At 35.5% G+C, this 127,194-nt stretch overlaps 3 protein-coding genes across 4 annotated transcripts; all 3 read left to right on the forward strand.

Annotated features, from left to right (window-relative positions):
* The first annotated feature begins 4,964 nt into the window (after positions 1–4,964).
* LOC141541561 (cytochrome P450 2J2-like) lies at positions 4,965–44,579 on the forward strand. Of its 2 annotated transcripts, none has more exons than XM_074265789.1 (9): positions 4,965–5,253; positions 7,680–7,842; positions 17,104–17,253; positions 19,192–19,352; positions 21,772–21,948; positions 31,203–31,338; positions 36,674–36,861; positions 41,935–42,073; positions 43,260–44,579. In XM_074265789.1, the coding sequence occupies exons 1-9, from the start codon at positions 5,041–5,043 to the stop codon at positions 43,439–43,441; spliced, it is 1,509 nt and encodes a 502-aa protein (XP_074121890.1). In that variant the 5' UTR covers positions 4,965–5,040; the 3' UTR covers positions 43,442–44,579. The 2 variants fall into 2 exon arrangements, with proteins under 2 accessions (XP_074121890.1, XP_074121891.1); XM_074265790.1 differs by having other exon boundaries at positions 5,164–5,253; positions 7,720–7,842.
* A 7,254-nt stretch (positions 44,580–51,833) lies between these two features.
* Positions 51,834–87,297, forward strand: LOC141541562 (cytochrome P450 2J2-like). Its single transcript, XM_074265791.1, has 9 exons — positions 51,834–52,254; positions 54,762–54,924; positions 60,370–60,519; positions 70,653–70,813; positions 73,509–73,685; positions 78,308–78,443; positions 81,091–81,278; positions 82,463–82,601; positions 86,219–87,297. The coding sequence occupies exons 1-9, from the start codon at positions 52,042–52,044 to the stop codon at positions 86,398–86,400; spliced, it is 1,509 nt and encodes a 502-aa protein (XP_074121892.1). The 5' UTR covers positions 51,834–52,041; the 3' UTR covers positions 86,401–87,297.
* A 5,413-nt stretch (positions 87,298–92,710) lies between these two features.
* On the forward strand, positions 92,711–119,324 carry LOC141541563 (cytochrome P450 2J2-like). Its single transcript, XM_074265792.1, has 9 exons — positions 92,711–93,074; positions 95,717–95,879; positions 103,347–103,496; positions 106,259–106,419; positions 108,263–108,439; positions 113,205–113,340; positions 115,842–116,029; positions 117,204–117,342; positions 118,445–119,324. Exons 1-9 carry the CDS (start codon positions 92,862–92,864, stop codon positions 118,624–118,626), a joined length of 1,509 nt encoding a protein of 502 aa, XP_074121893.1. The 5' UTR covers positions 92,711–92,861; the 3' UTR covers positions 118,627–119,324.
* Positions 119,325–127,194: the final 7,870 nt, after the last annotated feature.

Consider the following 127,194-nt stretch of genomic DNA (forward strand, 5'->3'; position numbering starts at 1 on the left):
TCCCTAGAATGAACTTTGATTTAGAAAATGTGGAGAGGGTGGAGAATTAGCGTGGTGTTCTCGGTGAGATTGATTGTGTTATTACTGGGTCACAGTGTCATCTTGAAGAGAAATTCAAAAACTTGGGGACAATGATGAAAGAGCCCTAGCTCTTTGTATGGTACAATTCTGAGTCAGGGTTTAAATGGGAAAGTATAGGGGCTGGGGGGATACAGAAGAACCTGAAATGATGTAGATCAAGATGAACAGGCATGTGTCTGCAACATCATACATATTATAAGCAACTGTAACTTGTTGGGTATAAGCTGTGATTGGTAACCTCTCACCTATGTTCACTATTCCTGGCTCTTTGTCTATTTCACTGTCAAAGATTTGGGGGAGCAGGTTCTGGAACCAGAGGGTGCTGAAAGGCCAGATAGTAGGTAAAGATTTTGTTGTACACTTTAAATTGCTTTTTGTATTGTGGATGTTAATTTTCCACCCCTAGTGATCACAAGTCTTAGTTTATAGAATCAGAGATCATTGCCTGGAAGAAAATTTGGAGATATTTCTTCCAACTCCCTCACTTAATTGTGAAGATAAGGGGCAAAAAGAGGTCAACATTCTTGTTGAGTGTCAATTGGCAGATCACATGACCATATACCATAAGGGAGATTTACTGAAGCATCCTTGTCAACAAATTGTAGAAGTATAAATTTATTTTTTTAATTTTTTTCCAAGGCAATTGGAGTTAAGTGACTTGTCCAAAGTCACATAGCTAGAAACTAGTATCTGAGGCCAAATTTATACTCAGGTCCTCCTGACTTAAAAGCCAGTGTTATATCTTGTTGTGCCTGCTTTCTAGAGTCCCAAAGTTGGGGTAGCAAACTATACTATTCCTTTTTGAGCCCCCACGCTGGGGTGATTAAAATATACCTTCCTAGTGGAGAAGTGATGAGGCGGAATTCTCGAGGATGATGGGAAAATGGAGTCCATTTATTTCACCTCCTTTTTCCCTTTATATGATGTAACAAAAACAACATTGTGCACATGGGACCACATGAAAAACTTGCTATTCTATGTAGTTTGCCACGTGCTGTCACTCTGCTTCAATCTCAACACAGGTTTTATCACCGCTCCCTGACTTCTCAGGAAGGCCCTTAGGGGAGATGGAGAGCCAAACCAGACATTATTAGCAGGTTCCTTCTGGGCTGAAGGGTCTTATACCTTACCCAGAATTTCCTCACTGATTGTGACCTTCTATGTTATCTACTGACCTAGAAGTAGAAATTTAGAGCTTAATGGAGATCTAAGATAATCCATTGCAAATTCTACATGTTGCATAGGGTCAAGTCACTTGTCCAAGGTCAAACAGCTAGTATTTGAACTCATGAAGATAAATCTTCCTGACTTCAGCCTAGCATTCTGTTAAGTACAACCATCTAAGTTACACAACTATTAAATGTTACTGGCAAAACTTGATAGAAAATTTGGGTTTAAATATTGCTTCAATATTGACTACACAATTTTTCTGTACCTCAGTTTCTTCATTTGTAGATAGAAATGGTTAGACTTAATGTCTTCTAAGTTCACTTCTAGCTGGAAACCTATGCTCCTCCTAAGAGGCTTTGAAAATTATAGTATTTCTAGGTACAAATTTGGCCATTGCAAGAATGTGATAATCAATGTGTGACCCTGAGCAAGTCACTTAACCCCAATTTCCTTGCAAAGAAACATGAATATGGTAACAGTCAAACAGAGGGAAAGAGTTTTGCAGAGAAACTAAGAAAGTAACACATTTCCAATGGGAATAAAAGACTATTTCAAGAGACTCTTTGCTCTGTGTAGGCTTTGTAACTCCTTTATGGAAGACAAAGAATAGTTCTGAGAGAGAATATCCATGATTTGCCACTGGCTGTTTTAATAGCCAGATCTAATGTAGAGAGTTTCTCTCAAGGTAAACTAGTTACAGAAGAGACAGACACATATGTAGTAAACTGTCACTGTTTCCAACTAGGCAATCCACTTTCTAGGAAACCAAAACAAAGCAGAAAACTATTGATTCCTGTAGCGTGCTGCCGTCTCCAGATGTTAGGGTTAGGGTTAGGATTACTAGGTGAGAACTCAGGTTGTCTGGACAGTGACAAGGTGAGAATTCACCTAGTAATCCTAACAATTCCCACTGCTTCAGACTGGGCTATTCATGCTGAATTCTTCCAGAGTCCTGGATGGGTAGATGAATTTGAATGTGAAGAGATTCAAAACAGGCAGACCCATCAGCTAGCTACTGCAATAAAACAAGTGTGATACACCAAGGACCTACCCAGGATGGTAGCAGAATACAGAAGTAAGTGCATTTGAGAGATGCTGCAAAGTAGAAGCCAATCATCTTTGGTACCATATTGGATGTAGAGGATGAAAAATAGTGAGAAATCCAGGATGGTTTCTAGGTGCTAAATCTTGGCAGTAATAGTACATTAGGGGATAGGGCAAGGTTTAGGGGGGAGGGGGAATAATGAATTCAGTTTAAGATGTCTACTGAACATCCAGTTTGAGATGTCTAAATGATGTCTGAGGATGAAAGAAGGGAGATCACATCAGCAAAGAGATTGGGATAAGAGAAGTAGGTTTGAGAATTTTCAGCTGAAGGGAACTTGCCACAGGATGCCTTGGCTCATATTGACCTTGCTGTCAACTTAATTACCAGCTCTTTTTGTCAGCCAAACTCTTTCCAGTCATATCTTGTCTATCTTGTCTTCCTGAAATTGAATTTTTGGACTCAAATGTAAGATTTAATATGCATTTGAATTATATTTAATTTTAAATTAATCAAACTTTGAGCATCTCATATATGTGTGTGTATATATAGATATCTACACATACAAATATACATATATACATATATATATATATATATATACTTATACATAAATATCTGTCTCTAGCTTTGTCTCTGTCTTTACATGGCTATACATATACATGTAAATTCAAATATACTCCTACATACATACATACATACTATATGTATATATAAACCCAAAGGTAGAACCTTCTGAGCTTCAGGATGAAATCATAGCAGAGATCCCAATGGGCTGAGGACCATTTAGAGACTTTAGCATCCTGTTCACAATTTCCAATATATTTATCACTTCTAGGAGGCAGGATAATGGAGTAGGAAAATGTGGTCAGAAGAGCGATCCTGCAAAGATGCCTCCATAATGTTGGCAGCTGCAAGCCATGCACTCATGGTCAGAAGACCTGAATTCAGATCTTGCCTCAGACATTTTGGCGAAAGTGCAACTCCCTCAGCCTCAGTTTCTTCATCTGTACAATAAGTATGATAATCACCTTTGATTTACATGATTATTGTAAACAGCAAATGAGATAATACATGTAAAGTTCATCATAAACCTTAATTCCCTCTAGAATATTAGGATTGGGTTGGAGCCAAGATGGTGGAGAGTAGACATGACTTTGCAAGGGTCTTATGTTTGATAGCTCTGATTGCCCATCTTCTTCTTCTTTTTTTTTTTAACAGATGAAGAAATAGAAACTCAGGGAAGCAAAATTAAAAGAGCTAAAATTCAAGTCCAGGCCCTCCCACCCCAAGTCCAGCTTTCTATGCTGTGCTCCATGAAGGCAACACAAGGATTTCCATTCATTCCGGCTCCTGGTCTCAAACTCACAGACCGAGGAAAGCACTTAGAAGTGCTGAGCTATCACAGGAGGCATTTTTTTTAAACCTTTTTTGTGTCTCAGCAGACTTGGAAATCTTTTGAAGCCTCTGGATCCTTTCTCAGAATAATATTTTAAATGCATAAAACAACACACATACCATTACAAATAAAATTCCAATTATATTGAAATATATTGCAATTTGATTCTGGTTATTCCAATTATTCCAATTTATTCCAATTATATTAGAATTTTATTCTGGTTACCCCAGTTATTTCCTAATTACATTAAAATTTTATTCCAGTTATATTCAAATTTTATTCTAGTTTACTCCAATTATATTGGAATTTTGTTCTTATTATCATAATTTATGCTAATTATATTGTATGTTTATTTTGATTGTTCCAATTGTATTGGGATTTTATTTAAATTATTCCAATTTGGCTTACTTATATTGGAATTTCATTTCAATTTATTTTAAATATTTTGATATTGTATTCCATTTATTTCAATTATATTAAAATTTTATTCCAGTTATCCCAGTTTTTTCTAATTAAATTGAAATCATATTCCAATTATATTGGAATTTCCTTCCAATTTAATCCAATGATACTAATATTTTATTCCATTTATTCCAATTGTATTGGAAATTTTTATTTCAATTATTCCAATTCTTTTGGAATTTTATTTTACTTTTTTCTTTTTTCTTTTACTTTAATTATCCCAATTTATTCCAAATCCATTGGAATTATTCCAATAAAATTGAGATTATTTTCTCTCATTCATGTTCACAGATCCACTGAAATCTAATCAAATACCACTCAGGGTCCCTGAATCCTAGGTTTGGAGCCCCTCTAAGTTAGTTCCCAAGCCCATTTAGAGGCAGCTTGCAATAGGGAATGGAGTACTGACTGGACCAACTAGCAAGGTCCCATTGAAAGCTCTGAACCTTACAAGGAGCAGTGGGACTTTGTCAGTTTCCTGCCCTCCCTGGATCTCAGCTAGCTGCTCTCCTAAACAAGGACTGAGGTTCTGGGTCCCTTCTTGCCCCCAAACTCAGGCCCTGTGATGTGGGGCCTACCAAGTGGCTCTGTCTCTCTGTGTGGAGCCTCCCCAGATCTCCCTGGCAAAATTGTCTCTCTAGTTCCCAGCTGACAAGCCTGGTATTCTTTTCCTCTGGAGGGAGGTAGTCCTAAGGAGGCAGGCCCTGGCAGAGGGCTGGGGCACCGAGGACAGGCTGGCCTAGAAAGCAATCCCAGGCAACAGCTCCAAGGAGACAAAAGACAGCATGAGCTTTGTCTCTCACGTAAACACTGTTTTGGGTGCAGGAAGAGGAAGAGGGAGGAGGAGCTTGGCTTGTTTGGCTGGTGCCAGAGCTGGGGAAAGATGCAGCTCTCTCTGGGAAACACGCTCTCTTCTCTTTGGGAAGAAGCTCCCCTCCAAACCCTCCTTCTCTTCTCTGCCATTTTCCTGATCCTGATACATTATCTGCAGAGCAAGAGGAGACACCTAAACTACCCCCCTGGCCCTCCAGGGCTGCCCATATTGGGCAACTTCTTCCATATAAATTATAATGATCCTCAAGCCAACATTCAAAAGGTAAGGAGTGAGATGGGAGGGCAGGAATCTATTGGCTGTGAGGGGGCACAGGAATTGGGGTATGTGCTGGGTAATTTCCTGGAGCAGGCAGCAGACGAGCCTGGATGTCCATTTTGCTCTGGCCCTACCTGGGAAGCAGCATCTTGCAATAGAAGGAATATCTGAGTTGGGGCTTAGACAGTTGGGTTCTCATCCTCCTTCTGACCTGAAGAAACTTCTCATTTGTGGATTTGCTTGTGGAGTTTCCTTTTGGACATGAATCTGATGCAAGAAAATAATAATTGTAAAGTGTTTTGCAGTGATGGGCACTCATTAAGCATTAGATAAATGTCAGCTATTATTACTATTAGACATTAAGAGATAGGTGAGCTCTTTGAAAGACTGTTTTTTGCTTATTTATGTTTACCCCAGGGCTTAGTACAGTACCTAGTATGCAGTAGGCACTTAATAAATGTTCATTAGTGGATTGACTGGCAGAAATTCAGAGGCAGCTTCTGAGGTCTCTTCAAATTCTTAAATCAAAGATACTTAACCTGGAGCTCCTGAATTTCAGTTACAAATATTTTTTGAAGGGCAGTTAGAGCACTGGCCCTGAAGTCTATAGGATCTGAATTCAAATTTGGCCTCAGATACATTATGTGTCTTATTTATTAGATATTAGATTAGATCCTAGACAAGTCACTTAACCCCAGTTGCCTCACCAAAAGTAAAAAAATAAAAATAAAAAAATTTGGTCATTCTATTTTTAATATATTTGGTTTTCTTTATAATCCTATTTATTTTATTTTATGCACTTAAAATGTTTTTTTTTTTCTGAGAAGGGATACATAGAATTAACTAGAGGAACAAAGGGCAACACATACACATACGCTCACATACACATATTTATGAAAAGTTAAGAAACCATGGTCCTCAACTCTGATCTTCAGACTTTGGACAAGCCATGTCAGCCTGTGACGTTTACTTGACTTATTGGTCAATTATGAGTGTAAACTTTATTCTGCCAACATCCAGGTAGTATTTGTGTCAATTAAGTTCACCAAACACAGACAATATTTTTTTTTAATCTGACATATCCAAATGGTGATTATTAGTTTACTCAGTTCCTATATAAAGACGTTTTTATGTTCTGGACCTCTCTGGCAGTTAGTTTGCTGACACTGATGGACACTTCCTCAGAATCATAGTTTTAAATAAAATTGGATTTTTTTTTTTTAGGAAATTGATTATAATGAAATTCAGTTATCAAAAGTTAAAGAAAAGCAAGTTATTAAGACCCAGATTTCTTTCAGAGCAAATGCACTTTTGGAACTGCTTTTTGAACTTTAGACTGAACAAGATACACTTCTTTACATTTATCCCTTTTGAATTTCACATTATTGTGTTCAGTCCAACCATAGCCCATTGAAACTGTTTTGGTCAACTCCAATACCCAGCTGCCCTTCCTGACTCAGTGTTGAGTGCAAATCAGATGAGCACTCCATCTGTGCTTTTATTGATAAAATAGTAGTCCAGGGCCAAGGACCTATCCAGGAGTAAGCCATTAGAGGTATCCTACCAGGGATATTCAAAGGTTAAGTGTCTTGCATGGATCAGGTATTGGATGTGAAACCAGGCCTTTAGGATGCTCTTACTGATGCTTGGTATTTATTCAATATCCCATTCTGCCTCTCAAATGAGATTGGTCTAGTCTTTGTATCTTTATAACGATGTACACTATGTACATTTTGTATCCATCATCCCATTTGATCCTCAATATACTTATCTGTGTAAGTATCTGGGAAAAGTGCAGTGACTGGTTCCTGTTAGGGGTCAAAGATCCTGGTAGGATCTGAATCCAGGATCTTAATAGATTTCAAATTCTAAACACATCCTATCCCACTTCTCAACTCATTTTTTTGTTTTGTTTTGTTTTTTGTTTTACTTTTTTGAAGTCTAAATATTCCCAACTCCTGAAAATAATCATATGCTATCAAGTTGAGGTTATTCACTGTCTGAAGTTCTTAAGGCAGGAGACAAGCTTTTGGGGGCCTTATTAAACTGTAATAACTTCAGATAAGGGTGCGGTGACAGTATCCTGGAGTGTTTGTTACCTGAAGACAAGCCTTGCTAAATTCATGTTAACCTTTCCTGAAATCATTTAGAATTTCCTTTATATATATTTTGTATTTACTTATAAATGCACAGAAAATTTCCATCCAGAGTCAATTCTTCAAGGAAAGGAACTGTATGGTGTTTGTGTCTATTTGTTCAACTCCTAGCACAGTATTTGGGACGTAGCTGGATGATTCTTTATTCTTTGGGGCTGAACTGAATTCAATCTAATTGGATCAGACAGAATCAGGTGGACTCCATTTCACATTGTCTCACCAAAAATAGCCTGAGTGGCAATAGAAGTTTTCAACTCAAACAAATTATTTTTTCAGCTTGCTAAGCAATATGGAAATGTTTTCATCACACGTGCAGGCAGTGTTATCTTTATGATCGTCACTGGATTGCCACTGATCAAGGAGGTCCTACTCAACCAAGATGAGGCATTTATTGATCGTCCCCAATTTGCTCTCCTCGTCCAAGTCTTTAAATCATTTGGTGAGTTCTCTGAATTATGATAAATATTTTTCATCTCCAGAATGCTTTGAAAGATATATTTGACTCCTGCCCACCATCCCTGAAGGATTCCAGCCCATTTGATGATAAAAAAATATGCCAGAAAAAAAAAATTAAAAAAAACAAGCTTTTGAATTCTCCTTCCTTCAGTCTGAGAGTGAGAGTGAGAGGAGAGGAAGAGGATTGAGGGGGAGAGCAATGAGAATAGGGAAGGAGTTCTCCCATAAGATCAGTTGAAGGAAGTTGCAATATTTAACTTAAAGACAAGAAGTGATTCAGTTGGGGGGTGAAAAGAGCATGATGACTGTCTATAGGTATTTGAAAAAATTAAGGAGTAAGTTTATTTGCCCCAGAACCAGCAGAACTGAGAGAGAATTGCAGAAGAGTACAATTTGTCTTGATGCTAGGGAAAATTTCTCAACATCAGAACTATCAAAAATGAAATAATTTGCCTTTAGAAATAATAGATTTCTCCCCCAGTTGATGTCTTCAAGCAAAAGGTGTTCAGTATATTTTGTTGGCGCTATTTTCTGGGTACAAGTTAGTCTATTGCCTCTGAGATCAATTCCTATTTTGAAATTCTGTGCATTTATAATTCTAACTTTAGGTCCTTTGACCTCTAAGTCAGCTGCATCTGGAGGAACTTGACAAAACCAAAGACCCAGGTCAAATTCTTTTTGTTTTATTTTGCTATGTTTTAAAAATTATATATGTATATGTATATATATATATTTGTTTTATGAAATTAAGCATTTCTATAACAGTGCAATAAAAAGATGATTGCACATGAAACTGCATATATATATATATATGTTGTATATTGACAAGAAACTTAATACTTGTCAATATACAACAAAATCATTACATAAATTTCTTTTTTTCTCATTTTCTCCTCACTTACCTCCTAGAGATGCTACTATTAGATAGAAGAAATGGCTACACACCTGTGTGTGTGTGTAAAATTATTCTATGAACACTAGTATCTGTCATTTCTCTCAATGCAGATAGCATCTTTTTTCATATGACCTATACTTAATTTGGATAATTATATTAGACAGAAAACTTATTTATTCAGAGTAATTCTTAAAATAATATTGTTTTTACTGTATAATCTTCTCTTGGTTTTGCTTATTTCAGTCTTTATTATTTCCTGCAAGTTTTTCCAAGTTTTTTCTAAAATCATTGGGTTTATCATTTCTGATACCATGGTAGTCTTCCATTGCAATCTTCTACCACAACTTGTTCAGTTAACTGATGGTTATTCCTGCAGTCTCCAGTTCTTTGCCACCACAAAGGATGCTGTTATAAGCATTTTACAAACATATATTCTTTTCCCTTATCTCGAATTATCTTTGGAAAAAGGGGTACTAGTGATATTTCTGGCGCAAAGAATATAGAGAGTTTCTTCAAAATGGTTAGATCAGTTCACAATTCTGCTAACAATGAATTAATATCCCACATCCTCTCCAACATGTCACTTCCCCTTCAATTATTTTAGCCAATCTGATACATAAAATTATATTTCAAAGTTGTTTTAATCTGCATTTCTCTAAACAATAATAATGTAGAAGGTTTTTCATATGGCTATAAATTGTTTTGATTTCTTCATTGGAAAACTGCCTGTTCACATCCTTTGATCACTTATAACTTAGGGATTAACTCATTCTTTTAGATTTGGAAAAGTTTATTCTCTATATTTTACATATGAGACCTTTTGCTGATAAATTGTCTATAAATTCCCCACCAACCCAATTTTCTGCTTTTCTTCTGATCTTGACTAATTTTCTTTTACTTGTACTAAACTTTTCGATTCAATGTAATTGGACCTACCCATTTTATACCAAACTTTGCTCTCTATCTTTTATTTGTAAATTGTTCATCTATTCATACGATTTATAAGTGAGATACTTAATGTTATTCTAATATTCTTGTAAAATCTCTACATTTTGACCTTTCCTTGGTAAATGATATGAGATGTTGCAATTCATTACGCTATGTTTTGTCTGTGTATGTCATAGTTTTCCAGTTTTTCCAACAATTTTTACCAAATGATGAATTCTTATGCCAAAATCTTAAGTCTTTACACTTGTTAAATACAAACTTATTGTGTTTATCTGTTGTTGTAAATTGTATGTCTGTTCTACGCCACTGATCTACCTTTCTTTTGTTTAGTCAGTGCCAGATAGTTTTGATAATGACTTCTTTATAGTTGGAGATCTGGTATTGCTAAACTTACTTCCTTTACACTCTTTTCATTATTTTCTTTGATATTCTTGACTTTTTATTTTTCCAAATTAATTTTGTTATTTTTCTAATTTAACAAAATATCTTTGGTAATTTAATTGGAATGGCATTGAATATATAAATTATTCTGGGTAAAATTTTCATTTTTCTTATGTTGAACCAGCCTACCAATAAACAATATCTGTCTGATTATTTAAATATGATTTTATTTGTATAAAATATTTTTTTATAATTTTTGTTTATAATTTTGTTTTGTTTTGAGATTTGGCAGGTATACTCTAAGGTTTTTTAGATTATCTACACTTATTTTAAATAAGGTATCTTTTACTATGAGTTCTTGCAAAGTTTTGTTTGTGATATATAGAATTGCTGATGATTGATGTGGATTAACTTTATATTCTACTTTGCTAAAATAATTGATTGTTTTGCCTAATTTTTTAGTTATGCCTTTGAGATTTTTCCAAATATAGCATGACGTCATATGTAAAACAGTTTTATTACCTCATTCTTTATTTTACTTTCTTCAATTTCTTTTTCATCTCATTGACATTTCTGGGATTTCTAGCACAGTATTTAATAATATCAGTGACAGTTGGCATCCTTGTTTCACACAATATTATTGGGAAGTCTTCAAAGTATTCAGTAATTCTCAGTACTTCCATAGTACTCTTATAAGAAGGCTTCTAGTTTATCCCTATTGTAAATGATGCTTGCTGATTGTTTTAGATAATTACTTTTATATGAATTTGAAGGAAAATCTCTGTATACTAATGCACCCAAAGCTTTTACTAGAAATGAATAGAATAGAAATGCTCTTTATTGAGAGCATTTTCTGTATCTATTGATGATTTTTATAATTTTTTTATTATTGATGAAATCAGTTTATTGATAAAATCAATTGTCTTAATAATTGTTTTATGTCAAATTAACATTCCTTGAGGAAGTTACACTTGATCATAATGAGTAATTTTTGTAATATATTGCTGTAACTTTTTAATTAAAATACAGTTAGGATATTTACATACATAATCATTAATGAGATTGGCCTATACTTTTTTATCTGTTTGTATTCTTTCTGGTTTATGTATCAGTATCATATTCGTTTCATAAAAGGAATTTAGTAGAATCCCTTCTTTACCTATCATTCCAAATAATTTATTTAATATCAGAATTGGTTTGTATTTAAATGTGTGATAGACTTCACTTATAAATTCAACTAGTCCTGTTGCTTTTTTAAAGGAAACTCATTTATAGCTTATTCAAATTATTTTATTAAAATAGTTCTATTTATATATACTATTTCCTTTTCTGATACTTTGATAAATTTATAGTTTTGTATGTATTGTTTCCATTTTACTTAAATTGTTAAATTTAATGACCTATAATTGAGCAAAATAACTCCTTATATTTGCTTTAATTCTATCTTATGCTTATGAGCAATATATTTACCCTTTTTACTTTTAATGATAGTTATTTGTTTCTTTTCTCCCTCTTTATGTTAACTATCTATTTTGTTTTATTTCATAAAACCAGATCCTACTTTTATTTATTAATTTAATTTTTTACTCCAAATTTTCATTAATATCATATTTAATTTTTATAATTTCCAGTATAGTACTTAATTGGAGATTATTATTTTTTCTCCAGGTTTTTACAGTGTATATGCAATTCATAAGTCTATTCATTCTCTATTCCATTGATGTAAGCATCTAGAGATACATTTTTCTCTAATCATTGCTTTTGCTATATCTCATAGGTTTTGATATGTTATCCCATTGTTGTCATTCTCTTTAATGAAATTATTAATGGTTTATATGATTTGTTGTTTAAACATTTATTTAAGATTATGTTGTTTAGTCTCTATCTCCTTGGATCCTTATTAAATATAAATTTATTGTTTTATGATCTGAAAAAGATATTTTTAATATTTCTGCTGTTCAGTTTGGGCTTTAAATTTTTATGAACTACAATCATGAAAGTTAGAAGCAATATATGATCAATCTTTATAGAAAATGCATGCTGAGAAAAAAAAGTATATTATTTTCTATTTCCATTCAATTCTCCTTAAAAATTTATCATATCTATTTTATCAAAACTTCTATTTATTTAGCTTCTCTTTTTTTTTTTTTTTTTTAGATTTATCTAGTTCTGAGAGGAAAAAAAAATAATGACCCCTACTATTATACTACTACTAACAGTCTTGATCTGTCATTCTTTTAACATTTTTTCAAAACTTTATAATATTTTGTGTATATAGGTTCAGAATTAGTATTGCTTCATTGTCTATTGTAATGTCCTGGTTAGCTTTCTGGAGGTCTTGGGACCAGCCTTCATTTCATCAGAGTAATCACCACAAGAGTAGCCAGGGATAAAGTCCAAAAATTTTTATTGTCTCCTTCACAGTCTCCTTTCCTGGGACCCAGGCTAGATTTCTGTAGGCCCTTCAGATGGGCTTTGGTCTCATTGGGGAAAGGAAGACAGTCACAACAAGGCTGATGAAGATGGGATGTCTCTCTGAGTCTGAAAGCTTGAGTTCAGTCTTATATATTCTATTACAATTACATCATTACAGTATACCAATCATCATATCACTAGGGAACCATTATTTGATATAAGATTAAATCAATCATACTGAAGTAGAGAACTCACATGCAAAACTTGATAATCCTTGCCTCAACAATTCCACTGAGTTAATACCTTATTTAAATCAATCAAACTGAGCCTTAAGTATATTTCTCTAAAGTCCCCGCCCTTTACAATCTATGACACTATTTATCAAAATGTAGTTACCCTATTTAAATCTTTTAATTAAATACATTTTAGTTATACTTTTTCTGAATCATAATTGCTATCCCTGCATTTTTTACATCAAGTGAAGCATAATAAATTCTACTCCAACCCTCTATTTTAAACTCTGTCTCTCCGATTTTAAAATGTTTCTTGTAAATCACATATTGCAGATTTTTAATCCATTTTTCTATCCATTTCTGTTTAATGGATGAATTCATCCAATTCACAGAGATATAATAGCTATCTGAATTTCCCTCCATTTTGTTTTTATTATTTTATTATTTTCTTTTCATTCTTTTTCTCTATCATTTTTACCATATCTTCTTCCCTTATTCTCTTATTACTTATTTTAGCCAACCTCTGAAAATCCATCCTTCAACCATTCACACAGTTCTTTTAATCTTAATCTATATACTCTTGTAAAAGTCTCTCCCTCACCCCATCTCCAATTTTCTCTTCTCTCTAAAAGCTCAAGAAATTCCAAAACTCTTCAGCCCAGATATGAATACTATTCCAGTGTCTCAAGCTGTCCATCACTATTGTATTATTTTTTTTTCCACCATCTAATTCATGAGATACTTTCTCCTTTTACACATTTTCTGCTCACTTTTATTTTTTTAAATCACCTCATCAAGCACAATTCAGCCCCAACCTTTCTTCTAAACTACCTCAGCAATGATAACATGTTTAAAAATACAATTACTAATAATACAAATATTAATAAAATAGCATTTTCATATTCATAAGCAAACAGTGTGACCTTTATCAGAGTCTTATAATTAGTCCTCAGTGATTTTCTTATGATTCTCTTACATCTTTTTCACTAAATTTTCCATTGAGTTCTGGTCTTTTTGTGACAAGTACCTGAAAGTCTTTCAGTTTGTCAAATATCCTTTTTTTTTCCCATTCATGATTATATACAACTTTGTTGGATAAGATACTCTTGAATGTAATCCCAGTTCCTTTGCTCTTAAGATTATAATGTTTTAAGACCTATTGCCTTTTAGTATAGCAGCTACTAGGTCTTCTGAAATTCTTCTTATTTTTCTACAGTATTTAAATGTTATTTTCTTCCTTTTTTGTGTACAACAATTTCTCTTTAACCTAGCTATTTTAAAACTTAGCTATAGCATTCCTAGATTTTATTATTGGAATCTCATGTTTGATCAGTGGATTTTTTTCTACTTTTTTGTCTTGTTCTAGAACCTCAGAGCAATTTCCTTAATATTTTCTTGTAATATTGTATACAGACATTTTATTTTATTATATCTTTAAGGTAGATCTGCAATTCTTATATTCTCTTTTTTGATCTTTTCTCCAGATCAAGCATTTTTAATGAGAACTTTTAATTCTGATTATATTTGTGTAATTTTATTATTTATTTATTTTTGTATTGCCATTCAATTCTACCTGTCCAATTCTAGTTTGCAAGGAGTTATTTCCTTTATTAAGATATTATATCTCTCCCTTTCCCCAATTGGTTATTATTATCATTATTATTGTTTTTTACAAAAGGATTAAAAAGAATCAAAGTCTTCAAGGGAGCTAGGGAGAGGTGGTGGGAGTGGAAGGGAAGAAAGATGAAGGAGCTAGCATGAATAAAAGATGTCTATTCTTTTATTATTTAGAGAAGAGGAGGAGAATTGATATTGCTAAGACTTAAGGAATGAAGGCATGGAATTGAAACCCATTGGAGAATATCTTCTTTAAGAATTAGGAGGTTTAGATATCTGCCTTATGTTTGGCTTGGTATTGGAGAAAGGAAGATAAAGATTTGGCAAAATAATTGTAAAAACTGTGATAGAAAGGCACTAAGGGCAGAGTAAAAAAGATTGTCCAGGCATAATAAGGACCCAGTTGGAGTTAGGTATTATCAGACTGGATTAGTCTGGTGGAACCTTCCATTGTGAGGTTCAATGACCTTTCAGTCAATTTTTCCAACTTTTATCTGTGATAGATAATGTTCATCTCCCACACATTGTAATCAAACTAGCCTAGACACTCTTTCCCAATGGCCCCCTCCATTTCAATCCAGTCACAGGATCACAGTTTTAGAACTGGAAGGAAATTTAGATGCTAATGTCTGCAACTCCTCACTCCCATTTTACAGATGAGATCTGAAGCCAAGAGTTCATAAATACCAGAGCCACAATTTAAACTCAGATCTTCTTAACCCCAAGACCAAAGCTCTAGCTTATGAACTATGCCTTTACTCCATGCTATTCCCTTCATTTTTATTCTCCTTCCTCCCTCTTAATCTTTTGAAATCTTTCAAATCAGTTCACACACTTAATTTATCCATGAAGCTTTCCCTTGCAAATAATATATTCTCCTGTGTCTAATATAAATTTTTTGGTAAAAGTCTTGAACTTACATATTAATTCATGATGATCCACACCAGTGCTTAGAACAATTCCCCAAACACAATGATAAAGGTTAGTGACTGACATTTATACATTTGAGGAGGAGTTTCTGACTTATCTTCCTTATAACATGGAAATTTCCATTAAAGCTCGGCCAGCCTAATACCACCTATATATCATCACTTACAGCAATGCTTTGCTAATCTTCAAACCTTAATAAATGATTGTTGAATAAATGAGTGAAAGGACTCAGGATAGACATTTTGGCATTTGAGAGGATTATGGGCTCTCAGAGGCATAAGGGATCTTCCCAGCTGCCTAAGATTGCCTGCACCTGAATTGGAATCTCCTTTCAACATTCCTACCCCAAGACTCTGCTTGAATTACCTTTAACAATGGGGAGCCTACTACCTTTCAAAGAAACCTATGATACTCTATGGCAAATCTAACTGATCAGTAGTCTGTCCTTCCTTCCAATTCCAATTCTACTTCTTACATCATTCACTGATTGTTCCTAGTTTTGCTCTCTGGGTCCAAGTAGAAAAAAGTTAATCTCCCTTTGACATGATGCCAGCAATATAATTCTTCTGACATTTTATTAGCTCTTCTTATCTCTTTTTGTTTTAATATTATTTAACATGAATTACACTATAGATTAATTACACTAAAGATTACTGGGATGAATATGTCTATCATTGTATAAAATTAAATCTTCAACCACTGTGAGTTCCCATGAGTCTCTTTGCTTAAAAATATCTCTCTACATCTTTCATCTTTTTTGGTCAAGGGTATTTATCTATTTAGTGTCTTTTCACATTTGTAAATGCTCTTTAAATAGCACCATCTATAAAAGGAACACCATATTATATATATATATATATATGTATATATATATATACATATATACATATACATATATATACACACATATATACATATATATATACATATATACATATGCACATATATACACACATATATACATATATATACATATATATATATATATATATATACACATATACATATACATATGTTCTTATGGGAGTTAAGTAGTTGTACAGAAACCTCTCCCAAGTAATTAAAAACAATGTCTTTAAACAAATCCATTCTTGGGCACCTTTCAAAAACTCTCTGCTTTCATCTCAAGTTCTTCAAGGCAAAGATCCTTCCTGAGAAAGGAATATCCCAATTTTCCTCTTCTACTATCTCCCAAGAATGGGAGATAGACAGAAATGAGGTTGACTTTTTAATACTATACTGTCATCAAGGTGAATGAGCTTTATCAATTCTATATGAAATCAAACAAAGGGGGGACAACAAGTATATTTGTGGAACATCTATTCCCCAGAGGCCAAAGTATTGCTGCCCTGCCTGGAGTATCATGATGATAAAGTCAACAAAGGCCACCTGAGATTGTTTAGGACTCTCAAAAATTCATTTGACCATCCAGATTACAATTTATGCTCATCCTTCTGTCCATAGCCATCTGACACACTTCATCTAGCAATGAATCATCTCTGAATTCAGAAACTCATACTTATGTATCCTAAGTTCCTTATAGGTTCTCAGGAACTCTGAACCTTGATATCTCTTTTATTTGTGTTTAGGACCTCCAAATATTTCCATGTGTCCTACAATTAAACTTTAACTGTTGTTTCTTCAATAAATGTTCTTTCAGAGCAGGAACTGGCTAGCCTTTACTTTGTATACTCAGCACAGTTTTGGGGACATAATAGGTTTTTTTCAGATGCTTGTTCAGTTGAATTCCATTGGTAGTAGAAAAAATAACCGTACCAGTAAAATTACAGATCTTTTGAAATATTGACAAATTATTATTATTTAGGCTTAACCTTATCTAATGGTCAAGCATGGAAACAGCAAAGAAGATTTGCCTTAATGACCTTGAGGAACTTTGGTTTGGGAAAGAAGACCCTGGAAGATCGGATCCGGGAGGAGGCCATGTTTCTCATTGAAGCTATCAGGGAAGAAAAAGGTGAGCTTTGGTCAGACAGAGATGTTTGCAATTTCTTGTGATTTTCCATTTGATCAGATGAATATTAAAGAGAACTGGTAATTGTGGATGGGGAAAGTGGGGGGGGAAAAGTCATCTTTAGACTAGAGACAGACAAAATACTCCCCCCCATCCCCAGGGGATGTTTTCAAAGACCCAACATTGTTCTCTAGGAAGAAATGAGACAATAAACCAAGAACACAATTTATTCTTTTCAATGTCATTATAGTAATTTTCTGCCATCAACACAGATAGTACATACCTTAACTTTTCAGATGTCATACATGGAGCCCTGCCTTGACTGATCACTCCATAAACACACACACACACACACACACACACACACACACACACACACACACACACACCTGTCTCTACTCTCTCCTGTTGCCCTTTTCCAACTTTTTTTCTTTCTAGTCATCCTTCTTTCTCTCTATTTATTGAATCATCTATTTTCTTTTCTTTGTATCTTCCCTCTTATTCTTCTCTTCTGACTTGCTCTCTATTTTCTACTTTCTGTGTGCGTTTGTGTATATTATGGACACATATTGCTGTCTTCATTTATTTTACAATTTTGATTGCTTTTTCAATAATCATTTTTTTCATTCTTTTTCCTCCTCCCACTGGGAACCCTCCTGATAGATCCTAAGAACAAATATACATAATCATGCAAAATAAATTCTCACATTGGCCATATACAGAAACATTTACCTCATTGTGTAATCTAAGTCTGTTAGGAGATGGGTATTCTGTATCATCATTGGACTTCTGGAATTGTAGTTGTTATTGCATTGATCCAGGATTTTGAGTCCATCCAAATTATCTGTCTTATCACCATGTTGCTATTGTAGATATTCATTCTTCTGCTATTCTTCCTCCTCCTATGTTTCTATTTTTCTTTCACTTTCTCCTCCCATAATCATCCACTTCTTTTTCCTCTTCTTCTTCTGCTTCCTCTTATTATCATAGATTGAGGGTAAAAAGGAATCTTGGAGCCTATCAAATCAACCTTTCCTCCAGTTCTGCAAATGAGTAAACTGAGAAATGGAGCACTTAAGTGACTTGCCCAAGGTGAGTCATTAAAACTAATAAATATTTATCAGATGCCTATGATATTCCTGGCACTTTGCTAAATACTGGGAATACAAAGAAAAGGAAAAAGAGAATCTTTTTCCTCAAGAGTTCCTTGTCTAAGTTAGGGGAGACAACATGGAAACAATTATGTAAAACAAGATATAAACAATAGAAACTGAGGGAAAAATGACTGTTGAAAGGCACTAGACCTAAAGTAACCCAACTAATAAATATCCAAAGTAGTATTTGAGTAAATGTCTGAGGTAGGCAATGTCTGAGGTTCCAGAATCGGTCCCTTAGACATTATTTTTTCCTTCCTCCTTTCTTCTTTACCTTCACATTTCTTTTCTTTACAGTTCAGTATCTCTAGTTGTAATTTCAACTTTACTATTCACATGCATAAAAGTAACCCACAGATGTATATAGTCATCGGTATTGCTAGATGCATACAAATAATAATGGACACACATGCACATTTGTGCCCATGCCCATTACACAGATGGTGAAATCTTGAGAATATATACACCTAATCCAGCCCCCTCATTTTACTGATGAATAAGTGGAGACAAAGACAAGTAAAGTAATTTGCTCAAAGTCACCTATTGAAACAAAATATGTCAATTAAATCCCAAGACTTGACTAAAACATAAAAAGTGAGCAATTTTTTCCCCTTCACATCTATTTTAGCTGTAGCGGTTTATGGTTAATAATAAAGTAGGTGTATGCTGAAGAGCAGGGGGGGTGGTGAGAAAAAAAAATGTTTGGGAGAAAAAAAAGCAGAAAGTTCCTTTAAAGAACATGAGTAACATGAAGAATTGTGTGTCCCCTTTCTCTTCTGGTAAACAGGACAGCCCTTTGACCCCCACTTTCAGATCAACAATGCAGTTTCCAATATCATCTGTTCCGTAACTTTTGGACATCGCTTTGAGTACCATGATTCTCAGTTTCGGGAGCTGCTGAAGAGTTTGGATGATATCACAGTGCTTGAAACCAGGTGGGAGTGTCAGGTAACAGAACATCTCTTCCTGAGTAAGGCTGGCTCAGCATCAGTTGGGTCATGGACTTCCTCCATGGGAAAAGAAACAAGAACGGCTGTGCGATTTTGGCAGGAGCTGCATCAGCTTGTGCATGACTTCCTCTAAGCAGCAAAAGGGGCTAAGAAGGGGAAAGGAAGGAAACAAGAGCTTTATAAACAGTGGCATGAAAAAATATGCCTGGGGGACCCATGCTGTTCCAGAACACTGAGATCTCCAAATAATGGAAAACAAATTTCCATTCAGTATTAAGTTTTGCTAGAATCTTTATCCAAATTACCCATTTACAAAGGCTCATTATGCATTTATTATGTGTCAAGTGCTGTGCTAGGAGAAGGGGATACAATGACAAAAATGAAGCAGTAGTCCCTGACTTCTGGTATTTTGCATTGTGCTGGAGGAGACAGCATGTGCTCAAATGAGTGTATGTGCAAATAAATAAATCCAGTAGGAAAAGTTTTTGTAGGCAGGAATTAAGAGCCAGGAGCACAAGGAAAGACTTCATGGAGAAATTGTCTCTTGAGCAGAGTTTGAGAGAAACTAGGAATTTTATTCTCACCTATGCAGGGGAAGACAGAGATTGAGATGGAGAGAGATACACACAGACAAACACATAGTGAGAAAGAGAGAGAGAGAGAGAGAGAGAGAGAGAGAGAGAGAGAGAGAGAGAGAGAGAGAGAGAGAGAGAGAGACATAGAGAGAGAGAGACATAGAGAGAGAGATAGACAGAGAGACATAGACAGAGAGAGACAGAGAGAGAGAGACAGAGAGAGAGAGACAGAGAGAGAGAGACAGAGAGAGAGAGACAGAGAGAGAGAGACAGAGAGAGAGAGACACAGAGAGAGAGACACAGAGAGAGAGACAGAGAGAGAGAGAGACAGAGAGAGAGACAGAGAGAGAGACAGAGAGAGAGACAGAGAGAGAGAGAGACATAGAGAGACAGAGACATAGAGAGACAGAGACATAGAAACATAGAGAGAGAGATAGACAGAGAGACATAGACAGAGAGAGACAGAGAGAGAGACAGAAAGAGAGAGAGAGACAGAGAGAGATACAGAGACAGAGACAGAGAGAGAGGGGGGAAGGGGAGGGCAGCAGGAAAGGAAGGAGATTCTGAGACAGGTATAAAAGAGAGACAGCTAGAGAAAAAAAAAAGAGAAAAAAATCAGAGACACAGACAATTTAAATTCTTACATTTAAGTTTTAGAAACAACTTTACATTGATTAGCTCCTACTTCAGTGCTTTTGTCTGGAATGTGCTCCCTCCTCACCTCCATCTCTTGACTTCCTTTAAGAATGGTTCAATGGGGCAGCTAGGTGGCACAGTGGATAGAGCACCAGCCCTGAAGTCAGGAGGACTGGAGTTCAAATCTAGCCTCAAACACTTAACGCTTCCTAACTATATGATCCTGGGCAAGTCATTAAATGCCAATTGCCCCCCAAAATGAGCTCAAATTTCACAGTGCCAGTCCTTTCAGCTTCTGTGCCTTCCTCTTTCAGATTATATTTTGACAATTCTGCACATATCTTGCACGTATTATTTCCATGACATCAAAATGTGAACTACTTGAGGACAGAGGACAGAAACTGACATTTTTGCCCTTCATTGGATGCCTAGCACTTAGCACAGGACCTGACACATAGTAGGTGCTTAATAAATGCTTGTTGATTGATTTCTTTAGATCTTCACAACAGCCTTTGAGCTAGTTGCTATTAAAATCATTACTTTACAGGTAATGAAACAGAAGCTGAGAAGTTAATTATTTGACCTTGGCTATTAAGTGTCTGAGGCAGAATTCTAACTCAGGTCTTTCTGAGTCTTACTCCAGCTCTCCATCTACCTTTCCTCTTAGTTGATCAGTGAATAAGTGTAACCAAAGGAGTTGCTGGCTAACAATTTCACTTAAATCCGCATGAGTCTGGCTTTGGAAGAAAATCAGGGCAAAGGGTAAATAATCCTAGCCCTCATTTCCCTAAGAGGAGCAAAATAGAAATTCATGAGAGAATTCTGTGCTGCTACCAGGGAAATACAGGCCCAAGTACTAGCAATTTCCCTAGAAAGAATCTTTCTCTTTTTTGCAGGCTGTGAATCCCTCTAGATTTGTGACATCTCAAGAGATTTATTTAAGTGCATTAGGCCATGGCAAAGGGGCTTGTGTATGAGACAAGACATGGTTGGATGCCAGTCTGGATGTTGGGAGAACAAAAGTATGGGAGGATAGACAGTGGTTATGGGGAATGTGGATTTCAGGAGTGCATAGACATGTAATTAAGATAAATTCTATGATGCAAAAAAATGGTCAAGATTCCGACTTATAACGAAGAAGATAAAGAGATAGGGTAATCTAATAGGAAGTGATTTCCTCCTCCTGTTCCCTTTTATATTATTTAGCTCTATAATATATTTCCTTGGATAATGAAACTCCTGCCAGGACCTCACAAGACATTCATAAAAGAATGGAAGAAGATAGAGTCTTTTATAGAACGGGTGATTGAACAACACAAGGAAGGCTTGAACCCAGAGGAGCCCCAGGACTTCATTGATGCATATTTGAAGGAGCTGTCCAAGGTAATAGGGACAACTCAGAAAGTGGACATTGTGTGTTTAAATTGTGCAGAGTTAAGTGTTTTAAAATGTTCCAAACTTTATATCCACCTCATAATCTAAATATCTTTTTTCAGTGACAACTCTGGAAGGTAAAGTATACAAGTGATAGAGCTTGTTAGTGGAAACATTAGTGGAGAGATCTTTTTTTAATTTTGTTTTTAATTTTTAATTTAGATTTAAAATTAGAAGGAACCATTGTGTTCATTGAGTTAAACCGCTTGATCTTACTAGGGTAGAAAATGAGGTTTAGTGAGATTAGTAAACTTATTCCAATTACACAGCTGTTATGAATCTGATATTATATATTTAAATATATATTTTATTTCTATGAATTCATCTCTTTGCACCCCACTTTTCTTATCAATAGCATTAAGATATTCTAGGTATCTGCTCTCCTATCTATAATTATTGCAGGTATATTCTTTATACACTTTGCAATAGTATAAAGATAAGTAAAATTATCAATCATATATGCAATCAAAATATGATCACTTTGGGGAATTTGTGAGACAGTCAACATGTGGGTAGCATTGCAGCTCTTGTCACTCCTGAGTACTGTAGGCTAAGATTTAAAACAGAATACAGAAATATTTTAAAAAATAAAAAGACATTAGAACATGGACCATGTAAGTCAACATGTAGTCCCAAGATGCAGTCACTATATAGCCCCTAGATATGTAGTCAAGATCCTTATACATAGTTTAGTGGTCTCAATTACATTTGAGTTTGACACCAATGGAGTTCCTTTCCAAGTTCTAGGTTTTGTGATTATGTCCTATATAATTCAAGACAGCCAGATCTCTATTATATTTCAGATTATAAATTCATCAGTCACATTTACCTGAGAATAAACCAGTTCTCTAAATGTCAGTAGCTTCATTTGAAAAATGGATGCACTATTATTGGTATTATTTATCTCATAAGATTATGGGAAAAGTAGTTGAAAATTGTAAATCATTTTGATACAATTATTTTTCTTTAATGAATCAATGGGGTAAAATATTCTTACTCAAAAAATAATAATGTGAAGAAATGACCATCAAACTTCCACTTGGCGGTACATAGTACATCAAGGCTTACAAAATATTTTAGATTTTCTTTCCCTTTCAAGCAATAGCATGAAATAGCTAGTATAAATATCTCCATTTCATAGATGAATAAACCAAAACCAAAAGAGATTAAAGGATTTGTCCAAATATCGTGGAACATGGATAGATGAATCTGACTGTTTTGATGTAGTGCTCTATTTAAGAACATAAAACAGGTGAAAAATAAACCTAGAATTAAAGGAACGCCACCTAGGCAAGTATCCTGCACATGGATAGAGCACTGGAACCAGGAAAACCTGAAATCAAATCTGATCTCAGATACTAATCTTGTGACCTGGGAAAGTCACTTAACCTCTGCTTCAGTTTTCTCAACAATAAAGTGAGGATAATAACAGCTCCTATCTCACAGAATTGTTGTGAGGATTAAATGAAAATATATGTGTGAAATTCTTATTATAGTGTTATCACTCTCCATATCATAAATTCTTTTATTTCTGCCAGAAGAATAAAAATCAGGAGCTACTAATAGGCATATGGATAGATCTTTAGTAGAGCGAAAATAAGGAAATAAAAATAAGGAAAAGGAAGGGAAAGAGAAGGAAAAGGAGGTAGAGCAGGAAAGGGAGGAGGGGTAGGAGGAGAATGAGAATGAAAAAGTGAAAGTGAAAGAGAAGAAGAGATAAAAGAAAGGGAAAAAAGAGAAAGAGAAAAAAGGAGAGGAAAAACTCAATCCAAACAAATACAGATTCAAATATTATATATATATATATATATATATATATATATATATATATATATATATATATATATATATATATATATATATATATATATTTCTATGATCCTGACCAGCACATATCCTACTCAGATGATAGAAAAATCATCATAATCACCTTCCAAAAACTAGAACTCCATACCAGCCCTTTTTTCTTTGTTTATAGAATTAAGAAGAGGGAAGATTGTTGGGAGAGGTGCATACACACAAAGTAGAGCAGTGGAATAAAGAGTGATAGATTTTGGTTAGGAGTCAGGGATTCCTATTATTTGTTAGCCTTATGTCTTTGGGACAATTTTACCAAAGGTCTTGGAACTTCTGTTTTCTTACCTATAAAACAAAGTTCCTACCTATGTGCATGGCTTTGATGAGAAAAGCACTCACAATAAGCCTCCCAAGTTAGGGACAGAAATGGGTTCTCCCCATTTACCTTGGAAATAGCTCTAAATTAATCCATAAAATGAACTCTGCAGTGAAAAAATCTATAAAAATGAAAGGTTCAAACAACTTTCCAAGGTGAGATAACTTAGCAGGATTGCAAGAAAGAACTTTCTCATTTGGGTTAAATAGAAATAAAGCCCACTTTAGGCAGTGGAAGGGCTAAGATGTAAAGGGCTGAAACTCTAAATAGGTGCACTTGAATCAGATAACTGAGCACTTCAGGCTAATTGCCTATTGGACAATAACTTTATTAGGATGTTTGGAATTTCTCTTCTCAATGCTTGGGGTTAAGAGAATTATAGGTAAAGATTAGGGGGTGGAATGAAAGGGGTGAGAGAACGTCATTTGGCTTCAGTAAGAGGAGAAGAAAAGTGTGGAGATTCATGGAGATTCTGGACTCTAGAATCAAGGAAAGATCTTTGGCAAAATTCCTGGCAGTTTTTGTCCATCTCCTTTACTTCTCCCCCTAAATACCAAGGACTTTTGCTTATTTTGACTCTGGCTGATTCTGAGGCCTCCAGGGAGCCAGCCCAGACTTTACACTAAGTCATCAGGAGGTTTTATCCTTAGCACACATCAGGAACTAGGCTCAGCAGGCTAGTGGCTTGTGAGACAAACTGTAAGTATTGCAACAGGTGAGTTGTCAGCCCCTGAAGTTTGATGCAACAGGAACTAAAAGGTCAGGAGACTTCAGTGTAACAGGGGATTTGACAGCCCTGAAGCTCCTGTAGCAAACCTCCACACCAAGTTACTGGTCCCCATACAAGAAGCTCAATTTTAAATAGTCACAAAACAGACTAGAAATGAGCAAAATAATAGCAAAAAGCTCTTACTATAAAAAGCTACAAGGAACATCAAAATAGAAACTTAGAAGAGGTAAACAATGTCAAAACCTTGATATATAAACCATCAAAGGAACATATGAATTGGTCTCAAGCCCCCAAAGTCCTTCTGGAAGAGTTCACAATTTATTTTTAAAAATGAAAGTAGAGAGGGAGAAGAAAAATTGGGGAAATTGATGGCAACTACATAAGTGAATCATGAAAAACAGCCCCAATTTGGAAAAGGAAGCACAAAAATTGACTGAAAGAAACAAGCCTTTGAAAAAGTAGGATTGGCCAAGTTAAAAAGGAAGTACAAAAGCTAAAGGAAAACATTTCTTAAAAATCAGACTTAGGCATGTAGAAGCTAATGAATTTATGCGATATCAACAATGAGTTAAATATTTTTAAAAAAGAAAAGAAAAATTAAAAAATGTAAAATACATCATAGGGAAAAAGGACTAGCCTGGAAGATAAATCCAAGAGGAATAAAGCATTCTGGGAAGATGGCAGAGGAAGTCAGGCTCTACAGATTTTCTCTAGACAGAAAATCGCCACAAAATGAACATATCGAGAAGCAAAAAGAAAGAGTTTGGTGTGGTCCTTTTAGAACATCTTGGGAAGAAAATAGAAAAGATTTTGGTAGCAGAGGTTTGATCTCAGTGAAGAACAAACATCTTCAGGCTGAATCCAATGAATAAAGAAATTGTAGACCCTGAGAGAAGCAGATTAAGCCTTGAGACATTTTATTTACTGTGGCCTCAAGCAATTTGACCTCAGAAATATTTAGCTCAGATATTTTTACTTTACAAATTTTCATCTAAAGGACAGCAGATGGCTAAGTGAGGGAAGATTGAAGAATGTTCTGTTATTTCCAGAAATGAAAGAGATCTCAAGAAGAAAAGTTATAGGACTATCATGGTCAAATTTCAAAATTCCTATGTTAAAGAGAAAATATTGCAAGCAACAAAAAAAAATGCATACTTCAGAAAAGCAATCAGGATTTCACAAAACTTAGCAACTTCTATATTAAGAGACCATAGTTCTTGGAACTTATACTTCAAAAAACAAAGAAGTTGCAGTTCCATCCAAGAATAAGTTATCTTGTTGGGTGTAATAAATGAAAAAAATATTTTTGATGTATTAAAAGACAGATAGTTGTAACCAAAAAATAAAATATCATTAGAAATTTGATACAAAACTCTAAAAAAGAAGGAAATCATTAAAGACTATAAGGTTCTAATTATGATCAAGTTGTTTACTGATTGTATATGAAAATATATCATTTATATTAGTAATTGTTAGTTATTATTAATAGTATTCTTAAAATTGTTATTACTGAGGCAATATTTTAAAAGGCATGAGTAAAATTGAGTATGATATCATACTTTTTTCTCTTTTAATTTGGTTCAAAAAAGGAATTGCAAACACCCTAATTTGGGGTAAATCTATCTTGTATATGGGATTAGAAATGGAGAGAAACAAGAAAAAAGGGTGCTGATAGAAGGAAATCCAATTGAGGGTAGTGGTCTACAGAAAAAAAATACTGCAGAGAAGAGAGACAGTGAAAAGGAGGGAGAGTTAAAATATATAAACTGGGAAAAAATAAGATGAAAGGAAATACAGAATTAATGATCATAACTGAATGTGAAAAGGAGGAACTCTCATAAAACAGAAGGAAAATAGCAAAATGGATTAAAAAATAGAATCCTACAATATGTTATTTATGAGAAACAAATCTGAAGCACACACACACACACACACACATACACAATAAATGTGAAAGACTGAAGCTGAATATATTAAGCTTCGGCTAAAGTTTAAAAAAAGGAATGGTAGAAATCATGATCTTAGACAAAGCAAAAAAAAAAAAAAGATCAAATTTAAAAAGACAAGAAATGAAACTACATCTTGCTACAAGGGACTATATAGAAAATGAAATACTATGAATGCTAAAAATGTATGTATTAAATGAAATTGCATCCAAATTTTTAAAAGGAGAAGTTAAATGAGTTACAAAATGAAATGGACAGTAAAACCATAGTAATAGAGGACCTTAACTTTCCTCTCTTAGAACTAGAGATATCTAAACAAAAAAAGAGATTAAGAAGGTGAATAGAAGTTTAGAAAAATTAAACATAATAGGTCACTTGAGAAATCTGAACAGGAACAAAAAAAGAATAAACAGTTTTCTCAGCATTATATGGCACCTACAAAAATTCACCTTGTATTAAGAGATAAAGCCTTAGAGTAAAATGAAAAAATGTAGAAATATTAACTATATCCCTTTCAGATGATGTAGAAAAATGACATTTGATAAATGATCATGGAAAGATTAAAAATTAATTGGAAACTAATTTAAGTCTAACTAATTCATGAATCAAAGAATAAATCATAGAAACCATAAATAATATCAACAAAGAAAATTATGAAATAAAGTACCAAAATTTAGGGAATACAACCAAGGCAGTACTGAGGGAAAAAATGTATATTATATTTCTAATTGCTTACATCTGTAAAACAGAGAAAGAGAAGATCAATGAATTAGCTATCCTACTATTAAAAAAAAAAAAAAAAAAAAAAAACTAGAAAAAGAACAAATTTAAAATTCCCAAATAATACCAAATTGGAAATCCTGAAAAATCAAAGGAGAGATTGACAAAATTGAAAGTAAAGAAAACTAATGAATGAAACTAAGAGCTGGTTTTATGAAAAACAAAAAAAGATAAAATATTGCTTATGTTGCTTTTAAAAAGAAAAATAAATTTCCTATATCAAAAATAAAAAGATGATTTTATCATCAGAAAAAAAAAACTTATCACTAATAAATTTGACAGTGAAATGGATAAATTTTAAGAATATAATTTGTCTAGATTAAAAATATGAAATAAAAATTTTAGATAACCCAATGTTAGAAAAAATAAATTGATCCATCAATGAATTCCCCCAAGAAAAAATTCCCTTAGTCCAGCTGAATATGTAAGTGATTTTTACTAAATAATAATCAATTCCAATAACACATGCATTATTTGGGAAAATAGGCAAAGAAAGATTCCTACCAAATTCCTTTTATGACACAAATACTGTGTAAGTATCTAAACCAAGAAGAGCCAAAACATATAAAGGAAAATATAAACCAGTTTCCCTAATGAATCCAAAAATTTTACATGAGTACATTTACTGTACTCATAAAATTAATACACTATGACCAGACAGATTTATACCAAGAATATTGGGGCTGGTTCAATGTTAGGAAAACCATAAGCATAATTAACCATATCAGTAACAAAACTAACAGAAAGCACATAATTATCTCAGACTAAAAAAAATTAAAAAAAAAGCTTTGAACAAAATCCAGTGTCCATTTCTGTTAAAAAAAAAAAAACCCACATTAAAATAGAAATAAATAAAACTTTCCTTACAATGATAAGTAGTATTTATCCCAAACCATTAACAGCATTTTCTATTATAGGGATAATCTGGATATGAGCAGGAATTAAACAAGGATGCCCATTTTTTTCTTATTCCATATTGTACCAGAAATGTTAACCTTAGCAATAAGAGAAAAAAAAAATCAAAAGAATAAAAAATAGACAATGGGGAAACAGAACTTTCTCTCTTTGCAAATGATATACTTAGCAAATCCTTGATTATCAACTAAAAAACCACTTGAAATAAATAACAACTTTAGGAATTGCAGAATGCAAATTAAACACATAAATCTTCAGCATTTCTATACATTAGCAACAAAGCCCAGAAACAAGAGATAGAAAGAGAAATTCTATTGAGAGTCTATTTGCTAATACAAAACCAGTAACTCTGAATCCATATTAAAAATCATTTTTCACACAAATGAAATCAGATGTAAACATTTAGGAAAATATCAATTAGTTAAGTTTAAGCCAAATCAATATAATAAAAAAAGATAATTCTGCCTATATTAATTTACTTATTCTGTGCCATATTGTACAAACTACCAAAAATTTCTTTATACATGTAGAAAAATAATATCTAAATGTATTTGGAAAAACAAAAGATCAAGAATATCAAGGTAATTCATGAAAAAAAGATGCCAAGGAAGAATGCCTCGCTATATCAAGTGTCAAAATACATTATAAAGCATCAGTCATCAAAACTATATGGTGCTGGTTCAGAAATAGAGTGATGGCTACATAGAATTTCCAATCTCTCTATTTTTGTCCACCTGCATTTTTTTATTTCTTTCATAGATTAATCATACACTATTTCAAAGTCCGGATTCTTCTTGTGCAGCAAAATAACTGTATGGACATGTATACATATATTGTATTCTATATATACTTTAACTTATTTAACATGTATTGGTCTACCTGAGGAGAAAAATTGGAACAAAAGATTTTACAGTTGTCAATGCTGAAAAATTACCCATGCATATATCTTGTAAATAAAAAGCTATAAAAAAGAAATAGAGTGATGAATCAGTGGAATTGATTAGACACACAAGACACAGTAGTCAATGATCATAATAATAACCTAATGTTTCATAAATCCAAAGAATCCAGGTTCTGGGATAAGAACTCATTATTTGACAAAAAGCCTCTGGGGAAACTAGAAAACAGTTTGGCAGAAATGAGGTATAGAATAACTTCTTATACCATATAACAAGATATGATCAAAATGGGGCATGACTTAGACAAAAAGGATAATACCATAAACATATTAGGAGAACAAGGAATAGCTTACTGTTAAATTTAGGAAGAAGTGAAGAATGTATGATCAAAAAAGAGATAGAAATCTAAAATAGATAATTTTGATTATATTATATGGATTTGCACAAATGAAGCCAATGTAAGCAATATTAAAAGGAAAAGAAAGCAGAAAGCTAGGAAACAAATTTTAAAACCAGTGTTTCTGATAAGGGCCTCATTGCTCAATATATAGAGAACTGTAAAAACTGATAAGATTACAAGTCATTTCATAACTCATGAAGGGTCAAAGGATATGAACAAAAATTTTCAGATGAAGAAATCAAAGTTATCTATGGTTATATGAAACATCTTCTAAATCACTATTGATTCGAGAAATGCAAACTAATTGCATAGGGATACCATGATGAGGTACTGATACAACAATCCTGGAGAGCAATTTGAAACGATGCTCAAAGGCAATCAGTCTATGCATACCTTTAGATCCAGCAATATCACTAGTAGGTCTATCTCCCAAAGAGAACCAAAAAATCCAAAAAGAATGATCATGTGCAAAAATATTTATAGCATAACTTTCTGTGCTGGTAAAGAATTGAAAATTGGCTTAGTAGGAAAATGGATAAACAAATTGTGCTATGTAAATGTAGTGGAATACTATTAAGATATAAAAAATGATGAACACATGGATTTCAGAAAAGCCTGGAAAGAATTACATACACTGATGCAAAGTGAGGTGAACAGAACCAGGAAAACATTGTATACAAATCTGTGCAATAAATCAGCTTTGATTGATTTAACTCTTTTCAGTACTATAATGATCCAAGACACATCCAAAAGAATCAATTGCCTCAGCAAAAAGAACAAAACAGACTCATGATGGGAAATGCTTTTCATACTCAGGAAGAACTGATGAAACCTGAATGCAGATCAGCATGCTATTTTCATCTTATTTTTATTTTATGGTGTCCTTCCATTTGTTCTGTTTCTATGAATAATATAGAACATATTTACATGAATACATACACACACACATATATATATGTATATATATATATATGTATATATGTATATATATATATATATATGTATATATAGCCTATATTAAATTGCTTACAATATTAGCGAGGGAGAAGGAATGGGAGAGAAAATTTGGAACTTAAATTTTTATACAAAATTTGTTTTTACATGTAAATTTATCATTTGTTATAATCCATATAAAATTGTCTTTATACATAATTGAAAAATTAATATTTCAAAGAAATAAAAAGAAATAGGAACTTTCATTCTTAGGAACAATTACTATATTCTTGAGGGTTAAGGGAAATCCCAGGATCTGTCATCTTGATCTTTCCAAGGCCCCATTGAAGATACAACTCCTCATGCTTAGAGAGAGCCATAATTATTTTTGAGGTTAACCAATTGATCTTTGCTTTTTTAATTTAAGGATAACATCCATTCTAGTTTTAGTGAAAAAAATTTAGTCTTCTGCACCCTGGACCTCTTCTTTGCTGGGACAGAGACAACTTCAACCACTCTGCGGTGGGCACTGCTGTATATGGCCCTTTATCCAGAGATCCAAGGTACAGTGATTGCATCAGGTTACGTACCCCTGTAGAATTCCCTGTAGAATTCTGCCCTAAAAAATTTACAGAGTTCAAAAGTTTGCTAAGCACTTTTCATACATTCTCTTCTTTCAATTCTCATTGTAATAGAGCAGTGATTATTATTTTTCATAATCATGCAGATCCCTTTTTAACATGAAAACATTTTTCAATTCCCCATATGATGTCAGTTGCTAACTAGGGCAGTAAAGAGAATATAGAATTGGAGTCAAGAAAATTCAAGTTCAAATCCTGCCTAATTATGAAATCCTGGACAAATCACCTAACATTTCTAAAATGGGGACAGTAATAAACTCATACTTCACAGGGTTGTTCTGAAAAATCAAACAACTTAACAAATATGAAGTGCTTTATACTTCTGAAAGTGTTACATGAATACTAAACTCTATTGTATTATAGTTAATTATTTTCATGTACAACTACTTTTTGATTGAAAAGTAATACTTAAAAATGTGTTTGCATCCTATTGAATATCAAGTTTCCAGAGGTTTCAAAATAGAAATATTTAAGTGAAGGATGCATTATTAATTCAATCTAAAAATAGTAATAAGGTCTTTACATTTAAAATGTTAAGGTATCTTAGAGACCATAAAATCCCATTCCTTCATCTTACAAATGTACAAACCTAGGCTGAGAGAAATTGTTTATTTTCTCAGGGCCTTCCAGGTAGGAAATTTCTAAGGTGGGATTTAAATGGAGTCATCATGTTTCCAAGTCCAGGGATCTATCTTCAGGTTCATAAGGTCTTTAGAACTTATTATAGAGGGCCACAATATCCCAACCCATAATTTTACAGAGGTGGAAACTGAAGGCTGAGAGAAATTAAGCTCAAGGCTCCATCTCCAGGGACACCTAGCTGCCGATCTCTTAAGAGCTTCATCTTCTGAAAGTCAGAACATGATCAGAAATTCTATTTCATTGTTTAGTATCCAGTGATATTGGGTATCTCATATCTCATTTCTTCCTTAAGCTAAAGATCAGAATAGGGATCCAAGAACTGATTATAGATTTATAGATTCCCTAACATTAACCACTTGGAGAAATCTACAGCTCCCAGATTGGAAATCCCTGGACTATATACATTTTGTTCCCTTTAAGGTAACAAAATCCTTCTACTATCTGAGATTCTGTTACCTAATCTGCCTTCTCATCATCCATTTAGCATCCTGGAAATCAAATCAAGTACTTATGTGCCTACTATGTGTCAAGCACTGACAACATAAGTACAAAGAATGAAATAATTCGTCTTTCCTTGCAGAGATCTGGGAGTAAGAGAAACTGAATTAAAATTCAGAAGATTGTTTTCTAGTTCAGGCTTCCCATGTAGGTCATTATAAGACTTTGGACAAGGTATTTGAGTTGATTTAGTTAGAGTGTTTATTAAGTAATTACTTTGTGATATACACAGGACTAATTATTAGGAATTCAAAGAAAGTCAAATAAAAAACCAATAACTTAACAAGCAGTTCATTCCAAGTGCTGAATTCTATGGCCACAGTATCTCTTGACAAAAATTATGATACAAAATAACCCTCACTCCTCTTCAGTCAGTTCCTGCTTCTACAATGAATATGGCAGAATGAGGAGAAATGGGCTAAATATTACATTGCCAAAAAAGCATTAATTTAGTTATAAACTTCTCTCGTTAGTTGTATATTACATATTATTACTATATATTATATGTGTGATATGAATTATTTATATATTATGATATATTAAAGTTAAAAGCTAATTATAAGCTTTTTTTTTAAGTGGGCAATCTGGCCATTGCCTATAAATTCACTCTATGAATTTTGAAATTTCATTATATGATCTCAATCTATTGATATTCCATCTCTCCCTCTGACTTTCTCGACTGCTGTAATGTTCTATTGGTTCAGTTTTCTTGGGGTCTCTGGAGCAGCCTTCTTTTCAGTTAGAGTAATCATCATAAGAGTCGCCAGGAATTAAAGTCCCAATCCTGTATTGTCTCCTTGCCTGGGGCTGAATAACTTTCTTAGAGACTTTCCTAGAGTCTTGGTTTCATTGGGGAAATGCAGGAGGAGAGCAGCCACCAGTGGCCTGACTGAAGATCAAATGAATGTCTGTCCTTGGTTCTGAGAGCTTGAACTCCCACCTGTCTTCTCTGCCCTCTGAAAGCTTCTCCTCTGTGGCTCTCAGTCCCTGGTTATATGCTCCACACTAAGTATAAACCAATCATTTTATCACTAGGAAACCATTATTTGTTGTAAGATTAAACCAATCATACTGAACCATGCTAAACTAGATAACCATTGTCTCATCAGTTCCACTTAGTTAGTACCTTGTAAGCATCCTTATTTCAAGTTCTGACCCATAACAGACGGCCAATCTCTTGACCCCAAGGCTACCATCCTCATACTAGCCACATTCTCTTCCTTTTTCCATCGACTCTTTGATGAAGCAGTTCAAGCTATACTTCCCCACTATAGCATCATCCATCTTTCCCTTTCAAACTTCAGGCTTGGTTCACTTCCATTATCACTAGCCCTCACTCATATACTGGTAAGAAAAATCACAAAACCATATTGATCATGTCTACTAAAATTCATCTTAAATTATATCAAAATTATTGCTGTAAAGGCAATTATTTTACTTTCCCTAATTAATTAATTTTCCTGTTTACTTTAGCAGTTTTCCAATCCTCCTCATCCCTTCTGCCAGGAGCCTGGTTCCCACTCCCCCAACCCTTTCAACTGAGAAATTTGCCTCATAGTCGATTTCAAATCGTTACATACACATACATTCATATATATGATATCTTGTTTCAGTTTTCTCCAATTATTTGTTAAATCAATTGTTAACATTTTTTAAAGGTTTGAACTTCAAATTATATCCTCTCCTTTACTTTTCACATTTGAATCTAAAGATGATAATGTGATGTTGGAGTGTATTGAGTGGGAGAAATAATTGAGGTTATACATGTACATTCATGTAAAATGTTTCCATATTAGCAATTATGTACAAGAAGACTTCAATTTAAAAAAATTAAAGAAATAAAAAGCAAGCCTGAATTCAGACAAAATCATTTCTTTGTCTCGAGGCAGATAAAATGTTTCATGATTAGTTCTTTGGTGTTGTCCTGAATCCTTGTATTACTGGAGATAGCTAAGTCATTCACATTCCTTTATTGTACAATATTTCTGTTACTATGTACAACATTCTCCTGGTTCTTCTCACTTCGCTTTATATCAGTTCATTTTACTGCAAATCTTGAAGTCATTCGTTGTGAGTTCTCTCTTCTCCCTTCCCTCTCATATCCCATCCCCCAGATATCTTCTGCCACTACTGTTTTCTTCACCTTTTCTTCACATGAAGAAGTGACCTTTCTCCTTGTCAAGGTAAACTCCTCTAGATACACAAATGATTCCATTCCATTCCATTTTCTTTAACAGATTGTCATCTCTATCTTTCCCATTCTTACCTTTATCGCCTAATCAGCCCCTTTCAGCTAACTGCTTCCTTATTACCTACAAACATACCCAAGAGTCTTCTATTCTGAAAAAAAAAAAATAGCACTGCACTTGATCCACCACTACTGTCCCATTTTAGTTCTCTATTTTGTGGCTAAACCTTTTTTTTTAATATTCATGGGGGCAGACAAATGGTGCAGTGGATAGAGCACTGACCCTGAAATCAGGAGAAATTGAGTTTACATCAGCTCTAAGACACTTAACACTTCCTAACTGTCTGACCCTGGGAAAGCCACTTAATCCCAATTGCCTCAACAAAATAAATAGATGTATACATACATATATATACATATATGTATATATTCATTTATTTAATATCTTATTTTTCCCAGTTACACATAAAACACTTTTTAAATATTTGTTTGTAAAAATATTGAGGTTTGGATTTTCTTCTCTTCCTCCCTCTCTAACTTCCACTTTGTAAAGTTATACAAAACATTTCCATAAAAGTCATGTTGTGAAAGAAAACATAAATATCCCCTATCCCACCCCTGGAAAAAAACATCTCAAGAAAAATAAAGTAAAAAGAAATATGCCTCGTTCTGTACTCTGACACAATCAATTCTTTCTCTGGATATAAACAGAATTGTTCATCATAAATTCATCAGAGTTGTGTTGGCTCATTCTACTGCTGAGAATAATAGTCATTTATTGATGATCATCCCACCACATTGTGATTACTTTGTACACATTTTGCTTTGCATAAGCTCATGAAGGACTTTTTCCAGATTTTATTGATCAACATTTCTTATAGAATAATAGTCTTCCATTATAATCACATATCACAATTTATCTAGCTGTTCCCCAATTGTTGGGCATCCTTTCAATTTCCAATTTTCTTTGTCTTGACAAAAGAACTGTTACAAATATCTTTGTATAGATATGTCCTTTTACTTAAAAAAATCTCTTTTGGAATACATGCTAGTAGTAGTATTACTAGTTCAAAAGTGTTAGGATTATGATTTTATAATTTCATAGCCCTTTAAGCATGTTTTCAAATTGCTTCATAGAATTATTGAATCAGTTTTCCTATTACTTACACCATTTGTCATTTTCCTTTTCTGGCCCATTAACTAGTTGTTAATGTAAGAGATAGTACATGACTAAACTTCTTGAGAAGGCCATCAACAAGTGGTGCATTCACTTCCTTTTGTCTAGTCTATCTAGCAATTTTTATCATTCAACTGAAACCACTCTTTTCAAAATAACTAATGATCTCTTAATTGCCAAATATAATGATCTTTTCTTATTCTTCATCCACTTTCCCCTCTCTTTCACATTGCCAATTACTTTTTTTCTCTTGGAAACTCTTCTTCCTAGATTTTTATGCTGCCCATGGACATTCAGGTAGCGAGTTAGTAAAGCTGAAATTTGAATCCACATCTTCATCTCCAACTGCAGTAAACTTTCCTAATACTTTCTCAACAATACAAACATCCTTATTTGTAATTAATCAAATCTCTACCTTTCTAGACTGTAAAGATTGACATCTTTGCTGAAGTATCTAGTGAAATGTCCATCCAATCTCAGATGTTACTCCTACATGATCAGAAAAATACTGTATAGGAGGAGAAAAAAAGACTGAATTCAAATTTAACTAGATGTATGACTCTGAACAAGTCACTTAACTGATGTTTGCCTCAGTTTCATCTATAAAATAAGAGTAATAGTAACACTACTTTTCTGGCACAGTTGTGATGATCAAATGAAATAATATTTGTAAAATGTTATGCAAATTTTAAAGCACTCTATAAATGAGAGCTATAATGTGGGTCTCAAAAAACTCTCCTTCTTCTTTTCAGGTAAAATACAAGAAGAGATAGACAGAGTGATTGGCCAATCTCGGCAGCCCACCATGGCTGATAAGGAGAATATGCCCTACACTTATGCAGCTGTTCATGAAGTTCAGAGAATGGGTGATATTCTTCCTTTTAATGTGCCCAGGATGGCCGCATTTGATACCACATTGGCAGGATACCATGTGCCAAAGGTAAAGTATTTTTTTGTCATGAACTTGAAGGGGTTCTATGATTTACATATGTCCTAGGAATTAAAATAGAAGATGAAACAAAAATCAAAGATTATTGAAAAAACTTTCTTGGTCTGGAACATATTTCCCATATTCACCTCCAGATGCCCATAAAATAGTATCCCAAACAATCTTTGAGCACAAGAACCAGAAATATCATCAGAAAAGATCTGTCTCATTTAGGTAAAGGGGGAGAACAGATCACCAAAGAAAGCATCCCAGAAAGCTAGCAACAAGTTTCACTTTATTAAAGCAGTGGTTGATCCTGGGTTCCAGTTCAGTGGAGCAGGCAAACCCCAGAACCCCCTGCATGTGTTTCAGAACAGCCAGGAAAACAGATAGACTCCAGCTTTGAAAACACCATATGTTTTAACATAGACTTGGGCAAACAACTTCCAGTAGTCAGACCTCCATGGGCTTCAGTGCCATCACTCTATGCTAGTTAAGCAAATAGATGGCTGACAATATTGGCCCTTGCCACGTGTTTCAGCATATCCATGGGCAGTAGACACAATGCCATATTTCAGCACAAATAACTTGTAGTGGCCAGATTGCAATGTATTTCAATGTAGCCCTAAGAAAATTCAGAAATACTCCACTGGCTTCAACATATGGGATATGAGAGGGAAGGAAGAAGAGGGAATTCATAATGAATGACCTCGAGATTTGCAATAAAATGAACTGATGCAAAGTGAAGTGAGAACTAGGAGAATGTTGTACATAGTAACAGAAATATTGTACGATAAAGAAATATGAATGACTTAGCTTATCTCCATCAATACAAGGATTCAGGACAATCCCAAAGAACTAATCATGAAACATAGTATCTGCCTCGAGACAAAGAACTGATTTTGTCTGAATACAGGCTTGCTTTTTTTTCTTTAATTTTTAAAACTGAAATCTTCTTGTACATAATTGCTAAAATGGAAACATTTTAAATGAGCGCACATGTATAACCTAAATTATTTCTTCTAGTCAATACACTCCAAAATTAAATTATCATCTTTAGGTTCAAATGTGAAAAGGAAGGGAGAGGATATAATTTGAATTCCAAACCTTTAAAAATGTTAACAATTGATTTAACAAATAATTGGAGAAAACTAAAACAAGATACCTTCTATATATGATAATGTATCATATATACATGTATATAGATATAGATATATATACATGTATATATATACATGTATATATACATTATATATACGCATGTATATATATTTTTTATGTATACATGTATATATATTTATATACATGTATATATATACATATATACATACATATATACACATATATATACATATACATACACGTATATATACATATACACACATATATATATACATATACACATATATACACATATATATACATATGTATATATGTATATAAATGTATGTGTATGTAACAATTTGAAATCAAATGTGAGGCAAATTTCTAAGTTGAAAGAGTTGGGGAAGTAGGAACCAGACTCCTGGCAGAAGGGATGAGGAGGATTGGAAAACTGCTAAAATAAACAGGAAAATCAATTAATTAGGGAAATGTAAAATAATGGCCTTATGCCAATAATTTTGATATTATGTAAGATGCAATAAAAATGATAAACAGGTAGATTTCAGAACAACATGGGCATATTCGTGTAACTTATGGAAAATGAAATGAGCAGAAACAAAACATTATCCATAGCATCAGCCCATTATATGATGACCAACTATGAATGACTCGACTCTTCTAAGCAACCCAATGAACCAAGACAAATATGAAGAAAATATGAAGGAAAATTCTATCCACATAAAGAAAAAAAAAACCTTATGACTTTGAATACAGATTGAAGCATATTTTTCACTTTATTCTTTTTTGCATTTTTATGTTTTCACAAATATCACTAATATAGAAATGTTTTAGATGATAGCAAATGAATAACCTAATACAAATCATCTACCATTTTCAGAAAACGGCAAGGGAGAGAGGCAGGGAGTAAGAGTGAAAAAAATTGTAACTCAAAATCTTGTAAAAATGAATACTAGACATTGTTTTATATGTAACTGGGAAACAGTGAAATATTTATTTAAAATAAAATAATTGTAGACAATTTAAAAAACAATCATTCCAAAGAATGGACTCATGAGCTTCACCTTGCTGACTGCCAAAGAGACTCTATGATTAAAAAAAAACGAAGATACTTTTGACTAGAAACTTTAAGTTCCTGATTCCCACAATTAGATAAGGAAATAATCCGCTGGTTTTGGAGGTAGAGGGACTGTTTAATTTTAATCCTGTGCTTAAATAGTTTATGTCCACTTAAGTTCAATATGTGTAACACCTCCTTTGGCCTTAGTTTTGCTCATTTAAAAAATAAGATGGTTTGACTAGATGATCATAAAATATCCTTCCAATGACTTTGGACTCTATAGCAAACTTTCCCAAACTTCTGTCAAAACAATCACATATAATCAGAGAGCAATGATTTCCCAGTTACAAGGCAATTCTGAAGGAGTTATTTGCATCTTCTATACCCAGATTGCATTCCTGGGATAAAAGGACAACTCAACCAATAACCTTTCCATGAGCCCAGGCTCTAATCCAGGCTGCAACTTTTAAAAAAGTTATCTTAGTATTTGGAGACTAATTGGAAGACATGATGAACAAATCATTTTAATAACTAGTAGTTTAAAGTTTCATTATCTCCAAAGAATTTTCTTCATATCAATATTGCAGTTTCATGTAGTAAACATTTATTAAGCACCTGCTATATTCCAGTCACTGTGTTAAATACTGTGAGCTTTAAATCTAGGTCTTCTGACCCAAGTTTCATTTCTTTTTCATTTATTGAGTTGATAACTATGTGTAAGACACTGTGAGGATTACAGAGCACAATAATGAGTAAAGAAGTCGCTGCCATGTTGATTCTGGGATCTCTAAACCCAGAGACCAAAAGAATACACGAAGTTCTGGTCACACATTTCTCTGCCCTAACATTTGCCCCAATCTGTGTCTAACCCTCTGAGCTCCTCTCACAAGGACAGCTCTTTTTAAACCAGTCTGTCTAAACACATATAGGTGTAACTTTTTAATTGAACACAATAAATTTAGAGGTTCCACCCGAACAAGAATCAGTGGACAGAGATCCGGAATTAGAGTTAGGAAGATTGGATTCAAAGTCAACCACAGATGCTTTCTCTCTAACCATGAACAAGTCACTTCACTTGTCAGTCTGTTCTTCATCTATAAATATGAGAAGGATTCTAGCCCTAAAATCTATAATCCTAAATTTTATCCAATCTTTATTAGAAATTTTAAATGGGCTGCCTTATCACCAGTTCCATAGGTCTCTTGGACACCTGACTTTTCTAAACACCAATTCTTACAGGACTTCTGAATGGATTTACAAATTAAAGGCACATTGTTACCTGGGAAGTTTACTTATTTACAGTGTGATTCATAAGTAAGTATAAGGTAAAATGGGATCCCAAATGGGGCAGAAGTCAGCTGGAAAACACATCACCCAAAGAAGGAGTTTAGAATAAGGAAGTTTTGGTTCATTTTCCTCTACTGCCACTATGTCATACCCTGAATTGAGTCTACCTTTCCATGTCTTAGTTTACTCACCTGTAAAATGAGAATGATGGACCCAATGACCTCTATAATTCCTTCCAATTCTAAAATTATGACTTTCTAAGGTAAGGGTTCTTATTTTGCAGTCCATGAGCTTCATTTGTTTAATTTTGTTTTGTTTAGATTGTGATCATATTTCAAGATAATGAGTTTCATTTGTGAGCCTACATGTTTCATTTTGTTCATGTTAAAATGTGGTTCTATAATAAGCAGACAGATTTCAGAAAATTCTAGCAAGAATTACATGAACTGATGCTGAATAAGGTGGGCAGGAGCAGAAGAACATTGTACATCATAACAGCCACATTGTGTGATGATCAACTATGATGGAATTAACTCTTCTCAGCAATGTGGTGATGCAAGGCAATTCCAATAGACTTGAAATGGGAAAGCTAATACATCCAAAGAGAGAATTATGAAGACTGAATGTGCATCAAAGTAGGGTATTTTTCACCTTTTTTTGGTTTTTGATTTGTTTTCTTTTTCATGATATTTTTTCCTTTTGGACTGATTTTTCTTATACAACATGACAAATGTGGAAACTAAGTAAAGTGAGTAGAACCAGGAGAACATTGTAGAGCAACAAGAAGATTATGTGATGATCAGTTGTGATGGACTTGGTGTCAACAATGAGATAATTCAAGGAAATCCCAATAGACTTGGGTTGGAAAAAGCTACCCATAACCAGAGAGAAAACTATGGAGACTGAATGTGGATCAGAACATAGTATTTTAACTTTTTTTGTTATTGCTGTTGTTGTTCATTTGCTTGCTTTTTTTCTTTTCTCATTTTTCCCTTTTGTTCTGATTGTTCTAAAGCAGCATGATAAATGCAGAAATGTTTGGAAGAATTGCACATGTTTAACCTATATTGGATTACTCACTGTCTATGGTAGGGGGAGAATGGAGGGAGGGAAAAAAAGTGGAATATAACATTTTGCAAGGGTGGATGTTAAAAACTATCTTTGTATGTATTTTGAAAAATAAAAAGCTATTATAAAAATAAAGGGATAGCACATATTTAATATACATCAGATTGCTTGCTGACTTGGGGAGAGATGAGGTAAGAGAGTAAGGAAGAAGGATTTCGAACAAAGTTTTACAAAAGACAAATGTTGAAAACTCTTTGTATGTGTATTTTGAAAAATAAAATACTATTTAAATTAATATAGCATGATTCTGAAAAGGGATCCCAAGACTTTCCAGTCTTTCAAAGGGTCTATAACCCTAAAGAGGTTGGAAGATCCTGCCTTAAGAAGTCTATAGTTCTATAGCAAGCTGGGCCACTAAACATCTGTATGACATTGGAAGGTTCTGTGCTCCTCTGCTTCTCAATTCCCTTTTCGGTCAAATGAGAGGGTGGGCCATATCTCTTCCTCCTCAAAGTTCCTTATACTGAGTTATTTTCTCTTGTTTCCAGGGAACCATAGTGTTGCTCAACTTGACTGCCTTGCACAGGGACCCCAAGGAGTGGGCTACCCCAAAAACCTTCAACCCGGAACATTTTCTGGAGAACAGTCAATTTAAGAAAAGAGAGTCCTTTCTGCCTTTCTCAATGGGTGAGCCACACTTAGAAAGAAGTGAACCCTAGGGTTGGGGGTAGCAATCTTGTTAACATGAAGAACTTTGCAGACTCTACTTTCTGAAACTCATATCCATGTGATGGTGGACATACTAAGACTAGTCACTAATTGGGAAAAATAAACCACAACCAAAGATAAAATAGCAGACCTTTAGATAGCTGTTTAAAGTCTACAAGACAGATCACATCTCTTTGACAATTCGTAGGCATCCCATGAGGGAGGGCTTACAAGTACCCAAATTACAGATGAAAGAATTATATGCTGGGGGGGGTAAGTGATCAGCTCACAGTCACACAATATTAGAAAGTTCAAAATGAAATTGCCTCCAGATCCTTGTACTCTTTCCAATGGCCTTCTAGAATCCAATAGACTCAGCACATCTCCAAAGTCCATATTTATTTCATTCATCTCCAAAACACCTGCAACATTTGAAAATAAATCTAAAAGTGAATCTGCAAGGGACATGGCAGCCATCTGATCCTCTGAGGAGACAGTGAGGGTTGTTCTGCACTCTTTAAAGAACTGTTCTGTCTGATGGATTTTCAGGCCCTTTGCAAGGATCCCGGAATTCCCCCAGGCCTAGACACTACCTGCAAGTTCTGGATATCCTGGAACAACCTAATTGAAATAACTGGGCCTCAGGTTCCCCATCTATCACATGAAGGCATTGGACTAGATGGTCAATAAGGTTCCTTCCAGGTCTGAGCCAAGATCTAAAAAACAGAGATTGAAAACCAGAGGATCTGAGTTTTAATTGTGCCTTTTCTTAGTTGTATGACTTAGAATGACTCAGATCCACTCTGTGCCTGTATTTTTTATCTCTAAAAAATGAGAAGGTTGGAGTAGATGACCACAAATAACCTCCTTTTGGTTTCTCCCCTTTTTTCCCCTCCTTCCTGGTCTCCTTATTCTGTGGGTATTTCATATGTACTTATTTATGAACACTGTATCCTCTCTCATTAAAAATGCAGCAAAGAAGACTTGGGTTCCGCTTCCCCCTCTCACCATTATTAGCTTTGTGATTGTGGGCTAGTTACTGGCCAATCCCAGTGTTAGGATTCACTCAACGCCCTTGAGATTCCCAACCTCCTTGAGATTCCCAACCCCCTGCCTGTGCCAAGCATTAATGGATTTAGTCTTTTCTGATCTCCTTGCCTTTCAGGAAAGCGGGTGTGCCTAGGAGAACAGTTGGCTCGGGCTGAGCTCTTCCTTTTCTTCACCAGCCTGCTCCAGAAGTTCACGTTCCAGCCTCCTCCAAACACCCAACTGAGCCTGGACTTCCGATTTGGCTTAACCATCTCTCCTGTCCCCTACAAAATCTGTGCCATTCCTAGAGAGATGTAGGCCAAGCCAGGCCTGAGGGGTGATCTTCTAAGGGGCACAGGGAAAAATCTGGAGCCATCCTCATCCTCTCTGCCTTTGGAGTTTGGCTGGGGACAGGGATCAAGTCAAAGAAGGAGAAAAAGGAGAGAGACCAAGGGAGCGTATCTGTGGCCCAGTGTGAACATTCTCAGTCAGAAAAAGGAGAGGCATGAACACCAGCAAAAGAAAAGCACAGAATACTTACTGAATTTGAAGTTTAAGATCTTGGTTCAAATCCTAGCCCTGTCCCCTACTAACTGGATGATTTAGGTCAAGCTCCTTGAACCTCTGCCTCTGTTTTCAAAACTAAAATGAGGAGAAGGAAGATCTCTTAAGTCTCCCCAGTTCTAAATGGATAACTCTCTGATTCTTTGAACAGAGAACCAGTGTTTTTCTTCCTCTGCCTCAGCAGTGGGGCCAGATAGGGTTTTTGTTTTCAATTATTCTTCTTTCCAGTGTTTATAACTCATACAATGGATGTGATTTTACATGAGATTTCAGAGAGTTTACATGAGTTAGGGGAGCTGTCCCCAGGCTGATGAGGCTGGTCCTAAGAGATCCTTATAAATTGTGAACCCCTTGTAGACAGATTTTTCTTTCTATATTTTGATTTACAGCATCCAGCCCAGTGTTCAGTCTAGAAAAAGAGTCCAATAAATATTGCTAATTGTTTCATTTCTAAAGAACTGCCTTTCATGTTCATTATTGCTTTAACTTTAGTGTGAAATCAGGTGATGAGCTAAGTTGTTTCTTCCTATGAAAAGTCTTGTTATTGATGTTAAATCACAATTACTTCACTATTATTATTCACATGAGGCTCAGAATGCTCCCATCTTTGCTCTAGTTATCTGTTAAAAAGTTCCCTGAAAAGTTTCCTTGCTTGTGTCAGAGATGCATGGACAAGGTAGATTTCCATGCTGTTAATAAAACCCTTGATAATACTCCAGTTAAACACAAAATGTAAATGTTATTAATTTTCCTCATTTATTTTTTATGTTCTCCTTTCTACCATTCCTCAATTATACCTGTAAAAATGCTCTGAGTTCATAAATGAAGTCATTATGGATCTCTCTTGTTGGCAGTTTACTATCCATGGCCAATAAATTAAATGTACTTGCAATTCCTTTGTATCAATTTTTTTTTTTATTTGCACATTTTTGTCATGACCACACCATGACCATGGTGAGTAGTGTTACAGGAGAGGAAAAGGAGTTTTCCAAATCAAAGGTTGAAAATAAAATTAAATAACCTGGGAAAAGGGATGGTGAGAACAATCTCTGCTTGTCTTTAGATATAGAACCAACAATCCTAGTCCAAAGTTACTTTATATTTCTCTGATTACCTTTTCAATTCAAATCAATTCATTTCAATTCTACAAACACTGATTAAGGACCTACTATGTGCCAGTAGATAGTGTCAAAATTATAAATGGAAAGTAACCCATGGTGCTGATGATTTCTCTCACTCCCTAGGCAGTAATCTACAAAATGAGGTCTAGGCGTTCCAAAATTTTTTCCTGGATGATCATTTGGGACATGGAAAGAAGGTATTAAAATGTCAAACTATGTGTATTTTTACCCAAATTTAAGAAAATAATTCAATTTTTCTAATATTCAATATATTAATTGATATTGATATTGAGTGGTAACCAAATTATGATTAGGAAAAAATTGGAATTATATAAAGTTATGTCAACAAATATTGATTCAGCACCAACTATGGTGAATATGTTCATGAAATCAAGGAACTTAATTTCTAGAAGGGAGAACAGCATGGTAATAACTATATATATATATATATATATACACACATATATACATACATATATACATATTATATATGTGTATATATATGTATAGATATATGTATATATATACACATATGTAATACGTATATATACACACATATATAATACATATATATTATATAAAATGTAAATTAGAGGTAATCTCAGAGAGATAGATAATAGTAACTATGCATAGAGAATGTTAATGCAAGAGAGGTCCCCATACTAAGGATATGATTTGTACTGACTTTTGAAGGAACTCAATAAACTAAGACATAGAGAAGATGCATTTCTAAAATGAAAAAATAGCCATGGTATGGAGTTAGATGCTTGTGTATGATGTACCTGATTAAGTGAATTTATGGATAAACTTATCTAGTTTTCCCTTAATTGGCCCCCTATTCAACTTTCCTGCCAAGAAACCACATATTAAAGATCACACTAACACTGCTTCATTATTTAACCACCTGAAAACAGGCAAATTAATTATTGTAGCACCTTGTCTAATTCAGATATGTCAAAACATTCAAATATATTAAGATCATCAGAAATACCAATCTTTATCCACCATCGTTAATGAGAAACATTAGACTACATTTTGGGTAGATAGGCAGACTAGTGGAGAGTTCAGAGCCTGAAATCAAAAAAAGCTGAGTTCCATTTTGACCTTAGATAAATACTAGTTGTGTGGCCTTGGGCAAGTAATTTAATTCTATTTGTCTCAGTTTCCTCGTCTATAAAATGAACTGGAGAAAGAAATGACAAACCACCATAGTGTCTCTGCCCAGAAAAGCCCAAGTGTGGGGGGGTTACAAAGTATTGGATATGACTAAAATTACTGAACAGCCAAAAATTGAACATTTATGTTATGTGTTGAGATATTAGCTAGTGACAGTATGAAGCCATCATGATGAATAGGTCATTTGAAAACAAAGCTTTTGTGGTTAAAAATAAAGTTGGGAACATACACATATGAAAAAAAAATCCCTTTGACATTTGCAAATTAAAAATACCATTAGAAACAGAATTTTTAACATAGTTAATAATCTTCCGAATAGAGAGTTTCAATGGGTTTCCCAGAAATTTACAAGTTTATTGGAAGAATGGGTTAGCATAAAAGAAGGCAGAAATATACCAGCTGAACAAATCTTTTCTCATAGCTGAAGGGTAGCAGCAAAAATGAGAAATAAGAGTTAATAAAAACAGGGAGGATTTTTGTTTTTGTTTATTTCTGTTTGAACTGTCGTGGACTTTTTTCTTTCAGTTATGACAGTCAGAAAAACACAAAAAAATAGAATGACCAAAAAACTTTAAACCAGTAAAGAATAATTCATCTATATTAATTTTGCTAAGATACTTATTTTGAAAATATTTACCATTTTATCTCATCCTTTTGAAATGACTGTTTTGTGTGTTTTAGTGATTTATTTCTTCTACTAGGACAGAAGAACTTGCAGGTAATTTATAAATAGTAGAGATGTGCTCAACATATTTTGACTGTTTATTTGTTCCAGTTGTGTCAGAGTCTTTGTGACCCCATTTGCGGTTTACTTGGGAAAGATATGAGTGGTTTCCCATTTCCTTCTCCAGTTCATTTTACATATGAGGAAAGTGAAGTAACAAAGATTTACTGACTTGCTCAGCTAGTTTCTGAGGCCATATTGGATCTCATACAGAGTATTTCTCACTCTAGTCTGGCAATATATGTACTATGATTCCATCTAGATGCTCTTGATTGATAGAGTATATTTAATCAAAAACATTTTGAAGACTACTGAATTACAGGATTTTAAATTTCAAAAGATATACAGGTGAAATAAATGTTTAAGTAGAATTTTTATTGTAACTCCAACATTGTTTTACTCAATCAAGACTGATTGTTTTGTCTAGAATATCTGAGGTGAAGGTTGTCTAGAAAGAGAAGAGTGTCTTTGTCCAAGAGTTGCAAAATCAAAGTCAAGAAATCTGACCCTTTATTAGAATAAGCTCATCCTTATAATATTCAATCTCTCATTAATTGTTCATTAGAGTTGATTATGTATGTTGGGACAAAAGTATTTTAATTTCCAGTGGGCCCTCAAGATCCATCTTTGGTTTATAAGAGAAAATCAGTGATCTCAATATATTAAAATTATGTTATCCATAATTAATGAATTATTCATTACCCGGAAATTATGTTTTTTGAGCTTTTAATTTGTCATAGTATCGCTACCACAGAAGGAGTAAAAAATCTGCAGCCTAGATTCTTAAGAAAAAATCCCCATTATTTTTTCTTGGACCCAACTAGAGAATTTCTCCACAAGGGGGAGCTTTTTTCTAATACTCTGGCCATGATGTGATGCTCTCCCTCTTAGCATCAATTAAATATTCTCTGGGTTACTTTATATGTCTTATGTGTTTTTGAATTTTTGCTCTCAATAGCTAAGAGATCATTATTTGAAAAAGATCTAATTATCAGTTCTTTTTTTCTTTTCTTTTTTTTTTCCCCCACTTGTCCAGGTAGACTTACCAGACAGTAATTTAAGGAAACTCCATAAGACAGCAAGTAAGTATTTTTATTCTGAGTGGGGAAAAAGTGGGATCAAAGGAGAAAGCTAGGTAAAATAAGCAAAGAAATGTTTTTTCTAGGAAAATTCTTGTTTTAACTTGTTCAGGTAAGTAATTGGGTCAGAATAAATTAAGTGAGATAAGTGGGATAAATTCTAGATCAGCAAAGAAAGTTACATTTAAATCTGAACTTTGATTTCTGGTCATTCAGATTCAATATGTCCTTATCTGTGATATGTGCTTAAGGATTATAGCCAAAATTAAGAAACAGAAAGGGAAGGAGAAACTTCCCCCAACTTTATAAGACTTTGAAGATTTGAAAGAGGAATTAAAGAAGGGATTTTTTTTTTTTCTGAGTACTTTGCTTGAAGGAAAAACAGTGCTATTTTTTTCCCTTGGGTGTACAGCAGCTGTTCCTCTTTTAGCTCAGAACTGTTAAAATTTCAGAGCAAGTGGTGCATAAACTGTATGACTGTATGCATTCATAACCTGCAAGAGCTGATGAGTAAAATTCCACTTTTGATTCTCAGGAAGCAGAGCAGCATCTCAATATGAGATTCATTAAATAGCCATTTAAAGCCACTTTCCAGAATGGATTTTATGGTCACTCCAAAGTTAGAAATTGAATTAGGGATTAATTGTTGCTAGGTCAGTTTAAGAATTATTCCATTTTGTTCATCACTTTCTAACTGAGATATGAAACTATTTCTACAAGGAGATAATCTATAGTTTCTTTCTTTTCTTTTTCTCCCAAATGAATCTTCTCTCATCTTTATTTTAGCTATTATCCCATCGTATTCAATTCACACCTATGCTGTCTATATAGTCTCCTAATTAACTTCATAATGAGAAAGTTCTTATAAGTCACAAGTATTATCTTCCCATGTAGGAATATAAAAAAAGTTTAACCTTATCAAGTCCCTTATGATTTTCCTTTCCTGGTTAACTTTTTTTGCTTCTCTTAAGTCTAATATTTAAAAGTCAGATTCTATTCAGCTTTGGTCTTAATACCTTTTCTAAAGCTATAAAGTTAGATGAGTCTTCCCTCCTCTATAGATTACCAGGATCATCTCTAAAACTCTTTTGCATAGAACTATGTACAAAGGAAGGTGTGAACAAGATTTAGGCCAGCACAACAATCACTTCCCTGGCCCTGGACCCTATGAATCTCTTCATATAAGGTAGGTAAGATTGTCAAGGTAATAGGGTATTATAAGAAATAAAATATCTTACCCAAAACTCCAGATTCACTGATGAATTCAGGAAAGATTTATTTTACATTCTTGCAAGAATGAGTGCCTAGATGAGTAGACCCACTTTTGAAACTCCATTTAATTTCCTATTCTGAAACACAAGTCCCTCCTGTGATTTCCCACTTTTTTATGTTATTGAAATTATTCAACATGAATCTGCACCCTTTATTACCAAGCCAGTCCCTGCACTAAAGGAGTATCCATTCTAGAAGGGGGAAGGCAACAGAGGAAGGTATGGACAAAAAGACAAAAAATCCTTTACAAATCTCAGACCATCATCCCAAATAGAAAAGTTGCTCCCTGCCCCCAACTAGCTTACATTGTTTTTTTTGGGGGAAGATAATTAAACTCTACCAGTGATTATTCATTGATGCCCTTATGGGTTTCAGTTTTCTAATTTAAGTTTCAAATCTCTTATTTGTTTTTCATTACTATGGAAACAAAATGTCAATCCATTTCTAACATTACATTAGATCTCCCTGCAGCAGGCCAACAAATGAGGGGGTTTGGGATGATATCCCAGAGTATTTTGATATTACATGCCAGTGTCTTGAGTTATCTCAAAAGAATTTGTAAGGATAGAAATTCTCCAAATTTGGGGGCAATGATTTGATTGTGTTGGTAAGAGTAGGATAAATTCATAGAAAAGTTAGCACTTAACAAGGGGAAAGACAAGTTCCCTGGTAGAACTCACAATTAACCGAAAGGAAGTTGCCATTAAAGTGTGGCTAGTTGGAGAGTGCAGGGCTAACCCTAAAAAGAAATTAGATTATTAGTAAGCATCAACTATTGTGATGCACATCAGGCTGGCTAACCCCCAAAAGATGTTAATTCAAACAAGGAGAAAGATGCCAAAGAACAGGATTATGGTGGGCTAACTCTAAAAGGAGTTAGGATCTATAGGGGAAGTATAAACTGGGGATTTAATATCATAACTTGATTTTCTGATTGGGTACAATAAAGTTGGGGTTACCGGAGTGCACAGGAGTTAGAGCTGTGATCCAAAGTCCATTTGAACAAAAAGTCTACTTATGTTGGAAATGACCCTATCGGTATTCCTTCCAGTTTGCCCCAGGGAGTAACTAGACTTTCAGTATGTCTACATAATTCAAGATCTCTCTGTCAACACCCATTTAGCTAAGTCATGGCCCTTATCAGAGAAGGAACTGTTCTCTGTGAGAAAAGCAGAACTGAATTAGCTCAAAAGAAACAGGAGACAAAATTAGAGAAGCCACTCCAAATGGTCATAGGGACCATTTGTGTCTGAACAGTGGAAAAACATCCCAAGCTTGTATTGGTTTAATCAGTCACAATGGGTCACACTGTAACTTGTCTTTAACTTAGTGATGTTATTTTGGTTCTCTTTGAGAGGAAAGGACTATATATATATATATGTATGTATATATATATATATATATATGTATATATGTATACATATATATATATACATACATATATATATATAGTCCTTTCCTCTCAAAGATATATATGTATATAGATATAGATATAGATAGATATACACATATCTATCTATCTATATATAATATATATACATATAAACATACACACAAACATACACATACACACACATATATATATATACACACATATATACATTTATCTCTGATGTAAATTTTGATTGCTCAAACCTGGAAGGATGACTTGGGTTTATAGATCAGGGACATGCCTTGAACCCAAATCTTTCTGTCATACATAGACTGACCAACAGTAGGTTCTAGGACTAGCTGGATTTGGTCATTGATGTGGTCATTAAGACCCAAGATTGTTTTAGAGTAAATGGAAATAGAAATTATTTTGGCCAGAAACCCTGAAGGTTTTCACTGCCCAGACTCATTTTTTGACTAGCCAAAAGAGACCATTCTCTCCCTCATTTTTTTATCTAGTCTTAATTACTAATTTTGAGTTGCCTAAGATCTTTTAAAGGCATTAGCTTAAAAAGGCCAAGTCCAGCCACAGTATCCACAGCAATGTCTCAGTCCTCCTGATCTACATCTTACTAGTGGATCCAGATGGTGTATGAAGGGGAAGTGAGGCAGGTGATTTACACAGACCTCCCTCACTTAAATTCAATTCATTTGCATATTATGGTATCACCTCCCTGATTTCATGGTCTTCCTGGAGAAAAAGAACAAGGAAAGAGGGGGATGGTGAGGATGAGGAAGAAAATATTGGACATTTATTTTGATTGTTCCAATTAATCGGGATTTTATTCAAATTATTCCAATTTATTCCACTTATGTTTGAATTTTATTCTAATTTATTTCAATTATATTGTAGTTTATTAGAAATATCTTGAAATTTTGTTTTAATCATTCCAATAAAGTTGAAATTTTCTCCCAATTGACTTCACAGACCTATTGAAATCTAACCACAGCCCCTTAGAGTCCCTGCATCCTAAGTTTAGAACCCCTCTAAGTTAGTTCCCGAGCCCATTTGGAGGCAGCTTGCAATAGGGAGTGGAGTGCAGACTGGACCAGCTGAGCAAGATTCTGTTGAAGGTTCTGAAACTTACAAGAAGCAGTGGGACCTTGTCAGTTTCCTGGCCTCCCTGGATCTCAGCTTTCTGCTCTCCTAAACAAGGGCTAAGGTTCTGGGTCCCGTCTTGCTCCAAAGCCATAGTCCTGTGACTTGGGGCTCACTGGGTGCCTCTGTCTGTATATGGAACTCCCCCAGATCTCCCTGCCAAGTTGTCTTTTTGATTCTAGCAGACGAGCCCAGTGTTCTCTTCTTGTGGAGGGAGTGGTGTTTGCTCTCAGGAGGCAGGAACTGGCAGAGGGAGGAGGGCGGAAGCACAGCACAGAGGCTGAGTCTTCCTGGAGTTCTCACTGGCTGATTCATAAAGCCAGCTGGAGCAGCAGCTTCAAGAAGTCAAACACAGCTTGAGCTTTGAACATTACTTCGATAGTCCCATATCAGGAAGAGGTAAAGGGAGGAGGAACTGGGCTTCTCTGGCCTTCCTGCCAGAGCTGGGAAAGATGCAGCTCTCGCTGGGAAACATGCTCCCTTCTCTTTGGGAAGGAGCCCCCCTACAGAACCTCCTCCTGCTCTCTACCATCGTCCTGATCCTGGCACATTATCTGCAGAGCAGGAGGCAGCATCCAAACTATCCCCCTAGCCCTCCCCGGCTGCCCATATTGGGTAACTTCTTCCACATGGACTTGAAAAACCCCCAAGCCAACGTCCTGAAGGTAAAAAGGGAGATGGGAGGGGAGAATCCACTGGCTGTGAGGGGGCATGGGGCCTGATGTGCTGCAGTGGGCAGCCCCAAGTCTGGGTGTCCATCTCTGCTCTGCACTTCCTAGGAAGCAGTCTCTTGCTATGGAAAGAATGTCTGGTTTGGGGCTTAGAGGGCCAGGTTCTCAGCCTCCTTCTGTCCTGTGAGACCTGGAAAAACTTCCAACAGGTGGGATGTGTGCTTGTGGAGTTTCCTTTGGTACATGGTCAGGATTAGTTGCTTGCTGAGATCCCTCTGACTCCATTTCTATCAATCTGATCCAATGAGCTCATAATTGCAAAATGCTTTGCACAGTGATAGCCCCCATGAAGCATTAGATAAATATCACGTAATTTTACTATTATGCTTAAAAGGACAGGGGAGCTTCTTGAGAGATTGTCATTTGCTTTTTTCATATCCCAAGGTTTAGCACAGTATCCAGCATATAGTAAGCACTTAATTAATGTTGATTATTAGACTAATTGGCAGAAACTGCATAAACAGCTTCTGCAGTCTCTTCAGATTCTAGAATCAGAGATACTTAAAATATTTTAATTATAATTCAATGGCATCATGTTATAATAAATAATCATATTTATTTTATTTCATTCTTTTTTTTAATAAAAGGATTAACTAGACTAAAAAAGGGGCAACAAAAATGACAATTACTACAACAACAACATACACATTTCTGAAAACTTAAGAATGCACAATCCATTACTGAAATCTGGACTTTGGACAAGCCACGTTAGGTCTCTGGCATTTACTGGCCTTATTGGTCAATTATGTGTATTAATATTATGCCACCAACATCCCAGTAGTATTCTTTTTAAAATTCATCAAGGACTAGCAGCAATTGTGTTTTTTTTTTAACCTGCCATTTATTCTATTTATTCATATTATGGTCAGTCTATTCAACTTCTCTATAAGGACTGTTTCATTGCTTTTAGTTTTACTTTTGTTTTGTTTCATTTTTGCATCCTAGGCCCCTCTAGCCAACAATCTCATGAAATCAATGGACAGTCCCTCAAAATTATGGTTTTAAATGCAATAATGCAATTGGACAGAAAACTAATGAAAATGAAATGTAATTTTCAAAATCTCATGAAAAGAAAACCAAATCAAAGACTCAGATCTTTTCAGAAGAAATTGGCTTTTTTACTTTAATGTGAAACTACATTTATCCCTTTTGAATTTCATTGTATTGAATTCAGCCTACCCATAGTCCTTCATTTTTTTTGTTGATACCATCACCAGCTGTTCTTCACAGCCTTGTGTTGACTGCAAATCAGATGAGCATCCCATCTGTGCCTTTATTTGAGTAACTGATAAAATGTTAGACAGCCCAGGGCTAAGCACAGATCCAGGAGTAACCCACTGGGGAACTTTTACCTGGGACATTCAAAGGTTAAGTTCCTTCCTAAGACTCATGCAGCTAGCTTAGGCCTTTAGGATGCTGGGTCACTATGCAGTAGCCCATGCTGCCTCATACATGAGTTTGATATAGTACATTTGTGGAGAACTTTGCATTCATGATCCCATTTGATTATTAGCATAGCCCTTTGAGATAGTTACTACATATACAAAAAACAAATCTTGGGGAAGATCCAGTGACTAGTTCTGGCTTGGGTTCAAACTATGATTTAAGCTTTTATCCCATCTCACTTTTTTTTTTTTTTTGAAATCTGAAAATAGTCATCATCTTCTATCAACTTGAGTCCTTCACTACCTGAGGACTTGGGTTCTACCTACCAAGTTTCAGATAAAGGTGTAGTGACATTTATGGGGTATCTGTTAACTGACAACAATTCTCCCTAAGTTCAGAGAAGCTTTTTGACCATGATCAGTGTTGACTTTCCCTCAAAGCCATCATCTAAGTTTTGAAAGGACTTTGATTGGTGTCAGTGTAAGAGAGACCTAATCAATCCTCAATTAACAAACATTTCATAAGTATCCCCTATCCTGTGGGAGTAAACATTCAAGTCACTCCAATGAATCAAGTATTGATTGCCTTGATGGTAACAGTGATTTCATAACCTGAAATATATTTCCTCTTCCCCCAACAGAAATTCATAGTTCCTATCAAAGCTCATTTTCAGGGGGTCATCTCTTGAGGAAGTTTTCCTGATCCCTACGAGGTACTAGTTTCCCCTGAAATCACTTCTAGTTTTCTTTGTATGTATTCTGCATTTAATTATATATGCACAAATCATTTCTTTCCAATGTCAATTCCTCAACAGAAGGATGGTTTGGTATCTGTGATGGTCAGCTCAGCTCTTGCCGTAGAATTTGGGATATAGTTGGATGATTCACTTTTTCTTGGGGTGAGCTGAGATGAAGTCAGTGGTATTAGATCAAACTGAATTGAATGAACTCCAATGGAATTGTTTTACATTTGTAAAATGACATCCAATAACAATATAGACAAAAAATAGCCTGAAGAAAAATGGGAGTTTTCAACTCAACTTGATTCTTTTTCAGCTAGCCAAGAAATATGGAAATGTTTTCTGCTTGCATTTGGGCAATCTTAATTTTATGGTGGTAACTGGATTGCCACTGATCAAGGAGGTTCTGCTCAATCAAGACCAGGTGTTCATTGATCGTCCTCAAATTCCTGTCCACTTCCACGTCTTTAAAACATTTGGTGAGTTCTTTGAATTGTGATAAATATTTTTCATATCCAGGATTCTTTGAAAGATATCTTTGATTCCTGTATTTCATCTTTTCTGAAGGATTTCTATGCCATATAGATGTCTTGTGGCAAGAAGAAATAAGAAAATGCCTTTGAAGTTACCTACCTTCATGATGGAGACCATGGTGGGGGGGGGGGAAGAGGAATGGAATTGAGGGGAGAAGGTGATGAGAGCAGTAGGGGTTCATATTCATCACATAGGAAAATAAGTCAAAAGGGTTTGGAGTTTTTCACTTAAGGACAAGAAAACTTAATTGATCTGGAGGTGATTGAAGGCGTGGCCCCAGAACAGCAAATGGAGAGAGTTGCAGTGTGATACAGTTTACCTAGGAAGTTTTCTTACCAGTCAGTTGTCCAAAAATGAAATGGTTTTCTTTATAAGTGATAGATTTTCCCCTCATTTGAAGTCTTTAAGCAAAAGCTCCTCAGCACATTTTGTTGGTATTATTTGTTAGCACAATTAGATTGGATGACTTTTGAGATCTCTTCCTACTTTGAAACTTTATGGGTTTATGATTTAGACCGTTTTACACACGATGATGCAGGTGCCAGAAGAGCTACTGGGAAGATCCATAACATCTAAATCTCAAGTCAAAGTTGTTGTTTTTTAATTCACTTTTTAAATCAATTAAAATTTTAATTTATGGATCAAAGCAAGCATTTCTATAATACATTTAATTAAGAAGTGATTGTACACAAAACTATAAATCTACTATGCACAACTTAATGTGCCTTTTAAACATACAGCAAAATTATCTTGTAAATGTTTTTCCCCTCCATTTTTCCTTCCCTAGAGATGGATAACATTAGACACTAGTTATATACATACTTACATACACATATAGAGACACAGACATACATATACAAGTAAAATTATACTGTATTCTACTGTATCATACTTCTGCTTTCATTTCTTTATCTGGATGCAGATAGCTTCCTTCGTCATATGTCCTTTATAATTAATTTGGATATTTTTAATAGAGAAAATAACTTATTCACTCTAAGTCATTGCTATTACTATGTCATTCTTTCCTTGGTTCAGCTCACTTCTATATTCATTATTTTCTGCAAGTCTTTACAATTTTTTTTAAGTTCAGTGAGCTCATTATTTCTTATGACTCAGTACTATTCCATCACAATCATGAGAACTTGTTCAGCCAATTGATGGACATTCCTGCTATCTCCAATCTTTTGCTACCATGAAAAGAACTGCTATAAAACCTTAGGCCATACAATGTTGTGTCCTGCTTTCTAGATCCCCCATGCTGGGGTGACAAAATGTACTGTGCTTTTTAGATCCACCACACCGGGGTTATTAGATTTCTATGTCTTGCTTTCTACAGCCCCAACGCTGGAGTGATTAAAATATACCTTCTTAGTGGAAAAATGATGAGGCAGGATTGAGGATGATGATGGAAATATGGAGTCCATTTATTCCCAGTTCCTTTACTCTTATATACCGTCATACTCTTATGCAACCACAACAACACTGGGCAGGCGCTAACTGTATACTGTGCCCATGGGCCCACATGAACAACTTGCTATTGTGTGTAGTTTGCCACCTGGTATCACCCTTCCATCTGGTATCCCTCTGCTTCAATTACAACACAGGTTGTCACTACCTCCTGATTTCTCAGGAAGGCTGAGAAGCCTTAGGGGATATGAGGAACAAAAACAGACATCATTAGTAGGATTTCTCTGGGCTGAAGGGTCTTATACCTCACCCAGAGTTCCTCCATTGTCTGTGACCCTCTACAATACACGTTCTTTTTTTTTAATTATCTTTTCTAATAGAGCTAATGTAGTACGCCTAGGGCAAGAATACAGGTAGTTTAGTAACTCTTTGGATATAATTCCAGACTGCTCTCTTAGATCAGTTGGATCAGTTTCACCAACAATGAAATAGTGCCCTAATTTTGTCCAAATTCCCTCTATCCCTTACTGTCTTCCTCCTTAATCATTTTAGTTAATCTGGTAGATTCATTCCTCTAATCATCAATAATGATTTGGAAGATTTTTTCATATGAATATAAATTGTCTTGATTTCTTCCTTGGAAAACATTTTATTTATTTTGACCATTTTTTTTAGTAATGGAATAACTTGTATTCTTTTAAATTTGAAAAAAAATTCTATATTTTAGATATAAACTCTTATGTAATAAATGGTATATAATTTTTGTTGTATTGCTCCAGAGTATTTATGAATAATTTATTATCTCTACAATTACTAAATATTATTTTATTTGCATAGAAAGATGTTTTTTGTAATTTTGTTTATATAAATCCTGGTTTTTGCTCCATTCTGTTTTTGTTTTGTTTTTTTTTTTTTATTTGTTTGTGTTTTCTGTAAATGGACTCCCACATATTCTATATTCTTGAGAGTGATTTTAAATGATTTTTTACTATCTTTCCTTGCAAAATTTTGTTTGCAATATGTAAGAATATTGATGATTTATATGGATTTACTTTATTTATTGCTAGTTTGATAAAATTATTATTTCACTAACTTTTTACTCAAATCCTTGGTTCATTATGATCTGAAAAGTATATTTTTAATATTTCTGCTTTTGCTTCTGATGATTTATTTATATGATAAGTTATAAGATAATTTTATAAAAGTAGAATGAGAAGAAAAAAGGCATCCCTCTATTCCATTATACACAAATATCTTATCATATTTGGTTTATATAAAATTCTCTTTACTTCCTTAATTTCTTTCTTTTTCTTAGATTAATCTACCTATATAGGAGAGGAGAAGATTAATGACCCTGACTATTATACTATAATATATACTGCCAAATACATATACTCACATATGTATCAAATGACTTGCCATTTATTTAGCTTTTCTTTCAAACTTTTAGCCATTATGGTATTTGTTGCATATAGATTTAGAATTGATATTGTTTCATTGACTATGATATCATGTATCAAAATGTAGTTACCCTATTTATCTCTTTCAATTAAAGCTATTTTAATGTGACTTTGTCTGACATCATAATTACTATCCCTGCATTTTTGATGGCATCAACTGTAGCATACATAATATATTCTACCACAATCCTCCATTTTTAACTCTGTATCTTGCATTTTAAAATGTTTCTTATAAACAAGAAAGTTTAGGAGTCTACTTTTAATCATTCTGCTGGAACAATTCATCTCATTCACATTCAAAGTTGTAGTCACTATTTGTGAATTTCCCCCCATCTTATTTTAACTATTTTCCTTCTTAGTCTTCCTTTTTACCCTCGCACTGTTATCTTACCTTCTCCCCTTCCTTCTTAATTCCATGTTTTAGCCATGCTCTAAAAGTCCCTTTTTATCCCTTTACCCAATCTTGCTAATCTTACGCTCTACACCCTTCTAAAAGTCTCGCTTACACTTTAGTCCTCAGTTTTTCATCCCATAAGGCTTCTAAACTTTTTGGGGTATATTTTATTTCCATTTTAACCCAGATAAGAGTAAGTTTTCAATGTCTCCAGCCCTGCACCTCCACCTTTTCCACTGTTTTAGTTCTTCCTTTCACCCCCTGTTTTTATGACATTTTCTTACCCAATTTTCATATCCAATTCCATATCCAAATTCCCCTTTTCATACCCAATTTTGTCTTTTAGAATTACCTTTTCACATATAATTCAGCCCCTACCTTTCTTTCAAACTATTACAGTAATAATACTTTTTAAGAATACTATTACTAGTAATACAAATAATTACTAATATTAATAGTATTTCCATTCATCATAAGTAAACAGTTTGACTAATCAGAACCTTACCATTAGTCTTAATGATTTCCTTTTGTCTTTTATATCTTTTACATCAAATTTTCCATTGAGTTCTAGTCATTTTGCGATAAGAATCCAAAAGACTTTCAGTTTATCAAATATCATTTCCCCCCATTTATGATTATATACAACATTTCTGGATGAAGATAATCACAGTTCCTGTGCTTTTAGAATTATAATGTCCCAAAAATGATTTTCCTTAATAATTTCTTATAATATTGGATACAGATTTTTATCATAACTTTTGGGTGGAACAGCAATTATTATATTCTCAATTAAAAAAAATTCCAGATCAGTTTTTCTAATGAGAAAATTTAAATTTGATTCAATTTTTTTCTAGTTTTTATTATTTCTTAGAGTCTTATAATTCCATTCACTTCCAATTGCCCAATTCTAGTTTGCAAAGAATTATTTTCTTCTTGAAGATTGTGTATCACATACCAATTGCTTAACTTTCTTTTCATTATTTTATTGGATTCCTTTTTATAAGTTCTCTTCTGTCTTTTTAAATCTTGATAATTTGTGATATATACCGTTTATTAGAACGAACATACCAGATTGTATAATATAAAATCACTAAATACTGTGAGTTTTTTTGCCCAGAAACATATCTTTTTATCCTTCCTGTTTTTTTTTTTTTTTTTTTTTTTTTTTTTTGTTAAGGGTACCACTATCTTTTTAGCATGTTTTTATTCTTTTAACATGCCTCTGTTTTTTTTTAATCTTTTGTAAAACATTGTTATAACAGGACTCTGGTAGTTAGCATAATGCCTAGCTTATAGTTGATACTTAAATGATTATTCCCTTCGCTCTGCTTTTCTTTTAGAGATGTCTGTGGAATGACCATCCTATTTTTTTTCCTATAGGGGATAAGTAGTTTTATGGAAAAAAGTTTGACTTCTCCAAGTCATTAAAAAAGCACCATATTTTTAAACAATTCTATCTTTGGGCACCTTACAAAACCTCTATGCTTTGGTCCTCAAGCAAAGATACTGCCAAAGAAAGGAATATTCTTGAATAGAGAGAAATGGGAAAGTGTGTTTAATACTATACTGTCAGCAAGGGGGGGCTTCTCAGTTCCCAATGACATCAAACAAAAAGGAGACAAGACTATTTGTACACATCCATCACCTATACACCAAGATGTTGCTGACCTTCCTGGGCCATGATGCTAATGACATCAACAAGAATCACATGAGATTTATTAGGCTACTAAATAATGCATTTGGCCATCCAGATTAGGATTTGGCTCCTTCCCCTGTCCATAGCTGTTTTCTCAAAAGAAACTTGTCCAATAGCCTGTCATCTCTTACTGGGGAAATCAGAAGCTCATATGTATGCACCCCAAGATACAGAATCCACTTACACACCCTAAGCATCTTTGAGTCTTGACATCTATATTTGCTTAATCTTTAGGATTTTTATGTTCCCTCCAGTTGAACTTTAATTGTTATTTCTGAAATTAATGTGTAAGTTCCTTGGTAGCAAGAACTTACATTGTATACCCAACAGAGTATTTGCTACATAATAGTTTTTTTTTTTCTTTTACATGCTTATTCAATTGAATTCCATTATTAAAACTTTTGAAATATTGATATAAATTATTATTATTTAGGCTTGTTGATGTCTAATGGTCCATCATGGAAATACCAAAGAAGATTTGCCTTAATGACTCTTAGGAATTTTGGCTTGGGAAAGAAGACTCTGGAAGATCGAATCCGGGAGGAGGCCATGTATCTCACTGAGGCTATCAGGGAAGAAAAAGGTGAGCCCTGGTTAGACACAGATACATTCAATTGCTTGTGATTGTCTTTTTGGCCAAATGATCATTAAAGAAAACTTGTAATTTGGGGCAAAAGAAGCAGGGGAAGAGAGATCATGCCTCAAGTAAATAAGAAAAACGTACTTTCCCCTTCCCCAAGTCCCCAGCAGAATGTTTTCAAAGATCCAAGATTGTTCTCCTGGAAGAAATAGGATAAAAAGCAAAGAAAAAAGCCTTTGATAGTCGATTTTCTTGAATACAAATATAATCATTTTCTCACATGAACACATAGAGTGCACACGCCTTCAAATGTTATTCATGGCATCCTGCCTTGGCTGGTCACTCCAGACAAACACACATACACACACAACCACAATCTTTCCTTTATTTTCTCCCACTTCCCTTATTGATTTTTTTTTCTTCCTACCCAATCTTTTACCTTTTCACTTACTAAATCATTTATTTCATTTTCTTGGTATCTTTCCTCTCATTTTTCTTCTACCTTGCCTTTCTCTTTCTACTCTTGAGATTATTTTTAATAACATATGTATTAGGACATATACACATAGATGAAAACAGCAATATTTGTATATTTTAAGATTTTGGTTGTTTTCCATTAGTCATTTATTTTCTTTCCTTCTTGTTCTAACTCCCAATGGAAAAGAAACAAAACCTTGGGAACACATTATAGCCATAGTCAAATTAAATTCTTACATTGGCTATGCCCAGAAACACACATCTCATTATGCAACTTAAGTTTGTCAGAAGATAGGCAGCAGATATCATTTTTAGTCCTCTGAAATTGTAATGTTTATTGGATTGATCCAAGTTCCAAAGTTAATCCAAGTTACCTTCCTTTTTCATAATCTTGCTTTTATAGATATAACTTGTTTTATACTTCCTCCTCATTCTATACTTCTTTTTCCTTTTATTCTTCTTCTCATCCTCATTAACCACTAATGTTATGGTTAGTTTTCTGGAGGTCTCCGGATCAGCCTTGGTATCAGCAGAATAAGTACCACAAGAACATTTGGGAATAAAGTCCAAGTCTTTATTATTTCCTTCACAGTCTGTCTCCTTCTCCTGGGGCTGGACTAGCTTTCTGGGGGGACTTTCAGAAGGGCCCTGGTCTCAGCAGAGAAAAGAAGGAGGCAAGCCAGCCACCATGAGGGTCTCTGTCTACAATTCTCTTTGAGTCTTCCTCTAGATCTAACTCTGACTTCTTAAATACTCTATTATAATTAAATCCATTCATCATACTGAGTATAAAATCACTAGGGAATCCTTATTTTTGTAAGATTAAATCAATCATACCAAACTAGAGAACTATTAATCACCATGCTATACTAGATAACCATTGTCTTATCAATTCCACTGATTTAGCACTTTATGTAAGAATCCTTGCCTCAAGTATATTGTAACATGCCCTGCTGGCAGTTATAATTACTAGTCTTCCCTAGGCCCAACAGAGTACCTTTGGCCACTGACCTTTGCAGTGCCAACTCTACCTCTGAGGCCATCAAAGGTCTCTGGCCATGATCTCTTGAATCTATAGTTTAATAAGCAGTAGCATGCTCAAGAACAGCCACGTGTAATCTTTTTTTTTTTATTTTATATATATATATATATATATATATATATATATATATATATATATATATATATATATATTTTATAATATTATCCCTTGTATTCATTTTTCCAAATTACCTCCCCTCCCTCTATTCCCTCCCCCCGACGACAGGCAATACCATACATTTTACATGTGTTACAATATAGTCTAGGTACAATACATGTGTGTGAATATCATTTTCTTGTTGCACAATAAACATTAGAATCCGAAGGTACATGCAACCTGGGCAGACAGATATTAGTGCTAACAATTTACATTCCCCTCCCAGTGTTTCTTCTCTGGGTGTAGCTACCCCTGTCCATCATTGATCAACTGGAAGTGAGTTGGATCTTCTTTATGTTGAAGATTTCCACTTCCATCAGAATACATCCTCATACAGTATTGTTGTTGAAGTGTACAGTGATCTTCTGGTTCTGCTCATTTCACTCAGCATCAGTTGATGTAAGTCTCTCCAGGCCTCTCTATATTCCTCCTGCTGGTCATTTCTTACCGAGCAATAATATTCCATAACCTTCATATACCACAATTTACCCAACCATTCTCCAACTGATGGACATCCATTCATCTTCCAGTTTCTAGCTACAACAAAAAGAGCTGCCACAAACATTTTGGCACATATATGTCTCTTTCCGCTCTTTAGTATTTCTTTGGGATATAATCCCAGTAGTAGCGCTGCTGGGTCAAAGAGTATGCACAGTTTGATAACTTTTTGGGCATAATTCCAGATTGCTCTCCAGAATGGCCGGATTCTTTCACAACTCCACCAGCAATGTATTAGTGTCCCAATTTCCCCACATCCCCTCCAACATTTGTCATTATTTGTTCCTGTCATCTTAGCCAATCTGACAGGTGTGTAGTAGTATCTCAGAGTGGTCTTAATTTGCATTTCTCTGATCAGTAGTGATTTGGAACACTCTTTCATGTGAGTGGATATAGTTTCAATTTCTTCCTCTGAGAATTGTCTGTTCATATCCTTTGACCATTTATCAATTGGAGAATGGTTCGGTTTCTTATAAATTATGGTCAGTTCTCTATATATTTTGGAAATGAGACCTTTGTCAGAACCTTTGTTTTTAAAAATATTTTCCCAATTTGTTACTTCCCTTCTAATCTTGTTTGCATTAGTATTATTTGTACAGAAACTTTTTAGTTTGATGTGATCAAAATCTTCTATTTTGTGATCAATAATGATCTCTAGTTCTCCTCTGGTCATAAATTCCTTCCTCCTCCACAAGTCTGAGAGGTAGATTGTCCTCTGTTCCTCTAATCTATTTATTACCTCCCTCTTTATGCCTAAATCATGGACCCATTTTGATCTTATCTTGGTATTTGGTGTTAAGTGTGGATCCATATCTAATTTCTGCCATACTAATTTCCAGTTTTCCCAACAGTTTTTTCTGAATAATGAATTTTTATCCCTAATGTTGGAATCTTTGGGTTTGTCAAAGATTAGATTGCTATAGATGTACCCTTTTTTGTCCTTTGTATCTAATCTGTTCCACTGATCTACCGGTCTATTTCTTAGCCAATACCAAATGGTTTTGGTGACTGCTGCTATATAATATAGCTTTAGATCAGGTACACTTAGACCACCTTCCTCTGAGTTTTTTTTCATTAGTTCCCTTGCAATTCTTGACCTTTTATTCTTCCATATGAATTTTGTTGTTATTTTTTCTAGGTCATTAAAATAGTTTCTTGGGAGTCTGATTGGTATAGCACTAAATAAATAGATTAGTTTGGGGAGTATTGTCATCTTTATTATATTCGCTCGGCCTATCCAAGAGCACTGAATGTCTTTCCAATTATTTAAATCTGATTTTATTTTTGTGGCAAGTGTTTTGTAATTTTTCTCATATAATTCCTGACTTTTCTTTGGTAGATGGATTCCCAAATATTTTATACTCTCAACATTTGTTTGGAATGGAATTTCTCTTTGTATCTCTTGCTGTTGCATTTTGTTAGTGATATATAAAAATGCCGAGGATTTATGTGGATTTATTTTGTATCCTGCCACTTTGCTGAAATTTTGAATTATTTCTAGTAGCTTTTTAGCAGAGTCTTTGGGGTTCTCTAAGTATACCATCATGTCATCTGCAAAAAGTGATAGTTTAATTTCCTCATTTCCTACTCTAATTCCTTGAATCTCTTTCTCGGCTCTTATTGCCGAGGCTAGCGTTTCTAGTACTATATTGAATAGTAATGGTGATAGTGGGCAACCTTGTTTCACTCCTGATCTTACTGGGAAAGGTTGCAGTTTATTTCTATTGCATATTATGCTTACTGACGGTCTTAAATATATACTCCTGATTATTCTAAGGAATAATCCATTTATTCCTATACTCTCAAGAGTTTTTAGTAGGAATGGATGTTGGATTTTGTCAAATGCTTTTTCTGCATCTATTGAGATGATCATATGGTTCTTATTAATTTGATTATTAATATGGTCAATTATATTAATAGTTTTCCTAATATTAAACCAGCCCTGCATTCCTGGAATAAATCCTACTTGATCATAGTGTATTATCTTGGAGATGATTTCCTGAAGTCTTTTTGCTAATATCTTATTTAAGATTTTAGCATCAATATTCATTAAGGAGATTGGTCTATAATTTTCTTTCTCAGTTTTCGATCTACCAGGTTTAGGTATCAGTACCATGTCTGTGTCATAAAAGGAGTTTGGTAGGACTCCTTCATCCCCTATTTTTTCAAATAATTTATATAACATTGGGGCTAATTGTTCTTTAAATGTTTGGTAGAATTCACATGTGAATCCATCTGGCCCTGGGGATTTTTTCCTGGGGAGTTGATTAATAGCTTGTTCTATTTCTTTTTCTGAAATGGGACTATTTAAGCAATTTATCTCCTCCTCTGTTAATCTAGGGAGCCTATATTTTTGGAGGAAATCATCCATTTCATTTAAGTTATCAAATTTATTGGCATAAAGTTGGGCAAAGTAACTCCTTATTATTTCTCTAATTTCCTCTTCATTGGTGGAAAGATCCCCCTTTTCATTTGTAAGACTATCAATTTGATTTTCCTCTTTCTTTTTTTTGATCAAATTTACCAAAGGTTTATCTATTTTATTGGCTTTTTCATAAAACCAACTCTTGGTTTTATTTATTAATTCAATAGTTTTTTTACTTTCAATTTTATTGATTTCTCCTTTTAATTTTTGTATTTTGAGTTTAATTTTTGGTTGGGGGTTTATAATTTGGTCTTTTTCTAGCCTTTTAAGTTGTAAGCCCAATTCGTTAATCTTCTCTTTCTCAATTTTCTTCAAATAAGCCTCTAAAGATATAAAATTTCCCCTTATTACCGCTTTAGCTGCATCCCAAAGATTTTGATATGATGTCTCATCATTATCATTATCTTGGGTGAAATTGTTAATTGTTTCTATAATTTGCTCTTTCACCCAGTCATTCTTTAAGATGAGATTATTCAGTTTCCAATTACTTTTTGGTCTATTTACCCCTAACTTTTTACTGAATGTAGCTTTTATTGCATTGTGATCTGAGAAGAAGGCATTTATTATTTCTGCCTTCCTACATTTAATTTTGAGATCTTTATGTCCTAGTATATGGTCAATTTTTGTATAGGATCCATGAACTGCTGAGAAGAAAGTATATTCCTTCCTATTGCCATTCAGTTTTCTCCAAAGGTCTATCATACCTAGTTTTTCTAATGTTCTATTTACTTTTTTAATTTCTTTCTTGTTTGTTTTGTGGTTTGATTTGTCTAAATCTGAGAGTGCAAGGTTGAGATCTCCCACTATTATAGTTTTACTGTCTATTTCTTCTTGCAGTTCTCTTAACTTTTCCTTTAGAAAGTTAGATGCTATACCACTTGGTGCATATATGTTTAGTATTGATATGGCTTCATTATTTATGCTACCTTTCAGCAGGATATAGTTTCCTTCCTTATCTTTTTTAACAAGATCTACTTCTGCTTTTGCTTGATCTGAGATAAGGATAGCTACCCCTGCTTTTTTGGCTTTACCTGAAGCATAATAGGCTCTGTTCCAACCTTTTACCTTTACTCTGTATGTATCTCCCTGCTTTAAGTGTGTTTCCTGTAGGCAACATATTGTAGGGTTCTGCTTTTTGATCCAATCTACTATCCGTCTCCGTTTGATGGGATTGTTCATCCCATTTACATTTACAGTTAAAATTACTAATTCTGTATTTCCTGCCATCGTATTATCCCCAGATTATGCTTTTTTTCCCTTGACCCCCCTGATCCCCCTCCCCTATATTTAATTTACAGACCCCCCTTGTGATGCACAACCCTCCCTCTTTTTTTTTTTTTTTAGGATCCCTCCCCCCTCCCTCCAAGTCCCTTCACTTATTCTCCTTTTCCTTTTCCCTTTTCCTCTCCCCCCTTTTAATGAGGTGAGAGAAAATTCTCTGAAAAACAAATATGTTAATTATTTACTCTTTGAGCCTCTTCTGATGAGAGTAAGATTCACACAATGATTCTCCCCCTCACTAAGTTCCCTCAGATATGGTGTATTTTCTATGTTTCTTCCTGGGATGTAGTTTCCCTCTTTTTATCACTCCTTCCCCTTTTTCTGAACCGACCTCCTTCCCTTTACTACACCCCCCTTTTTTTCTTTTATATCAGTAAAATCAAATTATCTTTGAGTATTTTTTATATACCCATAACAGAGTTACAGTTCTCAAGGGTTCTGTGTACCTTTTTCTGTTTCTCTTCAGTCTTGTGGATGTAGATCAAATTTTTTGTTTAAGTCTGGTTTTTTTCTTAGAAACATATAGAATTCCTCTGTTTCATTGAATGACCATCTTCTTCCATGGAAAAAGATGCTAAACTTAGCTGGGTAGTTCATTCTTGGTTGCAGTCCTTGATCTTTTGCCTTACGGAATATCAGGTTCCAGGCCCTTCTATCTTTTAATGTGGAGGCAGCCAGATCTTGGGTGACCCTTATTGTGGCACCTTGGTATTTAAATTGTTTTTTTCTAGCTGCTTGCAGGATTTTCTCCTTTGTGTGGTAATTCTGCAGCTTAGCCACTATATTCCGTGGTGTTCTTTTTTTAGGGTCTATTTCAGAAGGAGTTCGATGAATTCTTTCCACATCTACTTTCCCTTCTGTTTCTATTATCTCTGGACAGTTCTCTTTGATAATTTCATGTAAAATAGAATCTAGGCTCTTTTTTTGGTCATAGTTTTCTGGAAGTCCAATAATCCGCAGATTATCTCTCCTAGATCTATTTTCCAGGTCTATAGATTTTCCCAGTAAGTATTTGACGTTGTTCTCCAGCTTCTCATTTTTTTTGTTTTGTTTGACTGATTCTTGGGTTCTCTGTGAATCATTCATTTCTATTTGTTCCATCCTGACTTTTAAGGAGTTATTTTCTTCTTTCACAGTTTTTAGTTCTTTTTGTAAATGCCCAATTTCGTTTTTAAATGAATTATTTTGCTCTATTGAATTTTTTTCCATTTCCCTAATTTTTTTTTTGAGAATTATTTTCTTTTTCCAATTCAGAAATTCTATTTTCTTGAGACTTTTTTATCTTTTCCAATTCAGAAATCCTACTTTCCTGTGTTTTTTTAACCTTTTCTAATTCACTAATTTTGTTTCCCTGCATCTCCTGTGAATTCTTTATTTTTTCCAACTCCAATTTCAGGACGTTGTTATTCTCTATCATAGTTTCCCTTTCCTTTCCCCATTTTTCTTCGATCTCCCTCAATTTTTTAAGAGCTTCTTCTAGGAGAGAGTTATGTGATGGGGGGCAGGAATCGTTCCCCTTTAGGTTGTTATCTGCTGATTCTCTGTTGTCAACTTCCTCGGGGTTGGATACCCGCTCTTTCTCTGTATAGAAGGAATCTATAGTTTTTTCTAGCTTTTTTGCTCATATTTAAAAAAATGATTTGGGGTCTGTCCCTGGGGTAGGAAATTATTTACTTCTTTACCAGCTTCCTCCCAGACTGGATGGATGCAGCGGCCCCTGCGCCTGAGCTAAGAGAGAGCTCTGGGAGAGAGTTCCCCACCCCCTCCCTGGAAGTGCCTCAGAGGTGATTAGCACTACTGTGCTTCAAGGGCGTAGAATAGTGAAGACAGCATGAAGCCCAGCCTATGTGTCCGGGTGGGGAGTGGATGTCTGCAGCAGGTGACGTGAGAAGCCCCTGTGCTCAAACTGGAAGTGTCTGCCAGAAACCGCGGTCCCTAGTTCAAAGGTTCTGCTTCTCTGGGACTTCCTGGAGCTGAGTTCCACTCCCTCCAGCTAAGCTAGGCAGTGTGTGTTGCCTTGGGCCGTATCCACCCACTTGTCAATCTCTTAACTATTCTCAGGTGGTAGCTGAGGCCACACCCCCTGGTGCTGAGTCTGCTGAGTCACCCCCAGGATCGGGGAAAATCTAATTTGAGTTTTAAAATATTTTGGCTTTCTCTTCTGAATTGCTAAATAATTAGCAGAGAAGAGCTAACAGCCTGTGCCAGATTCCTTTACCTCAGTGGCTTCTCTGATCCCAGAGCCCTTCCCAGTGCAATGGGCGCAGTGTGCCCCTACCCCACCGTCTGTGCTGGTCTTTCTTATTCCTCCCCTGAGAACTGACCTTTCCTGTTGAAACTCCAGATTCTCTTCAGCTGGTAAGTCGTGCTTCCAGTCCTTGTGGTATCTATCAGTCCTGAGCTAATTCTGAGACTTAATTTATCTAATTGGTTGTGAGGGAGTGAGGACGTTCACTGAGTCGTGTGTTTCTTCTCTGCCATCTTGGCTCCGCCCCCCCAGCCACGTGTAATCTTAAAAGCCTTTATCATACCTACTCACATAATGCCCTGACTTGTCAGCTCCCTAGTGAATACCTGGTCTGAAGACCCACCTGTTCTCTACAAAACTCCTTACCTCTCTGCTATCCATAAGCTTGGCTTGGCCACCCAGGTTAGGGAGCCAGGTTAAAGAGAGTGACTGCTGTGTACAGTGGGCTCATAAAGGGCCTGTGAGGTCACACACACAGCCAACCAGCGAGAGAGCCGTCACCCATTACAAAGCTATCTCAATATGGCCAATATCCACCCACAAGGCAATCCTATATCCACAGAGATTACTTCTGGGCCAATCAAATCTCCTGTTGCGCTGTGCCCGCCCATTTAAAGGGCCCTTTCAGTATATTTCTCCAGAGTTTTGGCCCATTACAGGTCACTCCTCTTTCCTCCTCTTCTGTGACTTCTATTTCTTATTATAGATTTAGATAAGAATGTGCCTTGGAACCCATCAATCAAAATCTCCTCCCATTCTGCAAAAGGGCACTTAGGGAGTGGAATAGTTAAATGACTTGTCCACAGTCAATCAAGTCAATGGATATAATATTCCAAACATTAGGCTAAATCCTGAGGATATAAAGAAAGGAAAAATAAATAATTGTCCTGAAGGAGCTCCTAGTCTAAGGCCAAGGTGGGGGGGTATAACATGTAAACAAGTATGTTCAACACATTATAGACAGGAGAAACTGGAAATAACCAACAGTGGAAAGGAATTCGAATTAAGGTTACCAGCTAGTAAATGTCTGAAGTAAGATCTGAGTAAATGTCTGAGGGAGGACAGTTCTTCCTGGCTCCAAGGCTTATGCATTACTTTATACTGCCTCCCTTCCTTATTCACCTCATATATTTTATTTTCATGCCAGTATCTCCAGTTTTATATCCAGCTATACCATTTACATTCATGCAAGTAGCCCACAGATTCATTGTGCCAATTTCTGCCTAACCTTAGTCACTGAATAGGCGTGGCCTCAATCAAAGTAAGACATGTTGAAGATGCTAACTTAAAGATCAATGTCTCCCATTGCATCCAGGGCCCTCTCTGGTATTCCTGATCTTTATCTGGCCACTGGACCCAGATAACTCTGGGGGAAAAAATGAGTCAGGTGAACTTGCACAGCCCTTCCCCACTTAAACACAATTTACTTGCGTGTCATGATATCACCTCCCTGATGACATGGTCCTCTTCAAGAAAAAAGGAAGAACAACAACAAAAACTTACATATATCGATAGCCACATATGTATATTTTTGTGTCTATGCCGACTATACAGATGGGTACACCTTTGTGAATTTATAAAAATGACATATCAGTTATAGAACATAGGTAGAGGGTAGAAGGTTCCTCTACCTTCTAGTCCAACATCCTAATTTTACTGATGAATAAATGGAAATAAAGACAGATAAAGTAGCTTATTCACAGCCAAATTGATAACCCATGTTGAAAATACTATGTCCATTTAATCCCAAGTCTCGACTGAAATTTTAAAAAGTGGACATGCTATTTTCTTTTTTATCTCACATCTTTTAGCTGCTTATGAACAATAATAACAAAGCAGATATGTACTAGAAAGTGGGTTGCGGGAGGATAAGGAAAAAAAACTTAAAAGAGAAAATAGGAGAAAACTCTTATTGGATTCCTTTTTGTTGTTATTGGATTCCTCTTGTTCCTTCCAAGAACATGAGTAACATGAAAAATTGCATTTCCCCTTTATCTTCTGGTAAACAGGGCAGCCCTTTGATCCCCACTTTCAGCTCAACAATGCTGTTTCTAATATTATCTGCTCCGTAACTTTTGGACATCGCTTTGAGTACCATGATTCCCAGTTTCGGGAGCTGTTAAAGACTTTGGATGATGTCACAGTGCTTGAAGGCAGGTGGGAGTGTCAGGTAACAGACCATCCCTTCCTGAGCAGGGCTGGCACAAAGCCAGTTGGGTCATGGACTTCCTTCATGGGAAAAGAAGCAAAAATGTCTGTGAGAATTGGTAGGAGCTGAGTATTTGGGGGCATGCATTTATAAGAAGTAAAAAGAAACAGTAGGGGAGAGGAAAGAAACAAGACTTTTATAAACAGTGACATGAAAGAACATGCCTACGGGATCCATGTTGTTCCAGACACTGAGTTCCAAATAATAAGAAAAAAATTCTATGCAACTTTACATTTATCTAAAATATTGTCCCAGATTACCATTTTATGAATACTCATTAGTATTCATTGTGTGTCAAGTACTGTGCTAGAAGGGGATACAATAACAAAATTGGAGCAGCCCTGATCTCTGTTTGTTTACATTCTGTTGGTAGAAACAACATGCTTTCAAGTGAGTGTATATGCAAATGAATAAATCCAATGGGAAAAAGTTATTATCAGTGATATTATAAGCCAGCAGGATAGGGAAAAACATATTGTCTCTTGAGCAGAATTTGAAGGAAAGCAGGAATTTTATCTTCTCCTCCAGAGGGAAGAAAAGAAGGAGAGAGAGAAAAAAAAGAACGAGAGAGAGAGAAAAAAAAAAGAGCGAGAGAGAGAGAAAAAAAAAAGAGCGAGAGAGAGAGAAAAAAAAAGAGCGAGAGAGAGAGAAAATAAAGAGCGAGAGAGAGAGAAAATAAAGAGCGAGAGAGAGAGAAAATAAAGAGCGAGAGAGAGAGAAAAAAAGAGCGAGAGAGAGAGAAAAAAGAGCGAGAGAGAGAAAAAAAGAGCGAGAGAGAGAAAAAAAGAGCGAGACAGAGAAAAAAAGAGCGAGACAGAGAAAAAAAGAGCGAGACAGAGAAAAAAAGAGCAAGAGAGAAAAAAAAGAGCAAGAGAGAAAAAAGAGCGAGAGAGAGAAAAAAAGAGCGAGAGAGAGAAAAAAAGAGCGAGAGAGAGAAAAAAAGAGCGAGAGAGAGAGAAAAAGAGCGAGAGAGAGAAAAAAAGAGCGAGAGAGAGAAAAAAAGAGAGAGAGAGAGAGAAAAAAAAGTGAGAGAGAGAAAAAAAGAGTGAGAGAGAAAAAAGAACGAGAGAGAGAAAAAAAGAGCGAGAGAGAGAAAAAAGAGTGAGAGAGAAAAAAAAGAGCGAGAGAGAGAAAAAAAGAGCGAGACAGAGAAAAAAAGAGCAAGAGAGAAAAAAAAGAGCAAGAGAGAAAAAAGAGCGAGAGAGAGAAAAAAAGAGCGAGAGAGAGAAAAAAAGAGCGAGAGAGAGAGAAAAAGAGCGAGAGAGAGAAAAAAAGAGCGAGAGAGAGAAAAAAAGAGAGAGAGAGAGAGAGAAAAAAGAGTGAGAGAGAGAAAAAAAGAGTGAGAGAGAAAAAAGAACGAGAGAGAGAAAAAAAGAGCGAGAGAGAGAAAAAAGAGCGAGAGAGAAAAAAAAGAGCAAGAGAGAAAAAAACGCGAGAGAAAAAAAAGAATGAGAGAGAGAAAAAAAGAGCGAGAGCAAGAAAAAAAGAGCGAGAGTGAGAGTAAAGAGCGAGAGGGAGAGAAAAGAGCGAGAGCGAGAAAAGAGAGCAGAGAGCGAGAAAAGAGAGCGAGAGTGAGAAAAGAGAGCCGAGAGCGAGAACAAGCGAGCCGAGAGTGACTGTGAGAGAGAATAAAGCAGTGAGAAGAAAAGGAAATTCAGAGAGAGACAGACAAGAGATAGAGAAACAGAATAAAAGCTCTGATTTGGTATCTTTGCACTGGCTTTTCTTGTCTAGATTGTGTTCCCTCCTCAATTATATCTCCTGGTTTCCCTCAAGAAAGAGCGTAAATTTTAACCTGTACTGCCAGATGCCTTTTTCCAGTCCCTCCAATGTCTGATGCATTCCCCTCTCAGATTACTTTTCACTCACTCTTCCTTTGTATGTGCAGCATTTACTACAACACTATACTAAATGAGCACTGTACTTACTGGTTAATAAATTCATGTTGATGTACTGATTCCTTTAGATTCTAACAATGACCCTTCGAGGTAGCTCTATTATTATCTCCATTTTACAGACAATGAAACAGTCTGAGAGAAGTTAATGATCTGACCTAAACTAATATCTGTCTGAAGCAGGATTCTAACTTGTGTTTTATTAAACCTTAATTTAAAATTCCAACTAATTTTCCTGGTTGGTCAGTGAGTAAGTCTCACCGAGGGAGTCACCAGCTCATGATTTCACTTAATTTTCTTAGGAGTCAAGCTGTGGAAGAAAATGAATCCAAAGGGTCAATAACATTTATCTTCTTAGGAAAATGAGAGCCAAAGTACAAATTCACTAGAAGGGAATTCTGCAAGACTAAAAGGGAAATGCAGGTCCAAAGTACAAGTGATTTCCCTAGAAATGATGTCCCTCCATCTTCTTTACAGATTGTGAGGCTACCTAAATTGATGACCTTGTAAATTAATTACTTATGTGCATTAGGATATTACAAAGGATCTGGAGATGATTCAATGACATCCTGGATATTGAAAGAAGAATAGTATGGGGGACTAGACAGTAGTTATAGGGAGAGTGAATTTCATGAATGGTTGGACATAGAATTAGGGTAAATTCCATTGTCAAGAATTCTGTCCTGATTTAGATTGAGGAAGATGAAGAGAGAGGGCAGTGAAACAGGAACTGATACTTATTCTCTTTTTTATTTACTTAGTTGTACAATATGTTTCCTTGGATAATGAAATTCTTGCCAGGTGCTCACCAGAAATTCTTTAGAGAGTGGAAGAAGCTAGAATCTTTTGTGGAACGGGTGATCAAACAACACAAGGAAAACCTGAATGCAGAGGAGCCCCAAGACTTCATTGATGCTTACCTGAAGGAGCTGTCCAAGGTAATGGAGACAATGTGGAATGTGGGCACTGAGTGTTTAAAATCAGAAAACATGAAGAATTGGAAAGGGTAATCTATTAAAATTTTCAAAATTTCCTTCATCATATAAATATCATTCCTCAATGACAATCCTGGGAGGTAAAGGGCACAAGTAATGGAGGTTGTTATTTTGGTTTTAATGCAGAGCTCACAATTTTTATTTAGAACTAGCAGATGTCATAGCATTCATTGAGTTCAATCCTCTGCTTATATATGGGGGAAAACTGAGACAGAGAGGTTAATTGACTTGTAGTCACACAGTTAATAAGTACATGAGGCTGGATTTGAACCAGCTTTTTGTTTCCAAGTATCATTTTTTTTTTAAATTAAAACTTACTGACTGTGATGGTGCTGGCTCTGATATTTCATCCCTATGAATTCATCTCTCAGCTCCAAGCTTTTCTTATCTGTAATATTAAGTTCATATGTGCCTCCTAAACTAATGAGAATTATTGCACATATATTCTTTGCAAACCTCACAACAATATAGAAATAAGTTAAATTATCAATTTTATATACACAATCAAAATATAACCCTCTGGGAATTTGTGCAACAGTCAAATATGGAAGCAGCATTTCAGCCTATGTCACTCTGAAATATCCTTAAGTCAATTTAAAATGTAATTTAGAAATATTTAACAAAATAAATATAAATGCATGAGAATATAGATAGTGCAAATCATATGTCTTCAGGGATCCTTACATATAGGTTAATGGCCCATTTCTATTTGAGTTTAAGCTTCTTGGGTCTCCTTTCCACTTCAAGATCTTGTGACTACTTTCTATATAGTAAAAGTTTAGAATGGTGGGCTTCTATTTATATTCCAGATCCTAAATTCATCAACCAAGTTTACTCAAGAACAAACCATTTCTCTAAGTCTCCGTATCTTCATTTGAAAAATGGATACAATATTATTAAGCCACCTATCTCACAGGATTATGGAATAGTTGGCAAATTAAAGTATTGTGATACTATTATTTTTCTTTTTATTAAAATAATGAATCAATAAGAAGATATTTATTTTAACTAGAAAATATAAAAATGCTTAAAAATAACAACAAAACTGCTACTTAGGTGCATATGATACTTCAAGAAATGCAAAATGGTTTGTGTTCCCATCCACTCTCATCCTCACACCATGCCATGAGATAGTCAGCAGAGGTATTATCTCCATTTCACAGATGAAGAACACCATAAAGGATTTGCCCAGTAATCATGGAAGACAGACTTTATGACCAAAGTTCTTTTTACTTTGTACTCTATTACAAGAGCATGAAATAGAGGGGACATGAACCTAGAACTAAAGGAAGGTCGTCTAGGCAACTATGTTGCCCATGGATAGAACAAAGGAATCCTACTAAAGTCCTTTTATAACACAAAATGGTACTGATATCTAAAACAGGAAGAAGCAAAAAAAAAAGTATACACCAATTTTCCTGATGAATATTGCTATACTTTTTAAAGAAAAAAATCACTGTTAAGGAGATTGTAGCATTATATCACAAAATTCATATGCTATGACTGGGTGGGATTCATACTATGAATGTAGGTCTAGTTAGTATTAGGAAATCTGTCAGCATAACTAGCAATATTAATAAGAAAACCAACAAAATCACACAATTATATCATTAGATGCAAAAAGAGCTTTGGACAAAATCCAACACTCATTCCCCTTAAAAACAACTAAAATAAATTATATGGAATAATGATTCTCTCCTTAAAATGATAAGCGATATTTGTCCAAAACTATCAACCAGCATTATCTAAAATAGGTATAAGCTAGAAGGTTTACCCATATGATCAGGGATGAAATAAGGATGCTCATTATCACCACTTTTATTCAGTATTGTACCAAAACTGATAGTTTAGCAATAAAAGAACAAAAAAGAAATTGAAGGAATTTAAATAAGTGATGAGAAGCAAAAGTTTCATTCTTTGTAAATGACATAATGATACCCTTGAAAATCTACTAAAAATCTACTTGAAATAATTAACTTTAGCAAAGTTGCAGGATACACAACAAAACATAGAAATCAGCATTTCTATGTATTGCCAGTAAAGTGTAGGAGAAAGATAGAAAGATAAATCCCATTTAAAATAACTGTAGATAATAAAAATTATCTGGAGTCTATTTGCCAAGACAGACCCAGGAACTTCACAAAATATATTTCACACAAATAAAAATCTAATATAAACATTTGGAGAAATATCAATGGCTTGTGTGTAAGCCAAATCAATATAATAAAAATAACAATTCTGTATAAATTGACTTATCAGTGCCATACAGTACAAACTATCAAAAATTATAGAGCTAGAAAAAAAAATCACAACTAAAATCACATGGGAATTCAATAGGTTGAGAATATTAAGGGGCTTATTGAAAAAAAAATCAAAGAAAGGGAACCTAGCTATAATAGATCTCAAGATATTTCAGAACCATCAATCATCAGAATTATCTGGTACTGTCTAAGAAATAGAGTGCTGGCTCATTGAATTGATTAGATACATAAGACATAGTAATCAATGACCATAGTAACCGAGGCTCTGGGATCAGAACCCACTATTTGACAAAAGCAAAGAAAACTGAAAAACAATGTGACAAAAACAAGGTATAGACCAACATCTTACACAATATAACAAGATATGATGAAAATGCATGCATGATTTAGACAAAAAGCATGATACCATAAGCAAATTGGAAGAGCAAGGAAGAGTTTACCTGTCAGACCTATAGTAAAGGGGATAATCTATACTCAAACAAGAGAAAAAGAGTATTTACAAGATGCAAAATGGATAATTTTGATTACGTTAAATTAAAAAACAAAACCAATGCAACCAAGAGAGAAGAAAAGCAAAAAGGTGGGAAACAATTTTACAGCAAGTGTCTCTGATAAAAGCCTTATCTTTCAAATATGTAGGGAACTAAGAAAAATTGATAAGAATACAAGTTCTTGAATTGTATATATTGAATCTATATTGAATTACTTACTGGTTAGGGAAGGGATGTTGTGCTACAGGAGCCAACTGCCAGTGTCTGCTGGAAGTCTGACTCAGAATGGAGCTCTTCCTGTGAGAGGATGATGATGATACAAGGAGACTCAGAAGCAGTTCCTGTTCTCTGACCCTCTTCACTGAGAGACAGTTACATTATCTGACCTCTCTCCTCTTTCTTCTGCTTCCAATTTATTTCATTCCCAGTCCACAAGCAACTCCTGTGTCAGTAAAGGTTGCTTTGCAACTCCTTCAGATATTATAATCCACACCTGTGGAGGCTCTCAGAGATTTGAACTGCCCCTTCACTTAGGCAAGGTCATTAACAGAGGGGAAAGGAGAAGAGGAAGGGAGGAAAATTAGGTTTTGCATAATTGATTGGTAAAAATATTTTTGCATGTATTTTAAAAAATAAAAAGCCACTATTATAAAAAGAATATAAGTTCTTTTATATTTGATGATTGATCCAAGAATTTGAATAGTTTTCAGGTAAATAAATCCAATCCATCTATATCATCTGTAATCTATAATAACATCTATAATGATATAGAGAAAATATTCTCTAAATCACTAATAATTAGATAACAGTTCTGAGTTTCCACATCATATTTATCAGATTGGAAAATATGATAGAAGAAGCAGATGATGAATGCCATAGAAAATGCGCTTGAAGGACTGAGACTCTAATGCTCTGTTGGTGAAGTTGTAAACTGATCCAGCCATTCTGGAAAGGAATTTGGAACTATTCCTAAAGACAATAGATATATCCATCCCATCTGATGCAGCAACATCACTAGTATGTCTGTATTCCAAAGAGATCACAAAAAGGGGAAAGAATGGACATGTACAATATTTGTAGTAGCTCTTTTCATGGTGGATAAGATTTGAAAATTGAAAGGATTCCCCTCAGCTGGGAAATGGTTAAACAAGTCATGATGTATAAATATAAAATACTATTATTCTATTAGAAATGTTAAGCAGGTGGATTTCAGAAAATCCTGAACAAGCTTGCATCCCCTGATGCAAAGTGAAGTGAGCAGAACTAGAAAATCTGGGGGAAAACTATTGGAAATGTTGTCAGATGCTCCATTATGAATAATCTAGTTCTTTTAAGTCACATAATGATCTAGAACAAATCGAAAGAACTATTCATGGTAGAAAATGCTATTCACATCCAGAGAAAGAATTGATGAAATCTGAATGCAGATCAAAGATTCCTATTTTCACTTTTTTATTTCATACTTCATAATTTTCTTCCTTTTCTTCTATTTCTTGTTCCATAACATGACTAAAAGGTAAAATGTTTTACATGAATGCACATATGTAACCTATATCAAATTGCTTACAATCTTAGGAGGGGCAGAGAGGTGGGAGGAAGAGAAAAAAATTTAAACTCAAAATTTTATATAAAAATTGGAAAATAAAAGAATATTTCAAGGTAAAAAAAAAGAAATGAGAGCTCTCAGTGTTAGCAACAGTTACTATATTTTGAGAGTTAACAAAAGTCTGAGATCTGCCACCTTTACCTTCCCCAGGCTCCATTATCAATTATTTTTGTGTTAACCGATTGATCTTTGTCTTTTTAATTTAAGGATAACATCCATTCTAGTTTTAATGAAACAAATTTAGTCTTCTGTACCCTGGACCTCTTCTTTGCTGGAACAGAGACAACTTCAACCACTCTGAGGTGGGCACTTCTTTATATGGCCCTTTATCCGGAGATCCAAGGTACAGTGATAACATGAGGCTATGCACCTCTAGAATTCTGCCCTAAAGAATTTATCTTGTGAATTTTTCAAGTACTTTTACACACCTTGTCTTATTCTTATTGCCATATTCTTATTGCAATAGAGAGTTGATTACTGTTTTTTCACAATCATACAAACCCCCTTTTAATATCAAAATTTCTTGCAACTCCTCATATGATAGTATTTGCTGACTAAGGCAGTAAAGAGAGAATGAAATTGTAATTTAAAAAAAATGTGCCTGATGCAGGTATTTGCTAATCACATTATTCTGAGTAAATCATATAACTTCTCTAAAGTTCTGTATCTTCATCTGTAAAATGGGGATAATAGCCATTACTCCATATGTCATTCTGAGAATCAAACATCTTGAAAAATACCAAATGTTTTGTAATACTTAAAGTGTTATATAAATGCCAATTACTATATTATTACTATTAATATTTTAATGAACTATATTTATTGAAAAATTCTGTAATAACAAAAAGTAATATATACAAATGAATTTGTGTGCTTTTAAAATATTTTAAAAAGTTTCCATAGATTTAAAATAAGATCAGAATAAGGATCAATAGACTGATTATGGATTTTCACATCTCTACCAATAATTATTTAGAGAAATCCACAGTTTCCAAGTTGAAAATCCCAGAACTATATATACTTTTATTTTATTTAAGGTAACATCCAAAATGAACCATTTCTGCTACATTTCTGAGACAAAACCCCAAAGTAGGCTTCTAAATAGCCATTCAGCATCATGGAAATCAAATAAGTACTTATTATGTGCCTACTATATGCCAAACACATGGGACATAAATACAGAGAATGAAAGCAATCCCCCCCTCCTTGCAAAAATCTTGGAGAAACAGAAACTGAATTGAGTCAGAAGGTTGTTTTCTAGTTCAAGCTTCTCATGTAAGTGGTCATGAGACTTTGGACAAGACTTTTGAGATATATATTGAACGCATATTAAGTAACTACTTTGTGGCACACACTGAGATAAGTATTAGGGATACAAAGAAAGCAAACAAAATAATTAAACAACAACCAACAAATAATGCAGCAAGGCCCTGTTCTCAAGGAGTTTGCTGTGTAATGGGAGAGAGCAAAAAGCTATGGGCAAGCAAGATATAGACAGAATAAATAGGAGAAAAACAATAGGATTAAAATATTTCCCTGGGAATATGACATATATATATATATATATATATATATATACATATATATGTATATATGTATATATATATATATATACACACACATATATATGTATATATATACATATATACATATATACATATATATATTATATATATATACATATATATATATATATATATATATATATGTCAAATGTTAAGGGAACCATAAAGGCAGTCTTCCAAGTATTTGAAGGATTCTTGTGAAAAAGCATGATTAAACATTGAATTCCTCATTTACTCATTATCTCACTTACTCATTTAATCTGTTGTCAAGGCCTGCAAAATCTCTTGAATATTCTCTCTCATCCAACATTGTCCTCACCTTGTTCCAAGTCCGGTCTTCTCACACCTGAACAACTGCAATAGCCTGTGGTGGTTCTGCCTGCCTCATGTCTCTCCCCACTCCCAACCTTCTTCCATTCAATCACATTGAGTGATTCCCCCCATTCAGTAAACTCCAATATCACACTATCACTTCTAGGATCAAATCCAAAATGCCCTATTTAACATTCAAAGACCTTTTTAAGCTCACTATTCTATATTTCTAGTTTTCTTATACCTTACTCCCTGATTTAGTACAACCAGCATTTTAGTCATTCCACCAAGAAGACCTTCCCCCTCATGGTTCTGGATCTTTTCTCTGTCTGTCCCCTTATTCCTGGAATGCTTTTCCTCCTTATCATTCATTTTTAGCTTTCTGCATATTTCAAGTCCCATATGGAAGCCTATCTTCAGTGAAAAGTCTTTCCCAATACACCTCAATTTTTGTGTCTTCCTGCCGTGATATCTCCAATTTATCCTGCTTGTCTCTTGTTTGCATGTTGTCTCCATCATTAGATATTAAGCTCCTTTGAGGACACTGTTGTCTTTTGCCTTTCTTTTTCTTTTAAGTGTTAGTTCAGTAGAGTTCTGGACACAGAGCAGATGCTTAATGTTGCCTTGACTTGAAATAACTTTGTTTTTGGCTACAGACTTCAGAAGTTCTTTCTCAGGGATAAGTTCACATAGCGAGTCAAGTTATCTTAGTTCTAAATTACTACTTGTCTTTCAGAACTGTCTCCTACACATGGTTGACTTGTAAATCAGGTATCAATGGCCATTAAACACAACATCCTTTTTTGGCATTAATCAGTTAAGTCTCTATCCAACCATATGTATGAATGTAGTTCTTCTACAGGATCAAAGAAAACTGAATAAGAGGGAAAGGAAAACCTTGAGTTCAATTCTGTCTACATTGGTGATTGAGCAAGTCTTAACTTTTATCTACCTATCTTTCCTTTACAAAATGGGGGTAACAATAGCACCATCCTCGTGGCATTGTTATGAGGCTCATATGAGATAAAACCTGTAAAATATTTTGCAAAATTGTAAATGTGCTTTAAATCTGAGTTATAGTTTGTGTCCAAAAATTTTCCATCTTCTTTCTAGGCAAAATACAAGAAGAGATAGACAGGGTGATTGGCCAATCTCGGCAGCCCACCATGGCTGATAAGGAGAATATGCCCTACACTTATGCAGCTGTTCATGAAGTTCAAAGAATGGGAGATATTATTCCTTTCAATGCACCCAAAGTGGCCACAGTTGATACCACAGTGGCAGGATATTATGTGCCAAAGGTAAATGACTTTCTCTCCCATGAACCTGAAGCGACTCCATGGCTTCCATGTACCCTGGGGACTGGAGTTGAAGAAGATGAAACTAAAAAACATGGATTATAGAACACAGCTTGGTCTAGGATACATGAATTTGGTCTTTCACATGTGGGTCTTTTCCCTTCTTTTATGATCTCTTTGGGATACGAGCCCAGTAGAGACATTGCTGGATCAAAGGGTATGGAGTGTGATAGCCCTTTGAGCATTGTTCCAAATTGCTGTCCAGAATGGTTGAATCAGTTCACAGTAACATCAAGAACATATTATTTTGCCATTTTCCCACATTCCCTCCAACATTTAATATCATCTTCTCCTGTCACCTTAGCCAGTCTGAGAGGTGTCAAGTGCTACCTCAGAGTTATCTTAAGTTCTACTTCTATATTTAACAGTGATATAATCTTGTATTTAACCAATCTGTTGTGAAGCTTTTGAATGGGCTTCTTTATCTGCTGTCCCTGTGTTTTTCACAGTATGGCATTTATCACATAATTTCTTATACGACTTCTCAGGGAATTTACTAATTTAAAGCACATTGCTTTCTGGGAAACTTACTGATTTTCAATTTGATTCATAAACAAGCATGAGTTAGTGTGGAGCAGAGGCCAACTGGAAGGCAAATCCCCCAATGCCCATGGCATCACACTTGCCCCAAATGGGCAATTTAGGATAAAGCATTTGGATTCATTCTTCCTGATACCACTATCTTGTGACCTGGAGTGAGTCTACCTTTCAATGTCTCAGTTTACTCATACGTAAAATGAGAGGGATAAGGCCAATGATCCCTATAATCCCTTCCAGTTCTAAAGTTATAACTCTCTAAGAGCAGGGTTCTTAACCTAATTAGAATTCATGAGATTATTTTTTGTTTTATTTTGTTTTTTATTGGATTGCTATATTTCAATGTAATCAGTTTACCCTGTGGTCCTATGTGTTTCATTTCATTCATTCTAAAACATGATTCTGAGAAGGGATCTTAAGTCTTACTAGTGGGATCCCCTGCCTTAAGAACTCTCGAGTCCCACAACAGGCTTGACTGCTAAAAAGCCCTATTATTCTATGCTCCCTCTGGCTCTCTTCTGTAAAATGAGAGGGTGGGTCAGGTTACTTCTTCCTCAAATTTGGAATCACTTTTCTTCTCTTGTTTCCAGGGGACTATATTGTCCACCAACATGACTGCCTTACACAGGGATCCCAAGGAGTGGGCTACCCCAGACACCTTCAACCCGGAACATTTTCTGGAGAACGGTCAATTTAAGAAAAGAGAGTCCTTTCTGCCTTTCTCAATGGGTGAGCCACACTTAGTAGGGAAGGGGCCCTAGGCTGGGGGCAACTGCCTTTTTAATGTGAAGAAACTTTGGAGTCTCTACTTCCTGTTGCCCACAACCATTTGAGAGTGCAAATACTAGTAAAAGTCAATGATTGAGTAATTATATTTCAACTAAATATAAAATAGCAGACTTTTAGATAGCCATTTAAAATCTACAAGAGATCACATCCCTTTGGAGCTTCATAACCACTCCAAGAGGTAAGAGACTACAGGTACCCATTTTACAGATCAAGAAACATTATGTCAGGAAGGGTAAGTCATGAGCCTACAGCCACACAATATTGAATGTTCAATATGAAATCACCCCCAGGTCCCTGAACTCCATCCACTGTGCCTCCTAGATGCTATGTGGTGGTCACAGCAAAAATCTAATGTGGATTTGTAGTTCATTCATCACCAGAGCACCTTCAGCCTTTTGAAGAAAAGTCTCTAAGTGAGTCTGGAAGGGACATGGCAGCCATCTGTCTGAGGAGACAGGGAGGGCTAATCTGCATTCTCTAAAGAATAGCAATGGGGGAGCAAAGTTCCATCTTCAGGTTGGGTTCTGCCTGATGGATTTACAGACCCTTTGCAAGGACCCCAAAGTTCTACCAGGTCCAACCACAACCACAAGTTCAGGTACTTAACCCTGGGTGTTCCAGGGCAATCTAACTGAAATGCCTTGCCTCAGTTTCCTCATCTATTAAGTGAGGGTATCAGACTAGATGGCCAATAAGGTTATTTTCAGTTCTAAGCCAAGAACCAAGAATCCCAAGAATTCAAACTAGAGGATCTAAGTTTTAATCATGTCTCTTCTTGTGTGACTTGGAGTGACCCAGACACTCTGAGAGCCTGTTTTTTATCTATAAATGACAGGGTTAGAGTAGGTGGCCTGGAGGGTCCCTCCCACCCTCAAATCCGTGATATTCTAGTCCTAAGCAAATACAAAGACATTTCAACAAGGAGAAGGCTCTTTCAATTGAAGGCAGCCTCTGAGCTGAGCTTTGAAGGAAGTTGAGGGTTCTAATGGTCAGGAAGGAAGAGAAGGTATTGACTAATGTGGGGAAGCAGCCTGGGTAAACAGAGATGGAAAGAATAGTATCCTAACCATCAGTGCTGCCTCAGTCATCCTGTTTGAATGACACCTGAAGCACCAAATTTACATTTATAAATATGTATTTTAAAAATTATAAAAATATTTTTCAAATTATAAAAATATTAAAACTAGTTCAAAATAAATATATTTCTTAAATTTAATCTATTGATCAGACTTTGAAATTTAAGAGATTATATTTTTTAAATATTTAAAACTATTTAAATCTTATTAAAATGAAAAAAATATACACATACAGACACACATATATACACATACACACATACATATACATACACATATATATGCATATATACATATATATGTGTGCATATATGCATATATACATATGCATATATACATACATATATGTATATATACACATACATACATATGCATATATACATACATATATATGCGTATACATACGTGTATATATACATGTGTGTATATATACATATATACATACATACATACATACATATGTGTGAAATAAATGTATATGGCACTTTACAGTTTCCAAAGTGTTATCATCCCTATAGGGCCTACTTATTTTTCACCAGGACTATTGCAATAAGCTCCTAAGTGATTTCCCTGCATCTAGTCATTTTGCTAAATCATCCATCTTCCACCCAGATGCTACAATGGTTGTCCCTAAGTGTATATCTAATCCTATTAGCCCCTGCCCTCACCCTTGCTCAGTGAGCTATGAAGGCTCCCTATTGCTTATAAAATTAATGTTGATCAATTGGATGTACTTGTAACTTGGCCTTATCTTGCCTTTTCCCCTCAGTCCTGGGAGCAATTCTATCCACACCACAGTCACATCTTCTGACTCATGCATTGGCCCTACCTTCCTGGTTGCCCTACTCTGTGTCTATGAACTTGCTATTCGCTTTGTCACTAGAATATAAGCTCCTTGAGGGCCAGAATCATTTTTGCTTCTTCCTTTTGTTTCTAACATTTATTTCAGTGCCTGACATATTGTAAGTACTTAATAGATATTCAGGAAGCTGGGTGAGATAGTGAAGAGAGTTCTGGGCTTGGGAAACATGAGTTCAAATTTGACTCCAGATACTTATTAGGTAAGATTTGTTTCAGTTTCCTCATCTGTGAAATGAGGAGAATAATAGTATCAACCTCCCAGTGTTGTTTTGAGAACTAAATCAGATATTTTTAAAGGATTTGCCAACATTAAAGCATTTCATAAGTATCAGCTCATATTATTATTCTTGAGAGTTTATTCAATGAATTAATTACTTAACACTTCACCTGATGGTGATAAATCCTGTACCAGAGTCCTTTGTAAACTGGAAATCACTTAAAATAAGTCACCTCTTGTTGCTAAAGAAGATCTTTTATCTATTACATATAAGGCAGGGAAGGACATAATCATATCATTAACTTCCCTGAAACTCAATTGCCAAATCTATAAAATGAAAAAGCTTGACTGGATTGCTTTCTGAGGTCCCTCCGAGTTCCATCTCTGAATGAATGATCTTCTTGGCTCCCAAGCCAGGTTCTGTCCATTTGCGTATGAATCTTGATCATCACTTTTCTTCCAGAGGCCAGAAGGAAGGCTGAAGGAGGGGAGCTGCTTTCCTGACATTTCTGAATGAACAATAACAGATTAAGGGTTGGGATATCTGGGGTATTGAAAAGTCACAGAATCATTCAGTAACTTTATTCCATATTAAGAAACAGCTAGTTTGGCCAGATCTTATGGAACTGAAGGTTCCTTAGTGTCCTTATGGCCAATCCAACACTTCTCCCACCAGAAATAATTTGAGTTTGTTGAGATTGGATGGATAGTAGTAGTAGTAGTGGTGGTAGTAGTCATAAGTAACTAGTAATAGCAGCAGTAGTAATAATGTTAGTACTAGTAATACTAGACAATACTTGAAGGTTGGCAAGGTCCTTTACATCTTTCCCTGTAAAGCAGATGCTTTTTTACACTTAAGGAAACTGAGATTGAGAGCACTTGGGTCACTTGCCCAGACTCACACAGCTTCTTAGTATCAGGAGTAGGATCTGAACTGAAGACTTCCTGATTCCAGGTCCAGCACTCTCCATTGAACTCACATGCCTTAAATTTAGAACCGGAACCATTCTTTCCTAAGGCTCCACAGGAGTCAGTTCTTAGATTCAGAGTTAGAAGAGCCCTTGGGGGTCACATCATCCAACTACCTCATTTCACACATGAGCAAACTTGGGACCACTCAGTGACATTTCTGGTGACATCTGGGTGAGAAGCATCCAAATTTGAACTCAGTTCTGCTGCCTACAAACATACTATACTATGTCTCTGAGGTGAGCAGCAGTGTAGCAAAGTTGATATGGGAGGCTTGGATTCTGATCAGCTATGGCTATGGACCAGTTACTAAATAATGGTTTTAAGACCAATCCCAATGCCAGGATTCACTTCCAGGCCCTTGAGATCCCCATCCCCAACCCCTAGCCTATTCCAAGCATTAGTGGATTTACTCTGATCTCCTTGCCTTTCAGGAAAGAGGGTGTGTCTGGGAGAACAGCTGGCTCGGACTGAGCTCTTCCTTTTCTTCACCAGCCTGCTCCAGAAGTTCACATTCCAGCCTCCCCCAAACACCCAGCTGAATCTGGACTCCCGAAGTGGCTTAACCATCTCTCCTGTCCCCTACAAAATCTGTGCCATTCCTAGAGAGATGTAGATCAAGCCAGGCCTGGGGGTGCGATCTTCCAAGAAACACAGGGAAAAATCTGGAACCATCCTTATTTTCCTGCCTTTGGAGTTTGGTTGGAGACAGGCAGATAAGTCAAGGAGGAAAAAAGAGGGGAGAGATCAAAGGATGGTATCTGTGGCCCAGTTTGAACATTCCCATTCAGAAAAGGGAGAGGTGTGAACATCAGCAAAAGGAAAGCACAGAGTCCTTACTGGATGAAGATTTGAAGGCTGAGTTCAAATCTCAGCCCTATCACCTACCAACTGGATGATTTTGGGGCAAGTCCCTTGAACCTGGGTCTCTGTTTTCAAATCTAAATGAGGAGGAGGAAGATCTCTAAAGTCCCCTCCAGTTCTAAATTGACAACCCCCCAATTCTATGAATAGAGAACCATTGCTTTGCTTCCCCTGCCTCAACATTGGTGTGAGATGGGGTTTTTGTTTGCAATGATTCCTCTCTACCATTATGGATGGTAACTCATAAAATGGATGTGATTTTAGGGAAGTTTTCAGAAAGTTTAAATGAGGTAGAGAAGTGTCCCTAGGTTGATGATAATGGTCCAAAGAAATCCTTATAGGTTGTGAACTCCTTGTGGGCAGTTTTTCTGTCTTTGGATTTACAGCATCCAGCCCAGTGCCCAGAAGGAGCTCAATAAATATTCCTGATTGTTTCATTTCTAAACTATTGACTTTTATGTTCTTTATTTCCTTTGACTTTCAGTGTGTGAAATAATAATTCATAAGTTGCTGAGCTAAATTCCTTATCCCTATGAAAAGATTTATACATGATAAATCATAACTATTCTACTACTAATTATACTCTCATAGGTTAGAAATGCCCCGAGCTTTACTTTGCTACCTATTAAAATTCTCCATTCTTCTTAAAGTTTCCCTGTTTCTATCAAAGGTGCTTGTACAAGTTACATTTCCACGCTGATTATGGAAACCATTGTAAAACCCAAGTGAAACAGAAGATGGAAGGGCCTATAGTAATCTAAAATATGATAAGCCCCAAAATTCAAGCTTTTGGAACAAAAACTCATTACTGGACAAAAATAAATGAATAAATAAATAAATTAAAAAAAAAAAAACTTCTGGGAAACTAGACAAGATTATGGCACAAGTTAAGTGCAGATCAACATCTGATACAGTATGCCAAGATAAGGTCAAAATGGGTACATAATTTAGATATAAAAGATGATACCACAACCAGATTAGGAGATCACAGAATAATTTATCTACTAGATGTATGAATAAGGGAAGAATGTAGGACCAGATAAGATATATGAGCATTCCAAAATGTAAAACAGATAATTATGTTTATGTAAAATTAAAAAAAAAAAAGTTTTATACAAACAAAACGAATGCAACCTAAGTTAAAAGCAGAAAACTTTGTTGAAAATTAGCAAGAAGTTTCTCTAATAAAGGTTTCATTTTTTCAAATATATAACAATTTAGTCAAATTTGTGAAAAAACTCATTCCCTAAGTGATAAATTGTCAAAGGATATGAACAAGTCTAAACTATTTATATTCACATAAAAGAAAATGGTCAAAATCTCTATTAGAGATGCAAATTAAAACATATCTGTGGTATCCCATCATATCTAACATTATTTAAGCCCTCTTAGGAAGTAAGCTTGTCCCATACTGTTTGGATTCTTACAAGGTGCTAAGTAGGTTGTCTAATTTAGTATGGTACCTAAAAGTTCTCTAGTTCAGAGTTCACACCTTTCACATCTTTAAAAGAGCATTTAAAAGGACAAGCTCACTGGAAGCTCCAGGAGATTGGGGGCCAAAGAGGACTTTGGGAGAGGACTTTGGGAGATTCACACGTCAGAGGTCGGAAACCCACAAGCCCACTTTCTGGGAGGAGGAGTCAAGTTTCATTCTAACTTTCATAGTTGTGCTGGCTGGAAACATTGGGAGGACAAGAGGCTGAAGCTGACTGGAGAGATTCAGAAAGAGCTCTTAGGGAACCAAGGAGACAGATAGGCCTCCAGAAAGCTAACCAGGTCCAAGGAAGGAGACAAGTCTTGGAAGGAGAAAATAAAGGATCTGGACTTTAACTCCTGACTACATTTGGTGATTATTGGAACTGAACTGAAACTAAGGCTGCCTCCAGAAGCTTCCCAAGAAACCTGCTCCTAGAAAACGATTTCAATTTAGAGAAAAAGAACATGACACCATACATTTTAAAACTTATCCCATACATTTTAAAACGGGACTCTGTTTCCCTGATTTGGTCATCCTGCCTTAGAGCAATGCCTCCCTTCACAGCCTTTTAACTGTAGAAGCCTCAAAATTACGTTTTTGAATGCTCACTAGGCTGCCTACAAAAACAGGGGATTTCAAACTGATCTCTGTTTTTTTTTCCTAGCCTCAGGGAACTTAAACTTTCCTCAGATGCTCTTGGAGAGATAACCTAGCTAAACCTAGCTATGTCTCTCTTTCTCTCTCTCTCTCTCACTTTCCTACCTAACCTTATAGGTGGGAACTCTTTTGCTCCTAATTTTCTCAGTCCCAAGACCTTTTGCTCTTAGCACACTCTGTCCTATTTTTTTCTGGATTGGAATTCTATGTCCCTGCCAACAATTAAGGATTTCTTTTCTAGCCTCCAACCCTGGCCAGATTGCGGCTTCAAGAATGATCCTGGGGGAATAAAACTCTGAATCAAGGCAAATAAAATTAATTGTTAAGAGAGTAAAGATGGCTTCTTTCTTTCTTTTCTCTTCTCATTCCCTGAACTACAGCAGGAAATGAGTTAGAAGGAAAGATGGAACTTGTTTTCCAAACTCCTTAACTTCAATTCAGTGAACATCTTTAGGAGAGAGATCTGTCTTTCTTGTTTTTCTCAAGATCTCTCTAGACTTGTTCTCTGTTCTATAGTTGGTCCCTGACAAATTCTTCCTTGCTGTGTCATGTCACAGTTCTACTTCAGTTTCTCTGGCATTGCAGCCCAAGCAGCCCAGGGGCTATAGAATATGAATACTGTCTGGAGTTAGGCAAGGAGCTATTGAATGAAGAACACGCCCATTCTAACCACACCTCTGGCTACTCTGGCTTACCACATTGGTGGCCTTCTCAGGAGGTTTTCACTGAGGCAAGCCCACCATATCACCTTTCTATAGTGGGGGAAAGTTCAAATTTCCCAGGGTACCAGTGGTGGGACCAGTGGTGGAACTATTCCGGAGAGCCTTGTCCTCATCATGGGTCATCATTGGTGGCCCTCCCACGAAGCAAGGGCTCGGGTTAGGATTTGTCTGGGCACCGGGGAGACTGGGCAGACAAATTCCTGTTTCTTTGTCTCACCTTCATAGAGACATCTAGATAAGGTCATGCTATAGAAAAGGAAAGTTTTGGGGCTTGTGGCAAAGATAGGTCAGCTTCCCTCCTCCATGCCTAGAGATTCTCCTTTAAGCTGTCTCTTAATGCAGAGACAAACACTGGGCTTGAGAAAAATACCTCAATCTCAAATCCTGAACTCTGAATAGATTAACTGAATTTCAATTCCTCTCCCCCCACCAACCCTCTGGACAAATCCATTCTTTTCTCTTTCAAACCCTTGGACTGATACTTTACCTCTGCAATCAGGCAAAAAGTGGGAAAGCCAAAACACCCAGCAAACTTGCCTCTTTCAAAGCTAAAAAATCAACCTAATGAGACTTGGGACCTACCCACCCCCTCAACTTTTTTTCAGGGATCTAAGGCCAATATACTGAGAACAAAACTAGAGGAGCCCATTCTGAGCCCTGGAATTTTCTTCCACTCTGCTGCTAACACTTATTGGTTTCCTTTCAACTCTCTAACCTGAGACTCTCAGCTCTCCTTCTCAGGGCAACTCCTACCTCCTGAAAAAGACACAGATCAGATGTGCCCCTTTTAATACAAATCTTTCCCAGACTTAGGCTTGTAGGTGCTACAGAAACTGTCCGAGGAGACCACAGTCTCTGTCCTGAGTTCCAGGCAGGAGGAACACTGGAGAAACTACATCAGCAAACACTACAGGGGCTGAACTGATCCCTTGGCATCTTGCTCCCTGGTAGGAAATTGGTGTCTGGCCCTGTTTCCCCTTTTATCCCAGGACAGTCTGAATACCTTAGGGGCTGGTAAACTGGGTAGGCAATGCTGATGCTTGGAACTCCCTCTGACCCCTTCCACCCCTTTCCCATAAGGGGAGAGTAGGAGGGAAGGTTCAGGATCTTTGCTTATTGAGGAACCAACTCTCTTCTTTTAAAGAAAAGCAGCACACTTAAAAAATTTCTAAGAGCTTAAACTGCTTTTTCTTGACTAGATATCAAGGCCTCCTGCTTCCCCTGAATTCTTAGTCCACACCTTTAATCACAACCCCGGGAAAAATTAGCTTCCCTGAAAATTAAGAGTAAAAGGGCTAAACTCTAGGCTACTTAACACCTTTTGCTATAGACAAATAATGTTTTGCTCCCAGCATTTTCTCCTACTTCTCTTTGATAGTTAGATGGGCCATTAGCATTCTATAAGCAGCTCAGGGAAGTGACCTAATGCATTTCCCCATTTCCCAAATGTCACCATCTCCACCCTGAATGATGCCCCACTTTTAATCTACTCCTGAAATTTTTCATCTAGGCTTCAAACTATGGATTCTCAACTGCCCTTAAGCCTGGAGAACATGGGACAACTGACTGGGAACGACTGACCAGTATAAACACCCCTTAGATGCCATCTCCGAACCCCATACCTCATGCCTCACCTCCTGCCATGAACCCCCAAAATCTCTACAACCCTTGTCAGAACAAAGCAGTTAAGAGGAGATAACCCTTTTTTCCACATGCATTTAGAGGTAACTATTGATGGGGGAATGAAGAGGGGACCCTGGAACTCTGAAGATCCTTGGAGAAAATCTTCAATTCTGCCTCAATAAGAGATTCTGCCACAAGTCTTTTTTTTTTTCTTAAATGAATTTAAGTTTTAACTGCTTGAGGGGGGAATGATGTGGGTTGTGGTCCCTTTAAGAAACTAGTCCTTTCAGATGGATTTATTCCTTTCTGATTCCCAATCCCTCCTAGCTGATGCATTATCAATTCAAGAAACTAGGAGCTTTGATTCATAAATCCTGATCAAAAGCATCCCTTTGAATTCCAATAGAATATCCTGGTCCTCCCAGCCCCCATCAGATCTGAACCAACTTGCTTTGTTCAGCCCCAGGAGCCCCTTTAGCTAAATCTCTCATTATAAAAGAGCCAAGATGGAATCCTTTCTTTGCAGGTTCCAAACTTGGCCTCCTTATGCTTCTCGTGCCAAGGATATCTGCCCACTGGAACACTGTTTCCAGTGCCCTCTTATCTCTATCTTCACCTTTTACTAACTAAACTTTAACTTTGATAAAAGAGGTTTATTATGGGATTTATTAGCAAACTAAAAAAAAACTAAAAAAAAAAAAAAAAAACTTACTAGTGGATCCAGATGATGTGGGAAGGGGAAATGAGGCAGGTGATTTGCACAGACCTCCCTCACTTAAATTCAATTAATTTGCATTTTATGGTATCACTTCCCTGATTTCATGATTTTCATAGAGAGCAAAGAACAAGGAAGAAGGAGGGGGATGATGAGGATGAAGAAGAAGAAAATATTGGACATTTATTTCGATTATTCCAATTGCATTGGGATTATATTCAAATTATTCCAACTTACTTATGTTTGAATTTTATTCCAATTTATTTCAATTATATTGGCATGTTTCCCATTTATTCCAATTTTATTAGAATTTCATTGTAGTTTATTACAAATCTATTGAAATTTTATTTTAATCATTCCAATAAAGTTGAAATTGTCTCCCAATTGACTTCACAGACCTATTGAAATCTAACCACAGCCCCTCAGAGTCCCTGCATCCTAAGTTTAGAACCCCTCTAAGTTAGTTCCCAAGCCCATTTGGAGGCAGCTTGCAATAGGGAGTGGAGTGCAGACTGGACCAGCTGAGCAAGATTCTGTTGAAGGTTCTGAAACTTACAAGAAGCAGTGGGACCTTGTCAGTTTCCTGGCCTCCCTGGATCTCAGCTTTCTGCTCTCCTAAACAAGGGCTAAGGTTCTGGGTCCCGTCTTGCTCCAAAGCCATAGTCCTGTGACTTGGGGCTCACTGGGTGCCTCTGTCTGTATATGGAACTCCCCCAGATCTCCCTGCCAAGTTGTCTTTTTGATTCTAGCAGACGAGCCCAGTGTTCTCTTCCTGTGGAGGGAGTGGTGTTTGCTCTCAGGAGGCAGGAACTGGCAGAGGGAGGAGGGCGGAAGCACAGCACAGAGGCTGAGTCTTCCTGGAGTTCTCACTGGCTGATTCATAAAGCCAGCTGGAGCAGCAGCTTCAAGAAGACAAACACAGCTTGAGCTTTGAACATTACTTCAATAGTCCCATATCAGGAAGAGGTAAAGGGAGGAGGAACTGGGCTTCTCTGGCCTTCCTGCCAGAGCTGGGAAAGATGCAGCTCTCTCTGGGAAACATGCTCCCTTCTCTTTGGGAAGGAGCCCCCCTACAGAACCTCCTCCTGCTCTCTACCATCGTCCTGATCCTGGCACATTATCTGCAGAGCAGGAGGCAGCATCCAAACTATCCCCCTAGCCCTCCTCGGCTGCCCATATTGGGTAACTTCTTCCACATGGACTTGAAAAACCCCCAAGCCAACGTCCTGAAGGTAAAAAGGGAGATGGGAGGGGAGAATCCACTGGCTGTGAGGGGGGATGGGGCCTGATGTGCTGGAGTGGGCAGCCCCAAGCCTGGGTGTCCATCTCTGCTCTGCACTTCCTAGGAAGCAGTCTCTTGCTATGGAAAGAATATCTGGTTTGGGGCTTAGAGGGCCAGGTTCTCAGCCTCCTTCTGTCCTGTGAGACCTGGAAAAACTTCCAACAGGTGGGATGTGTGCTTGTGGAGTTTCCTTTGGTACATGGTCAGGATTAGTTGCTTGCTGAGATCCCTCTGACTCCATTTCTATCAATCTGATCCAATGAGATCATAATTGCAAAATGCTTTGCACAGTGATAGCCCCCATGAAGCATTAGATAAATATCACCCAATTTTACTATTATGCTTAAAGGGATAGGGGAGCTTCTTGAGAGATTGTCATTTGCTTTTTTCATATCTCTTTTTTCATATCCCAAGGTTTAGCACAGTATCCAGCATATAGTCAGCACTTAATAAATGTTGATTATTAGACGAATTGGCAGAAACTGCATAGGCAGCTTCTGAGGTCTCTTCAGATTCTAGAATCAGAGATACTTAACATGATGCTATTGAATTATAATTAAAATATTTTGATCACTCCTTTTTTAATATACATTTATAATTCCTTTATAATCCTATTTATTTTATTTCATTCATTTAAGAACCTTTTTTTAAATGAAAGAACCCATAAGATTAACTAGTCTAAAAAAGGGACAATAAAAATGACAATTACTACAACAACAACATACACATTTCTGAAAACTAAAGAATGTACAATCCATGACTGAAATCTGGACTTTGGACAAGCCACGTTAGGTCTCTGGCATTCACTTCCCTTATTGGTCAATTATGTGTATTGATATTATGCTATCAACATCCCAGTAGTATTCTTTTTAATTAAATTCATCAAGAACTAGCAACATTTGTGTTTTTTTTAACCTGCCATATCAGACTATTTATTCATATTATGGTCAGTCTATTCAATTTCTCTGTAAGGACTCTTTCATGGATTTTAGTTTTACTTTTGTTTTGTTTTGTTTTTGCATCCTAGGCCCCTCTAGCCAACAGTCTCATGAAATTAATTGACAGTTCCTCAAAATTATGGTTTTAAATGCAAAAATGCAATTGGACAGAAAACTAATGAAAATGAAATGTAATTTTCAAAATCTGATGAAAAGAAAACCAAATCACAAAGACTCAGATCTTTTCAGAAGAAATTGACTTTTTTACTTTAATGTGAAACTACATTTATCCCTTTTGAATTTCATTGTATCGAGTTCAGCCTACCCATAGTCCTTCATTTTTCTGTTGATACCATCACCAGCTGTTCTTCACAGCCTAGTATTGACTGCAAATCAGATGAGCATCCCATCTGTGCCTTTGAGTAACTGATAAAATGTTAGACAGCCTAGGGCTAAGCACAGATCAAGGAGTAACCCACTGGGGAACTTTTAACTGGGACATTCAAAGGTTAAGTTCCTTCATAAGACTCATGCAGCTAGCTTAGGCCTTTAGGATGCTGGGTCACTATGCAGTAGCCCATGCTGCCTCATACATGAGTTTGATATAGTGCCTGTACATTTGTGGAGAACTTTGCAATCATGATCCCATTTAATCATTAGCATAGCCCTTTGAGATAGTTACTACATATACAAAAATCAAATCTTGGGGAAGATCCAGTGACTAGTTCTGGGTTGGGTTCAAAAGTATGATTTAAGTCCTTATCCCATGTCACTTCTCATCCCCCTTTTTTTTTTATCTGAAAATAGTCATCATCTGCTATCAACTTGAGTCCTTCACTACCTTAGGGCTTGGGCTCTACCTATCAAGCTTCAGATAAAGGTGTAGTGACATTTATGGGGTATCAATTAACTGAGAACAGTTCTTCCTAAGTTCAGAGAAGCTTTTTGACCATGATCAGTGTTGACTTTCCTTCAAATCTCTCTCAAAGCATCATCTAAGTTTTGAAAGGGTTTTGATTGGTGTCAGTGGAAGAAAGACCTAATCAATCATCAACCACTTAACAAACATTTCATAAGTAGGCCCTATCCTTCCTTCAGCAATATACATTCAAGCCATTCCAATGAATCAAGTGTTGACCTCTAAGTCTTTCTCACTGGAGTTGTTCTTTGTCATAATTCATACTACCTTGATGGTAGTGATTTCATAACCTGAAATATATTTCCTCTTCCCCCAACGGGAATTCACAGTTCCTATTAAAGCTCATTTTCAGGGGGTCATCTCTTGCAGGAAGTTTTCCTGATTCCTCCCAGGTACTAGTTTCCCCTGAAATCACTTCTAATTTTCTTTGTATGTATTCTGCATTTAATTATATATGCACAAATCATTTCTTTCCAATGTCAATTCCTCAACAGAAGGACTGTTTGGTATCTGTGATGGTCAGCTCAGCTCTTGCCATAGAATTTGGGATATAGTTGGATGAGTCACTTTTTCTTGGGGTAAGCTGAGATGAATTCAGTGGAATTAGATCAAACTGAATTGAAGGAACTCCAATGGAATTGTTTTACATTTCTAAAATGCCATCTAATAACAATATAGACAAAAAATAGCCTGAAGAAAAATGGGAGTTTTCAACTCAACTTGATTCTTTTTCAGCTAGCCAAGAAATATGGAAATGTTTTCTGCTTGCATTTGGGCAATCTTAATTTAATGGTGGTAACTGGATTGCCACTGATCAAGGAGGTTCTGCTCAATCAAGACCAGGTGTTCATTGATCGTCCTCAAGTTCCTATCCACTTCCATGTCTTTAAAACATTTGGTGAGTTCTTTGAATTATGATAAATATTTTTCATATCCAGGATTCTTTGAAAGATATCTTTGACTCCTGTATTTCATCATTTCTAAAGGATTTCTATCTTGTCTAGTGGCAAGAAGAAAGAAGAAAAACCTTGAAGTTACCTACCTTCATGATCGAGACCTTGGGGGGAAGAGGAATGGAATTGAGGGGAGAAGGTGATGAGAACAGTAGGGGTTCACATTCATCCCATAGGAAAATAAGTCAAAGGAGCTTGGAGTTTTTAACTTAAGGACAAGAAAACTTAATTGATCTGGAGGTGATTGAAGGCCCCAGAACTAACAACCAATGAAGAGAGTTGATGTGTGGTACAGTTTGCCTATACACTAGGAAGATTTTTTTTTGTTTGTTTTTTTAACCAATCAATTGTACAAAAATAAAATGGTTTTCTTTATAAGTGATAGGTTTTCCCTTCATTTGAGGTCTTCAAGCAAAAGTTCTTCAGCACATTTTATTGGTTTTATTTGTTAGGTATAATTAGATTAGATGACCTTTGAGATCTCTTCCTATGACCTTTTACACATGATGACCTTTTTACACATGATGATGCAGGTGCCAGAAGAACTACTTGGAAGATCAATAACATCTAAATCTCAAGTGAAGGTCTTTTTTTTTTTTAATTCACTTTTTAAATCAATTAAAATTTTAATTTATGGATCAAAGCAAGCATTTCTATAATACATTTCAATAAGAAATGATTGTACACAAAACACAAATCTATTATGCACAACTTAATGTTCCTTTCAAACATACAGCAAAATTATCTTGTAAATGTTTTTCCCTTCCATTTTTCCTTCCCTAGAGATGGATAACAGACACTAATTAACTAGTTATATACATACTTACATACACATATATAGACAAAGACATACAATAGGATACAGTATAATTTTACTTCATACTTCTGCTTTCATTTCTTTATCTGGATGCACATAGCCTCCTTCGCCATATGTCCTTTATAATTAATTTGGATATTTTTCATAGACAAAATAACTTATTCACTCTAAGTTAATATTATTGCTATTACTATGTCATCGTTTTCTTGGTTCAGCTCACTTCTATATTCATTATTTTCTGCAAGTCTTTACAATTTTTTTTAAGTTCAGTGAGCTCATCATTTCTTATAACTCAGTACTATTCCATCACAATCATATGAGAACTTGTTCAGCCAATTGATGGACATTCCTGCTATTTCCAATCTTTTGCTGCCATGAAAAGAACTGCTATAAAACCTTAGACCATACAATGTTGTGTCCTGCTTTCTAGATCCCCCTTGCAGGGGTGACAAAATGTACTGTGCTTTTTAAATCTATCACACCGGGGTTATTAGATTTCTATGTCTTGCTTTCTACAGCCCCAACACTAGAGTGATTAAAATATACCATCTTAGTAGAAAAGTGATGAGGCAGGATTGAGGAGGAGGATGGAAATATGGAGTCCATTTATTCCCAATTCCTTTACTCTTATATACCGTCATACTCTTATGCAACCACAACAACAGTGGGCAGGCACTAACCATATACTGTGCCCATGGGACCACATGAACGACTTGCTATTGTGTGTAGTTTGCCACCTGGTATCACCCTTCCATCTGGCATCCCTCTGCTTCAATCACAACACAGGTTGTCACCACCTCCTGACTTCTCAGGAAGGCTGAAAGGCCTTAGGGGATATGAGGAGCAAAACCAGACATCATTAGTAGGATTTCTCTGGGCTGAAGGGTCTTATACCTCACCCAGAGTTCCCCCATTGTCTGTGACCCTCTACAATACAGGTTCTCTTTTAAAAATTATCTTTTCTAATAGAGCTAATATAGTACTCCTAGGGCAAGAATATAGGTAGTTTAGTAACTCTTTGGATATAATTCCAGACTGCTCTTTTAGATCAATTGGATCAGGTTCACCAATAATGAAATAGTGTCCTAATTTTTCCAAATTCCCTACATCCCCTACTGCCTTCCTTCTTAATCATTTTAGTTAATCTGGTAGATTCATTTCTCTAATCATCAATAATGTTTTAGAACATTTTTTCATATGGATATAAATTGTTTTGATTTCTTTATTGGAAAACATCGTATTTACTTTCTTTGACCATTTTTCAGTAATGGAATAACTTGTATTCTTTCAAATTTGAAAAAAAAAATTTATATTTTAGATATAAAACTTATGTAATAAATGGTCTATAAATTTTTGTTGTATTGGTCCAGAGTACTTATGAATAATTATTATCTCTGCAATTATTAAATATTATTTTATTTATATAGAAATATTTTTTGTAATTTTGTTTATATACCTTCTAGGTTTTGTTCTATTATGTTTTTGGTTTTTTTTATTTGTTTGTTTGTGTTTTCTGTAAATGGACTTCCAAATTCTGAATTCTTGAGAATTATTTTAAATGTTTTTTTAAACTATCTCTCCTTGCAAAATTTTATTTGCAATATGTAAGAATATTGATGATTTATACGGATTTACTTTATATATTGCTACTTTGCTAAAATATTATTTCATTAAATTTTTACTCAAGCCTTTACTTCATTATGATCTGAAAAGGATATTTTAATATTTCTGCTTTTCTGTTTCTGTTAATTTATTTATATGATAATTTATTAGATAATTTTGTAAAAGTAGAATATGAAGAAAAAAATGTGTCCCTCTATTCAATTATCTTATTATATTTGTTTTATATAAAATTCTGCTTATTTCCTTAATTTATTTCTTTTTCTTAGATTTATTTAGCTAGATAGGAGAGGGGAAGATTAATGACCCTGACTATTATAGTATAATATATACTGTCAAATGCATATAATCAATATGCATCTAATGACTTGCCATTTATTTAGCTTTTCTTTCAAAATGTTAGCCATTATGATATTTGGTGCATATAGATTTAGAATTGATATCGCTTCATTGTCTATGATATCATTTATCAGTAGTCACCCTATTTATCTCTTTTAATTAAAGCTATTTTAACTGTAACTTTGCCTGACATCATAATTACTACCCCTGCATTTTTTTTGCATCAATTGGTGAATACATAATATATTCTACCACAATCCTCCATTTTTAACTCTAAATCTTGCATTTTAAAATGTTTCTTTCTTATAAATAAAAAAGTTTAGGAGTCTACTTTTAATCATTCTGCTGGATGAATTCATCTCATTCACATTCAAAATTATAATCACTATTTGTGAATTTCCCTCCATTTTATTTTCACTATTTTCATTCTTAGTATTCCTTTTTACCTTATCACTGTTACCTTATCTTCTTCACTTCCTTCTTATTCCATATTTTAGTCATCCTCTAAAAGTCCCTTTTTATCAATTTTCCCAACATTGCTAATCTTACTCTCTACACCTTTCTAAAAGTCTCTCCCACACCTTTTTCCTCAGTTTTTCACCTCATAAGACTTTTAAGACTTTTCCGGTATATTTTATTTCCATTTTAAGCCAGATAAGAGTAAGTTTTCAATGTCTCCAATCCTGCATCACCACCCTTTCCACTGTTTTAGTTCTTCCTTTTACCTCCTGTTTTTATGAGATAGTTTCTTACCCAATTTTCATACCCAATTTCATACTCAAATTCCCCTTTTCATACCCAATTTTGTCTTTTAGAATCACCTTTTCATACATAATTAAGCCTCTGCCTTTCTTTCAAACTTTTGTAGTAATAATAGTTTTAAGAATACTATTTCTAGTGTTACAAATAATTACTAATATTAATAGTATTTCCATTCATCATAAGTAAATAGTTTGACTAATCAGAACCTTACCATTCGTCTTTAATGTTTTCCTTTTGTCTCATATTTTTACATCTAATTTTCCACTGAGTTCTAGTCATTTTGCTATACGAATCTGAAAGACTTTCAGTTTATCAAATATCCTTTTCCCCCATTCATGATTATATACAACATTTCTGGATGGACATAATTATAGTTCCTATGCTCTTAGAATTATAATGTCCCAGGACCTATGTATTTTAGTGTAGAAGGTATTGTGTCTTGTGAAATGCTATTTTCCCACAGGATTTAAATGGTTTCCCCCTTGTTGCTTCTGACAATTTCTCTTTTTTCAATAATAGATTTTTATTTTCAAAATAATATTTTATATCATCACAAAATGACTATATTCTCTAATTATACACCTAGTAAAGATATAGTTCTCAGGAGTTAAATATATCTTCCTATAAACAGATGTAAACATTTTAACCTTTAAAAACAACAACAACAACAACAACACGTTTTAACTATTTTATTCTTCTCTTGGGTTCTGCATTTGAATATTTAACTTTCTGTTCATCTCTGGTCTTTTCATAAAGAAATGGAAAATCCTCTATTTCATCGAATATAGAACGTGTTCCCTAAAAGATATTGTTTAGTGTTGTAGGATAATTGATGCTTGGACTAGAGTTCAAGTTCCTTTGCTTTCCAGAATATCATAATGTAGACCCTTCAATCTTTTAAAGATAGAGCTACTTAATCCTGGATAATCCTGATTGTGACTCCTCAATATTTAAATTATATACTTCTGATTTCTTGCAGTATTTTCTCCTTTATCTAATAATTCTTGAATTTAGTTATACTATTCCTTTGAGTTTTCATTTGGGGGTTTCTTTCAGGAAGTGATCAATGGATTTTTTTCAATATCTATTATACCATCTAGTTTTAGGACATCAGGGTAAGTTTCATTGACGATTTCTTAAGATATTTCTGGGTTCTCTGTTTCATTGTGGTAGTCCAATAATTCTTAAAATTGTCTTTCCTGGGTTTATTTTCCAGATCAGTTGCTTTTTCCAATGATGTATTTTATTTTACATTTTCTTCTTTTTTTCATTTTTGGGGGTTTTGTTTGACTGAATCTTGATGTCTCATTGATTCATTCACTTCCATTTGTTCACTTCTAATTTTTAATAAATTATTTTCTTCAGTTAGCTTTTTTATCACATTTTGCATTTTGCCAATTTTAAATGGGTTGTTTTGTTCAATGAAGTATTCTGTTTATTTTTCATTTCACCACTTCTATTTTTAGGGAATTATTTTCTTTTTCCATTTCACCAATTGTTTTTTCAAAGAATTGTGTTCTTTTTCCAGTTTGCCGAAATTTTAAGGAGTAGTTTTCATCAATTTTAGGGTTTCCTTTTTTAGAGTTATTATTTCCTTGCTCCATTTTTCTTTTGACTCAAGATCCCTTTTGAATTATTCCAAAGGGTGTTTTGAGTTTGAAATCAACTCATATCACCCTTTAAAGCTTCATCAGGAGTTGTTTTAGCCTTTATGTCTTCAGCCTTTGAGGTCTGTTCATCCCTGGCTCAATATAGCCATCTATAGTCAGAAGTCTTTTTGCTTTTTTGTTCATTTTTAAAGGTTGATGTCTAGTGTTAGGGCATAGGGGAGATTATCCCATGTTTCCTCTACAGGATGATAGGAAGAGATTTTATGCTATCCTGAGCTAATGCTACTGGCTTCCTTCCAGTGCTAGATGAGTGTGGCCAAGTTCCACTTGTTATGCTGGGGATCAGGTGTTCATTCTTTTCCTTCTATAGTTGCATTGGAGATCTCATGGTTAGATTACTGATCCAATGGCTTGTGAACCAGGACAGAGTAGCCAATGCTACTGTATTTTAGTTAAGAGCCTCCTGCTAGATTCCCTTGGCACTTGGAGTCCTCCCTGCACTTCACCTGCACTGGGCCATGTTCCCTCCTCCCTGAAAAAAAAAAATTCCTGAAGTTCTTCCAAAATATCTTCTGCGACAGATTTCTTACACTCCAAATATTTGTAGGTTCTGTCACTCCAAAATTTGTTCAGAAGTTTGATCTTGTGTTGATTCTGAGGAAAGTCACAAAGAGCTCAGGCAAAAGATCTGTCTACTCTCCACCATTTTGGCTCCATCCCAACAGTTTTTCCTTAATCTAGGTATTTTAAAATTAAAAAAAAATATATAGTAATGTCAAGTTTATTTGAATATTAGGTGGTGATCAGTGGATTTTTTTCCTTTATTTTCTTATTCTAAAACTTAAAATCAATTTTCCTTAATAATTTCTTATGATATTGGATACAGATTTTTTAAATTATAACTTTTGGGTACAACAACAATTCTTCTATTCTCTAGTTATAATTTTTTCCAGATTTTTCTAATGAGATATTTTTAAATTGATTCATTTTTTCTAGTTTTTTTATAATTTCTTAGTGTCTTATAATTCAATTCACTTCCACTTTCCCAATTCTAGTTTGCAAATAATTATTTTCTTCCTGAAGATTATGTATCACATCCCCCCAATTGTTTAACTTTCTTTTCCTTATTTTCTAGGATTTCTTTTTATAAGTTTTCTTCTGTCTTTTAATCTTGATATTTTGTGACTTACTGCACATTATTAAAATGAACCTATCAGATTGTATAATATAAAATATCTAAATACTGTGAGTTCCCATTGTTATTTTTTGCCAAGAAACATTTCTTTTATCCTTCTTTTTTTTTTGTCAAGGTAATACTATCTTTTTAGCATCTTTTCATTCTTTTAAACTGCTTCTGTTTTTGATCTTTTGTAATACACTGGTGTAACAGGACTTTGGTAGTTAGCAAAATGCCTACACATAGCTGATACCTAAATGTTTATTCCTTTCCCTCTGCTATTCTTTTAGAAATGTCTGTGGAATGACCATCCTATTTTTTTCCTATGGGGGATAAATAGCTTTATGGAAACAGTTTGACTTCTCCCAAGTCATTAACAAAGCACCATATCTTTAAACAATTCCTTTCTTAGGCACCTTACAAAACCTCTATGCTTTGTTCCCAAGTCCTACATAGCAAAGATACTGCTAAAGAAAGGAGTATTCTTGAATAGAGAGAAATGGGAAAGTCTGTTTAATACTATACTGTCAGTAAGGTTGGGGGGGGGTTCCTTAGTTCCCAATGAGATCAAACAAAAAGAACACAAGACTATTAGTAGCCTATCCGTTACTTATACACCAAAATGTTGCTGCCCTTCCTGAGACATGATGCTAATGACATCAACAAGAATCATATGACATTTATTAGGCTACTCAATAATGGATTTGGCCATCTAGATTAGGATTTGTGCTCCTTCCACAGTTGTATTCTCAAAAGAAACTTGTCCAATAGCCTGTCATCTTTTACTGGGGAAATCAGAAGCTCATATGTATGCACCCCAAGATACAGAATCCACTTACACACCCTAAGCATCTTTGAGTCTTGACATCTATATTTGCTTAATCTTTAGGATTTTTATGTTCCCTCCAGTTGAACTTTAATTGTTATTTCTGAAATTAATGTGTAAGTTCCTTGGTAGCAAGAACTTACATTGTATACCCAACAGAGTATTTGCTACATAATAGTTTTTTTTTTCTTTTAAATGCTTATTCAATTGAATTCCATTATTAAAACTTTTGAAATATTGATATAAATTATTATTATTTAGGCTTGTTGATGTCTAATGGTCCATCATGGAAATACCAAAGAAGATTTGCCTTAATGACTCTTAGGAATTTTGGCTTGGGAAAGAAGACTCTGGAAGATCGAATCCGGGAGGAGGCCATGTATCTCACTGAGGCTATCAGGGAAGAAAAAGGTGAGCCCTGGTTAGACACAGATACATTCAATTGCTTGTGATTGTCTTTTTGGCCAAATGATCATTAAAGAGAACTTGTAATTTTGGGTAAAAGAAGCAGGGGAAGAGAGATCATGCCTCAAGTAAATAAGAAAAACGTACTTTCCCCTTCCCCAAGTCCCCAGCAGAATGTTTTCAAAGATCCAAGATTGTTCTCCTGGAAGAAATAGGATAAAAAGCAAAGAAAAAAGCCTTTGATAGTCGATTTTCTTGAATACAAATATAATCATTTTCTCACATGAACACATAGAGTGCACACGCCTTCAAATGTTATTCATGGCATCCTGCCTTGGCTGGTCACTCCAGACAAACACACATACACACACACACCACAATCTTTCCTTTATTTTCTCCCACTTCCCTTATTGATTTTTTTTTCTTCCTACCCAATCTTTTACCTTTTCACTTACTAAATCATTTATTTCATTTTCTTGGTATCTTTCCTCTCATTTTTCTTCTACCTTGCCTTTCTCTTTCTACTCTTGAGATTATTTTAACAACATATGTATTAGGACATATACACATAGATGAAAACAGCAATATTTGTATATTTTAAGATTTTGGTTGTTTTCCATTAGTCATTTATTTTCTTTCCTTCTTGTTCTAACTCCCAATGGAAAAGAAACAAAACCTTGGGAACACATTATAGCCATAGTCAAATTAAATTCTTACATTGGCTATGCCCAGAAACACACATCTCATTATGCAACTTAAGTTTGTCAGAAGATAGGCAGCAGATATCATTTTTAGTCCTCTGAAATTGTAATGTTTATTGGATTGATCCAAGTTCCAAAGTTTATCCAAGTTACCTTTCTTTTTCATAATCTTACTTTTATAGATATTAATTGTTTTATACTTCCTCCTCATTCTATACTTCTTTTTCCTTTTATTCTTCTTCTCATCCTCATTAACCACTAATGTTAGGGTTAGTTTTCTGGAGGTCTCCGGATCAGCCTTGGTATCAGCAGAATAATTACCACAAGAACAGTTGAGAATAAAGTCCAAAGTCTTTATTATCTCTTTCACAGTCTGTCTCCTTCTCCTGGGGCTGGACTAGCTTTCTGGGGGACTTTCAGAAGGGCCCTGCTCTCAGCAGAGAAGAGAAGGAGGCAAGCCAGCCACCATGAGGGTCTCTGTCTACAATTCTCTTTGAGTCTTCCTCTAGATCTAACTCTGACCTCTTAAATACTCTATTATAATTAAATCCATTCATCATACTGAGTATAATATCACTAGGGAATCCTTATTTTTGTAAGATTAAATTAATCATACCAAACTAGAGAACTATTAATCACCATGCTAAACTAGATAACCAATGTCTCATCAATTCCACTGACTTAGCACTTTATGTAAGAATCCTTGCCTCAAGTACATTTCTTCAGAGTTTTGGCCCATTACAGGTCACCCCTCTTTCCTCCTCTTCTGTGACTTCTATTTCTTATTATAGATTTAGATAAGAATGTGCCTTGGAACCCATCAATCAAAATCTCCTCCCATTCTGCAAAAGGGCACTTAGGGAGTGGAATAGTTAAATGACTTGTCCACAGTCAATCAAGTCAATGGATATAATATTCCAAACATTAGGCTAAATCCTGAGGATATAAAGAAAGGAAAAATAAATAATTGTCCTGAAGGAGCTCCTAGTCTAAGGCCAAGGTGGGGGGGTATAACATGTAAACAAGTATGTTCAACACATTATAGACAGGAGAAACTGGAAATAACCAACAGTGGAAAGGAATTCGAATTAAGGTTACCAGCTAGTAAATGTCTGAAGTAAGATCTGAGTACATGTCTGAGGGAGGCCAGTTCTTCCTGGCTCCAAGGCTTATGCATTACTTTATACTGCCTCCCTTCCTTATTCACCTCATATATTTTATTTTCATGCCAGTATCTCCAGTTTTATATCCAGCTCTACCATTTACATTCATGCAAGTAGCCCACAGATTCTTTGCCTCAATTGCTGCCTAACCTTAGTCACTGAATAGGCGTGGCCTCAATCAAAGTAAGACATGTTGAAGATCCTAACTTAAAGATCAAAGTCTCCCATTGCATCCAGGGCCCTCTCTGGTAATCCTGATCTTTATCTGGCCACTGGACCCAGATAACTCTGGGGGGAAAATGAGTCAGGTGAACTTGCACAGCCCTTCCCCACTTAAACACAATTTACTTGCATGTCATGATATCACCTCCATGATGACATGGTCCTCTTCAAGAAAAAAGGAAGAACAACAACAAAAACTTACATATATCAATAGGCACATATGAATATTTTTGTATCTATACCGATTATACAGATGGGTACACCTTTGTGAATTTATAAAAATGACATATCAGTTACAGAACATAGGTAGAGGGTAGAAGGTTCCTCAGAAGTTACCTAGTCCAACACCCTCATTTTACTGATGAATAAATGGAAATAAAGACAGATAAAGTAGCTTATTCACAGCCAAATTGATAACCCATGTTGAAAATACTATGTCCATTTAATCCCAAGTCTCGACTGAAATTTTAAAAAGTGGACATGCTATTTTCTTTTTTATCTCACATCTTTCAGCTGCTTATGAACAATAATAATAAAGTAGATATGTATTAGAAAGTGGGGTGAGGGAGGATAAGGAAAAAAAATTTTTAAAGAGAAAATATGAGAAAACTCTTGTTGGATTCCTTTAAAGAACATGACTAACATGAAGAATTGCCTTTCCCCTTTATCTTCTGGTAAACAGGGCAGCCCTTTGATCCCCACTTTCAGCTCAACAATGCTGTTTCTAATATTATCTGCTGCGTAACTTTTGGACATCGCTTTGAGTACCATGATTCTCAGTTTCGGGAGCTGTTGAAGACTTTGGATGATGTCACAGTGCTTGAAGGCAGGTGGGAGTGTCAGGTAACAGACCATCCCTTCCTGAGCAGGGCTGGGTCAAAGCCAGTTGGGTCATGGACTTCCTCCATGGGAGAAGAAGTAAGAAGGGCAGGAGAATTGGTAGGAGCTGAGTATTTGGGAGCATGCATTTATAAGAATAAAAAGAAACAGTAGGTGAGAGGAAAGAAACAAGATTTTTATAAACAATGACATGAAAGAACATGCCTACGGGATCCATGCTGTTCCAGACACTGTGATTTCCAAATAATAAGAAAAAAATTCTATACAGCTTTACATTTATCTAAAATATTGTCCCAGATTACCATTTTATAAATACTCATTAAGTATTCATTATGTGTCAAGTATTGTGCTATGAGAAGGGGATATAATGACAAAATTGAAACAGTCCCTAACCTCTGTTGGTTTACATTCTGTTTGTAGAAACAACATGCTTTCAAGTGAGTGTATATGCAAATGAATAAATCCAAAGGGGAAAAAAGTTATTATCAGTGATATTAGAAGCCAGCAGGATAGGGAAAAACTTATTGTCTCTTGAGCAGAATGTGAAGGAAAGCAGGGATTTTATCTTCTCCTCCAGAGGGAAGAAAAGGAGAGGGAGAAAGGAAGGAGAGGGAGAGAGAGACATACACATAGAGCTAAAAATTGGGGGGGAGTGAGAGAGAGAGAGAGAGAGAGAGAGAGAGAGAGAGAGAGAGAGAGAGAAAGAGAGAGAGAGAGAGAGAGAGAGAGAGAATAAGGCAGTGAGAAAGAAAAGGAAATTCAGAGAGAGACTGAGACAGACAGACAGAAACAGAGAAACAGAATAAAAGCTCTGATTTGGTATCTTTGCACTGGCTTTTCTTGTCTAGATTGTGTTCCCTCCTCAATTATATCTCCTGGTTTCCCTCAAGAAAGGGCGTAAATTTTACCCTGTACTTCCAGATGCCTTTTCCAGTCCCTCCAGCATCTGATGCATTCCCCTCTCAGATTACTTTTCACTCACTCTACATATACCTAGCTATTTCCATGATGTCCCTCCCATTACAATGTGACCTACTTGAGGACAGGACTGGCACATTTTTTCTTCCTTTGTATGTGCAGCATTTACTACAACACTATACTAAATGAGCACTGTACTTACGGGTTAATAAATTCATGTTGATGTAGATTCCTTTAGATTCTAACAATGACCCTTTGAGATAGTGCTATTATTATCTCCATTTTACAGACAATGAAACAGTCTGAGAGAAGTTAATGATCTGACCTAAACTAATATATGTCTGAGGCAGGATTCTAACTCGTGTTTTATTAAACCTTATTTCAAAATTCCAACTAATTTTCCTGGTTGGTCAGTGAGTAAGTCTCACCAAAGGAGTCACCAGCTCATGATTTCACTTAATTTTCTTAGGAGTCAAGCTGGGGAAGAAAATGAATCCAAAGGGTCAATAACATTGGCTCTCATTTTCCTAAGAAGAGCAAAGTACAAATTCACTAGAAGGGAATTCTGCAAGACTAACAGGGAAATGCAGATCCAAAGTACACGTGATTTCCCTAGAAATGATGTTCCTCCATCTTCTTTGCAGATTGTGAGGCTACCTAAATTGATGACCTTTTAAATGAGTTACTTACATGCATTAGGATATTGCAAAGGACCTGGGGAGGATTTGATAACAGCCTGGATGTGTAAAGAACAATAGTATGGGGGACTAGACAGTAGTTATAGGGTGACTGAATTTCATGAATGGTTGGACATAGAATTAGGGTAAATTCCATTGTCAAGAATCCTGGCCTGATTTAGATTGAGGAAGATGAAGAGAGAGGGCAGGGAAACAGGAACTGATACTTATTCTCTTTTTTATTTATTTAGTTGTTCAATATGTTTCCTTGGATAATGAAATTCTTGCCAGGAGCTCACCAGAAATACTTTAGAGAGTGGAAAAAGCTAGAATCTTTTGTAGAACGGGTGATCAAACAACACAAGGAAAACCTGAATGCAGAGGAGCCCCAAGACTTCATTGATGCTTACCTGAAGGAGCTGTCCAAGGTAATGGAGACAGTGTGGAATGTGGGCACTGAGTGTTTAAAATCAGAAAACATGAGGAATTGGAAAGGGTAATCTATTAAAATTTTCAAAATTTCCTTCATCATATAAATATCATTCCTCAATGACAATCCTGGGAGGTAAAGGGCACAAGTAATGGAGATTGCTATTTTGGCTACAATGAAGAGCTCACAATTTTTTTTTAGAACCAGCAGATATCAGAGTTCATTGAATTCAATCCCCTGCTTATACAAGGGGAAAAACTGAGACAGAGAGGTTAATTGACTTGTAGTCACACAGTTAATGAGTACATGAGGCTAGATTTGAACCAGCTTTTTGTTTCCAAGTATCCTTTTTTAAATTAAAATTTGCTGATTGTGATGGTGCTGGCTCTGATATTTCATCCCTATGAATTCATCTCTCAGCTTCAACCTTTTCTCATCTGTAATATTACGTTCATATGTACCTCCTAAACTAATGAGAATTATTGCACATATATTCTTGGCAAACCTCACAACAATATAGAAATAAGTTAAATTATCAATTTTATATACACAATCAAAATATAACCCTCTGGGAATTTATGCAACAGTCAAATATGGAAGCAGCATTTTAGCCTATGTCACTCTGAAATATCCTTAAGTCAATTTAAAATGTAATTTAGAAATATTTAACAAAATAAATATAAATGCATGAGAATATAGATAGTGCAAATCATTTGTCTTCAGGGATCCTTACATATAGGTTAATGGCCCATTTCTATTTGAGTTTAAGCTTCTTGGGTCTCCTTTCCACTTCAAGATCTTGTGATTACTTCCTACATAATGAAAGTTTAGAATGGTGGACTTTTATTAATATTCCAGATCCTAAGTTCATCAACCAAGTTTACTCAAGAACAAACCATTTCTCTAAGTCTCAGTATCTTCATTATTAGGCCACCTATCTCACAGGATTATGGAATAAATAGTTGGCAAATTAAAGTATTGTGATGCTATTATTTTTCTTTTTATTAAAATAATGAATCAATAAGAAGATATTTATTTTAACTAGAAAAATAAAAATGCTTTAAAATAACAACAAAACTGCTACTTAGGTGCATATGATACTTCAAGAAATGCAAAATGGTTTGTATTTCCACCCACTCTCGTCCTCACACCATGCCACGAGATAGGCAGCAGAGGTATTATCTCCATTTCAGAGATGAAGAACACCATAAAGGATTTGCCCAGTAATCATGGAACACAGACATATGACCAAAGTTTACTTTGTACTCTATTGCAACAGCATGAAATAGAGGGGACATGAACCTAGAACTAAAGGAAGGTCATGTAGGCAACTATGTTGTCCATGGATAGAACAAAGGAATCCTACTAAAGTCCTTTTATAACACAAAATGGTGCTGATATCTAAACCAGGAAGAAGCGAAAAAAAAAGTATACACCAATTTTCCTGATGAATATTGATATAATTTTTAAAGAAAAATTACTGTTAAGGAGATTGCAGCATTATATCACAAAATCCATATACTATGACTGGGTGGGATTTATACCATAAATATAGGTCTGGTTAGTATCAGGAAATCTGTCACAATAACTAATCATATTAACAAGAAAACCAACAAAATCACATAATTATATCATTAGATACAGAAAAAGCTTTGGACAAAATCCAACACTCATTTTCCCTAAAAACAACTAAAATAAATTATACGGAATAATGAATCTTTCCTTAAAATGATAAGCAATATTTGTCCAAAACTATCAACAAGCATTATCTAAAATAAGAATAAGCTAGAAGCCTTGTCCATATGATCAGGGATGAAACAAGGATGCTCATTATCACCACTTTTATTCAGTATTGTACCAGAACTGATAGTTTAGCAATAAAAGAGCAAAAAAGAAATTGAAGGAATTTAGATAAGTGATCAAAAGTTTCATTCTTTGCAAATGACATAATGATACCCTTGAACTAAAAATCTACTTGAAATAATTAACTTTAGCAAAGTTGCAGGATACACACCAAAACATAGAAATCAGCATTTCTATGTATTATCAGTAAAGCCCAGGAGAAAGATAGAAAAATAAATCCCATTTAAAGTAACTGCAGATAATAAAATATTCCCTGGAGTGTATTTGACAAACCTAGGAACTTCACAAAATAACTTTCACACAAATAAAATCAAATATAAACATTTAGGAAAATATCAACGGCTTTTGTGTAAGCCAAATCAATATAATAAAAATAACAATTCTGTCTAAATTGACTTATCAATGCTATACAGTACAAACTATCAAAAATTATAGAGCTAGAAAAAATAACAGCTAAAATCATATGGGAAATCAATAGGTCGAGAATATTAAGGGACTTATTGAAAAAAATTCAAAGAAAGCTTACCTAGCTATAATAGATCTCAATATATTTTAGAACCATCAATCATCAGAATTATCTGGTACTGACTAAGAAATAGAGTGCTGGATCAGTGAATTGATTAGATACACAGGACATATTAGTCAATGACCATAGTAAGCTAGGCTCTGGGATCAGAAACCACTATTTGACAAAACACAGGGAAAACTGGAAAACAATGTGACAAAAACCAGGTATAGACCTATATCTTACACAATATAACAAGATATGATAAAAATGCATGCATGATTTAGACAAAAAGCATTATACCATAAGCAAATTAGAAGAGTAAGGAATAGTTTACCTGTCAGATCTATAGTAAAAGGGATAATCTATACTCAAACAAGCGAAAAAGAGTATTTACAAGATGCAAAATGTTCATTTCGATTATATTAAATTAAAAATGTTTTTTGCACAAACAAAATCAATGCAACCAAGAGAGAAGAAAAGCAAAAAGGTAAGAAACAATTTTAAGCCTTATCTTTCAAATCAGTGGTCCTCAAACTTTTTTAAAATAGGGGGCCAGTTCAGCCCATTTGCCATAATCCGGGGGGGGGGGGGACATAAAATCCTCATCGGGCCACATCAGGAACAGGGGCCATAGTTTGAGAGCCCCTGATGTAGAGAATTAAGAAAAATTGATAAGAATACAAGTTTTTGAATTGTATATGTTTAACCTATATTGAATTACTTACTGGTTAGATGAGGGATGTTGTGCTACAGGAGCCAACTGCCAGTGGCTGCTGGAAGTCTAACTCAGACCTGTAGAATGGAGCTCTTCCTGTGAGAGGATGATGATGATACAAGGAGACTGAGAGGAAGTTGCTGTTCTCTGGCCTTCTCCACTGAGAGGCAGTTGCATTATCTGACCTCTCTCTTCTTTCCTCTATCTCCAATTTATTTCATTCCCAGTCCACAAGCAACTCCTGTGTCAGTAAAGGTTGCTTTGCAACTCCTTCAGATGTTATAATCCACACCTGTGGAGGCTCTCAGAGATTTGAACTGCCCCTTCACTTAGGCAAGGTCATTAACAGAGGGGAAAGAAGAAGAGGAAGGGAGGAAAATTGGGAACACAAGATTTTGCAAGGTTAATTGATGAAAAATAGTTTTGCATATATTTTTAAAAATAAAAAGCTACTATTATAAAAAGAATATCAGTATTTTTTAATATTTGATGATTGATCAAAGAATTTGAATAGTTTTCAGATGAAGAATCCAAATCCATCTATACCATCTATAATCTATAACATCTATAATGATATAGAGAAAATATTCTCTAAATCACTAATAATTAGATAACAGTTCTGAGTTTCCACATCATATTTATCAGATTGGAAAATATGAAAGAAGAAGCAGATGATGAATGCCATAAAAAATGGGCTTGAGGAACTGAGACGCTAATGCTCTGTTGGTGAAGTTGTAAACTGATCCAGCCACTCTGGAGAGGAATTTGGAACTATTCCTAAAGGCAATAGATATATCTATCCCGTCTAATCCAGCAACATCACTAGTATATCTGTATTCCAATGAGATCACAAAAAGGGGAAAGAATGGACATGTACAATATTTATAGTAGCTTTTTTCATGGTAGATTCAAATTGAAAACTGAAAGGATTCCCCTCAGCTGGGAAATGGTTAAACAAGTCATGATGTATAAATATAAAATACTATAATTCTATTAGAAATGTTAAGCAGGTGGATTTCAGAAAATCCTTAACAAGCTTACATGCCCTGATGCAAAGTGAAGTGAGCAGAACTAAAAAAAAAACAACAACAAAAAAAACTAGGGGAAAAGTATTGGAAATGTTGTCAGATGCTCAAGTATTATTTACCTAGCTCTTCTAAGTCATATAATGACTTAAGACAAATCCATAAGACTTATTCATGGTAGAAAATGCTATTCACATCCAGAGAAAGAATTGATGAAATCTGAATGCAGATCAAAGATTCCTATTTTCACTTTTTTATTTCATACTTCATAATTTTCTTCCTTTTGTTCTATTTCTTGTTCCATAACATGACTAAAAGGGAAAATGTTTTACATGAATGTACAAATATAACCTATATCAAATTGTTTACAATCTTAGGAAGGATAGAGAGGTGGAAGGAAGAGAAAAAAAATTAAATTCAAAAATTCATATAAAAATTGGGAAAAAAAAGAGTATTTCAAAGTAAAAAAAAAAAAAAAAGAAAGAAATGGGAGCTCTGAGTCTTAGCAACAGTTACTATATTTGGAGACTTAACAAAAGTCTAAGATCTGCCTCCTTGACCTTCCCCATTGATGATGCAAATTTCTCATGCTTAGAGAGAGCTATCATTTATTTTTGTGTTAACCGATTGATCTTTGTCTTTTTAATTTAAGGATAACATCCATTCTAGTTTTAATGAAACAAATTTAGTCTTCTGTACCCTGGACCTCTTCTTTGCTGGAACAGAGACAACTTCAACCACTCTGAGGTGGGCACTTCTTTATATGGCCCTTTATCCGGAGATCCAAGGTACAGTGATGACATGAGGCTATGCACCTCTAGAATTCTGCCCTAAAGAATTTATCTTGTGAATTTTCCAAGTACTTTACACACCTTGTCTTATTCTTATTGCCATATTCTTATTGCAATAGAGAGTTGATTACTGTTTTTTCACAATCATACAAACCCCCTTTTAATATCAAAATTTCTTGCAACTCCTCATATGATAATATTTGCTGACTAAGGCAGTAAAGAGAGAATGAAATTGTAATTTTAAAAAAATGTGCCTGATGCAGGTATTTGCTAATCACGTTATTCTGAGTAAATCATATAACTTCTCTAAAGTTCTGTATCTTCATCTGTAAAATGGGGATAATAGCCATTACTCCATATGTCATTCTGAGAATCAAACATCTTGAAAAATACCAAATGTTTTGTAATACTTAAAGTGTTATATAAATGCCAATTAGTATATTGTTACTATTAATATTTTAATGAACTATATTTTATTGAAAAATTCTGTAATAACAAAAAGTAAAATTTACAAATGTATTTGTGTGCTTTTAAAAATATTTTTAAGAGTTTCCATAGATTTAAAATAAGATCAGAATAAGGATCAATAGACTGATTATGGATTTTCACATCTCTACCAATAATTATTTAGAGAAATCCACAGTTTCCAAGTTGAAAACCCCAGAACTATATATACTTTTATTTTATTTAAGGTAACATCCAAAATGAGCCATTTCTGCTACATTTCTGAGACAAAACCCCAAAGTAGGCTTTTAAGTTGCCATTCAGCATCATGGAAATCAAATAAGTACTTATTATGTGCCTACTATATGCCAAACACAGGGGACATAAATACAGAGAATGAAAGCAATCTCCCCCTCCTTGCAAAAATCTGGGAGAAACAGAAACTGAATTGAGTCAGAAGATTGTTTTCTAGTTCAAGCTTCTCATGTAAGTGGTCATGAGACTTTGGACAAGACTTTTGAGATATATATTGAACGCATATTAAGTAACTACTTTGTGGCACACACTGAGATAAATATTAGGGATACAAAGAAAGCAAACAAAATAATTAAACAACAACCAACAAATAATGCAGCAAGGCCCTGTTCTCAAGGAGTTTGCTGTGTAATGGGAGAGAGCAAAAAGCTATGGGCAAGCAAGATATAGACAGAATAAATAGGAGAAAATCAATAGGATTAAAATATTTCTCTGGGAATATGCATATATATATGTATATATTTATATACACATATATATTATATATGTATATATATAATATATATATATATGTGTATATATGTATATATATATATATATGTATGTATGTATGTATATATGTCAAATGTTAAGGGAACCATAAAGGCAGTCTTCAAGAATTTGAAGGATTCTTGTGAAAAAGCATGATTAAATATTGAATTCCTCATTTACTCATTATCTCACCTACTCATTTAATCTGTTGTCAAGGCCTGCAAAATCTCTTGAATATTCTCTCTCATCCAACATTGTCCTCACCTTGTTCCAAGTCCGGTCTTCTCACACCCGAACAACTGCAATAGCCTGTGGTGGTTCTGCCTGCCTCATGTCTCTCCCCACTCCCATCCTTCCTACATTCAATCATATTGAGTGATTCCCCCCATTCAGTAAACTCCAATATCACACTATCACCTCTAGGATCAAATCCAAAATGCCCCATTTAACATTCAAAGACCTTTTTAAGCTCACTATTCTATATTTCTAGTTTTCTTATACTTTACTCCCTGAAACCTATTCTTTGATTTAGTACCACCAGCATTTTTGTTGTTCCACCAAGAAGACCTTCCCCCTTATGGTTCTGGACCTTTTCTCTGTCTGTCCCCTTATTCCTGGAATGAATAAGGAATGCTTTTCCTCCTTATCATTCGTTTTTAGCTTCCTGCATCTTTCAAGTCCCATATGGAAGCCTACCTTCAGTGAAAAGTCTTTCCCAATACACCTGAATTTTTGTGTCTTCCTGCCATGATATCTCCAATTTATCCTCCTTGTCTCTTGTTTGCATGTTGTCTCCATCATTAGATATTAAGCTCCTTTGAGGACACGGTTGTCTTTTGCCTTTCTTTTTCTTTTAAGTGTTAGTTCAGTAGAGTTCTGGACACAGAGCAGATGCTTAATGTTGCCTTGACTTGAATTAACTTTGTTTTTGGCTGCAGACTTCAGAAGTTCTTTCTCAGGGATAAGTTCACATAGCGAGTCAAGTTATCTTAGTTCTAAATTACTACTTGTCTTTCAGAACTGTCTCCTACACATGGTTGACTTGTAAATCAGGTATCAATGGCCATTAAACACAACATCCTTTTTAGGCATTAATCAGTTAAGTCTCTATCCAACCTTTACAAAATGGGGATAACAATAGCACCATCCTCGTGGCATTGTTATGAGGCTCATATGAGATAAAACCTGTGAAATATTTTGCAAAATTGTAAATGTGCTTTAAATCTGAGCTATAGTTTGTGTCCAAAAATTCTCCCTCTTCTTTCTAGGCAAAATACAAGAAGAGATAGACAGGGTGATTGGCCAATCTCGGCAGCCCACCATGGCTGATAAGGAGAATATGCCCTACACTTATGCAGCTGTTCATGAAGTTCAAAGAATGGGAGATATTCTTCCTTTCAATGGGCCCAAAGTGGCCACAGTTGATACCACAGTGGCAGGATATTATGTGCCAAAGGTAAATGACTTTTTCTCCCATGAACCTGAAGGGACTCCATGGCTTCCATGTACCCTGGGGACGAGTTGAAAAAGATGAAACTAAAAAACATGGATTATAGAACACATCTTGGTCTAGGATACATGAATTTGCTCTTTCACATGTGGATCTTTTCCCTTCTTTTATGATCTCTTTGGGATACAGGCCCAGTAGAGACATTGCTGTATCAAAGGGTATGCAGTGTGATAGCCCTTTGGGCATAGTTCCAAATTGCTGTCCAGAATGGTTGAATCAGTTCACAGTCACTTCAATAATGCATCATTATGTCAGTTTTCCCACCTTCCCTCCAACATTTATCATCATCTTATCCTGTCACCTTAACCAGTCTGAGAGGTGTGAGGTGATACCTCAGAGTTATTTTAAGTTCTACTTCTCTAATTAATAGTGATATAATCTTGCATTTAACCAATCTGTAGCAAAGCTTTTGAATGGGCTTATTTAGCTATAGATCCATGGGTTTTTCACAGTATCTGACATTTATCACATAATTTCTTATAGGACTTCGCAGGGAATTTCTAAATTTAAAGCACATCGCTTTCCGGGAAACTTACTGATTTTCAGTTTGATTCATAAACAAGCATGAGTTAGTGTGGAGCAGAAGCCAACTGGAAGGCAAATCCCCTGATGCCAATGGCATCAAACTTGCCCCAAATGGGCAGTTTAGGATAAGGCATTTGGGTTCATTCCTCCTATTATCACTATATTATGACCTGAAGTGAGTTTGCCTTTCAATGTCTCAGTTTACTCATTTGTAAAATGAGAGGGTTAAAACCAATGACCCCTATAAACCCTTCCAGTTCTAAAGTTACAACTCTCTAAGACCAGGGTTTTTAAATAGAATCCATGAGATCATTTTGTTGTTGTTGTTTTAATTTGTTTAGATTGGATTGCTATATTTCAATATAATCAGTTTACTTTGTGATCCTATGTGTTTCATTTCATTCATTCTAAAACACGAACTGAGAAGGGATCCCACGTCTTACTAGTGGGATCCCCTGCCTAAAGAACTCTGAAGTTCCACAACAAGCTTGACAAGCCCTATTATTCTATGCTCCCTCTGGCTCTTTTCTGTAAAATGAGAGGGTGGGTCAGGTTACTTCTTCCTCAAAATTCACTTTTCTTCTCTTGTTTCCAGGGTACTGTAGTGACAACCAACTTGACTGGCTTGCACAGGGATCCCAAGGAGTGGGCTACCCCAGACACCTTCAACCCGGAACATTTTCTGGAGAACGGTCAATTTAAGAAAAGAGAGTCCTTTCTGCCTTTCTCAATGGGTGAGCCACACTTAGTAGGGAAGGGGCCCTAGGCTGGGGGCAACTACCCTTTAAATGTGAAAAAAACTTTGCAGACTCTACTTCCTGTGTCCCACAATCATGTGAGGGTGCAATCCTAGTAAAAGTCAATGACTGAGCAATTATATTTCAACTCAATGTAAAATAGCAGACTTTTAGATAGCTATTTAAAGTCTATAAGAGATCACATCCCTTTGGAGCTTCACAGTCATCCCAACAAGTAAGAAACGACAGTACCAATTTTACAGATCAAGAAACTATATGTCAGGAAGGGAAAGTGATGAACCCCACAGCCCACAATATTGGAGTGATCAAAATGAAATCACCACCAGATCCTTGAACTTCCTCCACTGTGCCTCCTAGATGCTAAGTGGTGGTCACAGCAAATCTCTAATGTGGATTTGTAGTTTATCACCACCAGAGCACCTTCAGCCTTTTGAAGTGAGTCTGAAAGGGACATGGCAGCCATCTGCCTGAGGAGTTAGGGAGGGCTATTCTGCATTCTCTAAAGAACAGCAATGGGGGAGCAAAGCTCCATCTTCAGGTTGGGTTCTGTCTGATGGATTTACAGACTCTTTATAGGGACCCCAGAATTCTACCAGGCCCAACCACACCCACAAGTTCAGGTACTTAACCCTGGGTGTCCCAGGGCAATCTAACTTAACACCATGTGTTAAGTGAGGGTATCCGACTAGTTGGCCAATAAGGTTCTTTTCAGTTCTGAGCCAAGACCCAAGACTCCCAAGAATTCAAACTAGAGGATCTGAGTTTTAATCATGTCTCTTCTGACTTGTGTGACTCGGAGTGACTCAGACACTCTGAGAGCCTGTTTTTTTTATCTATAAATGACAGGGTTAGAGTAGGTGGCCTGGAGGGTCCCTTTCACCCTCAAATCCGTGATATTCTGGTCCTAAGCAAATACAAAAGCATTTCAACAAGGAGAAGGCTCTTACAATTGAAGGCAGCCTCTGAGTTGAGCCTTGAAAGAAGTTGAGGGTTTTATGGTCAGGAAGGAAGAGAAGGCAACCACTAATGTGCTTGTGCTAAGCATTAGTGGATTTACTCTGATCTCCTTGCCTTTCAGGAAAGAGGGTGTGCCTGGGAGAACAGCTGGCTCGGGCTGAGCTCTTCCTTTTCTTCACCAGCCTGCTCCAGAAATTCACGTTCCAGCCTCCTCCAAACACCCAGCTGAGCCTGGACTCCCGAAGTGGCTTAACCATCTCTCCTGTTCCCTACAAAATCTGTGCTATTCCTAGAGAGATGTAGATCAAGCCAGGCCTGGGGAGGGAGGAGCGATCTTCCAAGGGACACAGGGAAAAATCTGGAACCATCCTTATTTTCCCTGCCTTTGGAGTTTGGCTGAAGACAGGGAGATAAGTCAAGGAGGGAAAAGAGGGGAGTGACCAAAGGATGGTATCTATGGCCCAGTTTGAACATTCCCATTCAGAAAAGGGAGAGGTGTGAACATCAGCAAAAGGAAAGCACAGAGTCCTTACTGGATATGAAGATTTGAAGGCTGAATTCAAATCTCAGCCCTATCACCTACCAACTGGATCATGTGGGAGAAAGTCCCTTGAACCTTGGCCTCTGTTTTCAAATCTAAAATGAGGAGGAAGATCTCTAAAGTCCCCTCCATTTCTAAATTAACAACCCCCCAAATCTCTGAACAGAGAACCATTACTTTTTTTCTTCCCCTGCCTCAACAGTGGGACAAGATGGGGTTTTTGTTTTCACTGATTCCTCTCTCTTATTATAACTCATACAATGAATGTGAAAACTTCATAGAAGTTTTCAGAAAGTTTAAATGAGGTAGAGAAGTGTCCCTAGGTTGATGATAATGATCCAAAGAAATCCTTATAGATTGTGAACTCCTTGTGGGCAGTTTTTCTGTTTTTGGATTTACAGCATCCAGCCCAGTGCCCAAAAGGAGCTCAATAAATACTCCTGATTGTTTCATCTCTAAACTATTGACTTTTATGTTCTTTATTTCCTTTGACTTTCAATGTGTGAAATATTAATTCATAAGTTGATGAGCTAAATTCCTCATCTCTATGAAAATTTGTTATACTTGATAAATCATAACTATTCCGCTATAAGTTATACTCACATAGGTTAGAAATGCCTCGAGCTTTCCTTTGCTCAGCTATTAAAATTCCCCATTCTTGTTAAAGTTTCCCTGTGCTTGTACAAGTTACATTTCCATGCTGATTATGGAAACCCTTGTAAAACCGAAGTGAAAGAGAAGATGGAAGGGCCTATATTAAGCTGTAATATGATAAACTCAAAGATTCAAGGTTTTGGAACAAAAACTAATTACTGGACAAAAAAAATTGAAAAAATAAATAAATAAATAAAACATCTGGAAAAACTAAAAAAGAGTATGTCAGAAATTAAGTGCAGATTAACATCTGATACAATATACCAAGATAAGGTCAAAATGGGTACATAATTTAGATATAAAAGATGATAACACAACCAAATTAGGAGATCACAGAATAGTTTATCTATTAGATCTATGAATAAGGGAAGAATTTAGAATCAAATAAGATGAGTATTGCAAAATGTAAAACAGATAATTATATTTATGTAAAATTAAAAAAAAGTTTTATACAAACAAAACTAATGCAACCTAAGTTAAAAGCAGAAAGCAGCAGAAAACTACATTGAAAATTAGCAAAAAAGTTTCTCTAATAAAGGTTTCATTTTTCAAATAAATAAAGAATTTGGTCAAATTTATGAAAATAACTCATTTCCTAAGTGCTAAACTGTCAAAGGATATGAACACACAGTTTTTAGACATATAAGTCAAAACTATGTATATTCACATAAAAGAAAATGGTCAAAATCTCTATTAGAGAGATGCAAATTAAAACATCTCTGAGGTACCCCATTGTAAGGGCCCTTTAAATGGGTGGGCACATAGATGGCGGAGAAGAAACACACGACTCAGTGAACGTCCTCACTCCCTCACAACCAATTAGATAAATTAAGTCTCAAAATTAGCTCAGGACTGATAGATACCACAAGGACTGGTAGCACGACTTACCAGCTGAAGAGAATCTGGAGTTTCAACAGGAAAGGTCAGTTCTCAGGGGAGGAATAAGAAAGACCAGCACAGACGGTGGGGTAGGGGCACACTGCGCCCATTGCGCTGGGAAGGGCTCTGGGATCAGAGAAGCCACTGAGGTAAAGGAATCTGGCACAGGCTGTTAGCTCTTCTCTGCTAATTATTTAGCAGTTCAGAAGAGAAAGCCAAAATATTTTAAAACTCAAATTAGATTTTCCCCGATCCGGGGGGTGACTCAGCAGAACTCTTGGCACCAGGGGGTGTGGCCTCAGCTACCACCTGAGAATAGTTAAGAGATTGACAAGTGGGCGGATACGGCCCAAGGCAACACACACTGCCTAGCTTAGCTGGAGGGAGTGGAACTCAGCTCCAGGAAGTCCCAGAGAAGCGGAACCTTTGAACTAGGGACCGCGGTTTCTGGCAGACACTTCCAGTTTGAGCGCAGGGGCTTCTCACGTCACCTGCTGCAGACATCCACTCCCCACCCGGACACATAGGCTGGGCTTCGTGCTGTCTTCACTATTCTACGCCCTTGAAGCACAGTAGTGCTAATCACCTCTGAGGCACTTCCAGGGAGGGGGTGGGGAACTCTCTCCCAGAGCTCTCTCTTAGCTCAGGCGCAGGAGCCGCTGCATCCATCCGGTCTGGGAGGAAGCTGGTAAAGAAGTAAATAATTTCCTACCCCAGGGACAGACCCCAAAAGATTTTTTTAAGTATGAGCAAAAAAGCTAGAAAAACCATAGATTCCTTCTATACAGAGAAAGAGCGGGTATCCAACCCCGAGGAAGTTGACAGCAGAGAATCAGCAGATAACAACCTAAAGGGGAACGATCCCTCCCCCCCATAACATAACTCTCTCCTAGAAGAAGCTCTTAAAAAATTGAGGGAGATCGAAGAAAAATGGGGAAAGGAAAGGGAAGTTATGATAGAGAATAACAACGTCCTGAAATTGGAGTTGGAAAAAATAAAGAATTCACAGGAGATGCAGGGAAACGAAATTAGTGAATTAGAAAAGGTTAAAAAAACACAGGAAAGTAGGATTTCTGAATTGGAAAAGATAAAAAAGTCTCAAGAAAATAGAATTTCTGAATTGGAAAAAGAAAATAATTCTCAAAAAAAAAATTAGGGAAATGGAAAAAAATTCAATAGAGCAAAATAATTCATTTAAAAACGAAATTGGGCATTTACAAAAAGAACTAAAAACTGTGAAAGAAGAAAATAACTCCTTAAAAGTCAGGATGGAACAAATAGAAATGAATGATTCACAGAGAACCCAAGAATCAGTCAAACAAAACAAAAAAAAATGAGAAGCTGGAGAACAACGTCAAATACTTACTGGGAAAATCTATAGACCTGGAAAATAGATCTAGGAGAGATAATCTGCGGATTATTGGACTTCCCGAAAACTATGACCAAAAAAAGAGCCTAGATTCTATTTTACAGGAAATTATCAAAGAGAACTGTCCAGAGATAATAGAAACAGAAGGGAAAGTAGATGTGGAAAGAATTCATCAAACTCCTTCTGAAATAGACCCTAAAAAAAGAACACCACGGAATATTGTGGCTAAGCTGCAGAATTACCACACAAAGGAGAAAATCCTGCAAGCAGCTAGAAAAAAACAATTTAAATACCAAGGTGCCACAATAAGGGTCACCCAAGATCTGGCTGCCTCCACATTAAAAGATAGAAGGGCCTGGAACCTGATATTCCGTAAGGCAAAAGATCAAGGACTGCAACCAAGAATGAACTACCCAGCTAAGTTTAGCATCTTTTTCCATGGAAGAAGATGGTCATTCAATGAAACAGAGGAATTCTATATGTTTCTAAGAAAAAAACCAGACTTAAACAAAAAATTTGATCTACATCCACAAGACTGAAGAGAAACAGAAAAAGGTACACAGAACCCTTGAGAACTGTAACTCTGTTGTGGGTATATAAAAAATACTCAAGGATAATTTGATTTTACTGATATAAAAGAAAAAAAGGGGGGTGTAGTAAAGGGAAGGAGGTCGGTTCAGAAAAAGGGGAAGGAGTGATAAAAAGAGGGAAACTACATCCCAGGAAGAGACATAGAAAATACACCATATCTGAGGGAACTTAGTGAGGGTGAGAATCATTGTGTGAATCTTACTCTCATCAGAAGAGGCTCAAAGAGTAAATAATTAACATATTTGTTTTTCAGAGAATTTTCTCTCACCTCATTAAAAGGGGGGAGAGGAAAAGGGAAAAGGAAAAGGAGAATAAGTGAAGGGACTTGGAGGGAGGGGGGAGGGATCCTAAAAAAAAAAAAAAAAAAAAAAAAGAGGGAGGGTTGCGCGTCACAAGGGGGGGGTCTGTAAATTAAATATCGGGGAGGGGGATCAGGGGGGTCAAGGGAAAAAAGCATAATCCGGGGATAAATGGGTGGGCACAGCACAACAGGAGATTTGAGTGGCCCAGAAGTAATATCTGTGGATATATATATATATATATATATATATATATATATATATATATATATATATATATATATATTTAAATTTTCAAATAAAGATATCCAATTTTAGTAGGGGTGATGGGGATTGAGGTCCCTTTAAGATTCATTTGTAATTGCCCAACCCATGGCCGACTTTGATTCACAAATTCAGGAACCCTTTGAATATCAGGGCCCAGCTCCACTATCAGCTCAGCTTCCCCCAGCCCTCACCTGATCTGAGCTAACTGAAAAGCCCGCCAAGAACTTGGAACTGTCCACAATCTTTTGGGTATTAAAGAGGTGAGCTGGACCTCCCTCTTTGCAGGAGCCATCCCACCAACACATGGTATCCTTCTAGCCATGTAAGGGTTCCTACCTGCCCAGCAGCCACCTCTGGCCCTGGTGTCTGTCTAACTGAGCTTTACTTCCAATTTCTACAATAAACCTTTTATTTATCAATCTAGGTTTTTGGGCCTGTAAATTCATTTACAAGGAACACTGTGCCTCATGGGATTATTTTACTATCTATGAGCCAAGAAATGAGGTTCCCCCTTTCCTTTCCCTCATTGGGGGTTTTTCATTTGAATATAGTTAGAAATTGAAAATGTTTTATTATAAACAACTTATTTAAAACGTATTGTGTCAAAATTGATTTCTCTATGATTTAGTCATTCTTTTGTATAATTTTGTTATTATTGCAGTTATTGTGTCAACTGTTAAGAGAATTGATTCTTTTATTAAAGGTCATCTATAGAATTGCTTAGCAGAATCTCATTCTCCAAAGGTCGAATAAATAATGCCAAATATAAAAATTGGCTCAGAACTTTTTTCATGTTTCAGTTGTATTTGAATTTCTTAGATATATCAACTTTTACTGGCTAATTTAAAAATGTAAATTCTCTGGTCTGAAAGATTCCCTTGTATGATTTTCTTATTAGGAGAGACATTGGCTTTGAGCTAACTTTCACTATTTGACCAGGTTATTGGCACAGTAAATTTAAAATTTTGCTCAAGATTAATTTTAATTAAAAAAAATTTCTCCCTAGTTACATATAAAACAATTTTTACATTTGTTTTTAAAACTTTGAGTTCTAGTTCCTCTCCCTTCTTCCTCACTCCACACCCCTTTAAGAAGACACATGTGAAATTATACAAAACATTTCTATAAAAGTCATGTTGTGAAAGAAAACATAAAACTCTCCCCCCGAAAAAAAAATCCTGAAAAAAAAGTAAAAAGAGTATGCTTCAATCTGTATTCAGATGCAATGATTTCTTGCTCATTTTCCTTTTTAAAAAAGCACCCTCAAAAGTAACAGGGAAATTAAGAAGAGAACATTTTGGGAGAAAAGATAATGGGTGCCATTTTGGATAGTTGAATCTCAGCTATCTGAGAGTAATTTGAATTGAGATCTCCTTTGGGGTTTAGCAATCAAAAGAGAAGTTAGGGCTGGATAAAGAGATTTTGGACTCATTAATTTAGGGTTGATCATTGAATCCATCAGAGTTGAGAAAATCAACAGGTGAAATATATGGGGAGAAAAGGGAAGAGGACTTAGAACAGAAGTGGTTGCCTGTCTCTGGGCAAGTCACTAAAGATTCAATATCTGTTTGCTTGCTCTGATTATAATCTGCAGATCAGGTCAAATCTGGTTTTACATTCAGAGAGTTTCATAAAGCAATGCAATCACAGATCTAGACCACAAAAAAAAAAAAATGTACAACCAATTGACAGGCTCTGTAAGGGCCTTATGTTTAGAAATGCAGCTGCTAATTTTAAATACTTATCCCATTCCCAAATTCATTAAGAAGAAATCAGGACATTTCCTGGACTTGTATGCATATATTACTGAAGCTATTTTGTGCCTAATGGGAGGGGAGGGAACACTCTGGATTTTGAACCCTGTGAGGGATTGGCTACTTTATCCCAAGAGTGAACTTTGATTTGGATATGTGGAGAAGAAGGGGAATTAGGGTGGGGCAAACAGAGTTCACAGTGAGACTAATTATGTGCTTTTTGGGTCTCAACAGGTCTCAATTTGCCTGAGGCTAGCTAAGAAGGAAATCCGATAAAAGAGGCTTGATCTTTAAGAAAGAAATGTAGCCTGTGAATCCCATAATATGAAGGAAGAAAGGAAAAAGAAGGGGAGAAAGGGAAGGAAAGGAAGGAAGGAAGGAAGGAAGGAAGGAAGGAAGGAAGGAAGGAAGGAAGGAAGGAAGGAAGGAAGGAAGGAAGGAAGGAAGGAAGGAAGGAAGGAAGGAAGGAAGGAAGGAAGGAAGGAAGGAAGGAAGGGAGAGAGGAAGGAAGGAAAGAAGGAAGGGAGAGAGGAAGGAAGGGAGAGAGGAAGGAAGGAAGGAAGGAAGGAAGGAAGGAAGGAAGGAAGGAAGGAAGGAAGGAAGGAGACAAGAAGGAAGGAAGGAAGGAAGACTGATTCTCAATGGAGCAGCTCCAACTCACAGAGTTTGACACCATATTGGATGTAGAGGATGGGAGATAGTGTGAAATCCATGATGGCTTTTAGGTGATGAATCTTGACAATAATAGGAAGACTAAGAAGTAGGATACAGTTTAGGGGGAAAGATAAGAGTTCAGTTTAATGAGGCCAGTTTAAGCTGGCCATTGAGTCTGAGATGCATAAAGGTGATTGAAGATATAAAGTGGGAGTTCAGCAGAGAGACAAGGGGCAGTATGAGTAGATTTGAGAATTGTCACTTGAGAGATGGAAGTTAAATTGATGGGAGAAGATGAGATCACCAAGTGAAGTAATAGGGAGGGAGAATAGAAGAAAGGTGAGGACAGAATTCTCAGGGGCCTTCATGGTTAGAGGGCATAATCTGGAAGAGGATGAAATAAAGGAGACAGAGGAGGGTCCAGAAATGTTCCAGGAGAATCAGCAGAAGGAGAATTCAGAGGATCTAGGAAGAAGAGAGTATCAAGGAGGAGAGAGTGACTCAGTGTCAAAGACTGCAGAGAAATCAAGGAGAATGAGGATGGAGAAAAGACTATTGCATTTGTCAACTAGGACATTATTAGTACTTTGAAGTTTTGGTGGATTGGGAAGTTCAGTCACAAAGGGTTAAGAAGAGGGTGAAAAGAGGCAAAGTTGTCAATAATCTTTCCCAGGGTTTAACAACAAAGAGCAGAAAGAGATAGAGGATGATAGTGGGGTAGAAGGATCGTGAATGTTGTTGAGGGTTAGAGTATATAAGCCAGGAGTCACACACACACACACACACAGAGAGAGAGAGAGAGAGAGAGAGAGAGAGAGAGAGAGAGAGAGAGAGAGAGAGAGAGAGAGAGAAAGAGAAAGACAGATAGCAGACAGACAGAGACAGACAGAGAGACACACAGAGAGAGACAGAGATAGAGACAGAGAAAGAAACAGAGAAAGAAAGAACAATTGAGGCTATGGGAATAGTCTTCTGGATGAGACATGATGGAGTAGGTTCATTTGAACAAATAGAAGAGATCAGCTTTAGTTAAGAAAGAAGGTCATGTAGGAACAGCTAGGTAGCACAGTGAGCACCAGCCCTGAAGTCAGGAGTACCTGAGTTCAAATCTGACTTCAGAAATTTAACACTTCTTAGCTGTGTGACCCTGGGCTAGTCACTTAACCCCAATTGCCTCAAGAAAAAAAAGGCATAAAGAAGGAAACTTTATCATGTAAGACAGAGATAAGTTCATAGTTTCCTCATTGGTAAAACGAGAATACTACTATTATCTGCTTCATAGGTTGGTAGGAGGATAAACTATTAATGTGAGCCATTGATAAATCTGGTTAATTGCTTAATTGATAGGTGAATTGATGGAGGCAAAGGACTCATTGGATAACAAAATGTCCAAGTTAGAGGCAACCTCTAGTCAGATATCACTGAATCTTAATCCTACTTTCAACAGAAAGCATTGCTCAAACCTTAATTCTAATGCCTTCCTCTTTTAATATTTCAATATCCTACTGATAGCTTGATCTATAAGTATAAAGTCATAAATATGGATAATATATATATAATATGTATTATGTATACTCATATAATATATAATAATAGGAAGAAGGTATGCAAATACATGCATATATATATATATATATATATTTGCATGCGTTCTCCTTATCAGATCCTAAGCTTTTTGAAGACTGAGGCAATACTTTGCATCTTTTTATATCTCTAGCACTTAACACCTTATCTGGCATCTAGTAGTTCATAATTAATGTTTATTAATTGAATGCTCACCAGGCCACTTGTGGAATGGCAAGCCAGTCCCTACTTGAATTCAAATAAAAAGGAATCCATCACTCTTGGAAGCCCCAGTCAATA

The sequence above is a fragment of the Sminthopsis crassicaudata genome, chromosome 4, assembly GCF_048593235.1.
Source record: "Sminthopsis crassicaudata isolate SCR6 chromosome 4, ASM4859323v1, whole genome shotgun sequence".
Lineage (NCBI taxonomy): Eukaryota > Metazoa > Chordata > Mammalia > Dasyuromorphia > Dasyuridae > Sminthopsis > Sminthopsis crassicaudata.

Bases quoted from the DNA above. Each gene is read 5' to 3' on its own strand.
- LOC141541562 (XM_074265791.1), top strand. From the start codon at position 52,042: ATGCAGCTCTCGCTGGGAAACATGCTCCCTTCTCTTTGGGAAGGAGCC. The intron at 78,444-81,090 runs GTACAGTGATAA...TCTTCTTTCTAG, and splicing joins CCTTTATCCGGAGATCCAAG to GCAAAATACAAGAAGAGATA. The intron at 81,279-82,462 runs GTAAATGACTTT...TCTTGTTTCCAG, and splicing joins CAGGATATTATGTGCCAAAG to GGGACTATATTGTCCACCAA.
- LOC141541561 (XM_074265789.1), top strand. From the start codon at position 5,041: ATGCAGCTCTCTCTGGGAAACACGCTCTCTTCTCTTTGGGAAGAAGCT. The intron at 5,254-7,679 runs GTAAGGAGTGAG...TTATTTTTTCAG, and splicing joins CTCAAGCCAACATTCAAAAG to CTTGCTAAGCAATATGGAAA. The intron at 19,353-21,771 runs GTAACAGAACAT...TATATTATTTAG, and splicing joins AAACCAGGTGGGAGTGTCAG to CTCTATAATATATTTCCTTG.
- LOC141541563 (XM_074265792.1), top strand. From the start codon at position 92,862: ATGCAGCTCTCTCTGGGAAACATGCTCCCTTCTCTTTGGGAAGGAGCC. The intron at 116,030-117,203 runs GTAAATGACTTT...TCTTGTTTCCAG, and splicing joins CAGGATATTATGTGCCAAAG to GGTACTGTAGTGACAACCAA. The intron at 117,343-118,444 runs GTGAGCCACACT...CTTGCCTTTCAG, and splicing joins CTTTCTGCCTTTCTCAATGG to GAAAGAGGGTGTGCCTGGGA.